At 50.7% G+C, this 135,229-nt stretch overlaps 1 protein-coding gene and 1 pseudogene across 1 annotated transcript; one reads left to right on the top strand and one right to left on the bottom strand.

Annotated features, from left to right (window-relative positions):
• Positions 1-50,552: 50,552 nt before the first annotated feature.
• Positions 50,553-99,618, bottom strand: SLC9A1 (solute carrier family 9 member A1). The gene is made up of 12 exons (XM_032390409.1): positions 98,450-99,618; positions 63,356-63,816; positions 59,850-60,100; positions 58,693-58,910; positions 57,517-57,719; positions 55,913-56,002; positions 55,370-55,440; positions 55,078-55,251; positions 54,747-54,861; positions 54,470-54,571; positions 53,048-53,120; positions 50,553-52,402 (listed from the first exon to the last, which is right to left on the bottom strand). Exons 1-12 carry the CDS (start codon positions 98,802-98,804, stop codon positions 52,065-52,067), a joined length of 2,451 nt encoding a protein of 816 aa, XP_032246300.1. The 5' UTR covers positions 98,805-99,618; the 3' UTR covers positions 50,553-52,064.
• Positions 99,619-101,994: 2,376 nt separating this feature from the next.
• On the top strand, positions 101,995-102,561 carry LOC116640658 (annotated as a pseudogene).
• The last annotated feature ends 32,668 nt before the right edge of the window (positions 102,562-135,229 follow it).

The following is a 135,229-nucleotide window of genomic DNA, read 5'->3' as shown; positions in this document are numbered from 1 at the left end:
TTGTTGTCTCCTCATTCCCTCATCTGCTAAGCAGTGAAATGCCCAGGACTTACTCCCTGGTCCTCTTGTCTTTTCTGTCTATACTCAGTCCCTTGCTGATTTCGTTTCAAGATTTATTTATTTATTTATTTTTATTTTTTAATTTAAAAAAATTTTTTTAAAGATTTTATTTATTTATTTGAGAGAGAATGAGATAGAGAGAGAGCATGAGAAGGGGGGAGGGTCAGAGGGAGAAGCAGACTCCCCGCTGAGCAGGGAGCCCGATGCGGGACTTGATCCCGGGACTCCAGGATCATGACCTGAGCTGAAGGCAGTCGCTTAACCAACTGAGCCACCCAGGCGCCCCTATTTATTTATTTTTAAAAGATTTTATTTATTTGACAGAGAGAAAGAGAGAGAGAGCACAACAGGGGGAGTGACAGGCAGAGGGAGAGGGAGAAGCAGGCCTCCCGCTAAGCAGGGAGCCCGATGTGGGACTCGGTCCCAGGACTCTGGGATCATGACTTGAGCCAAAGGCAAAGCTTTACCAACTGAGCCACCCAGGCACCCCTCAGTTTCAAGCTTTAAATGCCATCTGTGTGCAGGCAAATCCCAGCTTTACCTATTCCAGCCCAGAGCTCTCGCCCCAATTCCAGGCTCATTTATTACTTGTACTCAACATCTCTACGGATCTTCCTTGACTTACAATGGAGTTCCATCCTGATAAACCCATTGTAAGCTGAAAATGCATTTAATACATCTAACTTACTGGACACTATAGCTTAGTCCAGCTGACCTTAAATGTACTCGGAATGCTTATATTGGCCTACAGTTGGGCAAAAGCATCTCACACAAAGCTAATTTTATAATAACGTGCTGAATATCTCCTGCAATGTATTGAATACTGTACTGAGAGTGAAAAACAGAATGGTTGTGGGGGTGCAAGATGGTAATAAGTGTATGGCTTGTTTCCCCATTGTGATCACTGCCCAGAATCATGAGAGGATCCAGGATCTAACCGCATATCTCAAACCTGGGGAAAGATCCAAATTCAAAATCTGAAGTGTGGTTACTACGGAATGTGTATCACTTTCATACCATTGTAAAGTCAAAAAAATCGTAAGTTAACCCATCGTAAGTTGGGGACCGTCTGTACTTGTATATTTATCGTCTTCTGAAACCTCATACGTCCAGAGCTAAATTCTTTTTTTTTTTTTTTTAAAGATTTTATTTATTTATTTGAGAGAGAGAGAGTGAGAGAGAGCATGAGAGGGGAGAGGGTCAGAGGGAGAAGCAGACTCCCCACTGAGCAGGGAGCCCGATGTGGGACTCGATCCTGGGACTCCAGGATCACGACCTGAGCTGAAGGCAGTTGCTTAACCAACTGAGCCACCCAGGCGCCCCAGAGCTAAATTCTTAACCTGAATTGCTCCCCTTGCAGCACATGGAGACTTCCAGTGCTTGGGCTGAAAATCTGAAGCCATTTTTTTACTCCTTTTTCTCTCACATCCCACGTCAAGTTTGTCAGCGAGCCTGTCGGCTTTACCTTCAGAGTACAAACAGAATCCGTCCCATCTCACCACGGACCGCAACTCCCTGCCACCCCACGGCTTGCCCCTCTGCTGGGTCACTGGCGCCTCCCTACTGGCCCCCTGCAACTGCACTTGTCTCCTGCAGTCTGTTTGCAGCCCAGCAGTCTGAGGGATCCTTTTATTTCTTTTTTAAATCTTAATGCCTCCATCTCACTTGGAAGAAGGCCATAGTCCTTCCAATCACAACGCTCTGCAGGATACCCCCAGCCTTGTCTCCTCCTCTCCCCTCACTCCTCTGTTGCAGGCGCACTGGCCTCCTGGATGCGCCTGTCCTACCTCAGGGCCTTTGCGATTGCTCTATCATCTGCCCCACTCACTCACTTTTTTTAAATTTTTTATTATTATGTTATGTTACTCACCATACATTACATCATTAGTTTTTGATGTATTGTTCCATGATTCATTATTTGCGTATAACACCCAGTGTTCCATGCAGAACGTGCCCTCTTTAATACCCATCACTAGGCTAACCCATCCTCCCATGCCCCTCCCCTCTAGAACCCTCAGTTTGTTTTTCAGAGTCCATCGTCTCTCATGGTTCATCTCCCCCTCTGATTTCCCCCCCTTCATTCTTCCCCTCCTGCTATCTTCTTCTTCTTTTTTTTCTTTAACATATAATGTATTATTTGTTTCAGAGGTACAGATCTGTGATTCAAAAGTCTTGCACAATTCACAGCGCTCACCATAGCACATACCCTCCCCAATGTCTATCACCCCGCCACCCCAACCCTCCCACCCCCCCCCACTCCAGCAACCCTCAGTTTGTTTCCTGAGATTAAGAATTCCTCATATCAGTGAGGTCATATGATACATGTCTTTCTCTGATTGACTTATTTCGCTCAGCATAACACTCTCCAGTTCTATCCACATCGTTGCAAATGGCAAGATTTCATTCCTTTTGATGGCTGCATAATATTCCATTGTATATATATACCACATCTTCTTTATCCATTCATCTGTCTATTGCCCCACTCACTCTTGAGAGCCACCTGGCTTCTCCCTGGTTCCTCCAGGTTCTTTTTCTCACTGAGGCCTCGCTCACTAAGCAATGAGCATGGAGACCTTCCACCTCAGCTATCCTATCCTCTGCTTTATTGTTTCCATAGCACCCAACACCATCTACACATCAGGCTGTGTGTTTATTTATTTATTTTTTAAAGATTTTATTTATTTATTTGAGACACAGAGAGAGAGATAGAGGGCACAAGCAGGGAGGAAGGGCAGAGGGAGAGGGAGAAGCAGACTCCCCACTGAGCGGGGAGCCGGATGTGGGGCTCGATCCCAGGACCCTGAGATCATGACTTGAGCCAAAGGCAGATGCTTAACCAGCTGAGCCACCCAGGCGCCCCATGTGTGTTTATTTATTTATTGCCCTTTTCTCTGTTGGAACAGAAGCTCCAGGAGGGCAGAGATCTTGCCTGTTTTTGTTTTCTATGTACCCCAGCTCCTGGAACTGTAGTTGCCAGTTATTTGGTGCTCAGTAAATAGTCATGGAAGAAGTGAAGGGGTGCTTGAGGAAAGGAGGAGGGAGCACTCTTCTAGAATGCAGGGAGTGGTGCAGTGTTGCCACAGCCAGATCTCTGAGGCGGGACTTGAACCTGAGTCCTCCCCAAGGTCACTGAAAATTGGTTCCTGTTTTCCAGCCGAGGAAGCCTGCTGTAATGGGAGCCAAAAGCTTGAGTTAGAACTTGGACATAAAAGACCCAGTGTATGAGTGCTACCTGGCCTGTAGCCAGCACTCAGTGAATGTTTGCTCCTCCCGGAAACAGCGCTAATTTGCTAAATGGGAGCAAGTTTCGGACAGGTGTTTTTTTGGGAAGGTCAAGGGGAAGGGAGAAGGGTAAGACCATAGAGGAAGACGAGGCTCTAGGGGGAGGACCAGAGGGCTGGGGGCTGGATCCTGAAGGACAGAAAGAGGCACCAGAAGGCAGAGCTGCGAGCAGGGCACTCTGGGACCTCACTTCCCTCGGGTTCAAGGCTGCTCACAAAGCCTCTCCCTGTCCCCAAGCTGGTTGGAGTCTGTCAGAAGTGGCAATGATTGATGATTAATTACGCCCATTTCATGGGTGAGGAAACTGAGGCTCAGGAAGGTAGTGATATGAGTCTGTCTCTTCTCCCCTGCTAGAGTAGAAGCTCCTCAGGTTCAAGGGCTGCTCGCCCCCATTTCTGTCTCCTCAGGGCTGAGGTTGCTGACTGAAAACAGGAGTGGGTTCTCATCAGTGGTTTTCTAGCCCCAGCAGACTCCACACTCCATTTTATAACAAATATTCTAGAGTACCTCTTTCCTGTAATGGAATACAATTCATAGGTAATATATCCTATTTACACATTCCTAATTTGGAAAAAAAAACAAGATAATGCCCTATCTGAAACATAAAGGAGAAATAAAAGGAAGGTAATCTATGTCTTTTTTCTCATGATTTAATTTTTTAAAGATTTTATTTATTTGAGAGAGAAAGAGAGAGTGCACGCATGTGTGGTGGTGGGGGGGGGGCAGAGGGAGAAACAGGCTTCCCACAAAGCAGGGAGCCCTAGCCCGATGTGGGGCTCCATCCCAGGTCCCCAGGGTCATGACCTGAGCCAAAGACAGACGCCTAACTGACTGAACCACCTAGGCACCCCTCATGATTTAATTTTTAAAATTGAGATATAGGAATGCCTGGGGGGCTCAGTCAGTCTTGTGCGCCTGCGCTCTCTCTGACAAATAAATAAAGTCTTTTTAAAAAATTGAGATATAATTGACATATAACATTATATAAGTTTCAGGTACAACATGACATTTGTGTATATTGCAAAATGATCACCCCAACAAGTCTAATTAACATCTATCACCAAACAGTTACAATTTTTTTATCCTGTGGTGAGAACTTTTAAGATCTACTCTTAGCAATTCTTAAAAATATAGTACAGTATTCTTAAGTCTAGTCACCATGCTGTACATTACATCCCTTGTGTGACTTATTTATTTTATAACTGGAAGTTTGTAGATGTCTTTTCTTTAACCTGTAAATATAAAGGCAGACTCTTGTTAGAACAGGACTTCTCACATTGGAATGTGCATAGGAGTCACCTGGGATCTTGTTCAAATGCAGATTCTGAATCAGCAGGTCTGGGGAAGGACCTGGGAGTCCGCATCTCCAGCAGCGGCCAGGTGTTGTCCGGCTGCTGCTTCTTGGCAGGAGAAGGATGCTTCCAGCTCCCTGGGCCCACGCAGAGGCCCTCCCCGTCTGCCTCCGCCCAGAGCCGCCCCCTCCCCGGGCCTGAGCAAGGGGCAGCCCTGTCCAGGCCCGCCCCGCCCGCTGCCCAGCCTCATTCCTGGCAGCCTGGTGGCCGGGTGCCCGCTGCCGAGACAGCAGTTCCCACAGGAGGAGCCCGCCCTGGGGAATGGGTCGCGGGGGAGGGAGGGAGGCCCCGGGAATTGACGTTCAAGGGGGCGGGGCTTCCGTGCCCCCAGTCCCGCCAGTCCCACCCTCTTCCCTGCCTCCGCTGGGATCCCTCAATCCCAGGGCACTGATCACTTGCTTCTCCTCTTTTTCCCTTTGCCCTCCGTTTAGGCTAGGCTCCTGTAGTGGGGAGCCCAGATGAATCCAGCTCTTGTCTACCCCGAAGAAACTCCATGTAGGGGCTAGCAGACAGGCAGACAGACAGACAGACAGACACCGTTCATCTTTAAGCGGGTTTTCTGTCAAAGGAGGGGCGTGGGAGGAAACTCACTTTCGGCTTTCTGGGCCAATCAGGGAAGGCTTTCTGGAGGAGGCAGGAGCCCAGCAAAGCCTGAAGGCTGTGGAGGGATGCCCTGGACAGCCCCACCCTCCCAGAGTCCCCAGCCTGGCCAGGGCCTGCTGACTTGGGGCACCTGCAAGACTATTGCTGCCTGAGGATTCCAGGGGACACTGTTCTGGGGACCGGGATTAGAAGAAAGAGTCTTATAGGACGGAGAGGCCTGGGTTTGAGCCCCGCTTTGCCACTAACATGCTGTGGGCCTCCTGGGCAGCCCCTTTCCTGTCTGGGCCACTATAAAGCGATGGGGGGACGCCTGGGTGGCTCAGTCAGTTCAGCGTCTGCCTTCAGCTCAGGTCATGATCCCAGGGTCCTGGGATCGAGCCCTGAGTCTGGCTTCCTGCTCAGTGAGGATCCTGCTTCTCCCTCTGCCCCTCCCCCCGCTCGTGCTCTCTCTGTCGTGCTCTCTCTTTCTCTCAAATGAATCAATCTCTCTCTCTCTGACAAATAAATAAATAAAATCTTAAAAATAAATAACTAAAGCTATGGGATCTGAGGATCCCCAAGGCTGGTCCAGCTCCAAAGCCTGCTATCCGTTGGGGCCAGTGAGGAAAATGTGTCCAGTCCTGAAGTGGGGAGGCCAGGTAGCAGACTTACGCTGGGTTCAAGCTGGTTCTGGGCAGGGCTGGCGTAGTGGGTCCTGGGGAGACTTGGAGGAGGTCTCGCACTTGAAAGCTCGGCCAGACTGATCCACTTTCTGGGCTCTGCTGGAAGGCAAAACATTAACCCATACCAACAGCAATAGGAAGTGCCCCTCTCTCCCGGGAGGACTGACTCTACAGCTTACAGAGCACTTTTCTTGCCGCCATCTCATTTGATCCTCACAAACTTGGTGTTATTGCCATTTGACAGATGAGAAAACTGAGGCCCAAAGAAGCCAAGTCACTGGCACAAGGTACCAGAGCTAAAAGGATATGCCAGGACTTGGACCCAGTATCCTGTACATGTTTTAGGAAGAGTTTCCTGGGTCTCCTGGGTCTGAATTATCCAGAAAATACAACCCTTCCAATGTTTGAACATGGGACCCTAAATTTCCATCAGGCTCCCTAACTTTGGATAGTAGCGCTAGAGAGCTAAATCTCTCACTGTACATATGGGAAAACTGAGATCTGGAGAGGAGAAGAGTCTTGCCCAAGTCCATAAGCCAGATAGGATCCTGGCCTCCACCCCCTGAACCTCTCAGATGGAGGTCCCGGGACTTTCACAGCTCCCTCTCTTCTTGGCAACAGGGAGCCCTGTATTCTGGGGACAGTGGGGAGGGACGGTTTAGAGCAAGAATCCTCCAAATCAAAGAGGGAGCCTGGCAGGAGTGGGGAGGGGTTAGGCCGTAGAAAATGTGCTTTCCCTCCAGGCCTTATTTCCTAAGACAAAGATGTGTCACTAAAGCAAGAAGGAGCTGGTGGTGAGTTTTAATTTTGTTTTGTTTTTTGCAGTTTGCTTCCCCAAGCAGGAGGACTGCAGAAGTGACCGGTGCTGAGCCATCCCCTCTCCAGGCCTGCTCCCCTTTGGGCTCAGGGGCCCCTGATTCTAGGGCTGAGCCAGGGCCTGTGTGCAGATGGAGGTGAGAGTGTTTTCTACGGCCGATCCGAGCCCAGCCCAGAACATAGGGTGGGGCTCTGTCTGGGCCTGGGTGGAGATCTTTGTTACCGGGCCCAGGCCCAGTTTGTGACCAGGGTCAGGGCTCATCCTGAGATCAGGGAACAGGGAGAAGCAGCTCTTCAAGGACAGACCCAGCCCAGGATTCTGACTCTAGGATGGTGAGTCAGGCAGCCTGGCTGGGAGCCCTCAGGCCTTTAGGTTCCTGGGCTGGAGCAGAGGCTCTGGTGAAGGCGATGTCCCAGAGCTAATGCCCAGGGTCTCTGGTCCCCTCTCAGGGATGTATTGGGGGCACGTGACCTCCTATCTCCACCCCCGCCCCCCCCACCAGACAGCCTGCCCTCCAGACTCTATGGACGTGGTTGGCTGCCTCCTCCCACTGACCCTGCTCCAGGCTCTGGAGTTTACATGGGCAAGCATTGGGGTCAGAGTCTCTCACTATCCTCAGGGCTCTGTCTAGGGGTATGCTGGCTACTGAAAATCCTCCACTGGGCTTGATGTCAGGCAGCCCATATGATGATACTGCATGCAGAACTGGGAAGAGATTCACAGAATCGGCTCTCGCAAGACAGGAAGAGCCAAGTCCAGCATAGCACTGGCTCTGTCCCAGGACTGTGCCTTCCACAGGTCCCAGGAAGCTGGCTTACAGGGTCCTGTTAACTCACAGGGTCAGGGTTTCCTAGCCTGTCCTCCTGAAGGTGACAGTGAGTACGATGGTGGCCGTAGTTGATATTGGGATTGTGGTGGTTGAGGCTTCGGTTGCTGCCATTGGCCTATTTTCAGTGACAGGGGAGGGACCGGTCAAGGAAGTTCCTCCATCTCCCTGGGGAAGCCGCTAGGAGGTGCCTGGGAGCTCTAGGACGGATTAGGGTTAGGGCTTCCTTAGGGCTGGATCATGACTCCATCCGGGACACTGGAAACCTGACGTGGCCTAATGGACACGCGTCCTGCCACTATCCCCCTCCCCCTTCCCAGTGATGAGCTAGCATCATGTCACTGAGGAGACAGGAGCCGAGCGGGGGGGAAGCCCTCACCTTACCACTACTGAATCCGTGCACCTCCCTAGGCGCATCTCCTCTTTCTTCCCGATTTATGCTTGAGGACAAGTTCCTCCTCTTATTTAAAAAAAAAGGGGAGGCACCTGGGTGGCTCAGTCGGTTAAGTGGCTGCCTTCGGCTTGGGTCATGATCCTGGGGTCCTGGGATGGAGCCCCGTGTCAGGCTCCCTGCTCAGCGGAGAGCCTGCTTCTCCGTCTCCCTCTGCCTGCTGCTCTGCCTACTTGTGCTCTATCTCTCAAATAAATAGATAAGATCTTTAAAAATTTTTTTCTTTTTTTGAAAGAAAGAAAGAAAGAGAGAGAGAGAAAGAAAGAAAGAAAGAAAGAAAGAAAGAAAGAAAGAAAGAGAAAGAAAGAAAGAGAAAGAAAGAAAAAACAGCCCCGGGGCGGCTGGGTGCCTCAGTCAGTTAAGTGTCTGACTCTTGGTTTCAGCTCAGGTCGTGATCTCTTGGGTCTGGAGATCAAGCCCCGCGCTCTGTGGGGAGTCTGCTTGAAGATGCTTTCCCTCTGCGCCACCCTCCACTCTCTCTCTCTCAAATAAATAAATCTTAAAAAACAAAACAAAACAAACAAACAAAAAAAACCAGTCCTCAGTGGCTTCCCATTGACTGGAATAAAATGCCAGTTCTTTATCCAGCTGAGTTTTACCTCATCTCCTCCTCCCACCTGACTTCTTATATACTCCAGCTACACTGGCCCCGACTCCTGTTCTGGAAGTTTGTTCCTGCCTCAAGGACTTGGAGCCCACGACTGCCGCCAATCTCTGCTCATCTGGCGGCTCATCCTCCCAGCCGCAGCTTGAAGAGGTTCCCCTGACCTCTCCCTCTGAAGGGCTCCCCAGTTCCCCTCCGTTCCGTCCTTCTTGTGTTTCAGGCCCCACAGTGGCCTCGTCTACTTATGTGTTACTGGTTTGACTGTCTTCCCCACTAGATTGTAAGCCCCATGGGGTAGGGACCTCATTCTCTGCTATATTGGTACCTGGCTGGTGCCAAATAAATGGATGTGGAATCAGTGAATGGATGTCCATGTTTCTTTTTTTTTTTAATTTAATTTATTTTATTTATTTTTAAGATTTTATTTATTTATTTATTTGACAGGGGGAGAGTGAGAGAGCACAAGCAAGGGGAGCAGCAGAAGGAGAGGGAGAAGCAGGCTCCCCGCTGAGCAGGGAGTCCGATGCGGGGCTCCATCCCAGGATCCTGGGATCATGACCTGAGCCAAAGACAGATGATTAACCGACTGAGCCACCCAGACGCCCCTAGATGTTCATGTTTCTTTCCTCTTTGTTCTCCCCAGGCCATTAATGACATCTTGTTTGAATGTCTACACCTGGTTTCTACTCTACCCTGGCCCGTAAAGGGAAGGGCAAAGTGTCCCATCTGCACTTGGCCAGAGGGTAAAAGATGGACCAGTGTCCCACAGGGGCCCCTGAGGTGGTGGCAGCAGAAGCTGGTGGGTGATCTCAAGGGGCTTTGGGTCTGGCCAGGGTTGAAAGGTCCAGTCACCTTCCTCTTTGGTTTGGTTTTAATAAAGACGGCAACACCTCCTCTCAGCTTCTGTATTCCATCATAACCACCAGGCTCCCTTACTGAGTGGACTTTCATCGTTTTTCGGCTGCCCTGCCTCCAAACCCTCTTTCCATTAGGGGGAAGACCCCACCGTGGGAGGCCCCCATCACCCACTACTGAAGCTGAAGGGGACCACAGACCCCCCCTCTGCGGCCCTGGCAGGTCGGACAGGGGCCCATAACCTGGGCCCAGCCAGGTGGATGCTCTAGCCCAGGACTGCGAATCTCAAGTGAGTCATGGAAAGACCGGAGGGCTTAGAATTTGCTCGGAACGTGGCCTTTGGTGGCAGGGGTCAATGTGGTGTCTGATGGTGACAGTCATATCTGGGTGTCTTGCAGTGGGGCCTAGTCTGTCCAATGCTGTCATTTCCTTGGTCCCTGCCCTTCATCTGACCTGGATATTGGGCTTTGTGTCCATTCTGGAATGCTGGAGACCCAGCACCAGATTGTTGGTGCAGAAAAACCTTGTGTAACCGTGATGTTGCTGGCCGGCAGGAACAGCCTAGAGGTGGCAGGAAATAAAAACCACATACAGACAACCCCCCCATCCCCCTGGACAACAGCAATAACAGCTCACACTGACATAGTACTTATCACGTGCCAGGCACTGTTCTATTATCATTCCGACTTTACAAATGAGAAAACACAGGATCGTGCCTCTCTTTAGCGTTCCCAAACCAATCTAGCCCAACGGAATCAAATTAGCCGAGCTTGGAAACGCTGCCAGGGAGGGAAATGTAGTCATTAGCTTTCCAGCCTCCCCGTCTGGAGGGTGGGATGGAGGCTGAGAGAAACCCACCACGAGGTCCACCCGACAAATCGTCACTGCTGCTGTCACCTCTCCATTAGAGCTAGGATCTGCCACCACCATTAGCCATCCCCTTAACCACCATCAAGTCAATTACCAGCGCCGTCGCCCCCTCCACCGACTCAAGATCCGACAGAGCCATCAGCTTTTCCGTCCCTTGACAACGTCACCATGTCACCGTCACCACCGCCACGATTACCCTCATTACCTCCGTCCCCAGCGGCAGGGCGGTGTCCAGGGACCAGTGAGGTCACTTCCTCGCCTTGGCGCTCACAGAGGTAATTGCCTAATGAGATGGTTGCAGCTCTGAGCTATAGTTACCTGCGTAACTAGGAAATCTTCCAGGCTCTGACGCCGCTGAGGTTGGTTCATAAACTGGAGGGGTCTGCGGCTGTGAGTGTGGGCGTGAGCGTCCCAGACAGGCCTCTGGGAGGCCATTTCGTCCATCCCCCTGCCTTTGTGGTGTAGTTAAGAGTGCTGATAGAGGGGCGTCTCGCTGGCTCAGTCAGCGGAGCATGTGACTCTAGAGCTCGGGCTTCGGGGTTTGAGCCGCATGTTGGGTGTAGAGGTTACTGAAAATCTTACCAAAAAAACAAGCGCTGATAGAGTCAGCCTAGGTCAACTTAGGCAAGTGATTTCACCTTTCTGGGGCTCAGTTTCTTCATCCGTGAAATGGGAATTATAAGATCTATCATATAGAGGAATGTGGGGAGTAGAGGTGATGTAAATAAAGAACCTGGCACAGTGCCCAGTGCCCAGGAGGCTCACAAATGGAAGTCACCAGTATCTTTCATTTTTTATATTTTATTTTTTTATTTTTTTAAAGATTTTATTTATTTATTTGACAGAGAGAGAGAGAGAGAGTGAGAGCAGGAACACAAGCAGGGGGAGTGGGAGAGGGAGAAGCAGGCTTCCCGTGGAGCAGGGAGCCCGATGTGGGGCTCGATCCCAGGACCCTGGGATCATGACCTGAGCCGAAGGCAGATGCGTAAGGACTGAGCCACCTAGGCGCCCCTATCTTTCATTTTTTAAATATTTATATAGTGCTCACTTTGTTCCAGGCACTGTTCTGAGCACCTTACAGATTTCAGTTTCTTTATTTGTTTTATTTATTTGTATTAAAGTAGGCTTCACGCCCAACGTGGGGCTTGAACTCACAACCCTGAGATCAAGAGTCACATGATCTACTAACTGAGCCAGCCAGGTGCCCCTTCAGCTTATTAATTCAAACTTCATAAGAGCCCTAAGAGATAGGTACTACTTTTGCTCCCATTTCACAGATGAAACCAAGGCACAGAGAGGTTAAGTAGCTTACCCAAGATTACACAGCTGGTTAGTGACAGAGCTGGGATTTTAACCCAGGGAGTCCTGCTCAAGTCTGAGCTCTTGACGCTGATGCTCTTTGTCAGCAAGTGCTTCCCCCGTTCTCAGAAGTTCCTTTTCCTCCCCGCTCCAGTCCAGGTTGGAGAACACTCTGCTCTTTTTGCCCAGCAATTAGAAAGGGGCCTCCAGAAGTCACTGCATCCGATGCCTCATCTTGGGACAGAAATGCCCCCATTCACCTTGTCCAGGACCTCCCATCCCTCCCAGCCAGGAAGTCCTTCCTGTTGTCTGACCTGAATTTGGGTTGAGGCAACAGTTCTCAGGGAGGAACCTCCTTAGCTGGGATACTTGTCAGGGAGACCTCAGGAGAGATGGTAGAGGAGGGAGGGGTGTTGATCCTGGGCTCTGAGGGAGTGGAATTCGGGGCTTCTGGGTGCTTGAAGGGGGCAGAGCCATGGGGCAGGCCTCCTTGTTAGCTGCTCTCCAGAGGGCCTTGTTTTCCCCACCTCTTCCTCTAAGCCTGCACCAGGGACCTTTCATGCCTTCACTGAGCCCCAGGCCCCTCACCAAGCCCCCCTCCCAAGCTTCCACACGCCTCCCTCAGGCCTACTCTGTCCTTGAGGGGCGCCCTTCTCCACCCTCTTGGTGTCCGACGGCATTACCCGGTCCCCGGACTCTGGACTCCATTCTGTCCTGGCTCCCCTACCCCTGCAATTCCCTTGTCTCTTCTCCCTCTTACCCTGTCGTGGCGGGGCTCCTCGGGAGCTGGCACCAGACCCCAGGGCTCGGGTGTCTCAGTCACACCATGGCCTCGGCATGTCCCAAACCCACTACCACGTCTCTCCCCAAGCCAGGGGCCAAACCAGAAAGAAAGCCGGGAGTCCCCCTAGACCTGTCCCTTCCTCCTCCCTCCACATTCTAGCCTGGTCATCTAGTAGTTAGTGAGTGCTTACTGCCTACTAGGCTGAGTAGCACCCACAGCTGGGGCTGAGCGAGGTGGGTTCCTGGACATATATAAACCACCCCTGAAGTTCCCTCAAATATGGGGCATGGGGAAGAGTTTTGTAGGAGGTCTAAATTTTCTACAGTTAAGCTGGGGTCAGAAGAGCCCCTCTAGGGGGTCATATGAAGGAGCCGCTCATGGACGCGGGGGGCACCACCCAGATCCCCTTCAGGACTGGGATACTCATTCCCCCAGAAGCTACCTAGTACACGATTATGTCCCCTCCCTGGGGCAGTCTCTATTCAGTGACCGGTCACTGGGGAGGCTCAAGGCCTGGCTTCTTTGCCTCAGTTTGGGCCAACTCCGAAGGGCCCTCCAAGCTCCCGCGCTCCTCAGGGGACAGGCTGGTCCTCTGTCGTGGCCGCACAGAGGCCACCATCTGCTGCTTTCCTCACTCCCTTACAGGAGTCGTGACTGCAAGCAGCCCCCAGTAAGCCTCCCGCACAAAAATCTCGTCTCCGTGTCTGCCTCAAGGAACCTGAGCCCAGATGTGACGGCCCCTGAGACAGCCATCCAGCCGTGGGTGAGGCTCCGCCTGGCGCCCCCCTGAGATTCCCCACGGTCGGACTTCCCATCTCCAGAGCCACCACCTGAGGCCTAGTGTCATCTCATGTCCGAATCACCGAAGATTCCCAGTGGGTTCTCCCCCCGCAGGGCAGCCAGAGGGTCTCTGGGAAACTCAGAGCTGACCCGGCCACTCTATGGTGTCAAGTTCCCCCAGGCTGCCCGTCGTTTCTAGGACAAGGGAGCTCCCGACACCAGTGGCCCCGCTCCCCTCCCACCGCCTCCCCTCACTCTGCCGTGGGCCGCCCCGCGAGCTGGGACGCTGCGGCCTCTCGGCTTTCACACGAACTCTTCCCTCTGCCCGAGTGCTCTGATCCACACTGCAGATTTCCGCTCAGAAGGCCCCTTCCCAGGGACAAGGCCCCTTTCTCCAGGGAGAGCCCGTGACTGCTCAGCAGGAAGGTTCGAAGCCTTGGCCCCCTGCCTCAGTTTGGATTAATGCTGAAGGGCTGTCCCCGCTCCCCGGGGAATCATTTCTGACACCCTGCCACTGATTAGATGAGGCCTCCTGTTCCCTCATCTGTCAGACTTCCTGTGCTTTCCATTTGAAGCGCTTACTCCACTTCGTAATTGTCTTTGCTCTTTGGCTCGGTCCCTCCTATGTACCAGGCCTGAGCTAGATGGGGAGACAGGCAATACAACACGTATAATAGGAGGTAGTGACCGTGACCGTGCTCCAGGAGAAAGTGAAGGACAAAGGATAGAAAGAGGGAAGATGCTATGTGTTCCGAGAGCTGTGTGAAGTGAGAGGAAGCCACAGAAACGTGTGGGTGTGGAACATTCCAGGCAGAGGGAACAGCAAGTACCAGGGGCCCCGGGGCCGGTGAATGTGAGAACAAGGGGGCCAGTATGTCCAGAATGGAAACAACGAGGGCTGGAGCGACAGGAGCTGAGGCAGCAGAGGTAAGAGGACGCTGGTCACGCAGGGCCTTGTAAGGCACAGGAAAGAGTCTGGATTTTATTCCGAGTGGGAAGCTGATGGGAGGCAGAGGGAGAGTGTTTAGGAGGCTCTCGGCGCTGCCTGGTGGGAGAACTGTCTGCAGAGGGGAAGCGGGGAGGCCTCATTCGCATCCTGACGAGAGATGGTGCTGGCGTGGGCTGGCGAGAAGGGGGTGGACACGGGATGGAGAAGGTAGAGAGCTGACGCCCCTATGGGTTGCCTCACATGAATGAGGGAGAGAGATATCACAAGGATAACACCTGTGCATTGAAACCCTGGTTTTTAGGTGACTATTTGATTACTTCTTATCTTTTTTGTCCAGGAGAACAGGGACTTTGTCTGGTCTGTTTTGCTCACTGCACTTAGCCTAGAATCCAGTACACTGTAGATGCTTCATGAATGTTTGTTGAATGACTGAATGATAGAGATACGGCATTTGCCGGGACTTGAACCCTGGTCTTTTGACTCCAGGCCTGGTACCTTTTCTCTCCCACCAGGTTTTTGGTGAGGATCAAAGAGATAGGAGTTGTGCAAGGGCTTTAACAAGTCGTGAAACAGCCCACAAGCTGGGGGCTCTGGGGTCATTACCCAACAGTAGCTCAACAGACTCAACTCGGAGCCCAGCACAGCCTCCAGCCTGTTCTGCCCACAAGGCGGGCGTGCTGCGAAGCCAGGCTAGCACAGCCTCCCCTGGGGAGCAGCCCTGGCCCTACTCACAGCCCGGCCCCCGGAGCCCACGCTCGGGACAGCTGTGCCCAGGCTGATGCCCATGGGAGGGACCAGCGTACTCTGCCCTTCAGACCCCGGGGGCCTGAGCCGGTCCCCCACCCCTCAGGAGATGCGAAGCAGAGGTGAGGAAAACATAAGCCTCCACACGAGCTCGCTCCCTTTCCTGGCAGCTCCCGCACGCCTCGCTCCAGGGAGGATCCTTTGGCAGAGCTCTCCTTCCCGTGGGCCAGCTTGGGTGGGAGAAGGAGTCAGCTGGGTGTGCTGGTCCCCTGGTTCCTTCACCCCACCTCGTTGGTGCCCTGGGCAGGTGCCTGCCCTGTCCTGAGGTTCAGGGTCTCCACCGAGGCAATGGGAGTAGGTTATCCTTGGCCACTGCTGCGCGGTTTGGTTGAGATTGAACCAGGGCCCCTGTGATTCTCTCTCCTGGCCCCTACGATTCTCCCCTAGTTCTTGACCCAGTTTCTACCCATCTGTTCATTCGTGTTTGAGCTACTGATGCCAGCAACCTGGGTGCCCGGACAGGGCCCACCTCACTCACCAGGAGATGCCCAGGACCCAGCCCTGGGCCGGTTTATCAGGAGGCGTTCGGGAAATGCTGGATGAATGGATGAAAGCGCTTCATAAACTACAAAGCAGGAGTGATGGGAAAGGTTGGCTGTGACAGCACAGTAACTGCTGTCTCCACAGGCAGAGGAAGCCACTCAGCAGGAGGCCACCAGCGCGGGGCTGTGGCTGGGTGGGGTGTAAGCTGAGCAGCCTCCCCCACTCACCCCGCCTCTAAACCCAAGCACCTGGCTCGACTGAAAATAACAGTAATAACAGCCTTTTCATCCACGCTACCTCACTGAATCCGCAAACAAGATCATGAGGTGAGTACTATCATTAGTCCCATTGTAAAGATTTGGAAACCGAGGCTCAGGGAGTTTAAGGAATTTACCCAAGGTAAACAAATGGTGGGGCGGCTGGGATTCAAACCCTGGTCTGTCCGAGGTCAGGTCCACCAGAGGGTTAGCGCTGGCACCCTCCTGCTCCTCTCCTCACCTTTAAACCTCGAAGCCTTCCCCATCCCCATCTTGCCTCCTCCAGACTCTGCTCTGTCCTCAGTCACTCTCAGAGCCTCTGTTTATCCATCTGTAAAATGGACATGCTAATCCCTGCCCATTTTGTAGTGAAGGTCCGTGAGGATGGGGACGCTTTCTGTCAAATGTCAAGGGCTGGGCAGGAGCAGAGGTAGTGGGAGACCCTGCAGGAACCTGTCCGAGACCCCCCTGAGGGGGCAGATGAGCAGGTATCTGTCTTCCAGCCCTGCGTTCTGGCTGGGCACAGCGGGTGAGTGAGTATGAGTGTGTGTAGGTGAGGGTGTGGGTGAGTGTGACAGTAGACTTGCCTCTGGGGAACTCTTGGAGGGCAAGAAACCCCCCCCCACTTCCAATTGAAGGCTTCCAGTTGATTAAATAAAAAAGTAAAAAGAGCTGCATAATACATGGTATATTTTAAATGTTTACATTTAACAAATGAATGCTTTTAACACGCCAAATACAATGCAATATAATTGTGCTATTCACAAGATAATTACAGGATTTATAGAAAATATTAATTCATAGTGCACTGTGGGAGGTGTGGCTGGGGAATGAGACACAAGTTTAGAGTTGTCTAATGAGCGGCTCTGGGCTTCTCTCCCATCGTGTACCTCTGTCGCTACACGTTATACCCACTTGGCCATCCCAGTGGCTTATAAGGCCCTCCTCCATCTGGCCCCCACCGCTCCCCACTCAGCCCCCTCTCTGGCTTCTTTACTGCTCCTTCAACCGCAGCAGACACAATGTTGCCTCAGGGCATTTGCACTTGCTTCCCCCTCTGCCGGAGACCCTCCTCCCTCAGAGATCCTCACGCTTACTCCCACACCGCATCTTCTGGTCTCTATTTGAAGGTCTCTTCTCTGGAGGTTCTCCTGCACCATCCTATTTAAAATTGCAAACCATCCCCACAGTCCCTATTCCCCTTCCTGTTTCTGTCTTTCCCCCTAAAAGAGATTTTCAACGCCACACACCACACTGGCTTACTATCTGCTGCATCACCAGGGCTTCCACCAGCTTCAACATAGAACGTACTTCCTTCTTGGTTCCACCAAGAGTCTCTATCCAGTGCCCTCTCTGCGAGGCCCACCCCAGTTCCCCAACCCCGTGCCCTTGCATTCATTACAGGGCGGATCTGCCGTCTTGTGGGGTTGGTGCTGGGACCCAGGGATCTCCTGGTGTGCCATCTCTGAGGTGCTGATTTAAACCAGATGGCGCTGTGGTCCCCTCCAGTCTCAAGCTGCGTCCTGGTGGCCTTCCTGGGGGGGGGGAGGTTACTGCCAGCTAGGGGCCCCTGGAAGCCCATGCCCCTGAAGGGCATCTAGGGTGGTGGGGCAACCGGCTAGGGAGACGTCAGTTTCCCTTCGGTGTGCCAGGCCCTGTGTCTTTTTATCCTCATCTCATTCCCATTTTGTGGAGGAGGACTCTTGAGGCAGTCGAAGGAGGGATTTGTTTGCAGTGACTCGCTGGCTGAATTCCCTGCAGACCTCCCTTCCTCCCTCGATGTTCCTCCTTGAGGCTTAGAGCTCGAAGTGCCCGCCACGCAGATTCTCCTGTCGGTGGCCTCTACCTGCAGTGACTTTCCCCTTCCTTCCTTTACAGGTCTCAGCTCCGCAGGCGTTGACCTTAGGGCCTCAGGGCAGGGCGAGGTTAGGAGCCTCCTCTGGGCTCCAGAAGCTCTGTGCTCCTCTCTGGGAAAGCCTGAGGGAGGGTGGGGTGTGTGTGTGTGTGTGTGCGCGTGTGTGGCGGGGAGGGGGTTAGGAGCCACATCTGCCCTTTACCAAACTGCCTTCCTCACTAGACTGTCAGTGCCTTGAGGGCAGGGACTAGTTTGTGGGGTTTATTTTGCTTTAGTGATTTTTTTTTTTTTTAGTTGTTTGGGGTTTGTGTGTGTGTGTGTGTGTTTGTTTTTGTTTTTTAAGAAATCTTATATTCATTCACTGATTTGTTCGGTCATTCACAAACGTTTATGGAGCAACCATTCTGAGATCAATTCTGAGCTCTAGAGACGTGGCAGCAAAGAAAACAGTCTATAGGTCCCTGCTCTCAGGAAGCCCACAGTCTTGGTGGGAGATCAACACTTAACAAGGCAATCAGGCCGGACAGACGGTGATGAGCGCCCTGGAGGGGATTCACGAGGACTGAGAGGATGACTGGCAAGCCCGGCGCCCCGTGTAGAGTCCGGCACAGAGTAGGCACCAAAAACATATTTGAATTAGAACTAAAGGGCCCCAAATCCGACTGTCTGTTAAGCAGCAGGACCAAGTGCCTCACTGCCCCTCACCGCCCCTCTCCTGTGTAGAGAGGAGCTCTTCTGTCCACCTCCTTAGCTGCACGGCCTTGGGGAAACTCCTTCACCTCTCTGTGCCTCGGTTTCCTCATCTGTAAAATGGTTCTAAGTATTACCTGGCCTTTAAGATTGTTCCAAGAATTAAATGTGCTACAGGCCTGTGCTACAGGCCTGAAAGAGGTTGAACACTGAGCCTGGAATATATTCAGGGAGAAGATGAGGATGAAGAGGATGGAGGCCAGGAAAGTTGGGGAAGCGTTGGCCTGGCTCCCCTACCTCTTGGATCTCTGGGCTCTGCTCCGACTGAATGGGCAGTTTCAGGAATGGCCACGAGATGGCGCCAGAACCCCAGTTATTCAGGAGTCTGATTTCTCAGCAGATGAAGCTGCTTAGGGAAGTAGGGGCGGGAGTGGCAGGTGCGTTCTGTGCTGCGGGATGGGCTGGGGCTGGGGCTGGGGCTGGGACTTTGGGCCACTTGAAATCCAGCCTCTTCCAGTCATTCTCTTCCTTCAGTTTTTCTCCTGGGTTTCCTGTCCGTGTTCAGGGATCCAGCCCTCCCTTTCCCCTCAATCCCCCCAACATTGGAGTCCACGGCTTCTGCTGAGTAGGTCCTGCTTCTTATCTGCTCGATGCGGGCACCCTGGCCCCTCAAACCATCACCCCTTCCCCTTCTCATTCATGAACCAGGTAGGGGTACTTAACTGGACACTTCCTGGGGGCCTTGGAGGGTGGAGAGCCAGAGGAAACGACCCTGTTCCTGTTCATAGTATCCTGGGAGGGGGGAGGTGGCAGTAGAAACTGAAAGAGGGAAATGGAAAACATGCAGCAGTTCCTTCTCATCAGCACGTAGGAAATAGCCTCATTTCACACACAACTGAGGCTCACATGAATACTAGGCCACCTGAATGCATTGCCCTTCCCATGCACCAGGCTCCTTTGCCAGCAGCGAGGTGTGGTCCAAACTGAGTATATTCATAAATTCACTCAACAGCATCGACTGAGCTCTGCAGATCCAGCAAGAATCAGACCTGGCCCCTGCCCTCGGGAGCTGGCAGCCTGGAGGGAGACGCGGGTAGAGAAGTACGCAAGGGCAGCTTGTCCTCGAAGTCCGTGCTGGGCACCGTGGTGACCCGGAGGCTGCGGTTGTGGGTGCCACCTGAACAGATTGGGGGGCAGGGGGGACGGAAGGTGTGAGAGACTTTGTAGATTCCGTGGGGACCAACGAGCTGCACAAATATCATTTCAAAAAGGTAAAATCACGACCCTCCTACAATCAAAACAAGGGAACGCATGTCAACGATTTTCTTTAGCTCATTCACTGACAAGGAACCAGCAAAATGTTAACACGAGCTCCAACGAGGATTCCACTGCAGGCATTTACATTCTCTACCGGACAAAACTTGTTTGTGTTATGAACAGGACTCATTTGCTTGCGGTGGGCAGGAATCATTTCCATGATTATCTATTTTCTACAAATTGCCTCTGTCCCTACGGAGTTATAAAGTCAATCAAATAATCAATAGTGCACAACCCTAAAGAATCAGATGATCATCAGAGGACATGGAGCCAACACCCAGACCTCCTCAGAAAGGACACCCAGGAATCCCTCATGCCTTTCCCAAGGCTTTGATATGCTTTCTTGACTGACCCTCGGAAGGATCAGGATAAATTCGGTAGCGGCCGTTCCTGAAGGAGCGGGTCATCTGGAGAGAGGCTGGTCTCAGCCTTCCATGCCCGGGGCACCCAGGTGAAGACGTCCCAGTCTGGTGGGAGCTGGCCACGGTCAGCGCCCACCAGCAGGTGGCGCTGAGGCAAATTCTCAGTAGCGCCGGAGGGAGCTGTGGGGCTGGGACCTCAGGGGCAGCTCCCAATTTTCCACCCTTGCTGGTCTCCAGCAGTCAAGTTTCACGATTTCAGAATTTCAGAGGGCCGTTCCCACCTAGGGTTGTTGGTTTAGTCATTCACTGATTCAGTAATTTTTTCATTCAATAAACGTGCCCAGGCCCACAAGTCATGTTCCTGAGGTTCTCCAGACAGAAACATGTATCAAAGAATCAGTCCTTGTCTTTGCTTGTCTGACTTTGCTGCCAGGATTTGGAGCCACCTGAAATTCCGAAATCTCACTCCACCCCACTCCTGCCCTGCCTACCAGTGTGCTCACCCCCACCCGCCCCCGGAAAATTCACCTCATCAGAGGTTGAATAAAAGGCTTTACTTCTATAATCTCCTTTTAAGATCTTATTATTCCCATTTTCCAACGAGAGAGCGGACTCCTCCTCTTCTGGAGCCGTTCTGGCTGTGGGGGAAGGCTGTGCCTCCATCCCTCAAGGCCCAAGGATGGCTGAGATGCCACCCCAGACCTCACCATTTCCCTGATCTTCCTATACTGACACTCACAGAGGCCCGCAGCATAAAAGGCACCTCCCCAGCCCTTCCCCTGGGTCTCAAAATTTCTGCAGGATACAGTGAGAATGACTATAAACTCAGTGCCACCCAACTCAGCAGACAAGGAACTCTGGGGTGACCTCACTTCCCTCCTCGGCTGAGGCCCCCGCTGTGGTAGAGAGGCAGCCAGCCCCGGGTGGAGATAGGCAGGCAGGGTCCTGAAGGCCATGGGTGGTGAATGAGGTCTGCGCTGGGCCACAAGAGCCCGGGTGGGGCTGCAGCGTGGGGCCACCAGGGGGGGCATCTATCCCCCCAGGGACTGGACAGCCGTTTCCCCGGGGGGTCCTACCCTAGCTCCTTGGCCCTTCCCTGTATGTTGGGTCCAGGAATGTGGAAGAAAACCTTCCTCCCACCGTGGGTGGGGAGTGAGTTAGGGTAGGGGTCCCCGCACCATGACCACGACACCAGCAGGACAGAGGTCACCAAAGGCTGTTGTCAGGACCCTCAGGAGTTTCCTGAATGAAAATCTTGGAGAGAAAAGAGTGGGACTATTTGGAAGTGGATCCTGGGGGAGAAGGCCCTGGTGTCTGAGCACCTTGGGCCTGCAGGCAGTGAGATGTGGTGGGCGTGAAGTAGAGATGGGTGGGGGGAAGCAGGAGGAGAATGAGAAAGCAGGAAAGCGGGGGAAGACTCAGGAACATAACCTTGAGTCTCCCCTTCTTTCCGGGGAAGCATGCAGCCTGACTCAGCATTCCAGGAAGGCGGCTTGGATCAATGGTCTGGACTTCTTTGCTCTAACAAATCAGGACATCCCTGAGTCGTTCCTTCAGGTAGATCCCTGGGTGTTTTGTGAAGGCAATATTTCATTTCCCCAGACATGCTCTGAGAAACTGTCGGAACTTCTGGTTTGGGGAAGCCTGTGCAGGTGAAAATGGGCCCTCTCAGTGGTCTAGACCAGACTGTCTGGTTTCTTCTGCCACCAAGAAAAACTAACCAGGATGGCCTCTGTTGGGCTGGTAGACATTCCGGGATCCTTGGACTCACCTTAGGAGAAGAAAAGGCGGACCTCTCACTAGCCTTAGGAGGGGCACTCAGCAGTCCCAGTATTTTCTGTTAGAGGAATTATAAGCTTAATTTGTCCATCATGATGATGAAGCAGGATATACCCTGAAAGGACACGGGCATTAGCAGCTGTTTCCAATGGTTTGGGCTCCTTCCCTCAATTGCCAAAGGAGCGCCCCCTTCCTCTTCTCCCTGATATAGAAGTTAGGGGAACCCGCATGGCTGCCTTTGGTGCCCGAGGTCCCACTGAAGCAAGTTTGGGCCACACAGTCTTACCCTGTAGTCTCCTTTGTGACTGCTTTCTGGAAATGTTCCGTGCCAGCACATTCTCATCCCCAGTTATTAGTTATCTATTGCTAGACCACAGAGGACCCCAAACTTAGCAGCTGAAAATAATAGACATTTCTTCTCTCACAGCTCCTGTGGATCAGAAATCTCAGGGCAGCTCAGCTGGGGGTTCTGACTCAGGATGTCTCATGAGGTTGTGGTCAAGATGTCCGTTGGGATTGCAGTCACTTGGAGGCTGGACTAGGAGGTGGCTCACTCACGCTGATGGTTGGCAGGTGACCTCAGTTTCTTACCTCACAGGCCTCTCTGTAGGGCTGTTTGTGTGTCCTCACAACACGGTGGCTGGTTTCCCCAGAGTAAGTGACCCAGGAGAGAAGGCTGAAGCTGTGATGTCATTTACAACAGAGCCTCAAGAATCACATGCCGTCTCTCCTGCCATATCCTACTGGTCACCCAGGTCAGCCCTATTTAACGTGGGAAGAGATTACCCAAGGACCTGACCACCAGGGCATCGATTGCTGGGGGCTATCGTGGCTGCCACACCAGACTTCAGATACATTTTCTTTTTCTTTTTTAATTAATTTATTTATTTGTCAGAGAGAGAGAGAGCACAAGCAGGGGGAGTGGGAGAGGGAGAAGCAGACTCCCCACGGAGCAGGGAGCCCGATGTGGGACTCGATTCCAGGACCCTGGGATCATGACCTGAGCCGAAGGCAGACGCTTAACTGACCGAGCCACCCAGGTGTCCCCAGATACATTTTCAGAAACAGGAACCCTATTCACTGAAGTTTCCTTGTCTCCCAGAACTATTTAAGTGATCTTAAGCGTCTCTTTCATCCCCTGGTGGGCTCTGTCTGAAGAGGGAAGAGGGTGATGCCCAGTGCGGGCCCCCGCCAACCTCCCATTGGCTTCCTCCTGCGTCCCTCACTGATCTTCTGTCCGCATCTCAGCAGCGAGTTTTCGCTGCGACGCAAAGCGTCTTTCCCAGGCTTCCACAGCTCTTTCAACATGATGCCTTTGGCATCTTGTGGTTTCTTCAGGAAACTGACCAGACGGGCCCGATTCTTAGGGACAGCCCAGTTTGGAATCAGAGGGACCACCTCAGACGCACTAGCTCTGACCCCATCTCCCTCTGCTAGCTTGTAGTAGCCAAGGCACTTTTGGAGGACAGGAACAGAAGCCGACTCTGCTAAAAGTGGAATTTAGTAGAAGGATGCCAGGGTGTGTCACAAGGTCAGGGAAGCTGAAGAGCCAGGATCCAGGAAGGGCAGGGACCAGGCCATCCTGTCCCTCAACAGCAGGGTTTTGTGGGCTGTCGCTGTGGAACACAGCCGTCAACGGACACGGCATCAAAGACCCTTACCAGTCCAATTTCCTAGCACAGAAAATTGATTAATTCAGCTGGAGTCAGGTGCCCACCCCAGTCCAACCAGCAGTGGCCGGGGAACGGGGTGGGATCCCTGCCATGGCGGGTTTTGATGAGAACGGGTCCTGGGGGGGTAATATTGCTGAGGCCCGAGACCCACGAGGAGATATCGATTCAGGGCAGAGGTCTGTTCTATGCAGAAACAAAGTATCTGAAAAATTAGAAAGCTCCCAAATCACATAGGATCCCTTTCCCCTTTCTGGAATCTTCCTGGGACTCTGACAGCCATTCACTCATTCAAGAAACTTTTCTCTTGCTTATTCTTACCCTCTGAATATCCTGCCTAGAAGCTGGCACCAGCTTATGAGCTTTAAATTCACTTCAAAATGTGGTTCAAAGACCACCTACTTCAGAATCACCTGGGAAGCTTGTTAAAAATCCAGGTTCTGGGGATTGGGCCTCAGAATCTGTATTTAAACCCACTCCACAGGCGATCCTAATACGCAGCAAAGGGTGAGAAGCACCACCTTCGAGTGCTAGGGAGGTAGCCTCATCCCAGCTCCCCGCAGCCCCATCCCCTGGCCATCTCCTTGATCTTGTCAGGCACTCTCCAGTGACCCTCTTGTCCCTCTCAGCAGCATGGGCCCGCGGGACACACACCTCTTATTCTGACCCTATTCCTGACACCATCTTTTCTAGGTTTTTTTTCTACCTTCATTTTCCTTCTGATTCTTTCCAATACTCATTTAAAATTTTATTTTGTCATTTAAAAATCTTTTGTATTTACATAAACAACCTGAAACCCTTTTCTGGAGGTAGGTGATAAATAACCAAATAAAGGAATGAATTTTAATTGTCCCAGTTCCTAGGGGGTTATTAGTCCCTGTGCAGATGGGCCTAATGAACACTGTACTAGGATTTCTAATTACCCATAATGAGCTTCCAAAATTCATGGGGCACAATAGGGTGAGGTTGATTGTTATCCAAATGGCCCAATGAATCAAGCCTCCTAGTATCTGCACCCTTGTGTAGGCCCCTCCCACCAGGATGCTGAGCTTGGCCACGTGAATTGCTTTGGCCAGTGAAGTATCAGCAACCAAGACAAAAACAGGGGCCTGATGAGTGCTTGTGCTTTGAGGCTTTCTCAGAATGCTCATGGAAACACCATGTGAGGAAACCTAGCCTGGACTATCTTCTTTGGGGATGGAGGGGGAGTCTAGCCATCCCCAATGTCCTAGCTGAACCCAGCCCTGTCCATTCCTCCAACTGAATGCAGTTGCAGAAGGAAGCCCTGGAAAAATCAGCAGAAGAATGCAGCCAGCCTACAGAGTCATAAGAAATAATAAATCATTGTTTTAAGTCCTACATACTGGGTGGTTAATTATGCAGCAACAGCTAACTGATACATAGAGTCATAGTTAGAGTCACGGAACAATGTTTCTGTGCTGCTGTTTCCACTTGATATTCTGGAGCCTCGTGTAGATCTGCTATAGTGAAGCATCCAAAACTACAGTGGCTTAAATAAGATTGTTTATTTTTCTTGTATATAAGAGGTCAGAAGTAGGTGGTTCTGGGCTGGTGGGGCAACTCTGTCCACCTTCAGAATGGCTCTTCCATTTCTGGATCCAAGGTGATTGCTCCAGCTCTTGCTATCTTCCCACCAGCAAGAAGAGATAAGAATGAGGGAGAGCATGCCCAATCCTTTTAAGGGCAAAACCCAAAAGGGGCACACATCACCTCTATTCATATTCCTTTGGCTAGAACCTGGGCATATGGCCTCCCCTGGTTGCAAAGGAGCCTGGGAAATGTAGTTTCTAGCCAAGTAGCATGTACCCAGTTAAAATATGGCAGTTCTTCTTATTAAAGAAAGAAGGAGAAACAAAATATTTGAGAGTAACTAGCAGTCAATGCCATGGTCTGCCTCCAAGGTGAATATTCTCATCAATACGTATGAGTGTCTCTCAGACCAAGTGGTTTTATTTCTCATTCTAAATCAGTAATGGGCATCCAGCTTTTATATATGAATTGGCTAGGATGCTTCAGGCTGCAAGTAACAACACTCAACTAAAATTTGCCTGAAGAGTTGGGGATTTTATTCTCTTAAGAGGTCTTGAGGTAAGCCAGTTTGAATTAATACCCTTCCTTCTCTCTGCCCTCCCATCTCCCGTGTCAGGGTCCCTCCTTCATGGCTGAAAGATGGTACCGTAGCTCCAAGCATCATATCCACAGATGACAAAAATAGTAATAATAGCTCTCATGTATCGAGTGCTCACCACGTGTCCGAACTATGCGGACATTTTAGGTGTGCTCACTCACTTGATCTTCACAACAACCCTATGAGGAAGGTGCCATTCCGACTGTCATTTTGCAGAGGAGGAAGACGGGGTAACTCATTCAGGACCGCACAGCTCATTAGATGCAAAGTCCTGCTTTTACCCCGACTCTGGAGCCCCCCCCCCCTTTTATCGACTAGGCCCCTCTGCTGCAGACAGCAGCCCAGGAAAAGGAAAGCTGGGGCAGGGCTTGCCTTCAAAGGGCGAGCTCTGCTTTTATTAGAGAGGGAAATCCTTCCCAGAAGCCCCCAACCCACCTCCCCTTCTGTCTCATTGGCCAGAACAGGGTCACATATGTACCGACCCAGTCACCGCAGAGGGGAGTGGGGACACACGCTGACCAGTCCTCATCCCCTGGAGGTGGGCACACCGCCCTCACACCTGAACAAAAGGGGCTTCTTTTAGGGAGGAAGCAGGGGGCAAATGTCTGCCCCCGGGCGGAAGCCAGGCTTAGCTGGAGGCTCCCAGCTTGAAATAAGGTTGGCTCAGACCCCATCCCTCACCCTCCACACGACTTCTGCAAAGTCTCAGGCTTCAATTGTGTGGCTCTGCCTTCCTGCTGCTGCTGAATTCTAGCAGCTGTTCCCTTTATTTCTGCCCTGGAATTGACGCAAACATAGGATGCAGCCCATTTCTTCTCCCAAGAAACCAGGAATACCAGGCTGCTCTGTGAGCCGAATTTCACAGAAGATGTGTCAGTTTGAGGAAGTTGTTGCGCTGCTCAGCACACGACTGAAAGTGGCACTGGGACATTCCTGTTCTTAAAAGGCTGTGGCCACCAGGCATCCCCCCCCCCCCCCCCCCCCACCCCCCCCCGCCCCCACCCCTCCCAGCCGCCAGCCCCTCAGCGCCTTATCTTCCACCCGGCTGCCTGCACAGCTCCCGCCACCACGATGCCCCAGGGGCTCCCAATCCTCACGTGACACCCAGCAGTGGGGGCACTTGGGCCTCCCAGCCCCGCCTTCTCCCCCCCACTGGCTACCAGGCTGTCTCTGCCGGACCAGACCCAAAAAGAGGCCTCAGAACAAAGGGGCCTTTTATTTAATGAAGCAGGATTTACTCTCTTGAGAAGGAAGCTGTGGTTATAAATAACAATGGTCCCCTTCTGGACTCCTCCAGGTGCATCGGAAATTCAAATTTCAGAATAAGCTGACAGCCAAGAGAGTCCTCCCCGTGTCAGGACCTGCCTAAACACCCTCAAAGTTCACAGTGAAGGACACAGCCACTTTTCCAGAACCTGGGGAGGTAAAATCAAGCTGCATTAGAAAGACACTGTCCTTCTAGAGTTTTCTAAAACGCTGTCCTTCAAACCGATGCCTCTGGAGGCATTCACAGGTTCCTCTGCCTGGCTCGCAGGTTCTCTGCCTCTGAGGCTCAAAAGCTTCAGAGACTCCTTTCAGGAGCCTGTTGTGGGTGGTTTTGAGAGCTGAAGGAGAAGAGGGGGAGATCCCCTGCCATACTTTTGCAGAAGTCCCAGCATCCCCCCCCACCAGTGTTCCTAGAATCATCTCAGGACCAGGATAGCTCAGAAGGGAAACCCAGTCCCCACTCCAGCTCATGAGGAGGCAGGCAGAGTCCCACCCTAGCCCCCATGCACCCCCACCCAAACTCCCAGGGATGGACCCAGACCCAAGCCTTGTCTGTCGCCTGTCCACCCTCAGGGTTCGCTAAGATAAGAAGTACCCCTTTTCCCCAGCAGGGGGGCTCAGCCTCATTGTCCTCCCTCACACTATGCCACAAGATGACTCTTCTGCCCTGGGCCCTCTGTGCAGGGGTGGGGGTGGGGGTTTGGCCACAGGCCTGACAGAGGGGAATTGGGGTGGAGGGAGCTGCTCGTTCTGGTTGCCTCAGAGGCAGCTGGGGGGAGGGGGATGTAGGAGAGGAGGAAGGGACAGGAGCTGGCTGGCCCTACATGGAGTAAAGGACCCATGAGAACACAGGAACCCCAGGGTCAGGTGGCGCGGGGCTTTTAGGAACAGAATGTCTCTTGAGCTACTTTCCGTGGTGTGCTTGTCATCAGTCAGTCACACAACAGCTTGTACCCATGACTGCTCCGGGAGCCGAGGAAAATATTCTCATCCCTTTTCTCTCATTTGGGTCAATTCCAGGGTAGAAATAAAGGCAACGGCTGCAAGAAATCAGAAGCAGGACAGTGGCCATGAGAACATCCGCCCTGAGGACCGGCAGAAATCTCCAGGAGGCCTTTGCACGGCCACGGCCACAGGGTTTGCACACACCTGTCTCAGTCTCCAGGGGCCGAGACGGCAGGTGGACACTGGGTTACATCCTGGGGGCCCACACAGATCCTTCTCTGTGCCGAGATTCTCCAAGTGTGGTCCCCGGACCAGCAGCATCTGGAAACTGGTGAGAATGCAAATTCCTGACCCCCCCTCATGCCTACCTCATCAAGCCTGGGGGGTGGGGCCCAGAAATCTGAGTTTTAACTAACGCTCCGCTCCGGCGGATTCTGACGCACCTGGAGTTTGAGAAGCGGTCAAAGCTAACGGAAGCCCGATTTCATTCAGGCGTTCTGTAACCAGGGTGTTCTCATTCCTCTCTGCCAGTTAGTCTTTGAGGGGCAGGTGTGGGACCCCGTTCTGCTTGATGAGACAGAAGGGGGCTCTGGAAAAACCACCATCCCTCATAAAACCAGAAAGACATCTGAGAAAGCTTGCTCTGCCCATTCGATTTTGGATGCTGTCAGAGGCCATGTAGAGGGGGTACTTAGGGCTTAAAAGTGGGGGCTCCGCAGTCAGGCTGTGGGCGTGTGTCCTTGGGTAGACGGCAAAGGGAAGAAAGGAGAAAATTATAATAGTAATAGTTGCTGCCATTTACCAACGGCTTTCCACAGGCCAGGTGCTGTCCTAAGCACGTAGCACATTTCACCTCATTAACAGTTCTAGGACACAGATTTCATTGTGCCCATTTTATAGATGAAGAAACAGAGGCACAGAGAGGTTTAAATAACTTGGAGGGACGCCTGGGTGGCTCGGTCGGTTTAGCGGCTGCCTTCGGCCCAGGTCATGATCCCAGGGTCCTGGGATCGAGTCCCGCATCGGGCTCCTTGCTCAGCGGGGAGCCTGCTTCTCCCTCTCTCTCCCTCTGCTAGTGCTTTCTCTGTCAAATAAATAAAATCTTTAAAAATAAATAAATAAATAAATAATTTGAATTCAGGATTCAGACTCAGGCCACCAGGTCTCGGCATTGGAGATCTTGGCCTTTGGCTAAGTGCAACAAGAAGCTTTCGAAAGATTGTAAGCAGGGGTGGCAGTTCTGATTTGCCTTTTAAAAATCATGGAAAAGAAAAAAAAAGGTCACAGAAACACTTTGTTCATAAAATTCTCCAGGTGGCCGAGGATGAGCTGGAGGCACTTGCCTGCCTGCTCCTCAGCCTCTTTCTCTTGTCTCTGAAACTTCGCCCCCCACCATGAGGAAAGCCGGAGGCTCGAGTGACTGTTTGGGACCAGGCTGACTCAGAGGCTGATGGGGCTGGGAGGACCACAGATCCCTCTGGGGAAGAAAGCAAACAGCACCCAGATCACCATGATACTCGTTAAAAAGAAGAATGGAAAGATGGTCTTTGGAGAGTGGGATTGTAGGTGACTTTTTTTTTAATCTGAATTTTTACACTTTCTACCAGTTGATAATGTATCACTTCCTATTTAAAAGGAAGTTTTATTTTTATTATGTATAAAAAGAAGGAAGAGGGGCCAGAACTCAGTCCTCTCCGGCTGGTTGGCTTCCGCTGGTACCGATTTTAGCCAAAATAGTAATAATGATGGCTGGACCCTGGGAGACTGTTGATAGCATGCTGGCCCCTTTCTCGGTGCTTTATATGACGTGTATTAACTCATTTAATCCTTACTAGCCTGGCCAAGGTCAGGAAGCAGAGGAGTGTCAGGCTGGAGTCCAGCCTCTCAACTCTGTACTATGTTGCTTTTCTAGAAATTGTTTCCAGGTGCCCTGTGGATGAAAGGCCCGTCCTTCCCTCCCTCCCTCGCTCCACAGTAAAAACGGCCTCTGTTCTGTGCTGTGCAGGATCACTCAGGTCGGGGGCTGGGGAGCCGGGGGAGGAGACAGAGAAGATGGTCAGGAGTATCCAGCAGTGGTTGGAATCCTCAGAAGCCCACACAGAACTCATTCTTGCAGGGGTCTGTCCACAGAACCAGCAGCCTCGCCCCCAAGCTCCTGGGACATCCGTGATACGTGTGAGTAGAGAAGGGTGGCTCTTCGAGGCTGTAGACATCTGAGCATTATGATGAAAAATTTGTGGCTTCAAATCCCAGCTCTGCCACATACATACCAGGCGTGAGACCTTTGGCAAGTACCCTCCCTTTGTGAGGCTCAGTGCCTTCTTTGGTAAAATGAACATCTATACCAGAAAAGGCATGATATTAGTAAAGCTCTTAGCACAGTGCCTGGCACATGGTGAACACTTATTCAAATGATGGTTATTATTTTTCAACAAGTATTTACTGAGCATCTACTTTGTGCCCAGCACTGTGCCCACAGCAAATTTCCCTGGAGGTGCTGGAGTCCAGCAATTGCTCCAGGTTCCAAATACCCACAGACAAAACACTTCAGCAGAAAGAAGAAGCCAGAGCTAGAAACCCCTAAACATGTCCACAGAGCACAAGATGGGGTTTGAGCAAAACTTTAGTCTTAGGGGGCACCCCGGCTGACACGTGGTTTAGAGACGTCAAGAAGACATGTACACTTTCTTCCTGGCTGGCAGAGGTCTGACTTTTCAAGGTTTTGGGGGGTGATGTACCCTGGTCTGGGGAGAAGGAGGGTGTGGTAAATTGTGTCTGGTCTTAGCTAAGCACATATGGTTCTCCTATTCCCTTTTGCTGGCACTGAACTCACTCAGAGTCAGTCAGGGAGTAAGCAGGCAAGGCTAATCTCTCAATCTGTGTGGTTTGGGGGTGGGTGTGTGACAACCAAGGAATAGTAGGACCTACCTCACAGGATTGTTGGAAGAATTCAACTCATGGTTACATGAGAAGTGCTTAGAATGGTGACAGGCATTCAGTACGTATACAATTGATGTTAGCTGATTTTATCTTTCACTTCCCCCACCCTCTCCCTCTGTTTCAGCTCCTTTGGACACTCTTTCTGTGCCTTAAACCACCATTTACCAACACTCAAATAAATATCTACATTTTCTCTCCTCCCTTCTAGCACATCTAGCCTTATGACCAGTGGAATGTAAGTAGAAGTGGTATGCACAACTTTCAGGAACTACCCTTAAGTGGAAAGATTGTGCCTTTCTCCTCCTCTTTCCTCTTCCCTGCTAGATGAAACATAGGCATGATGGCTGGAGCTGGAGCAGCCATTTTGGACCATCAGGCAAAAGCCAAATGTGGAGGATTTTGGAGCAAAAATCTAGGTCCTTAATGATTGTGGTACCACCATACCATCTTGGACTTACATTTCCAGACATTCACATGACAGAAGTTTAAGTAAACTTCTGTCTTATTTAGACCCCCTTTTTAATTTTTTTTAAAGATTTTATTTATTTTTTTAAGTAAAGTCTACAGTCTACACCCAACGTGGGGCTTGAACTCATGACCCCAAGATCAAGGGTCGCACCAGCCAAGTTCCCCAAGACCCCTGTTATTTTGGATATCCATCACTCCTAACTGAAATGATTCCAAACTCACACAGGAACAGAACTGGGGTTTGGACCCAAGCTTGCCTGACCCCGAGGCACTCCACAAACATAGATGGCAGAATACCTGAATCAGAATCAGAGGGTGGGGAGCTTGGGTACAATACAGGGTTCCAAGTCCCACTTCAGTCCTGCTGATTTAGGCTCTCTAGAGTTGGGGCCTGGGCAATTCTATTTTAAGCAAGCTGCTCACCCAGAGGCTTCTGACATACGCTCAGGTGGGAACACACCCTATCATTCTGCTTCTTCTTGCAAGTCTTAAGAAAATCAGGAGTCCATTCTGAACCTTTGGGTGGAAGTAAGGGCAGGTAGAACTCAGGGACCTAACACAACGGGCTTCTGGGGAGGAGGGGGCTTGAGAGGAGGGGTCAAGAGTCTGGCCTTCCGGGAATCCGCATCCCCCCCCCCCCCCAGGCAGATGGTGTGCAGGTCTCTCCCTGGAAGCAGCTGTGTCCCCTAGAGTCTTGGATGGTGGGGGGGGGGGCGGGCAGCTGCTCTTACACATGGCAGTTGCTCCAAAGCTGGAGTCCTCTGAAACCCGAGTGTCTATGGCATATTGAGAGCTCTCATGGAGCCTGGGACAAGCCCCAGGAGGCAAATCTCAGCTCAGGAGCCAGGATTTTAGTGCAAAGCGGTGCCCTCTTCGGCAAGCCACTATTCTCCTTCTGAGAAACAGCTCAGGCCTTTCATAAGCTGTTGGGGCCCGGGGGGAGACTGAAAGCCTGACACGAGGCACCTGGGGACCATGTGATGAGAGCTGAGTGCTGTCTGACCTTGCCACAAAGTCAGGTGCGCCCAGCAGCATCTGTCGTCAAGGGGAGAAGGCACACATGGGAGAAGGGCTGGGCCCAGGCACGTCCTGAAGCCTGGGCGAGCCGCTGAGCAGGCATCTCATTCCGCAGGGTCCCTTCCCGGGCTTCCAGCCACCCCTCCCTTCCCTCACACCTCAGCCGCAGGTCCCACGACCAGTTGCCCAAAGATCGAACGCTCGCTTGAGCCCGGGCCAAGCAGAGAGCTCGGGGGACCCGGGCAGCAATACTCAGTGAAGGCTGGGGCTCACAGGCAGAGTGCCAATGCGCACGGGGTCCCTGTGTGAGGCTGAAGACACCTTGGGGCAGAGGGACCCTGTTCCCCTGCCATGTTCTCCCTTTCCAAAGGCGAGTATGAGAATGACCTTGGGGGCGATGGAGTGAGGGGAATGAACGCTAAGCAATGGGTACTTAAGTGTCAGCTATCTGGGAAAGTGATGGCCTGGAAGCCGGGGGATGGGTGGGGGGCGGGCGGGGGGTGGAGGGGGAGCCTGTGGCCCCCCCTCCCTCATCCCACAGGAGGTTGAGCTCGGGCACAGCCCCTCCGTCAGGGACAGGGAGCCAGCGGTCCCGGCTTGCTAGTTGCCAGGCAACCCAGGATGAGCCTTCGAGGTCATTTCTCAGACAATTCTGAGCTCCCTCCACAGCCTGTTAACAGATGGTTCCGCAGGCAACCAGCCCCAGCCAGAAATCGATCGCTGCAGCACTGGTGCCCGTTGCCGGCCACGCCAGGGACGGGAAGCCCTTCCAGAACTCCCAGTACTACAGCTTGTTGTCCATTTGGCACGGATGGAGAGGCGGCCTGAGGTCAGGCTCTGTGTCAGCTCTGGGTGGTGGCCAGGGGTTGGGCCCGGTGGGCAGGGCCTTGGAAGGAGAGACATCGGAGGATGGGCCATGAGCAGGTCCTCTGGGGTCAGAACGGGCCCAGGTGGCGAGAGAGCGCTTGTCCCGAGTGACTGTCCTCCAAAGAACTCCCCTCGAAAGGAAGCTCTTAGGGGCGCCTGGGTGGCTCAGTCGTTAAGCGTCTGCCTTCGGCTCATGTCATGATCCCGGGGTCCTGAGATCGAGTCCCACATCGGGCTCCCGGCTTAGCGGGGAGTCTGCTTCTCCCTCTGACCCTCTCCCCTCTCCCCTCTCATGCTGTTTCTCACTCTTCTCTCTCTCTCAAATAAATAAATAAATAAATAAAATCTTAAAAAAAAAAAAAAAAGAAGGAAGGAAGCTCTTAATCCCATCTTCCCTTCTCTGTTTTTGGGACTTGAAAAAATTCAAGATCTCTCAACCTCAGCTGGGCCTTACCTTTGATACTGCTAATTGCAATGAGACTTATATTTTAGGACAAGAGCTACAGACCATTCACAGGCTTTTTCCTGTCCCATTATTCTGATCTAGGATAATGCTGAGCAACATTTGCCTATTATCCCCTGGGGACAGAACTGGGCAGAGCTGGGTTGTGACTCCTCCCCATTTGAGGCAGCTTCAGAGGTGACATCCCAGCATGACTTTCTTCCCTTATTTGAGGCACAAAGAGCTTCAACTTTCTAATAGAAATGTTAAACAGCAAGCCAGCATTTTTTTTTTTTTTTCCAGGACAAGGACAAATTCCCGTAAGAATTTTGCAAACATCACATGTTCTTTTCCCCTTGATGCAATATGTATAATTTATCTTCTGCTATAACTTGCTTAAAGTCACAGTTTGTTAATCCCATCTGCTTCCCAAGAAGAGGACAAACTGTTCCACGGTGATGTCCTGAGTTCTGCGTCTTCCATGAGCCACAGCTGGTCAAAAACCTAGTCGATGGAGGGACAGCAGTTTGCCCACTGGCAGCAGATCCTTATTGCAGGACTGGGTTTGCTGTCTCACCCTCCTCTGCTCTCTCTGCACCTCCATTCACAAACTCACTGAATGCCCCTCGCTGACATTATCTAACACAGCTTGTCTCCCACGAAGTTCATGTTTCTGTGAGGACCAAAGACGTGCACCAATAGGTCAGTGCCCGGGGGATGCAGTGGTCTTTCCTTGTGCCCATCACCCGGGACTAGGTGGCCGTAAAGCATGGTGGAAGTTTCTACTGCTGTGGCGTGAGCAGAGAGACAGCACCTTGTGGGGCCCGACGGTCTGCAGGTTGTGGAGTGTGCGCTGAGCTAGTAACAACTCGGGGTGCTAGCTCTCCTGGAGTCAGATATGTGGGGCTGGGAGCCAGTTGGGGGAGGTCGGAGTGGTCCATACTTAGTACCCAGGGGAAGAACCGGGTCTATCAAGAGATGCACAAGTGGGGGCGCCTGGGTGGCTTAGTGGGTTAAGCAGCAGGCTCTTGGTTTCAGCTCAGGTCATGATCTCAGGGTCCTGGGATCAGCCCTGCGTCGTCATGCCTGGGGCTCCGTGCTCAGTGGGGAGTCTGCTTGGAGATTTTTCTCTCTCTCTCCCTCTGTCCCTCCCTCTGCTCGTGCGTGTGCTCTCTCTTTCTCAAATAAATAAGTAAATCTTTTTTTTTTTTTTTTAAGATTTTATTTATTTGGGAGAGAGACAGAGAGCACAAGCTGGGGGGAGAAGCAGAGGGAGAAAGAGAAGCAGGCTCCCCGCTGAGCAGGGAGCCCCATGCGGGGCTCCATCCCAGGACCCTGGGATCATAACCTGAGGCGAAGGCAGACGTTTAACCAACTGAGCCACCCGGGTGCCCCTAAATAAATAAATCTTAAAAAAAAAAGAGAGAGAGATGCAAAAGTGATTCCTCTGAAGTGGAAGCTGAGACTGTCACCGGCCACTGAGAAAAGGATCATAAAGTGGGTTTTGGTGTTGGCTAGGGGGTTGTCCTTGACTATGAAAAGGAGATGGAGGCCGCTATTAAACAGAGATAGGGAGGAATCTGGAGAGGGCCCGAGGTGGGGTGGGGCCATCTGGGGCACCACCTTCCTCCAGACCCAGCGGTAAAGTAAGTGGAGGATTTTCACCCTCCTTGGGTGAGTTATGAATGGATCCTCCAGCTTCGGTGCTGGCTATGGGCAAAAGGAAGGTGAAGCAGGTAGAGCCAGAGAGAAACCCTGCCCTTAGAGGACCAATAGGATCAGAAGCCTGTTGGTGGGTCCTCTGGAGGGTGGTGGGGGCTAGACTGGGACAGTTAGAGTAACCCCTGACCCCGAGTCCTCCCAGCCTTTCCTCCCTCCCTCTCCAGCCCCTGGGGCCAGCTCTCTTCCTGGAGGGAAGGACAGTGGCCACTGGCCCTCGAGAATAGTTTGGTCTGGGTTTCTCCCTCCCCACAACACCTTTTGGAAGCGGTCCGTAGGGTCCATAGCAGTAGGTCGGAGTTTGGGTCTGGCGTGACTTGTATATAACTTAAGTTGCTAAGTTTGTCATAATCGTTACATAGCATTAGATTACTAGTTATGGAACTATTCAGATATCTTTTTTTTTTTATTCAGTTTTGGAAAGTTTTCTAGAAATTTGTCCATATTGCCTAAATTTTCAAATATATTGGCTTAAAGTTTGTCATAATATCTGCTTTCTGTTTAGAAAAACTTGATTGTGAAATATAACTCATGTACAAGGGCGCCTGGGTGGCTCAGTCGTTAAGCGTCTGTCTTGCGCTCAGGTCATGATCCTGGGGTCCTGGGATCGAGCCCCGCATCGGGACTTCCCTGCTCAGCGGAAAGCCTGCTTCTCCCTCTCCCACTCCCCCTGCTTGTGTTCCTTCTCTCGCTGTCTCTCTCTCTGTCGAATAAATAAATAAAATCTTTAAAAAAAAAGAAACATAACTCATGTACAGAAAGGTGCACAAAATATAATTGCAGGATATAACGTATAGTTATAAAGCAAACATCCATGTAATCACCACCCAAGTCAAGAAATTATTGCCAGCCCCACCAGAATCCACAAGCACCCCTTTACAATCACATCCCCTCCTTTCCTCTCAAGGGTAATCATTCCTGCATTTTTATGGTAATCTCTGGCTAGTGTTATAGTTGTATCGTTCTTTATAGTTTATCCATCCATATGGGATACAGTTTGGACTTTTTCTTTTTTTTAAGATTTAATTTATTTATTTGACAGAGAGAGACACAGCGAGAGAGGGAACACAAGCAGGGGGAGTGGGAGAGGGAGAAGCAGGCTCCCCGCCGAGCAGGGAGCCCGAGGCGGGGCTCGATCCCAGGACCCTGGGATCATGACCTGAGCCGAAGGCAGACGCTTAACGACTGAGCCACCCAGGCGTCCTTGGACTTTTTCTCTTTTTGATCTTTCCGTAGATGGAATAATTCCCCGCATATCTTTTCTGTTTTGCTTCTTTTGCTCAGCATTAGGTTTATAACATTAATCTATGTTGTTGTGAGGTTTTAGTTTATTTTCATTGCTGTTTAGTATTCCATGGTGGAATTATAACAACATTTATTTATCCACTTTACTATTGATAGGCATTTTGATTGTTTTCAGTTCGGGGCTACATAAATCATTCTTCTCTGAACATTTTTGCGCATGTCTCCTGGGATATAGTGCATGCACTTCTTAGGGCATTTTCCCAGTAGTCATGTTGCTGGGTCACAGGGTATGAGTGTTTACACCACTGTACTGGAAAATGCCACACTTTCCCCAAAGTAGTGAGGCTAACATTCACCAACTCTGAGAGTTCCTGTTGTACCATATCCTTGTCACTCTTGGTCTTGCCAGATTTTTAAATTTTACCCAACGGCCTTGCATATGATACTTCATTATAGTTTTTGCACTTTCCTGATTTTTTTATGCAGTTAAGGACTTTTCCATATATTTATTGGCCATTTGGATTTCCTTTTTTTGGTGAAGTGTATATTGAATTTCTTTGCCCATGTTTCTATTGGGTGGGTTTGTCTTCTTCTTGTTGATTTCTGGAGTTCTTTAGATATTCCAGATAAGATTCCATCAGCTGTTGTATATGTTCAAGTATTACTCCACTGCATGGCTTGTCTTTTTATTATCTTTATGGAATTTCTAAATTTTTACATAATTAAATGTATCTATCTTTTCCTTTATGGTCACTCACAGTAGCTTGTTCCCTTGCTTGCGTGGTTAACAGTGCACATTAAAAAAAAGATTTTATTTATTTATTTGAGAAAGAGAGAAAATGAGCAGGGAGAGAGGGGCAGAAGGAGAGGGAGGAGCAGACTCCCCACTGAGTGCGGAGCCTGACCATGATTCCCGGCAACATGCGGGGCTGGATCCAAGGACCCCGAGATCATGACCTGAGCCGAAGTCAGATGCTTAACTAAGCCATCCAGGCACCCCAACAGTTCACGTTTTTTAAAACATAATTTGTTGAAATTCTTGAGGCTTAGGATGATGGTGCATTCCTCCAGAGGGCATTTGCATTTGCTTCTAGCAGGTGCTAGGGGCTTTAGAAGCTCAGGATCATTTTAAACTAAATTTACAGTCTGAATATTTGTAGACTGCAGTAGGTGATGTGAATTCGGCATGCAGTTCTGCATAAGGTACAGCTCCAGGATGCAGCTCCTCGGGGATGGGATTTCCTCTCCTGCTCTCTGTGACCCTGTGGCGGTCTCCTTGCAGTCCCCTGGTACAGGAGTAGTTTCTTCTGGTTCACCCTTGCACTGAGAGTGTGGCCCTTTGGGGTCTCGTATAAGATTCTCATTCTTGGTTAGATCCTGGGTTTTGTGAGACCAAACAAATCCAAAGTCCCTGTGTATCCAGTGGGCAAATGACCTCCAGAGCTTGGCTTCCATCTCTCACTTCACTTAGATTTTGCCTGGTTATTCATTATCAGCTTGTCTGCTCTTTTCAGGAAGATGTTTTGAGGAAGATGCTTGCCAGAAACTTCATTCCCAAAGACTTATGTAAAATTGGTAAACTAATTATAGTACATAAAAATCGGCTATAACAGGTAATGTTCAAATAAGGGGAATTATTAAATTATGATTTCACCTATGACAATCACCATGTTTGTTTTCTAAAATACCCGCTATGGTAAAGACTGCTGCATGTCCACCAAAACCTCTTCTCTCCTTCTTTGGCATTTAGTACAGTTATCTAGCTGCCCAGGTAGCAGCTGCATTTCCCCCGTGTGGCTGAGTGAGCCTTTATCATGGGCAACTGTCGACACATGTGAACAGAAGTGATGTGCGGCACCTCTGAACACACACCTTGAAATTTCAGCTGCTTTCTCTTTCATGTCGGTTACCCTCCCTCGGGTCTGAACGTGGACCCTGTTTTGACAATGAAGATGAAGACAACACCTTGGGGGATGTCAGAGCAACAAGACGGAAGGGACCTGGTCACTGAACGGCTGCAGGGAGCACAGTGGCCCCAACAATCTGGACCACTTATCTCAGGATTGTTACGTGAAAAAAAAAATCCTGTTAAGTCTGTGTATTTGGCGATATCTTTGTTACAGCACGTTAGCCTTCTCTTAACGATACACGCCTGCTTAATAATGCTTGCGTCACACGGAGGTGTCTAAGTCACTAAGCTCAGTTCCCATTACCTTCCTTCAAATTTATTTCTCTTTGGATCTCTTCTAGATTCCATGGTTCATTAATTATAATCACGTCCCTGCAAATATGAACTCCTTAGCCCCTCTTTCACTTCGTCTTGCTTACTTGGCAAAAGCCATCTTGGTCTCTGTGCTCAAATTTCTACAACGAGGCTGACTGGTTTCCTATTCTCAAACATCCAATGAACCCAACATGGAAAATTCTACTGTTTTTCTAATAAGAACGAATTCCTTCTTCTCCACTCTCTTGAGATGATTATTGCATTCCTTTTCCTTTTTCCTCAGATTCCCTACCTCCTTTCCTAGATAGATTCTCATTGGGCAACCTTGCCTCACTCTTTACTCAGACAATTAAAGCCCTCTCTCACACCGACACAGTTTCATCTTCCACCAACTATGTATGCAAACCCACCTGCTTGGGCACGCTCCGGACAAGCTGCCCCTGCTTCTCCCCAGGGCGTTTGACTCTGAATCTTTGCCCCTTTTACTTTCTCAAAGTGTTTCCTTCCCTACTGGGTCATTTCCCAGCAGCATAGGACCATCTCTAATATCTCCCATCTTCCCCAATAAAACAAAACAGATATCTGTATTGGTTTTCTATTCCACACACCCACACACATCCCCAAACTCAGTGGCTTAGAACAACACAGACTGTGCCACGGTTTCGGTGGGTCAGAAGTCCAGCATGCTTTCGTTGGGCCCTCTGCCCAGAAGTCCAGCATGCTTTCGTTGGGCTCTCTGCCCAGGGTCTCACCAGGCTGAAAACAAAGTGTTGGGCAAGGCTGTGATCTCTTCTGAGGCTCGGGCTCCTCTTCCAGGCTCACTAGTTGGTGGCAGAATTCAGCTCCTTGCAGTGGTAGGGCTGAGGTGCCCACTTTCTTCTGTCACCTGGGAGTCATTCTCAGCTCCTAGCAGCCACCAGCTGTTCTCTGCCATGTGGCCCTCTTCACAGCATGGCAGTTTGCTTCTTCAAGGCCAGGAGTAGAATCTCTTTCTTTTAAGGACTCACCTGATTAGGTCAGGCCCACCAGGATACTCTGCCTTACGATTAACTCCAAGTCAACCAATTAGGGACTTTAATTGTATCTGCAAAATCCTTCACCTTTGCCATATAATGTAACCTAATCACAGGTGTGATGTTCTATGATAGTTTCTGCCCACACTCAAGGGGAGGGGATTATACAAGGCATGAGCACCAGGAGGCAGGAATCTCGGGGGCCATCTTAGAATTCTGCCTATCACAGAAGCCCTTGACTTTTACCTCCTGCAGTTACTGCCTCAATCCCCTCTCCCTAACACGACGAACTTAAAAGTGCAGTCTAGACTCGATGTGTCCCATCCACTCCTCAACCCCCTCCAATCTGGCTTCATTTGTTGAGATTTCCCTTGTCAGGCTACTGGTTTCCATCTTGCCAAATCCAATAAGCATTTCCTTTTGAATTTTTTCTTTCTTTTACTTTTTTTATTATGGAAAATTTCAAACGTTAAGTAAAATAGAACAATACAATGAATGTCCATGAACTCAAACACTCATCTCCAACAGACATCGGTGTGTGGTTGGTGTTCTATCTCTGCCCTACCACTTCTTTCTCTTCTATTCTTCTGGTCATTTTAAATCAAATCCAAGTTATTTATACCATTAGTAAATAAATCAGTACTTCAGTATGGATTTCTAAGACAATGACTTTTTTTTTTTTAAGATTTTATTTTTAAGTAAGCTCTACACCCAACATGGGGCTCGAACTCACAACTCCAAGATCAAGGCTTGCATGCTCCACCGACTGAGCCAGCCAGGTGCTCCTAAGACAATGACTTTTATTTTATTTAATTAATTAATTAATTTATATATTTATTTAGAGAGAGTGAGTGGGGAGGGGCAGAGGGAGAGGGAGAGAGAGAATCCCAAGCAGGCTCCATGATCCCTGAGATCATGACCTGAGCCAAAATCAAGAGTCAGAGACTTAACCAACTGAGCCACCCAGGTGCCCCAACAATGGCTTTTAAAATATGAGCCCAGTAGCATTGTCAATACGAAAATAACAATAATTCCTCAATGTTACCTAATACATCATCACATTTCCCTCCACAAATGTCTTTTTGCAGCAGGTTGGTTTGAATCAAGATCAGAACAAGAGCCATTCACTGTATTTTTTTTTCATTCATTGTATTTGGTTGATATAGTCCTTACATTTCATTTAATCTACAATAATCCTCTTTTTACTTTTTAGTTTTAGTTTTTAGTTTTTGGTCTTACCACTTATTTTTTGAAGACGTGTGCTCATTGTTCCAGAATTCCCCACCTGTTGGATTTGGCTGCTTGAATCCCTGTGGTGGTGTCACAGGTTCTTCTGCCCGATGGGCAGATAATAGAAAAGGTTCTATTATCATCAGACTCACGGTCCCAGCCACATTCAACGCTGCTGCCCATTTTCTCCTCCTTGAGATATTCTCCTTTTGATGATACCATGTGCTCCTGACCTCCCTTCCAAGTCTCTGGCCCGTCCTCTTCAGTCTTGCACAGTTTGCTCTCTTCCACCCAAACTGGAAACACTAGTGGTTCCTCGGGCCCCTGGCGGTGGGCCCTCGGCCCTTCTCTACCCACCCACTCTCCCTAGGTTAGTTCATCTGGTTCTGTGGCTTTTAATGCCATGTAGATACTGTAAGACACACACCATTTCATCTCTAGCCCAGCCCCTCCTGAGCTCCAGATCATCTCTGTGAAGACTTACTTGATAGGTCCGCTCAGCTCTCCCACCCTCATCTCAAGCTCAGCCCATGAACAGCAGCCGCCCCCCCCCACAGCCACTGGAGCCTGGATGCTGGAGTTTTCCTTGATTCCAGCCTTATTCTCACGTCTTCTATGCGGCCCATCAGGGTCTGTCATTAGTCCTCTAAATGACACACGTCCACATCAGCACTGTCTGCACCTTAGTCCCAGCCACTGTCACCTTGACCTGGGACGCTGGTCCAGTCTCCTTACTTTCTTCTTCCACTCCAGACCCCCTTCAATCAATTCTCCACACGGCCGCAAGTCATCCTTTCAAAGCACACATCAGATAATGTAACTACCCTGCCTAAATCATGGGACTTGAAATAGAATAGAATAGAAATAGAACCACTCCCTGCTCTCCTGTGCTTCTCTCCCTTCTCTCCAGCCACAAAAGGCCTTCTCTTGGGTCCTCAGAAATGTCAGAGTCCTGCGCATCTCTCCGATCGAACAGTCTCCGTATGACTCATCACAGCTGGTGCCTTCTTTCCCTTCAGCTGCAGCTTACACGGGACCCCCCTCAGAGAGCCTTTCGGGTCCCCCTGGATCTGAAGGACTCCCCCCATTATTCTCTTTGTCTCCTTCAGTGCACTGAGCACACATACATGGATGTGTGCGCATGTCTCGGGTCCATCTGCTCCACCAGACCACGGTCTGTCTCACCTTTGCAAGAGTGGTGAGCTTTCGTACGACTGGGCCGACAGCTACGCGGCCAGGCTCCCAGAACCCTCCCCAGCAGCGGCAGAACGCTGGGTGCTGCAGAGATTAACTAGGCAGAATGTGAACTCCAGGGCCGGTGGCAAGATGTTTTAATGTCACTTTTAAAACACGGACATAAAATGTATACATAGTAATATGCACGGATCCTAAGTGACAACACTCTGATCAAGCTAAGGAATATTTCTCTCACCCCAGAAATTCCCTCTTGCCCCCTTTCAGTCAACCCCCGGACTCACAGCAACCACTGCTGGTAGCTGCATTTTCTTTTTTAAGATTTACAAAAATATTTTTAGTAATCTCTACACCCATTGTGGGGCTTGAACTCACAACCCTGAGATCAAGAGTCGCATGCCCCACCCACTAAGCCTGCCAGGCGCCCTGGTGGCTGGATTTGCAGACGCTGTCCAGGCAAGGTTGGTGGACTGTTTTTATAACATCCCAGCCAGTCCCCATGTCTTGACACCACTATTTTCAGCAGTGAGGCCCATTTCTAATACCAGTGTGCTAACTGGTACAGCCTCTGGGGTTGATGGGAAATAAAAGAAGCTAAGCTCTGGTGGTGGCCAGGACGAGAGAATTGCCCTGCTGGGCACTGGGGCCGAGGACCTTCACCCTCACCCCTCTCGGTGTGAATTCCCTCAGAGCAACTGTCTGCTCCCGGAGCTGAGCTTAAACTAACAGACATCTAACATCACACAGTTGGTGCTCAAATTCAGACGCTATAGCAGAGAAGGACCAGCAGAACAGGCCAGGCACCGGGGCTATTTGTGGGCTGGCTTGCAGGCCGGAATGGCCAGCCAGTGGGCCCCGGACGGGTGGTCTGCTGGAGCCGAGAGTCTGGTTGACGTCCTGACGGCCAGTCCAGCAGGCATAGACCGCATTCGAGCACAATCTTCTCTCACCACCTGCCACCTCGTTTCGGAGCCACCTCTGACCCACCCTTCCCCCTTTCCTGATGCAGGGTCATCTTAGGGCTTCTCTGGGACGTGGAAGGAGAAACAGTTCCAGAGATGCATGATCAAGGCTGCCTGTTTCTCTCTCTCTCTGCAGCCCCCAGACTTTCCACCTTCCAGGAGTCCAGCGATTCCTGCTCCTGGGTTCAATTCTTGTGGGTCCCCCTTCCTGAAGTCCCTCTCCATTCTTCCCCTGAGCACACAGTTCGGCCTGTAGTGGGTCCTCAAAAAATGTTCCCTGATGGAAAGTTGCTTTCCTGGCTCTCACATGATCCTTTTATTGAGCTTATGATGTGGGTAGAAATTAGGAAGACTCTGTGACAGATGGGGAAATGAAGCTGAGGGTGGGTGTCTACCCCACCAGCCTGCTGGTGCTTCCAGGACAGGGGTCTGTGCCCTCCCTTCACACCAACACACACACACACACACACACACACGCACGCACACACACACACACACACGCAAGCCTGCACGCTCTGGGCCTACCTGCTGAATTGCATGGGGGCAGCTAAGCCTTGGTATCTCTGTAAAATGGGGCATCGTGTCAGATGCTCACTCTACAGCCTCACTCTTCACCTTTCTCCATTCTGCACTGGTCAGTGGAAGCTGACTATCCCAAGGCCACAGCTCTCACCAGGTTCTGGAACCTTCTCTTGTTCCCCAGGTGGCAAAGGCTTCTTGCTGCTGCTAGCCCTGAGTGCTACCAGCCTTTCTTGGCCCCTTCAACTCTGCCCACCACTTTGTAAAAGTCTCTTCCTCAAACCCTTTTCAATTACCCCCTTTAAATATGCGATCTGTTTCCATCCAGGGCCCTGATGGCTACAAGAATTGATACCAGAATGGCCCTGGGAAACAGATCCTTGGTGCTGACATCTGAAATTGGGCGGCTGCCACATCTTGACTGGCGCTTGAGCAGCCTCCTTGACAGGGGTAATGGGCATCGGCAATCTGCGGTACCCCCCGCCACATCACAGCCGCTGACTCTAGGGCCAGCGGTGGCAAGAGATGGACGGGGAAGATGTTGGGAGATCAAGTAGCTCTGGCACTTGGTCACCATGGTGACAGTAGTGATTACAGACTGGAGTGGCCTTCTGACTCTCCATCTGATGGCCCTAGGAAACGTACACAAAGGAAAAAAACAGATTGAAAGCCTTAAACTGGGCTACGCTGGGGGAAAAAATTTCTCATATTTGCTTGGAGGCAATGAGAGGTGATGGGGTGCGTTCTGAGGAAAATCAACATCCCTTGTGAGGCAACCTCCCCCAAATGAAGTCACTGAATGACTTTTATGCTAGGAAAGGCTGGTTTCCTCAGACCGAAAGCAGGGCATTCTGCCCTCACCAACAGGGAAGATTCAGGGTGTGTTGGGTTCTCCTTAGCAGAAGATACTTGGGGGTGGCACATTTCACTGGCTCTGCAACCCTGGGACTTTGACAGTGAGGGCCTGGGCTTGGTCCTCCGCCTGCACTGTCACTACCAGAGAGCAGATTCCTTCAGGGTCACCCTGGGGGCTTCCTGAACTTCCTCTCTTGCATGGAGTCATGAGTTTAAGGCTTTCAATCTATTCTTAGCCCCAGTGGGTCCAAGGAACCACAGACCCTGTGTCTGTAAATTAACTGGAAGAATCCCCCCACTAGTTTCCTGACTCAACAAGGCTCTGAGGGATGGAAAGGCCAAATGGAAGCCCCTGAACTGCAATGTCACCACCATCAAAGGAGCCAACCAAAGGCAATACTGTATTCCTCAGGGAATTTCAGAAATTAGTGCCGCCATCAAAGATCTGAACTATGCAGAGATTATCATTCCTCTCAAGCCTCAGTTTACCTCACTTATTTGGCTGATGCTAAAACCTGTTGGGTCTTGGGGAATGGCTCTAGATTAGGTAGGATGCCAATTGCAGCTGTGGTTCTACACATGAATTTTTTTACTGGAACAAGTCAACACAGCTCCTAGTCTGATGTACATCTTTGACCCAAGGCGCGTTCTTTTCTATTCCACTAAGTAAAGATCATCGGAAATCATCTGCCTTTGTATAGCAGAGACAGCAGTACGTCTTCCCTCTACTACTTCAGGGTTTTGTCTGTTCTGCGGGTTTCTGTCGTAACATGGTCCAAAGTGACAACCATCATCTTGATATAGTTCAGAACACTATGCTGGTTCATTATATTGATGAGATTTTGGTAATTGGGCCTAGTGAGCAGGAGATCGGGAGCGCTTTAGATTCTTGGTAGAACATACGTATGCCAACGGGTGATAAATCGCACAAAAATTCAGAGGCACGTCATGTCAGTGAACTTCCTAGGCAATCTGGTGGTCTGGGGCATGTCAAGATATCTCCTATAAAACAAAAGACAAGTTGCTGAACCTTATACTGCCCCCTGCAAAGAAAGAGGCAAAATGTTTGATGGGGTTCTAGATTTTCGAGGCAACATATATCCCACTGGGCTGTGCTATTCTACCCATTTACTGAGAAACCTGGAAGACTGCACATTTCGAGTGAGGCCTACAGCAACATAAGACCGCAGAGCAAGCTGCCCTGGAAGTGGCAGTTGGAAGTGACAATGGCGAAAAAGATGCTGTGTAGACAAGCTCCAACAGGAAAGTTGCAGGACAGTTACAGACCCTTAGGGTTTTAGGTTAATTCATATTCTCTTCTGCCAATAACTATTCTCCATTTAAAAACAGCTCCTGGGGGCACCTGGGTGGCTCAGTCGTTAAGTGGCTGCCTTGGGCTCAGGTAATGATCCCAGGGTCCTGGGATGGAGCCCCCCATCGGGCTCCCTGCTCAGAGGGAAGCCTGCTTCTCCCTCTCCCACTCCCCCTGCTTGTGTTCCCTCTCTCGCTGTGTCTCTAATAAATAAAATCTTTAAAAAAAAATAAAAAAATAAAAACAGCTCCTGGCTCACAACTGGACATGGTGGAGACTGGAGGCCTGACTGTGGACACCAAGTGACCCATGCCACCAAAACTGGATATTATCTGATCCCGCTAATCATAAAATTGGACATGCATGGTAGCATTCTATTATTAAATGGCATATATGAAATCAGGTCTGAGCAAGTCCAGAAGGCACAGGGAAATTGCATGAGCAGGTGGTTCAAATTCCCATGGTACCTCCTCTTATTGCTTCACTGCTTCTCCCTCAAGTTGGGGGAGAAAACAGACACGATTTCCAAGTGAGTCTGCGTGGTATGTAAGCACCAGCCACAAGTGGACAACTGCTGCATTAAAGCCACACTCAGGGTGTCTCTACGAGACATCGATGAAGGGATAAAGCTCTCAGAGCATCAGGGTAGAACTTCGGGTTATATCGGCTGTCCATTCTGCGTGGAAGGAGAGATGGCGATCAGTGGCGAACAAGTTTGCTGGCCGGTCAGAAACCCGAAAATGACAAGACTGGGAGATTGGCGGTGAGGTCTAAGGGAGAAATATATGGATGGACTTCTTGAAATGGGCACAGGTGGTGAAGCTATTTCTGACCCACACAAATGCCCTGCGAGAGCATCCATTATGAAGAAGGCTGTCAATAATCAGGTGGACGAGACCCATTCTGTAGATGTCAACTTCTTTTCCCAGCTACCTTGGTTCTTGCTCCATGGGCCCACATACAGAGTGGCCATGGTGGCAGGGATGGGGGCTATTCATAGTAAGGTAGGCAGAATAATGACATCCCAAAGATGTTCTAATTCTTGGAATCTGTGAATACATTTTATATGGCAAAGGTGAATTAAGGTAGCAGATAGAATTAAGGTTGCTGAACAGCTGACTGTAAAACTAGGGAGAGTATCCTGCATTATCTGGATGGGCCCAATGTAATCACAAGGGTCTTTAAATGTGGAAGGAGGAGGTAGTCTGTGTCAGGGTGGTATGATGTGGGAAAGGATTGGCCATGACCAGTTTTGAAGATGGAAGGAGGGCACCTGCTAAGGAATGTAAGTAGCCTCTAGAAGCAAGAAAAATAGATTCTCCTCTAGAGACTTCAGAAAGGAATGCATCTTCGCTGACACCTTGGTTTCAGCCCAGTAAGGCTTATGTCAAGCTTCTGACTTCCAGAACTGTAAGGTAATAAATTTGTGTTGTTTGAAGTTATTAAATGTGTGGTAATTTATTACAGCAGCTATAGAAAACTAATGCACATAGGCTCAACGTATTTCCCTCACCTAATCTGATGGGCAATTGGCACTGCTGAGCGCCCTGGCTGCCCACAGCAAAGACCAAGCTGAGTTTCCTGTGGCACCATTCCCTGGGTCAATGGTTCTCAAAGTGTAAACTAGGAACCCCTGGGGGTTCCCCAATAGTCTTTTAGGAGTTCTGTGAGGTCTACCTTCTGTGAAATCTACCTTCATATTACTACTAAGGCATTCTTTGTCTATTTCATTGTCATTCTTTCATGAGTGTATATAGGAATTTTCCAGAGGGCTGACATACGTACAACAGACTAAATGCTGAAGCAGAGTTGAGAATCTAGCTGTCTTGCATTAAGCCAAATATCTTTCGAGATTGGCAAAAATGTTGAGTAATGCTGCTCTCCTCACAGTTGTTTTGAAAGTTATTTTTCATTCAAAACTTTACATTTGTATTAACATGTGATAGATGTATTCATTTTAAATGACTATTTTAAAGCTTAATTTCTCGGGGACACCTGGCTGGCTCAGTCAGTTAAGCGTCTGCCTTCGGCTCAGGTCACGATCCCAGGGTCCTGGGACCGAATCCTGCATTGGGCTCCTTGCTTAGCGGGGAGCCTGCTTCTCCCTCTGCCTGCCACTCCCCTTGCTTACACGCTCTCTCTCTGACAAATAAATTTTAAAAAATCTTTAAAGCTTAATTTCTCATCCAGCAAAATAAATATAACCACCACAAAGGCCCTTTATAATTTTTAAGAGTATAATTTTTCAATAATTTTTAAGAATGTGAAGGATTTCTGAGACCAAAACCTTGAGAACCATTGTTCTAGGGGGACCATCTACCTACCCATTGGTGGGTCGATTACATTAACCCCTTCTTTTATGAAGGGAAAAGTTACTTACTAGCTCATGGTAATAAACATATATTTCTGATACGCACTTCCCTTCCCTGCCTGCAAGGCTTCAGCCAGCACCATCGTCTCTGGACTTTCCAGAATGCCTTATTCATCACTATGCTATCCCACACATTGCCTAACTTCATTCTATGGTGAGGGGCATACAGCAATGATCTTAATGCATTGGACTTACGATGTGCCCTGTCGCTCAGAAGCAGCTGAACGGATAGAATAGTGTTACAGCACCAGCTGGGAGATACTACTGTGCAATGTGAGGTGGACGGGCAGGATGCAGTCCATGCTTTTAATCAGTGGTCAATATCTGGTTCCACCTCTCATAGCCAGAACGCAGAGGCCCAGGGACCGAGTGGTAGGGATGGGAGTGGCTCCTCTCAATATTATTCCAAATAACCTCCTGGGGGAATTTTTGCTTTCCATCCTCTCAACTTTGTGTTCAGTGGGCCTGGAGTACTTATGCCCAAAGGAGGAATACTTCCTCCAGGGAACACATATGTGCTTCCTTTAAATTGGAAGTAGGGTCTTCCCTTGGGCCATTTTGAGCTCTGTATGTTACTTAACCTAAAGTCAGAGAGGGGGTCAACTGTACCAGATAGTGTGATTAATCTAGATTACTAGAAGGAAAATGGGGGATGGGCAGGAAGGCAACATCTGGAATCCAGAAGATTTACTGGGTGCCTCTTGGATCTCCCATGTCCAATAATGACCGTCAACGGGAAACTTGGCAACCCAACGAACCTAAGACCAAGAAGAAAACCTGAATTGCACAGGAATAAAGGCTTAGGACAACCCACCAGGTAAAAAGCCCAACCAGCCAGAGAGCTGGCAGCTGGTAAGAGGGGCATAGAAGGGGGTGGAAGGAGGATGCCATCGAGTGCTGAACTAAGCATTGTGACCAGCTGCAGAAGGGGTTCCTTGGTGGGTTTCTGTTGTTTTCTGCACCCCACCCCCCATCTTACTGAAAGAGCCTGGTGATGACATTTTAAGTTAAAGGGTATGACTGAAGGACGACAAGAATATGGTGTCTGACAAGGAGGTGGTGGCTGATGAGACTGGTTTTCCTGTTGGGGAAGAGCTTTCCTTCCATTTAAAAAAAAAATTGAGCTGAAAGGCACATAACCTAAAATGAGCCATGTTGAAGTGAACCATCCAGGGCACTTCGTACCTTCACAATGTTGTGCACCCATCACCACAAACTATTTTCAAAACTTTTCATCACCCCAAGCAGAAATTCTGGAATCATTAAGCAATAGGGACATGAGTTTTTCATCTGAAGGATGGGTGGGTGGTGTAGGGGCAAAAGGAACAGCCCTGCTCAGATATCCTGTCCCCTAAATCCACTCTCCCCTTGCTCCATTTACTGCAAGGCTGACCTCTGTGGGCCAAACTCGGTGAAGTCATTCGGGGGCCTTCCTTTCTGGCTTTCAGATGGGTTTGGCCAAGGGGAGGCACCAGTAGGGCAGCTCCCCTCCTCTTGCTCTTCAGGTGGAGGGGTTATAACAGCTTCACTGTGGTGTGAGCCCCCTGGGCCCCATGCCTGCTAGGTTCCCTTCACCCTGCCCACACCTCTGTAAAGACTCCTTTAGTTGAAGGCTCTTCCATATTGCTTTGAGTGTACCATCTTTTCTTGTTGGGGCACTGGCTGATACAGGAATGGATGCTATGGTCCTTCCCGACAGGCCTTTTGGCACTGACCACTCCAGACTCCCGGTCTGAGCAAAAGAGACGCTTTCCCCGGGCAGCCCAGGTTCCCGGGGTGCCCGGGGTGTGTGCCAAGGCCCCACTGCCCTCTGGTGGTCAGCTCCTGGAAATGCACCTCAGGGATCCAACCTCCACTGAACTGAGCCCACTGGACCCGGCACTGCGCTGACCCTTACACACCTGAGCACTTTCATCCACGCTTTACAGGTGACAGAACCTTCCCGTTGCCCTTCCTATAAACCAAAATCTAACCGAGGACCGCTAGGTCCTATCTTTGCCTCCCTTCCTGTCGCCCTCTGACCCAGCCAAACGGGCCTTTTCTCAGATCCTAGGGTCTTTGCCAGAGCAGCTCCTGATGAGAACATTCAGGAACTCCCTGACACCTTCTTCACCTGGTAACCTCAGCTCATTCTCTAGTCCTTTCCTAAGATGACTCAGGACAGTCCTCCTTGTCCCCCCTCCCCCCCCCATCGCCAGGCTGCCTCCCTGAGAGGCTGAAGGCGCCTGAGGGCAGGGAGCGCCCTACGCTGCTCACTGCTCTACCTGGTGCCTGGCGCACAGTAAGGACCACGCCCGCAGCTGACGGGGATTCGGCGTTTCTTGTGCCAGCCACTGAGCTAAGTCCCTCCAGGCCACCTTCCTTCCCGAAGTCCTGGTCCCTAGGAAGCAGCCCTCAACTCTATAAAAACTCACACTGATTTATTAGAATATGAAAAAGATCCGGTTTCTTCCGTATGGGCGGCAGAACCACAGCAGCTGTGGCGGCTTTGAACCTGGTTGTCCACGTCACCCTTGCGTGGTGAACTCCTGCCCAAAACAGCACTTGCATGGAGAGGAGAGGGACAGAGGGGCACCCACTGCCCAGTCGGCTGGGAAGAGGGACACTCTATTGCACAATCCTGGGGAAGGACAGACAGCAATGGGCCTGGGCCTGGCCATGGTGGCAGTGGGGGCAGGAGTGTGTGCCTGGGAGCAAAGGCCTCTGGGGGCCCAGGACTCTGCCCCCCCCCACCAGTCCTGGTGGGGTGGGAGATGCTCGGGGAGGCCTTCTCCCCTAAGGACTGGGCTCCACAGCAAGCTGGGTGCGGTGCACATAAGAGGTCCAGGGGCCAAGGGGGTGGAGAGAGATGAGAGAAAGCACAGGCCAGCAGGAACTGGAGGTCAGGCCCAAGAGCACAGAAGATGCCGGGGGGCCCAGCATCAGCGAGTTAGAGAATCATGAATTGGAGTAGAAGAGGTCACTTCTAAAATCATAGCCTTGGGGCCACAGTTAAGAGCCCAGAGGACCAACTTGGGGGAGTGTTGGGCAGACAGGCACAGACGAGGAGGGGTAGTTCTCTGGAGTAGGAGGGCTAGAGCTCTGGTAAGCCAGGGGTTTTCAAAATGTTTTAAAAACAGGAATGCCCTCTGTGCAAATTGAATCATACATGGAGTGTGAACAAACAAAACAGATAAAAAGGCAGCACTTTCTCGAGCCCCTGACAGTCCCACCCCTGACAGTCGCCCCTGGAGGGTCCAGTGGTCCCCACTGGAGCAGTCTGGAAAGCGAAGTCACATCACTGTCCAAAGCGCCCCAGCTCTAGTCGGAGAAGCTCAGAGACACCCTCAGCCTGCAGCTCTGACTAAGACAGGTCAGGGGGGCTGGCCAGGGTGACAGAGTTGGCAGGAAGAGGGTGGGCCTGCCGGGTGTCACTGATCCCTACCCCAGTCAGATACCTGATCCCCCAGTCTTTCTGCTGTTAATGTAGGGCCCGGCCTACGCCAAGAAAGGTCTTGGCTCCTTCCCTTTCCAGGTGGGACCAAGGCTGAGCCAGAGGCTTTTTGGTTAGGAACTAAGATTGGTTTGAATGAGGTTGATGGAGTAGGGACCAGGCCTCTGAGGGCTGGGAATCTCGAGGCCCTCGGCCGGGTTTGGGAGAGAGCCTGAATCGGGAAGGGGCAGGATCTGCCTCACAGCCCAACAGTTCTGCCAAATGGATTGGGAAGGCAGTTCTGCTGGGAGGGAGGGTGCTTCCCAGGAGGCAGGGGGAAGCCGTGCTGCGGTGGGGGCTGTGGGCCCAGCTGCCATGCGGTCGGGGGAGGGGCAGGGCCAATCCAGGTCAGGAAGGACGAAGGGAGCCCCCAGCTCCCCCAGCAGCCCCTGCTCTGGTGGGAGAGTCTGTGGTGGGATGGGCACTGCCCACTGACCCCAGCGCTACGGCCCCTTGGGGATGAAAGGCTCTCCCTCCCCAGGCTCGGGGTGGGGACCTGGGTCACTGAGGCAGCGCTGTATCCTCTGGGAGCTGGGGCTGTCACTGGGCCCAGGGGTGAAGACATCATCCGTTCCTGGGGAAGAGAGCTCCTTGGTCCGCATCACAATGCCCCCATCGTCATCCTCGTCCTCCTCCGCCACCCTGGCTGGGTCCCGGTTCAGCCCCAAGACCTTGCCCTTCAGCTCCTCATTCACCAGGTCCACAGACTCGGGCGACTGCGGGGAGGCTGGGTCGATGGTGATAACCGGCAAGTCGGCCTTCGGCTCATAGGCCAGCGGGTCTGGGGACCAAGAGCAAAGGCACAAGCTGGCTTCTGCCCCCGAGCCCTGCCCGGCGTGTGCCAGCAACTCACAGAGAGCCTTCCTGTGAGCATGGTAGTGCTGCCATGTTTCAGGATTACTCCACGTGGGCTGGATGAGCCCTGATCAGCAGTTTCTCTTCCCCTCACACTGCGGTCCCAAAGGTAGGACTGCATTCCTCTCCTCGGACCAGGGGCTCCCACAGGTGACCTTCCCCAGACCAAGAATTAGAGCCCCCTCCTGAGTCACCATCTGCCCCCAGGGCCCAGGCCTGGGAGAAGGCCTGCTACTGTCTCCCCCACATGCTGGATATCCCAATGGTGCAGACCCTTCTTGCCTCCCTGCCAGGCACCAAAGCCCTTCACAGGCCTCCCCGTAAGCCCCACATGGAGCACCTCTGTCCCTGGGGAGGACAGCAGGGCCATGCTTCTGCCCCCTTGGGGGAAGCCCCAACTCCACCTGATGTAGAAGGAGCTCATGGCTTGGGAGGAGGTCAGAGGGAGAAGCCTGTCCTCCCCAGTGGCTCTCTGAGGTCCCTTCCTGTTGGGAGTCTCATCCTCAGGAGACAGTGGTACTGTGTGTCCAGCCTCCAGGCCCCTCTCCGGGCACCCTGTGCCCCGCCTTACCTGAGCCGATGCGGGCCCTCGACATGGTAGGTGAGTCCAGCTTGTGGGCCGGCACCGTCAGGTAGTTGTTGATCTGACAAAGAAAGGGCAGATGGGGGTGAGCACGGGCAGCCCCTCGGGATGGCGCCCAAGGCTGGTGGCCACCCCCTCCTTCGGCGTGTTCGGGACCGCGCCCCTCTGGCGGTTCCTCATTAGGCTCGTCGTCTGCCTCTGTCAGTGCCAGCACTGAGGCCCCAGCTCAGGAGTTCCTGAAGGCTCAGCCCAGCCTCCTTCAAGCTGCAGGATCTCTGGAGCAGCCTTACACGGCCCTGTCTCTCCCACAGCGGCCCCGCCCATCTCTACTCCAGGCCACACTCCCCCCTGATGTCCAGACCCATAAAGTCAGCTCAGGAGTGGACACCTGGACCCCAAATGGCCCCCAGGTATCTCGATGCAATAGGCTGAAACTGAACCCAGATTCTTATCTTCCCTCAAGACCTTGTTCCATCCTTGGCATCCCCTACTGAACCACCACTCCCAACAGCCCAGAGCAGAAGGCTAGAGAATGACCTCTTTCCTCTTCCCGCAGCCCCACCTCAAATGGGTGACCAAGTCTTGCTAGTCCCACTTCCTAAATGTCCCTCGAATGTACCCACTCCTTTCCACCCCCACTCTCCGCCACCACACTAATCCAGGCCACCCCCCCCCCACCCTTTCCCATGTCAGCCCCTTTCTCAGACCGCTTCGTGGTTCTCCATGTCTTAGAATAAAGCCCAAAGCCTGACACCATTAACAAGCTTTCTGGAAAGCTGAGCCCTCTCAGTTTCTACCGAGGGCCATGTTCTGTGACTGGGAACATAGCCTGGGCCTTCCTCTGCCCACACTCCCTTCATCCTGGCCCTGTTCCTAAGCTTACCCTGACTGCCCCTCCCCCCCCCAATTCAGAGTGCTCTGGGCCCCTTGCACTTCCTGTCCTGCCTGGGCCACTGCATGAGCAGCTCTGCAAGGGAGGGACTGGGCCGACTCACTGCTGGATCCACAGAGGCTACTCTGCGGCGCAGCACTTAGAAACTGCTCACAAAAACGTTCTCGAGCAAACGATCGCGTGCACACATGCCTTGCTTTGTGATGTGTGGCAGGTGCCTTTCCCATGGGCCTTAAGTTTTTTCGCTGGGAGACGAGGGGGTTAGAGCACGTGGATGGACTCAGATGCCTGAGGATGTGGTGAGCAGGCCCTGGCCTCTTTGTTGCCCTGAGTGGGGAGGAGGCGGAGGAGGACGCAGCTTTCTGGAACCTGCCCTGGGGCTCAGTCTTCCAAACAAGCGGAGGCCAAAATAGCCACAGTGGCTCTCTCGCCAAAGGGGCCTGGTGGCGGGGGCACGGGGGCAGGGAGAACCCAGACTCCCTGGGAAGGGCAGGAGCCGGCTCCAGTCCCAGACCCACCTTCTGCTCCAGTTGCCGGGCCTTCTGTCTGCGGAGCAGCATCTGGTTCCAGGCCTCCTCGTAGGGGTCTGCCACCAGCGTGTGCCTGTTGTAGGACCGCAGCTGTGGGGGGAACAGCTGTCAGGCCCCGGAAGCTGGGCCGGGGGCTCACTGGGGTGCCTGGGGGGGGGCGGGGGGGCGCTGCGGGCGGGGGGGGGGGGGGGGGCGGGGGTGGGGCAGGGCTGGAGCAGGGGGCCTCCTCTGCCGTAGGAGCACCGGGTAGGGAGCAGCCCCTCACCCGCTGCCTGGTCTTCTGCAAGTTGTTCCTCAGGATTTTGCGGATCTCCTCCTCCTTGTCCTTGGACAGTGCTGGCAGAATGCGCTCGGCAGGCAGGGACTTGGGGTGGATGTTCCTGGACAACAGGGCACAGGTTAGGTCCCCAACAAAACTGTGAGCCTGGGAAGTGACCCCAGGGATGGCCTGGGGGGGGCAGTCCTCTGTGGCCCTGCAGCTCTCTCACCCACCCTGCTCAGACAACAGATGGGCCTGCCCCCACCCCCTCCCCCTTGGGGCCGGTGGCCTGCCAGGCTGGTGGGAGGGGTCGGAAGCTGTCGCCAGCAGCACTCACTGCATGGAGACAGTGGAGACAGCAGAAGGGATCTTGCCCATGCCACCGCTCTCCACCAGCTCAATTGCCTGCTTCATCTCCATCTTGTGGTAGAAGGCGATGAGCTGGGGCTCCTTGGAGCGCTCCCCCGCTATCAGACACTTCTTCACGTATTTCTTGTTAAACCGGTTGAGCCTGGCGAGAGGAGGGAGAAGATGCATGGAGCCAGCTCCTCAGGGTGGGGAGATGCCCAGGCCCAGGGAGACCCTCACCTGCCTCCCCCACCCACCTGCCCACCAGGCCTGCCACCTACTTGTCCTTCCAGTGGTGGTGGCCGTAATGGCCACAGATGTCCTCGATGCCTGTCAGAAGGTGGTCCAGGAACTGAAATGGGCCCAGGGCCAGGTCAAGCCTCACTGCTGGGCTCCTTCCCTACCGAGACTTCTGAATGGGCCCCCACCTTCCCCCCTAGTGCAGCTCTGCTCAGCCCAGACTTGCAGTTCCAGGAGCAGCCAGGAGGTGGCACCAACATCTCACTCATCCTGAACCCGTGGCACCTCAAACCCCCTGCCACGGCCGGGCTGAGCCCCCTTCCCTGAATCCACCTGTGCCCAATGCCTGGGATTGGTTCCTACTAGAGGTAGAGATGGCATGACACCCCCTCCTAGGGCTCCTGGTTGCCCACACCACACCTCCCTACGAGCACCATCTGGTGACCTCAAGGGGGCTGAAGGCCCACCCGGCACTGGGATAAGGGAGGAGGGGGCCAAGTGAAGCAACGGATGTGAGGCCTAGCTGCTCCCCAGCTCCCTGAGCCTTCTCCTGCAACCAAGGGCCAAGGCCCAGTTTCCAGTACCTGTGTGTGGATCTCCTCGTTGATAGAGCGCTTGGTTTCTTGCTTTTTCTTCACAGCCAACAGGTCTACCAGGGGCCGAATGGTCATGCCCTGGGGGGCAGGTGGACGTCAGGCACTCTAGGTCTGCTACCCTGGCAGGGAGGCCACGGAGCCTCCCCCCTCCCCCGCACCCCTCAGAGCCCCTGAAGCTGGGATGCCCTCTGCTCTGAGGTCCCCACTCTCCCAACCTCCATGTCAGCCCTTGTACAAAGGCAGGTCCTTAAGGCCTGCTTCCTCCTGAAGATACAGCCCCTCCGGCTGAATGACACGCACCGGTCACCTAGCCTGGGCGAGGGGTCAGAGGGCCTGGGTTCTAATGTGGGCTCCACCACAAATGTGCTTTGCAACCCCAGAGAAGTCAGGCCTGGCTGATAGGGAAAACCACATCACAGGACTGCAACCGCCCAGCCTAGTAACAGCAGTAACAGCTAATTTCATTGCATGCGTGCCCTGTGCCAGAGCCAGGGCTGATGTACTAGGTATTAGCTCTCGAATGCCCACACTGACCCTGAGAGGTAGGTTCTTCCACTATCTCCATCTTACAGATGAGAGATTAAGTAACTTTCTAAGGTCTTACAGAAGTAGTAGTAAAGCTGGATTCAAACCCAGGCAAGGAGGCCCCTCCCTCAATGCTGACTTCACTGAAAATGGGCTTGGTAAGCCATTCGTGAATACAGCTGCCAAGTCAAGGTGATAAAATATTTTTGACGATGGGAACAGGGCAAAAGGGCAAAAGAGGCAGCCCCCTATCCTTAGAAGGGACAGAAGGTCATTCTGGCCCCAGGAGGATGCCTCCACATGTTTTTCTCCTGAGAAGGCAATGCTGTTTCCCATCTAAAGCTTTGCCAAGATTTGCGCCTGGGAGAGACAGAAGGGATAGAGAAATGGAGGCCTGGACAGATTGTTTCTCACGTGCCCAAAGTCACAGGTCAGGTCAGGTAGAGCAGTGACACCATCCAGGCTGGGTTTCCCTGGGGATTCTGAGGGGCGTGGGGGACTCTCTGCTAAGCCAGGGTCATTTAAATGCACAGAGATCACTGACCAGCAGCTGGAAGGACTCCGGGATCATCTAGGCCAGTGCCCTCACTTTGCAGATAGGGAACAGAGACCCAAAAACGGGAGGAGGGTCTTTCCCAAGGTCACACAAGAGCAGCAGAGCGTGGGCTGACTCCAGACCTCCTACTGCCCAGTTCAGCAACCTTCCCAGCTTCCCCCTCCTTTTGTGCTATTAGTCCCATTTCACAGGCACAGAAACTGAGATCCTAAGACATTAAATCATTTCCCTGAAGCCCGGTACTTAGCACCACGGGCCTGCTGACTGCGCCCACTTCTCTCAACGCTGTCTGGATCTCTAAGTTAGGCAGCGTTCTGACTGGTTGCTCGTTATCACAACTTCCCTTTCACAATTAAGGAAACAGGACCAGAAAGGGGGAGCGGCTTGGCCAAGACCGCATAGCCAGTTATCGCTGGACTAGAACCCATGGCCCCCTCGCGGGTTGTGCACTTCCTCTTTCCATTGGCAGAGTCAGGGTCCCCAGGCAGGGCTGCTCCGCCCTGTCCAGCACCTGCACAAAGACAGTGAAGAAGATGACCGTGATGATGGCAGTGAGGAACAGGTCACACATGGGGAAGTGCTTCTTGTCCAGGAGGTAGCCCAGGGAGAAGGCGATGGCCCCTCGCAGGCCCCCATAAGCGATGATGAACTGGTCCTTGGGGGTCAGCTTCACGATTCGGAACTTGTTGATGAACCAGGTCAGGCCCAGCACCCCTGCCAGGAAGGGCAAGAAGAGCGTCAAGCTGTCCCCAGCCCCTTCTGGCTTCTGCACCCGCAACCGCTCTGCTGGAGGCAGCCCCCGCTAGTGCGCCTGCCCAGCGAACTCATTTCCTGGGTCCCTCAGCCAAGAGCTGGGGGGATCCTTCAGGGGCTCTCCCAACCTGGATGTGCTCTAGAGACATCACAGAGGCCTCCAGTGGCTGGAAGTCAGAAGGGGGCTGGGAGAAGTGCTGAAACAAGACTGGTCACAAGTGGATATCTATCCATTATGATGGGTCCATGGGATCTACTTTTCCGCATGCTTCAAATTTTCCATAATAAAAAGGTTTTTTTTTAAAGGCAGAGACCGGGATTCAACCTCAACTCACAGAACCAGAATCTCTGGAGGATGAGGCTCAGGACTAAAGGGATTTTCAAACACTGTACCAAGTAGAGGTGATAGCCAGCCAGGCTCAGGGACCACAGACTCACTCCCGGAGAGGAGGAGAGTGAGATCCAGAGGGGTAAGTGACACAGTCACTGAGGTGAGGTATGTCTGGAAAGCATAAGCAGAACCCAAGGACCCGAGGCCTGGTCCCTGTGTGTGGCCCGGGGCCGGCAGCATAGGCGGGTCTAAGTGCTCAAGTCATCCGCGCCAGAGACAACGCAGAGAACATTCACAGACCCGGGCTCTGTGGCCCAGGGTCCCTGAGGCCCCTCGGTTCTCACACACCGTGACTGTCTTCCCAGGGATCACAGACTCCCTGTGAGCCGTCACAAGACCCATCACAGCCTCAGCACTGCAGAGAGGGGCAGGGAAGCTGCTGCTTGCCGCTGAGCTGGGAGCGGCCAGCAGCCCACCCAGCCGGGCCCCTTCACACGAGGCACCCGCCCCCCCCCCCCCCCAGCCCGGTTCCTGCCTCCACATCACACACACACAAGCACGGGCGCGCGCACACCTCTACCCGGCTCCAGCCCGGGACCTCACCCAGCACTCGGGCGATGAGGCAGAAGAGCAGGGTGCTGATGACAAAGGTCCAGTTCCAGTGGTGGGAGCCGGCCACGGTGGAGACGCCAAGGAAGATGAAAATGAGGGTCTCACTGACGCTGCTCCACATCTTCAGGAAATACTTGATGGTCGTGTGGGACTTGTGGGAGATGTTGGCCTCCACATAGGGGCGCATCACCACTCCCGAGGCGATGAGTCTGGGGTCACGAAAGAGCAGAGTTCGGGGTTCAGGGGAGCTGCACCTTCCCAGAGCCCCTCCACTGCCATGGAGGCAGACAGGGGCCCATGTCCTGAGTCCCCTGACAGGTCAGAACCCGTGGCAGGACACAACTCGTCCAGCTCTGTCCTCTCACTCAACCCTCCAGGCGTGGGCACGTTTTTGCATTTTTCAGATGAGGAATCTGGGAGGTAGAGAGACAGATGCCTGTCCACTGTCACCCTGCCAGTGAGCGGCAGAGCTAAGATGCAAACTAAGGGCTGCCCGACTCTAAAGCCCATGCCTCCCCCCATGGCCATGTTGCCTCTCTGTCTAACAGGAGTCAGTCACACACGTCCATGGCCTTGGTTTATTCCCCTGGAGCACGGTGTCTCTAACACATGGAGGTCCCCATAGGGAGCTCTCTTCCAAGCAGCTGCCCCAGCCCTCCCTGCCTGGCGTCCATACCGGGGCTCTGCTCCTGCTGGCCCGGCATCCTCAAGGTTACCCCGAATCCCCCAATCTGGCCTGGCCTCTGCACTTCCAATATCTTCCCCTACTGGGCAAAACTTTGCACCTCATTGCCTCTCCACATTCCCTGGATTTCAAGACCCAGCTGAGGCCTCAGGACCTTCAGGACTCCTCATGGCAATGGAGGCCCCAGGCCTTCTTCCTGGGGCTGTGGAAGGGCACAGGGAATGCGAGAGCCTGTGGCCAGCTACAGCCAAGGAACTCCCTTTGAGACAAAGGGAAGAAGTAGCAGGGCTGAGGCTTTCTAGGACTTTAAACTCAGTGCTTCCAGGGGCAGTCCCAGGAACTGGAGCCTGGTGCAGGAGTCTCATCCCAGGGCTGGAGGCTGGGCCCTGGGGAACCCCCTTGTGACCCCGCAAGCACAGGGAATCCAGGTTGGCGGCCTACCCCATGCTGCACCCAGACTCACGCCATGATGCCCGACAGGTGGAAGAGCTCAGCCGACAGGTAGGCCATGTAGCTGTAGAGGAAGACGAACAGCGGCTCGATGACGCGGATGTGGGCCGTGAATCGGGAGGTGAAGGCTGCAATGACCCCGTAGACCACGCCTACAAACACCCCGCCCAGGGACACCACGAAGAAGCTCAGGAAGCCGAGGACGATGTCCACAATGCCCACTCGGTCATAGTTGGCAAACTCCTCAAAGAGGTGATACAGGACCTGGGGTGGGGGGTGTAGGCTGGTTGGCAGGAGGGCAGAGCCCTGGACCACCCCCCCGCCCCGCCGTCTAGCTCCCTGGGGTCCACCTAGAGTGATCGCATGCCCTCCACTGAGGCCACATGGCCACAAGAGGAGGCCACCTGATAGCAGAAAAACCCTAGTGCCAAGCAGGTGGTCAAACCCACTGGCCCAGGGGCTGGAGGGCCTTGCTTCAGGCCTGCAGCGCGCTGTGCTGATTAAGAGCGCACTCTGAAGCCAAACGAGCTGGGCTGGACCTGTGACTCTGCTGTTCCCCAGCTATACACTCGGGGCAGATGACTCCAGCTCCCCGTGCTGCACTTCCCCTCACCCTAAAGTGGGATAACAGTACCAACCGTATAGGGCTACTGCGAGGATTAAAACTAGTTCATAAAGGCAAAGTGCCCAGAACCATGCTCATCACAGTGCCAGCTACCACTCGCGCCAGTAAGTGGCCTCTCTCACGGTTCGGCCTTGGGCAGACTGTGTCCCTGTCTGGATCTCAGTCTCTCCTTCAGCGCGAAGCAGAGAAAGTTCAGACAACGAACTAGAACGGGACTTCTTAGCCTCTGGAAATTTCTGAAAATATACACAGCCAGGCCATACCCTGCTTGGATTCTCGGGGGGTGGGGCCCAGAAATCTCTGTTCAACAAGCTCTCCAGGTGGTTACCATGAACAGCCAAGTTTAGATGCTACGGAACGAGGGGCTTTCTAAGGCTCCCCCGCTGCCCCCCGACTGGGAAATACAGCGTCACTATAGTGCTAGCAACAGACGTTGAAGTGGCACATCACATACCATAAAGCCCTTGGACAGTGGCCATCCTGCTCAACACACAACAGCCTCATGGGGTCGGCGAGCCAAGGATGCTTGTTCCTCCCCTAAACTGAAGCTCAGAGTGGGGGAGCGACTTGACAAAGGGCCCCCAGCCTCCAGCAGCAACCAAGCCCAGAACTTGTTCCCTACAGCAGGGGGCAGGCCCTCCTGGATGGGGGCAGCTTTGAGGTTCTGCCTGCACTTAGGTGCCGGCTCCCTGGCTACTGGGCCTACTCCTAGACAGCTTGCCAGGAAACGGGCTGGGGACTTCCCAGGCCTGGGGTGCTGAGAGAGAGGGAAGAGGACCTGAGAATTGCTGAGAAGGAACTCTCCAAAGCCCCCAGGACCTAGAGGCAAGGAGGCGTGGGTAGGAGAAGTGACCTGAGACCATGCAGCTCAGGGGCTGCCTTCAGCTTTAATGTCAGGAAACAGGGCACTCACCCTCATGCCCAGAGCTCTAGAAAGGGCCTGACGTGGGCCAAGCAAGAAGGGGAGATACCAAGCACTGGCCCATCCCCAGTGTTGCCTGGGCCATCGCCGTCTGAGAGACGGGGCAGGGATCCAGCAGTGGACAACAGGTGCGTTCTCAGCCCTAGGCTACATACACTCACTCCTGGCCTGAGGAGATTCATGGGTCCCCAGGGTCTACCCCCTGGACCAATGGGGCAGGTAGAGAGGGCAAGGTCGTCCTTTCCCACCTGGTTGTACTGTCAATGGGAGTAGAGAGGCAGCGCAGCAGAGTGGTAAGTGTGGGGGCTCTGGGCTCCCACCGTGTAGGTGTGAAGCCCAGCTACATCACTTACCATCACTTACCAGCTAAAATGACCCTGGACCCGTTCCCTAACCTGTATCAGTAGCTCAGTTTCCTCACTTGGAAAAACGGGATAATTACAGTGCCGACCTCATGGAGTTTCTGTGCGCATTAGATAAGGCAATATTCAGACTGGAAGTGCTCAGACAGGAAGTGAGCGCGGGCAATTCCTCCCGGCACTGCCACCACCTGGGGAGACTTGGCCATAGGCCCAAGTTGGCCACACTGAGGTACCACTTGACATAACCACAGCCCCACTGCTCCCCAGGAGTGCCAACCTAAACCCCAAGACCCAGATCCAACTGGGGAGGGCTTTGTCTGTGGTACCCACTGGTGTGACCCCTGTAAGAACCGTGGGAGGATGACGGGCCGGGTACCGCAATCCTCGTTACAGATGGAGAAACTGAGGCAAGAGCTGGTGCTAGAAGGACCAGCACCAAGGCCTGCTTGCTTAGATCAGGCTGCTGCTCTCCCAGCCCCACAAGGACCCAATGAAGGCAGCAGGGGAGGAAGAGGACGAGGAGAGGAAGCTGAGGCTGCCTGCGGCAAGCCGACCACCACTACTTTGTCTCTTTGAAGTGCGGCTTCCGGAGGGACTGGGGGCGGGTGAAGAGGGGTGCGTGTGTGAGCGTGCACACGTGCCCTTGTGTTTTCCTACTCTCTGAGGGGTCCAACGAGGAGGAGAATGGGGGTGTTTTCACAACACGACTGAGTGTGCACATACACGTACCCGTTTCCTGAGGAAACCGGCTGGGGGGGAGGGCACGTGTCAGCACAGGCAGTGCGGCCGTGTGCGGACTGCGCTGGGGGCGTCTGTCCTTACTGGCCCCTGGGAGGACAGCACCACCCGCTCGGCCACTTTGCCGCTATCAAAGCGGAGGCCCAGAGAGGTACAGTCACTTGCCTAAGATCACATAATAAGCGAGTGGCCAACCTCAGACCAATCCATTTTATTTATCACTTTCTAGAGCGGTTTTTTTGTTTTTTTTATAGTAAATTTTATTTTTTATTTTTTTAAAAGTAGGCTCCATGCCCAACGTGGGGCTGGAACTCGTGACCCTGAGATCGAGAGTCACATGCTCTACTGAGCCAGCCAGGCGCCCTTCCTGGAGGTTTTGAGGGCAGGGTCCCTTCCCACCACGGCTGCCTCTGAACTCCGCACAAACCGGACTGTAACTTAGGGTGCAGCCAACAGGACAGCTGCACTGGCCCTCCCAGGCTCAACAGCCTATAAAGGGTAAACTGAAGTCTAAAGACGATACATAATTTAACCAAGTTCATCTCACAGTCCAAGTCAGGGACAGAGAGGGTATGGCCTGGAAAGGCCAGGAGCTCAGGCGCTGACGTCTGACAGATCTGTCTTCTAACCTGGGTCCTATCACACGTTAGCAAGTCGTCTGACTTCGGTGGGCCTGCTGCCTCCTCTGTAAAGGAGACTAAAAAGCACTTGCTAAGGGCATCACAAGGATTACATGAGGTAATGCACGTCGAGCGCTCAGCACGCCGCCTGGCCCACGGCCAGCAGGAAGGGACATCTGCTGCTTTGCTACTGTGATTAGCGGGTGGAGGTGGGATTCACTCTGGACCTGGATTCGGGTCTGGGCCCCTCACCACAGTGACGGCGTCGTTGAGCAGGGACTCCCCGAAGACAAGGATATGCAGCAGCTCGTTGATGTGGATCTCCTCGAAGACGGCCAGCACGGCCACAGGGTCCACAGCGGAGATGATGCTGCCGAAGAGCAGGTTGTCCAGGAGGCCGATGTTGTTGATCTGCTCGCCGCCCACCAGGCACACGGCGTACATGAGGCCGCCCAGGAAGAAGGCATTCCACAGCGTGCCCACCACGGCGAAGATCAGAATGGTGCCCAGGTTCTCCGTGAACTGCCGCAGCGGCAGGAAGTAGCCCGCGTCCAGGATGATGGGCGGCAGCAGGAAGAGGAAGAAGACGTCTGACTGCAGGAAGGGGGGCTTCTCGCCCACGCCCTTGATCAGGCCCCCCACCAGCAGCCCCACCACGATTAGCAGGCAGCTCTCTGGGACGATGCTCGAGATAGTGGGGATCACATGGAAACCTGCGGAGGGTGAGAGAACAGGAGGCCATGGGCTTGCGGCGAGCCGGGACGCGAGGCTGGGGACGGGGCTGGAGATAAGAGCAGCTGGTGACAGGGCTCGGCCTCAGAGGGCCGCTCTGGTAACTCTCAGAGCCTTGACTTCCTTGCCCGGGACATGGAAGTGGTAATACCAGCTTCCCAGGGTTTGCTGTATACACTAAGCGACAGTGTTTTTAAAGTGTTTTTCTCAAAGGACATACAGATGTTATCCCTGTCTCTGTCATAGAGTGGTAGAAAGAAGCAGCTCTGTATGCCTCCAGAAGGCAGAAATGATCCACTAATTACCGAGGCTTCAGGTATCCAAGGGCATTACCTACACCTCCATTCCTAGACTTGGGCACTTTCCTGCCGAGCGCACAGAGCTGCTCAAGAAGCCAAACAGCGATTAATCAAATTTGCAGGTGAGACAAAACCTATCTGCCATCTGTTTCTAGCCTAATCTCCTCCACTTTAGAGATGGAGCAACCGAGGCTCAGAAAGCGGGAAGGACTTGCCCAAGGGCACACAGCAAATTAGCAGCAGAACCAGGACAGAACCCAGGTCTGAACCCCCAGCTCCCATCAAACTCCTAAGTTCTGTAAGTCGACCCCTGCTCTCCCTCCTCATCAAGGCACAAACATGCCCCTCTGCCTGAGACCCGCCAACCCTCTCCCCGAGCCAGCAGCACTGGCCCACCCTAGGGCCCCAAACCCAGAGCTAGGAAGTAGCAAAAAGTCCCTTCTGAGAGGTACTCTCTCAGTGCCAGGTTTGGCCCCAAGCTCCCTAAGGGGTTCTGGTTTGTTTTGGGGCGGGGAGGTAGGTAGACAAGACCCCAGCACCTATCTGCATGCTGGGTACCAAAAACCCCAGGGTCAGCTTGGTTAAGAAAGTATGATACTTTGTTCAAGGTGAAAGCTCTTGCTTTCCTCCTCCCCTCCCTAGCCTACGTGCTCTGTGCAGGCAGATTCCCTGTTTATAATCAGATGCCCAGGGCTAGGGACATAGTAGGTATGTAGTAAGTATCTACTGATTTGAAAATGCACAGGGCTAGGCTATTACTTACATAATTCCTGATAACCCACCTGGCCAGGCTTTGGCTCTTATTACCCCTGAGATCCTTGGGAAGGAGAAGAAACATCATTCCCCATGCCCAAAGCCCCTCCCACTCTCGAGCACTACAGTGCCAGCAGAACTACAAGTCAAGACTCACACTCGAAACACTAGCTAGGCCCAGAACACTGGCGCCAAGCTCCCAGGAGACACTTAAAACATGCTGGAAGGCGCCTGGGTGGCTCAGTTGGTTGAGCAACTGCCTTCAGCTCAGGTCATGATCCTGGAGTCCCAGGATCGAGTCCCGCATCAGGCTCCCTGCTCAGCAGGGAGTCCGCTTCTCCCTCCGACCCTCCCCCCTCTCATGTGCTCTCTCTCTCCTCTCATCCTCTCTCTCAAATAAATAAATAAAATCTTTAAAAAAAAAAACAAAACATGCTGGAAAAAAACACGTCTCCATCCTAGGCCAGGAGAGAACCCCAGAGCTGCTACGTGCATTCTCCTGGCTTCAAAACAGACCTGACCAAACTCACCTCTTGCTGAAAAATTCCCCAGTTTTGTAGTGTCTACCAGTAAGTCCCAGTGTTCGGTTGGCTGGTGCACTGGAAGGGACATCTCCCCCTAAAGGAGCCACATCCGCTTTTGCCTGCAGGTCTTTGCCTGGTCTAGTCTGTCTCTCCAGAACACTATTCCTGTACCTGTATCCCTGCTGTGTGTGGCTGACACCTTCTACCTGCTTCCTGCCCCAGGAAGCATTCCCTGACCACCCGTCTGCTCATGGTAGGGCAGGAGGCCTTCTCTGGTGCCTCTCCTTCTCGAACCTTCAATCCACAGTCGCTGCCCCAACTCCTCTCTCTCCCTGGCACCCAGCGAGGTCAGACAACCCAGGCAGGAGCAGCGAAGACAGGACAATAGTACCACACCCAGAGACATGCACTGCCCTGGAGGGGAGATAGGATGGCGAGGGGGTCGAGGGGAGCAGAACCCTGGCAGACACCAGGAAGCCGCTTCTCAAGGCCAGGAGTCCAGCTGACCTCCACACCCTAGCCTGGAATTGAGCACCTGCGCTGGAAGTGAGCACCAAGAGGAAACGGCACAGGCTGAAGAGACAGCCCAGGGCAAGTAGCGGACGGCCTCTGCCTCCGCCTAGCACGTTACACTTTAAAAATGCCTCCCCATCCCTCTCTGCCATCAGTCCAATCCACAAAGCTTGCCTGGCCCCCGGAAGTGCCCCACTGTGCACTGCAGACCCAGAGATGAGGACCACACAGAGGGATGGGGTAAGGGGACAAGTGAAACAAGCCAACAGTGGGAACATGAAGAACGCTCATTATTCCTGAAGGTGCACCGCGAGCCAGGCACTGTGCTGGGAACCTAGCACAGAGCATCTCTTTAGTCCTCGCAATCGCCCTGTGGGGTTCACATTGTCCCCACTTTGCAGAAGAGGAAGCTGGGGCTTGGCAAGACTCAGTGGCTTCCCCAGAGTCTAAGGGAGAAGTTCTACTCTAGCTTAGAATATCTGTGGTAGAGAGAGCTACTCAATCTTATACTCAAACATGGGTATTTTCTCTGAGCCGGGCTGGTGTTGTGCGCTGGGGACACGGAGGTGACTCAGAGTCAGAACCTCCATGACAAACTCGTGGGAATGGCTTTTCCCAGTCTCAGGACCTTCGGGCCACCAGGCCTCCCTCACTAGGTTAAGAGACGGCTGGCATTCCTGTTTGACAGAGGTAAAACCTGGAGCTCAGAGGAGGCACGACAGGCCCAGGCCACCAAGGACTGCTAGGTCCTGTGCCCCCTGACCTGGGTGCAGTGCACTTTCGTCCACAGAAGCTGGCTCCCACAGTACCTGGGGCTGGAGCCATGTTCCCAGAGCCAGTCCCCCCGGGTCTTCCTGTGTCAGCCCTGCCTCTTGGCGAGCAGGCCCTGACGGGCAAGCGCAGGGGAGGGAGGGGCCCGGGCTTAAGAGGAAGGTCTGGGATCCACTCTTGGCTCCTTACCTCGGGTAGGCAGCACATTACTGAAAAGCAAGCTTCCGGGGGGTGGGGAAGGGCACAGCGGTGTAGGGGGGGGGGGGGGGGGCGGGCTGTGGGCCTGTTCTGGCTTGTCCCCCTTCCAAGGCCCTGACTCCACCAGCTGTTCCCACCCTGCAGCCCTGAAGAGTCTCCTTAAAATGCAGGACGTTTGCTGACACCAGGTGTGGTGAAAGGGGCACGGTTGGGGCCCCCAGTCCTCCGACAAAAGCCCACCATTAAGGTGAGATCCCAAGATGCCAAGAAATAAGGCAAAACTCCCAGGGCCCAAACTTTGTGGCACCGTGATGTCACCAGGATGGCATCTGGGGTGGGGCAGAGGCAGTTAGAGTCAAATCCAGAGCCAGGAGAGCTGGGACAGACTCTGGAGATCATCCAAACCCTCTGCTCCTCGGTCAGGGAAACTGAGACTCAGAGACAACCAGTGACCTGCCAATGTCACATGACCATTCCACCGTGAGAATGCAGGAAGCTCCAGGTGCGGGGAGCTCTCAAACCACACGGCCTCCTGGGGGGCGTCCAGTCCTCCCAGGGCAGGGACGCGAGAAGGTGTGGAGTTCCTCGTGTCCGAGCCGCCGGGCGAACCTGCCCACACAGTCCCCGCCAAGGGAGGGCAGAGGTGGCTCCGTGTCCAGTGCTGGCAACTGCAGAGGATGGAGGGACGCACACTCACCCACTCTCTCGCCCTCTTACACGCTCACCAGCTCCCTCGTACACACTCACCCCCACACGTTCTCTCTCACACACTCCCCACTCTCACGTGTGCTCTCGCACTCTTACACACTCCCTTGTACACATACTCAGCCTCACTCTAGCTCGGATACACATTCCTCACACTCACCCACTCTTACACACACTCCCTCGCTCTTATACTCACCCACTCTTACACGCTCACTCCCTCTTACACTCATCCACACTCTAGCTCTTATAACACACTCTTACTCTCATTCTCACCCTTTCTCACACACGCTCACACTCTCCCTCTCTCTCTCTCTCACACACACACACACACACACACACACACACACGGAGGCACACTGAACAGACACTTGAGCCAACTCCAAACTGGCGAGGGGCTCCCGGCGCCTCTGCAGCTTCGCCGTGCTCCACCGTGAGAAAGCTTATTTCCACCCCCTGGGACGGTCCCCATCTGCTGAGACTGGGGCAATGGAGCAAGCAGCAGGCAAAGCTGTTCCACGTCACCCTCGGTTGCCAGGGTGACCAGACACCCCAGATCCCACTTCCTGTGTCTCTCCCCGGGGCGGGGCAGTCAGAGGGGAGTGCCGGGGCAGGGGCCTCCTTGGCGCACCCGTGCTGGTCACCAGAGACCCCGGGGTGTGCGAGGAGGGGCTCTGCCGCCCTAGTTCCAGGCCTGAGGACTGCTCTGGGGCTGCAACTCGGCCAGGTCCCAAGGGATTCCTGGTTGCACACGATTCCATTTATCTAACTCCCTCTTCAACTGCCCCAGCAACCAGTCTCAACTAGTCCTGAAAGGTAATACCTCCCAACGAAAACCTGGCACTCCACAGTTTACAGCGGGGCGCTCGGATACTTTTTATCTCATTCGCACCTCATCACAGCTCTGGGGTCACGATGACCATCCCCTCGTTTCATAGATGAGGAAACTGAGGGACAGAAAGGTTAAGCAACCTGCTCAAAGTCAAGTAGCTGATCACGGACTCAAACCCAGGCAGTCTGGCTCCAGAGTTTGTGTTCTTAGCCACTCATCACATCATCTCTGCTTTTATCCTTATTTTGTTTCTTTCTTTTTTTTTTTTTTTAAAGATTTTTTATTTATTTATTCATGAGAGACAGAGAGAGAGAGAGAGGCAGAGGGAGAAGCAGGCTCCCAAGGAGCAGGGAGCCCGATGTGGGACTCGATCCCAGGACCCTGGGATCATGACCTGAGCCGAAGGCAGACGCTTAACCATCTGAGCCACCCAGGCGCTCCTATCCTTATTTTGTTTCTAAGGGGAGCGTCAGTGCCCAGGCCCAAAGAGGCTCTGAGAGGGCCAGAGATGGTATTCTTTCCATGAGCTCTCCTCCCGGGAAGTCTCACCACTGCTCCCCTTCCACTCCACTGGCTAGTAAGAACCTTGGGAAATCCTTCCTATCTTTTAGGTCTGCCACCTCCAGAAAGCCCTCCCAAGTTAACTCAGCCAGAAGTGCTCAGTCTTACTGGCTAAATTTCTAAGGCAGGAGGTGGGAATGATCAGAATGCTCAGCCCGTCTGCCTGATCCATATACAGCTCCGGTCTCCGCTGGGGCTGGAGGCTCCTTTGGGGTAGGAGGAGCTCCTATTCTTTCCACCATCAACGTCAGCTATGAGGACCACGGAAAAAGGACACACTCAGAACACACTCAGCCAGTGTCCCAGCAGGTTGATAAACAGACCAGCAGAGACAAAGACATGCGAGCCAGGCCTCCCTGGGTTCTAATCAGGGTTCATAGCTGGGCAGCCTTGGGCATTTCGGTTTTATCTTCTACTCTCAGTTTCCCCATCTGTGTAAAAGCCTATTCCAGATGGTGTCTGGAGTACAAGAGGAAGTAATCGGGGCAAAGCATGCCAAACATCACTGGTGCTCAATGTTAGCAAAAAGTGGTGACTGCTATTATTAGTATAATTTTCTTCAAAACCGAAGTATAACATGAATCACTCTACATTACCAAGACCTGTTGGTGTAAACTTGTCCATCACTGGGCGTTAAGCTCCCTACGGGTGGAATAGAGTCACCTGGGTCTCCAGCTTCCAGCATAATAGTAGGCATTAACTATTTGTGAACTGAGATAAAGCTGCCCTTTAGATGACAAGTGTAGGAAAGAGGAAGGAGGTGGGGATGGCTAAATTTCAAGAGTAGGTGATGTTCCCAGGGCAGGGACCATTTGGACTGGGCTTTGAGGGATCAAGAGAAGTTTGCCAGAGAGCGAGCGAGAGAAAGAGAGAGAAGCAGGAGAGTCATTCTAGGGTCTCTATCCTCTAAACAGCCCAGGACAAGTATCCTGCACATAGCGAATAGATGTTAAGGGTAATGAATAAATAAAAAACAAGGAAAAAAGGAAAGAGAAATAAGAAGGCAGGCTGTCTTCACCAAGCCTTTGCCAATATCCAAATATGAATGCTATTGTGTAGAGCAAGGGAGATGCTACCTGATACATGTTGCACGTGTCTTTGAATCTTGGTCCTTCCTTTGTAACTGGGGTGATGCCGCCACCCCCAGAGGAGCTGTGTAAGTGTCACGGAAGAGCTCCTGGCCTCCGGGAGCCACCCGATGAATGACAATTTTTAAACATGTAAACTGATAGTGCCCACTCAGTGATATTGTATTTGATCATGACTCACTTGAAGATACGGTCTCCAGCACAGAGAAGAAAAGCACTTACTAGACACTCCCGAGTGTCTGATACAAGGTCCTACACCGGGGGTTCTATGGAGCTCCTCTCACTTCCTCTCTTGTACCCAGACCCTCATCTGAAAGATGAAGAGACTGAGGAGCAGAGAGGTGAAGTGACTTGCCCAAGGCTGCCTAGCTGGCAAGTGGCAGAGGCAAAATTAGAACCCAGGTCTCCAGATTGCCAGCTTTTTGTGCCATGCTGCGTCGATGGAAACAAAGCCTGTCGGGATCAAGGGGAAGAGCATTCCAGTTTGCAATATGCCTCCGTTGTGGATGCAGCCATAAATAAGTCTGTTCCAAGTACCTGGGCAGGACTCGTCCCCCAGGCCGGGGGAGTCGGGCTCTCCGTGCCTCCCCCTCTCGTCTTCCGCATGGCACCTCTATTTCTTGCTTGTTTCGCTCCACATCTCAGGGAGACAGGGTTCCACCTCCCCGGAACATCGAGTGTGGGTAGGAAATGAGCTAAAAAAGCTCTCTGAGAACACAAACAGCATGTATTAGGCTGCCTGAGGTGTGGAGAAAAGAAGACTGGACCAGGAGGCCGACACCTGGATTTGAGGCCTAGCTCGGTCCTCTAGTAACCACAATGCTCTGGGCAAATCATCGCCCCACAGACCGGCCTCAGTTTCCTCGTGTGTAGACAAGTGAGAATCAAGGGGTTGGACACAGAAGCAACACGTACTTTGCGAAGCAGCAGACTGACACGAGAGATGACTGATGAAGAAGAGGGAAGGACAGAAATGCCACCTAGGCTGGGGGGGACCTGGTGGCCGAGGAGACTTGAAAGCAATAGGCAGAGTGACACAGTGACAGCCGGGCCCTCTCAGAGACCTCGCAGGAGAGGTGCTCCAGAGCAGGTGCTATGATCAGGTTTCCAGGGTCAGGGAGCTGGCCGAGCTCAGGGTTAACCCTCAGCACTTAACCTACCATCCCCAATCCCTGAACTCCACTTGCCAGAAGTCCTCAAACCCCAACCCTAATTCTGTGCACACAGAGGGAAACTATTTTTCACCTTGAACTTCCACCCACCTTTCAAAACCTAATTTCCCTAACGGTGGCGGTGACACCTCCTCTGAGAGGCCTTTCCCGAACTCCCCAGGCTGAGTCACGTGCTCCTCCTAACCGTGCAGCCAGGAGCTCTGTAGCTAGGTGTTCTAGTCTGCTTGGCATCCCAGCACACGGCCCTGGGGCCCACAGGGTGATGCTCAGGAAAACCAGGTTCAGGGAATGGTGGAAGCTTCCTAAAGGACGTGGGGTTGAAGCTGGGCCTCGTGGGCAGGAGACCAGAGGGGGAAGAGTGTGAACAAATGAGCAGAGAGTGGATTTCAGTAGTCCTCTGAGGACCCTGAAACCTCCAGCCAGCATGGGAATGACACTGTACGTGGAGGGAGACATCGGCTCACAGATGGAGCAGGCAGGCCACGCAAGGAACTGAGTCAGGGGACCCAGCTGGCGCCGCAGGCCTCGGAGGGTCCCCTGACCTTCAGGTCTGGCCCCCAATGCCCCTGACCCGGCCTTGAGCGAGGCTCTACTCCTACCCTGCCTTTCGCTCCCACTGGCCTTTTCCCTGGGTCTCAAGGACACACTTCAGCAGCCCCGACCCCAATTCACCCCACTGGGGCGGCACTTCTTGGTACCCAGCCCAGCCTCCCAATCACCTAAGCGCCCCACAAACATTTTTGGATGAACTTCACTCCAGCAGATTCTCCCCACCCCCGCACAGGAAAGGCACGGGATTGAGAGTCCCTGTGTCTCGAGGTGGAGGATGAGTCACAAGAGAAGGGGGGTGGAGGGACAGGGACCGGGGACTTGCAGTAAACAGTCCGTGTGTGTTGACTAGATACAGAGCACCAGGAGGCAACAATAGGGCCTGGCAAGCCAGAGGTTTCCAGGCAGCCAGTGAGGATGGCAGCTCAGGGGGGTGGGGAAGGACCTCAGGCTCCAAAGACTTGTGGCTGGTTTGGGTCCCTGGCAGGTACATGCTATACATACTGGTTTCTTTTGATTTTTTTTTCAAAATGGAAATACAGTACTTTGATGACTGTAAACAGAACACATGGTCATTTAAAACTTTTTCCCAACAGGATCTAAGTACATGAGGAGGAGGAGGATCTCCCAGTGATTCTCCTCCTTTCCCTTCCCCCGCTATACAAGATACCCTCCCACCCTCAAATCCACACCATGAATAGGTCGGTACACAAAATTCCCAAACACTTTACTGAAGCGTCTCATTTAATTTTCTCAACAACCTAACGCAGGAGGTATTATTATTATCCCCCATTTTAAGATAAGTAAAGAGAACATCAGACAGATGACCGCTTACGTGCCCCAAGGTCCCAGAGCAGTGGTTCAGACCCAAGATTACCTCCTCTCCCACTGCCTCCCCAGCCCCTTTGGAGTGATCTCACCCTACCCATGGCCTTGCCCGTGCCATAGGATACTGAACAGTCCCTCCATGACAGCATCAGGATGAAGGCTGGTTTCTCATACTGAGATCCTCCACGAAGAGCCCCAGGCAGGCCCTGCCCTTGTGGCTGGCAGTGAAACCGAGGGCCTCTGCTTCCACTTCTGTTCCTTCACCTGACCCCGTAGGGCCATCGGCATCAGAGAAACCTAAATCACACCCCTTGCAAAGGAGGCCCTTCTCGGCTCCCCGAATTTCAACCATGCAGTGTGGAGAAGTGAAAGCATGGAACGCTTGAGCTGGAATAAAACCTGGACTTAAGCCACCCCCCCTTCCTCTCCAGGTGCCCAGTGGGTGGCTCCCCAGATGTGAGGCTTCCTCTCCCCCGCCCATCCCCATCCCCGGCCCTCCTCCTTCCAAGACTATTCTCAGGACCTGCAGGAGCCCCTAGCACACCTGCCCACAGGGGAAGAAACAAGATGCTCTGTAAGAGAGGTTCCATTTCCAGAAACTTTAGACCTTGGGAAAGCTGGATTTCTCTTTTCTTTTCCTTTAGTGGGGGTGGGGTAGCGTTTGCAAAAATGCAAATTTAGGAGAAAACTGAAATTGAGTATACCAAATACCTGTTGTCCTTCGTGTCCCTTCCAGGTGAATGTCACTCAGCTTAGAAGCTTAACAATGAATTAGATCCATTATATATAACTTGAACTTGCTCACAAAATCATCAAAGCAACACAAAGAGAAATTCTACCATTTCCAAGACAACAGCCCTGTAGAAAGCAAGGCCCAGGGCGCCAGTGTGGCCCGCTCCGGGGGAGGGGGGGGGATGCTCTGAAGGGAGAACAAGACAAGACTTCAGAGGCGCTGGCTGGGTGGGAGAGAGAGGACAGCACCCAGGGAAGCATGGGGGGGGTGCCTTCCGCCCCTCCCAGCTCAGTCAGTGCTTCACAGGATCTGGGGGCAGCGATAAAGAAGAGTTGTCAGCTCCCCCTCAACTTGGGCTTTTCGGTGACCTCTCAGAAGGGCCAGAAAGACATCGACGAGAGAACATGACTCTCAGGGGACTGAGCTTGGAGTAGGGCCTGAGAGATGAGGAGGCTGCCCGGAGGGGTGGGAGCGGGTGACCCACAGGCTGGTGTGTCTGGGTGCGCATGGGGTGGACTCGCAGTGGCAAGGGTACAGCTGAACTCTCATTTCCCTACCACCAGACATGCTCCTCCTATAGTGGTCCCCGTTGCCCCAGTATCATTCAGTTGCTCACATCCCAAACCCTGGAATCATCGTGACTCCTTTCTCTTACACCCCACCTCCAACCCAGTGGCAAACCCCTCTCTGGCTCTACAGCCTCCTTGCTTTTCCTTGAACAGAACAATTCCACCCCAGGGCCTTTGCATTTACTCTTCCTTCTGCCTGAAACACTCTGCACCACATAGTGGAACAACAGATTCCCTCCGTCTTTCAGGTCCCTGCTCAAATGCCTCCTCCTCAGGGAGGTCTTCCCCAGGCCCCCTCTATCCACTCACCCTGGTTTATCTTTCTCTACAGCACTCCCCACTACCTGAAGTCTGTGCATGCTGGGTCCCCCGTCCTCCTCCATGAGGGCAGACTGTCACGACTGCTGTTGTACCCCCAGCACCTAGAGTTGTGCCCATCACACAGTAGGCTCACTATCAGAATTTGCTCATCTGATCATCTTCTGCCTTGATGACCTAGCAAGGTTGTTGTGAGGACCATGTAGGACCACAGATAGGAGAGCACCGAGCAAACCAGAGGCTTTGTTTGGTGGGTTACTGGAGAGGCACTCCAGTTCCTCCAGCAGCTTTCCCTAAATGGCCCCCGGGGCAGAAACTCGTCACACTTGAGTCTGGAATCCTGCAGCCCTCCATTAAGAGACCGCTCACACTGTGTGGTTGGCGGGTTGTCTCCCCCTCCAGACGGCTCTCAAGGGCAGGGACCCTATCCTAGTCCTCTTTGACGCTCTGGCACTTAGCACAGAGCCTGGCATGTGGCAAAGACCAAGACTTCTTTGTTGAGCCCGCATGACTCTGCAAGGGCAGAATTCCAGTCTGATTTAACTTCGTCTCCAGCGTGTGGCAGTAGGGCTCGTGTGCATTCAATGCTAGCTGAGCTGGCCTGAGGCCTGAAGGCGGAGCTGGGGTTAGAAGTGCCCTGGGAGGGCCTTCTGGGCAAAGCAGCAGCATGTGGAAAGGTAGGCGGTGTGGGGAATAAGCATGGTGTAGGTAGTGGGTTTCAACTGAGCACAGGTGACAGTGAAGGCTGGAAAGGAAGTGATGACCTTTCCACTGAGGAAGAGCCTCAGTGACATAGCTGGGAAAGGTGGGCACAAAGCAGCATTTCTCTGGGCAGCAGACAACAGATGAAGAGACAGAAGTTCAGAGAGGTCCAGACACTCTCCCAAGATCACATGGGTAGCAGCAGAGCCAGGTCACAAACCTGGGACTGCGGACTCCCAATTCAGTGCTCAGGCAGAGTCACTGAAAGGCTCTGGTCTGGGACGATGTGAAAGTCCTGTCTGCAAGCACCTCGGGAAAGAAATAATGGGAGATGGTGCTGGCCACCCCGGCCTAGCACCCTGGAGTGGGGAGAGCGGTCCAGCCGCAGAGTTAAGTCTAGGCTCCGGGGGCAGCTTGCACTGCCCTCCTGCAGATTCCGGCAGGATGGGCGAGCCCACCCCCCGGTCCACCTCCACATGCCTCAGGAGACCAGAAAGTTACATTTGGGGAGAAGAAGAGCCCGAGCCAAGCCCAGGCTGGGGATTCGGAGACCTGGGTTCCAATCTAGACCCTGCTACCAACTTACTAGGTGCTTTGAACGAGCCCATGCCTTTCTGGCCTTCCCCATCCTCAGAGGCATGTTGAGAGCCTTTCTAGCTCTGACATATGACCGATGAGCTCTGCTACTGGACAAAGCACTTCACACTCACCATCTCTGTCCACGCCAACAAGCGCAGTATCTGGGCCCAGGACAGTCTTCATGAGGACTAGGATAGCCAGAAGCACGGGCTGGTGTAAAGAGCCCTGGTCTACCAACACAGGAGCTGGCTTCTGTCCCAGCTCTAAACCTGAACTTCTCTGTGATCTCTGGCAAATCACAGTACTGCCCTGAGCCTCTCACCTCCTTCCCCTCCAGCATGGCAATAAGCAAGGTTCATGGTGCTAGGTGGCCGTGACAAAGAGAAAGACAGGTCTTGGACGGAGGGGTGGGATGCAAGGGGCCTCCCTGTTCCCAGAAAGCAGAGCATGTCTGGTCTCCAGGGCTCGGCCTCCTCTGTGGCCCAGCGTGGCTGCCGCCTGACTTGGGTTCCACAAGAGCACAATAGAAATATCATGCCACCAGAGGGGCTGGGCCCTCCACTGGAGCCAGGTTCTAGTGAGAGGAGGACCCAGCAGTCAAGTGACAGCTAGAGCTCTGGAGGACTGAGGCAGAGCAACTGGGCCTGGGCCAGGGGAGGCAGTCCCATGTGCAGGCGGGAAGATCGTCAGTGACATAGCTGGGAAAGGTGACATCTGGAAAAACAAGCAGAGGTACAGTTGCCTCAGGGATCTGTCCAAGGTTTCAACCCAAACTCAGCCAGCAGGGAGCCCCGTGGTTAAGAGAAAGCATGATCCTGAGAACCAGCGGCCTGGTCTCCCGGCTCTGCCACCTACAAGCTGAGTCTCTCCTTGGCAGGTGCTCGGAGTCTCAGGTGAATCTCAGTTTCTTCATCTGAAAAGCAGGCTCATGATCATTTCTACCACAAGGGCTGTTCTGAGGATCCAATGAGATTATGTATCTGGAGCAAAGAACTGCCAAAGAACACTCTCAGCAAAGGGCAACGGTCTCATCTCTGTTCCCCGGGTCCCCAGGCCCACAGACCTGCTTGCACCAGGGCGCAGGTGCCAGGGAAGCAGCCAGTCGGGAGATGGGGCCACCCTCTGAGGCAGCCCCTCCGAAACAGGGCTTGCTACCCTGTGCCTGTCATCATTGGTTCCAGGCTGAGCCTGGCTGGCAGAAGCCTACAGAGGTGCTGAAGGAGGCTGAGGGGAAGGGTCGAGGAGGCAGAGGGGAGGCAGGAGGGGAGGCTGGGGGGAGGTTGGGTCGAGGCAGAGGGGAGACAGCGAGGTTGGGGGGAGGCTGAGGAGAGGCAGAGGGAGGCTGAAGCCCTCTGGATCCCCACTGAACCTGTTTCTTGTCCCCTTTAAAATCTGTAAAACTGTCTTCCAGGCTACCTGAGTACAGGTCACAGGAGCTGTGGATGTAGCTGAGCCGTGCAGATTCAGGTTCCCCGAAACCTCAGCGGCGGGTCCCAGAGGCAGGCTGGCAGAGTGGGAGGCCAGAGCTTCCCCTAAGCAGGTGCCCAAGGCATCCATCTCCTGGGGATGCCCCAAAAGGCTCCCACACACTTTGAAAACAGCCCAGCTAGCTGAGCATCATGAGGAGGGAAACACAAGAGGGCACACTTGGAGGGCCTCTCCCTGTCTCCTCTCCCTGCCCACTGGGAGAGTTTGTCACCTCCGGCCTCTAAGAGCCAGGAGATGTACTGAGTGGATGGGAGAGCTGAGCATGCTCAGAGGAGGCTGCCCTTTAGAGGACACTGCAGAGAAAGGATGAGGACACGGCTGGCTGCAGGCCTTGGTCCTGGTGCCAGGAGGGCCCAGGGCGACAGGAACAGCAAAGGGAGGTCAGGCCTCTCCTGGGGTTCAACAAGAACCTCAGTAAGAAGCCATAGGAGGTCTGAGGAGACAGGGCCTTCCGAGGTCATTCCAGTCCAACCCCTCCATTCCACAGATGCAAAGAATAAAGCTCAGAGAGGGCAGGACCTCAGCCAAGGTCACATAGCAAGGTGTTGGCAGAGTCGGGATGCACCCGAGGCCTCATATTCCAAAGCCAGTCCTCATGTAGAACACAGTGCACCACTCATTACTCCCACCTTTTTTTTTTTTTTTTTTTTTACAACTACCTTTTACCGAGTACTTCGCTGTGATGTGCTGTACACCTCACTGCATGAGTCCCCTAAAGGTTCTCTGACCTCGGTACCATTCTGTAGCTGAGGAAACCGAGGCAGGGAGCGGTGAAGAGACTGAACCAAGGCCCTACAGTTGGGGCTTTCTGACTCCAGAGCCACAGCCCAGCATGCTTCCTCCAGCTCTGAGCCCTGGCTTTCTAGCCTGCTGGGCTAGGAACAGGAAACCCGGTTCACTTCAGGCTGTCACTTGCTTGCCATGTGACCTTGGGAGTGAGACACCCACCCTCTCTAAACTCCTGGGTCCCTCTGAGATCCCCAGCAGGACCAATATGCCCCGGCTCTGTGTGTGATCTGCCAGGGGAGACCAGGAGCTGGCTGGTGCCCCAGGGAAGAGTAACAGAGCTCCCCTGGAGGCACCTCCCAGGCCTGGGTGAGGCCCGCGAGGCCCCTGCGTAACACCTGCACGCACTGCCGTGGGGGACACAGTGTGGCCACGAGCTGAGTGCCAGCATGAGAAGGGAGAACTGTCACCAAGCCCTGTGTTTACTCATTTGGCCTCAGCAATGCTGTAAGGTAGGCACTATTTCCATTTTCCAGAGGAGAAACTGAGGCTTGGAGTTTAAAGAACTTGCCCCCGTGGCACCCAGCCAGGAAGCAACACAGCTGATACCTAATTCCAGGACGGCCTGACCCCAAAGGCTGAGGGCTGCCCTCGCGCCAGGCCGCTCAATAGGAAATGACCTGTCAGACTGCTTCCTGCTGCCGCTCTCATCCGTAGGGCAGAGGTTCTGGAGTCTAGCCCACATGGGGCCATGCAGGGAGGGCCTGGCTGGAGGCCGGGAGCCCATCGGTGACGAGCCGAGCACACAGGGGCGAGGTCCCAGGCAGGTGGAGAGGCTGCCGGCCTGCCTACCTGCCGGCCACCGGTGTGCCCCACAGAAGTCACTGTCCCGTGCCCAGGAAGAAGCGAAGCAAGCCTTCCACCTGAGCAGGGCCCACTGTACGACCGTGTACACGGCATGGGGCGGTGGGGGGGGAGGGGGCTGTGGCAGCAGGAACCAGGAAGCAGCACTGCACGGTGGGACAGGAAGGGCCCGGAACTCAGGCTGGAGCCCTGTTTCTGAGCAGCTCAGTCATGAGATGAGCGCAGCATCTTCCTGAGATGGGGATGTGGATGATCATGGCACTCACTGAGGGCTCCTTCACCTTCAAACCGTCCGGTGAGGGAGGCACTATCACACATCACCGACGAGGAACCTGCAGCACAGAGGGGCTAGGCCACCTGCCCAAGGCCACCTTGCTGGTAGGGGGCAGGGTGAAGAGGGATTCAGGCCCAGGAAGGGACTCCAGAGCTGCCGGAGGCTTGTCCTCGGGGCATTTCTCAACCACGTTCCTCATCTGAGCCACAGGAAAAATAAGCTGGATGACTATTTTCTCAGCTCTCCAAAGGATGGCCCTAACTAGACTGTCTCAGAACATTCAAAGGAGCAGACTGGGGGCCCCACTATGGTACTAACTATGGTTATTATCCATGGAATGGAAAGAATACTGGCCCTGGGTGCCAATCCCCATGCGCCTGCACTCTGGGCCTGGGTTTGCTCAGCCATGCGGTGACAGGGCCAGATAACCTCACATGGCTCTTTCACTCTGGTTTCCTAGGATTCAAGGTTGCTCAGTTCCAGCACTTTCTTGTAACCCTGGGTGAGTTAACCTCTCCCGACCTCGGGGTCCTCATTTATAAAATGAGCGGAGGACACCTCGACTCGCCTCACAGGATCAGGTGAGGCCCACCCAAGATGCTGAAGGCAGAGAGCCCAAAACAGGGCCACACAAGGCGAGAGCTCCAGCATGAGGGGGCGGTGCCTCCTGGTCTTTGCTCGGGAATTCTGTGATGTTACCATTCACTGCCACTAGAACACGTGTCACTCCACAGCTTCGCCCTGAAAGGGGATCCGAGGGCTCCCACCCCACCCCGGACCAACAGGGCACTCCCAGCGGCCCTGCCCAGCAACCTGATATCACCGTCACGGTGCTTTTATAATGAACTGTGGCTCCAAAAGAGGCGGGAGCCAGAGCCCAAGGAGCCACTTCTGCCTAGGTGCGCCTGGTACTGAGCGCGCTGGCCAAATATAGGGGGGAGGGGAGCCCACCTGGGCCGGTTCTGTGCAAATCACATCGTGCCAATTCTTCCTGGGGAGGAGCAGGGTGAATGAGGCACAGACACCAGCCCAGACTGGTCAGGGTTTTGCTTCCGGATTCCAGACCTCAGTCTAGGCCATCAGCTCACAGGCCTGGGGGAACCCTCTCTATCCTCTTATAAAAGCTGGGGGGGCTGGGCGCGAAGGCTCAGGAGATCCGAACACTGAGCTAGAAGAAGCCTCAGAGACTACACAACTCCAGGCTGTTATCTGCAGGAGGGGGCAGGGAGCAGGGGTGCTGGTTTGGCTCCTTAGGGGAGGAAGTGAGCTCTGTGGGGCCAGGGAATGGACAGAGGTCCGGGTTTGGGGGCACAGTTAGGATGGAGAAGGTGCTGTAGCCTAGATTGGGGCAGCATGTCCTTCCCCACCCAAGCGCCCGCGCCTCTGCCCCACCTTCCTGCTTCCCCACCCTCCTGGACCAGAGGATGGTGGGCACCCCCTCTGCTGGGAAGTGGGGGGAGCTCAGAAGCTGCGGGGCCAATGTCCCCCTTGGCTTGGTTCTGGCTCCATCACTCGCTGGCTCTGCAGCCTTCCCTGGACCATGGTTTCCTCCCAGGTAAGAGGGCAGGCTGGGCTCACTTCTCAGAGGCCTCTAGCTCTGACAGCCCGTGATTTTACATACTAAGCAGCACACATGCGTCACTTTCCACCTTGTACTTTCCACTTTGTACTCTGCTATATGTTATCTCCTACCCTAACATTAATCTTTCCTGTATGTTATCGCATTTAGATTTAGACTTCATGGCATCCGTATGAGGCAGGTGTGGGTTCTCCTGCATTAAAGACAAGAAAACCAAAGCTCAGGGCACGGAAGCCCAAGAACACACCCGAACAGGGCACAAGAGAGCCAGGACTTGCACCCAGGGTTCCAGAAGCCAAACCCTGGGTTCCACACGGAGGAAAGCCTGAAAGCGGCCCTGCCAGGCCAGAGTGGAAGGCCCCGACAGACTGGTTCGGGAGCTCATCCCAGTCCGTCCCTCTTGAAGCTGCTCCTTCAATGCAGATAAGGGGACTCTTAAAAAGTCAGACTTAATAAAAACAAGTTGTAAAAGAATAAGAACAGCATAATTACTACTATGAAACTATTTTTATTAAAAAGAACTTCAGGGGCACCTGGGTGGTACAGTCGGTTAAGCGTCTTGACTCTTGGTTTCAGCTCAGGTCATGATCTCAGGTGGTAAGATCGAGCCCCACATCGGGTTCTGCACTCAGCACGGAGTCTGCTTAAGTTTCTCTCTCCCTCTGCACCCCGCCCCCCACCATGCACATTCTTTCTCTCCCTATCTCTAAAAATAAATGAATAAATTAAAAAAAAAAAAAAAGAACTTCACACAACAGCAAAGTCCAGGCAAACACACTGAACTGTGAAGTGATCAGCTCTAAGGAGCAGGTGAGTGAAAGGGACAGGACTGGCATTTTTTCTTTACACACTTAGGTAGTGTTTGAATTTTTGTTTTCTTTTTATGAACAACAACAACAAAAATCCAGGAGAAAAGTTTTTTGAGCACGTGCTCTAAGTCTAAACGCAGTATTAAACACTTTACCGTAATAGATTATTTCATTTAATTTTCACAAAACCCTATGGAGTATAAAGAATGTTCAGAGCAGCTTTTTTCATTAACTGTCAAAAATGCGAGCCAACCCGGATGCCCAGGAGCAGGCGAGTGAGCCGCTTTGGCTTCTTCAAACCAGGCAGTGCTGCACAGAGACAGAAGGGACAAGCTCTCATGCATGTGGCGACAAAGAGCAACCTCCCGGATAGGCAGAGCGGAAGACGCCAGACCCGAGAGAGGACCTGTTGTCTGACCCCAGTCATATCAAGGTCAAGAACAGGTAAAACCAACTGATGCTGACAGGACTCAGAATAGTGGTTACCTCGGAGGAATGTGGGGGTACAGACCGGGAAGGGCAGGAGGGGACTTTGGGGGGGTGGGTACATAGATATCCTCTATCTTGACTGGCTTGTTAACATGGTCGCAAACATTTGTAAATAGCCACTGAGCCGATCACTTTCAGATGAGTGCACTCTTCTGTATGTATTTATGCCCGTTATCCCTCAATTAAATAGAGGGGGGGAAAGGTTTAAAAAAACACGCAAGGGAGAGTTACGTACAGACGAATGATGTTCACAGGTCAGATACTCAGCCTAAGGTCGGAGAGCTGGCAGGTGGTGCAGCTGGGGTTCAAAGCCAGGTCGGCTGGACTCTGACGACCTTAAGCCACCAGGCTCTGCTGACCCTCTACGGACTGTACCAAAGGGGCCTCGGCGCTCTCCCCTCCGGGCGCTGCACCGGCAGCCCTGCCCCCGCTTGCTCCTCACTGCTAGTCACGGCGGCTGTGGTTCAGTCACCTGCTCACGTGGACACGAGCCTCGCTCCCTGGAAGCCTCAGCACACCAGCAAGGCCCACGGGGAGCAGAGACCCGGCGCACCACTAAAGCTTCGGGCCTGCTGGGAGCTGGTCGGGAGGCGCGCTCCGTGCCAGGACAGGGTACCCGGGACACGCCCACTTGCCCTCCCCGGCCCCGCCCACCGTGACGGAATTTCGGATGTGGAAGGACGGCTGAGCAGCAGAGCTGGGCCTGGCCTTGGCTCTGACGCCTGGCCCGGTGCTGAGGCTGCTGGGCCACACAGCCTCACGCTGACTCAGGAAAGCTGACCCTGCCAGTCAATCTCATCCCCTTCCTCACCAGGGGAGCAGAGGAACTTTGAGGAACTTGGCTCCTCTGGAGCCGCCCACTCTGCTCTCAATTCCTAGCCTGCCCAGGCTCCCTCCCTCCTCCTTCCAAGGGAGCCACCTCCTGCTGCTAGGCATGATCCCCCCTCCTGCTACATCCTTTTCATTCCCCACCCCCCAACTCCTACACAATCCTTGTCCCAAACCATTTCCTGCAGTTTCCCATCTGATCAGTTTCTTAGGAAGGATAATTATCTATGGAGGGAGGAGGCGGAGAATTCCCAGAGCCAAGAACACTGCGAGAAACTTCTAGTCCTTTCTCCACCTGCTAGGAGAACCTTCATCCTCAACACAGGCCAGCTGTGATCATGCCTCACCACAAAACCTCTCCAGTTCCCGTCACTACAAGAAAGATCCACACTCCCCTACGTTGAGTCAGAGGTCTTCCTGATCTTTCCCAACTTAGGTTCAGGCCTTGTCACCACTACATTTTAAGTGGCAGGGCCAGAACCAAGACCCGTCTGCCACCAGGGCCCACGCCGCACTGTGCCACCTCCCCGTGTCACTTCAGCCTGGACCACGGCTGTTCACACGTCTATCTCGCGCACACACCTGTCAGCACCACTGGGGGCGGGGGGAGCTCCTGCCTGCACAGCTGTGCTGATACACAGTAGGTGCTCAGAGGTCAGAGGCCAGCTGAAGAGAAGCTGGGGCGCCCACAGGCAGCCGCCTCACCTGCAGAGGGAACGGGGGGCTGGTCCCGAGGGAATGGTGGGGGAAAGAAGACCCACTGACACCATTACAGGCCTCTGGACTAGGGGCTTGGGAGACCTGAACTAACCCCAGCTCTGTCGCCTCCTGGCCTGTGGGCAAGTCATTTCCTCTCTAGCCTTCTGCTTCCTCCTCTGTGGGATGAGGGGGTTGGGCCAGGCTCTGTCACTGCTCACCGAGCATGCGCCGGCCTTCCTGCCAGGTGTTCTCCCCGGCACTGTCGGACCGTCCCCAGGGCTGCAAGCCAGGCCCCCCACTGCTGTAAGAGCCAGCAAGTCTAAGCCTCTTGATCCCCAATCCCCTTATCTTTCTCCATCTTACCACCTGGATCCCTCACTGGGTCCCCAGCATCCTTCCTAACAATAAAGTCTGATTCTCTGATTCGAGGCCTGGTCTTTCCGGGCCTGGCGGCCCCCCAGGTCACATTGGTCCCTAGGATTCAGCAGGGAACAGGCATGTCGGAGCCCTGGCACTTGGCTGCACCAAGGCGTGCACAGGACAGGTCCGGTGACCACCGGCCTGCGGGCACTGGGGTGGGGCAGGGGAGGAAGAGGCAGGAGTCCAGCGGAGCCTGGCATCCGCTCAGCCCCTCCACTTCTCTTGTGCCCTCATCCCCTCCTGCTCTGCTCCCGCTCCCTGGTCACCCCTCCCTGGGAACGGCTCTCCCAGGCTGGAGCTTCCGTCCCACTGCTGGCCTGGCCACAGCTGTCTGCTTGGAAGCTTCACACCTATTGCTCTCACAGACCTGGGCCGAGTGACTGTGGGCCAGGGACCTGCTTTGCTCAGCTCACCGAGGCCAGTGCCAAGCCAGAGCCAACTCTCCATCTCTGGCTCCCAGACTGCGCATCCCTCCCCAGGTCAGACCACGTCACCCTGATCAAAAGCCTTCAATGGCACCACACGGCATCTAGAATCCAACCCAAAGCCCAACCCGACCCAACCTGACCCCTGTCCTCCCTTCCATTCTCACACCACACCTCCTTCCTTCCCCCTCCCTCTCTCTTCCCTCCAGGTTCCTCAAACATGCCCTCCCCAGGGCCCCTGGTCTTTGAAAGGCAAGCTCCTTCTTGTCATTTGCTCAGCTCAAAAGCCACCCCCTTAAAGAGGCCTTCGCTGACCATCCAAAGGAGCACATCTCTCTCCTATTTATTTTCTTCAGGATACTTATCACTGCCTGACACTGTTGTGTCCACTGCCCAAACCCCACACTGGCATGCGAGCTCCCTGACTCCAGGAGCCTCCTTGTCTTGCTCCGGCCTGTGTCCTCAGCCCCCAGAATAGTGTCTGATGTGGGAGGAGAGGGGTGCTGCACATCAGACTCGGTGGCCAGGGAGGCTTCTCTGAAGAGATGACCTCCGATCCAGGGCCTGGACAGGGGGCCGGCCTGCAGCAGTCTTCCAGGCGGGGGAGAGCAAGCGCAGGGGTCCTGCGGGGGGACAGGGCTAGCAAGAAACCCAGGCTGCTGGTGTAAGCGAGGTAGGGGAGGGACGGCGGGCAGTGAAGTCGAGAGAGAGAGAGAGAGAGAGAGAGAGAGAGAGAGAGAGAGAGAGAAAGAGAGAGAGAGGTGTAGCCACACCTCTCCTGGATTTTATTTCATGCCAGGTTCGTCAGGAAGCACTTGAAAGGTCTGAGGCAGGGGAATGCTGAGTTCTGGTTTACATTTCCGCACAGTCCCTCTGGCTGCTCCGTGGAGAGCTGATTACAGGCAGAGGGGAGTGCAGCCAGGAGCCCGCTCAGGGGGCCACTGCAGTCACCGGGTTAGAGACCTCGCGGCTCGGACAGGGAGAGCAGAAGCGGAACCGGAGTGAAGGGCGAGCCTCGGATCTGTGTGGCCACTTTCCAGCAGCCTGACGAGCCCTCTGGCTGGAGTTCTCCATGTCTGGGAATCCACACTAGCCCACCTACCCAATCTTATTTCTCACTGACCCCCAGCTCAGACTCCCCCCCGCCCCAAACCTGGTTGGCTAGGCCTCCTCTCCCCGACCTCCGGCTGGCGGCCCACTCACACCCGCTGCTCAGAGCCTCGGCTGGTGCTGCGACCCTCGCCTGATCCACACCCCCACCCCCCCAGGGTCTTGTGAAGGCACCTGCGCAAAGGCCTCTGCTCCGTCCTCATGCCAGCCACATCTCCCCTCTCCCTGAAGTCCTTCTAGGCTTTGAGGAGGTGGCACGGCAATGTTTGGGCACTCTTGCTCCCCGAGGCAGCTGTAAAGGCGGTGAAGGCAAACGCCAGGCCTCGTACCCTCAGGGCGGCCGTGACACTGGGACAACAATGTACCGCGCAGAGCCCGCCGCACAAGGCCAGGCCCTCAGGAGGCCCCAGACGACAGGAGCCCCCTCCTTGCCGCCACGTCCAGCGATGCCCAGCACTGGTGCTCACAGCCCCGCAGGGAGCCTCGGCTTCTCTGCGCAGCCAGGCAGGAGGGTGAATGTGTGTGGGGCTGAGGTTAAGGGGGGGAAAATGCCCTGATGGGTTTCACAAGCAAAGGTCAACAGCTCTGCATTATCTATGGTTCTGCATTATTCCCGTCTCGGTGCCTTTCTCCAGCTCCACCCTCCCCGTGAGCAAACCCCTGCTTAACCTTCACGGCTCAGCTCAAAGCGCTGGGAAGCCTTCTCTGAACCACCCCCCACCCATCTCCTCCTGTGCACCCACAGCCCCGCGGGGCCCTGGGGTGACATTTCACAGCACAGCTCAAGGGCCTGTGTATGTGTCAGTCCCTCCTGGGAGGCTGGGATTATATTTATTCATCTTTCCATCTCCAGCACAGCATTTATGAGGCACGGATCGCTGTTTGTCGAATGTGTGTCTCCCCCTCTCAGCTGAGACCACACTCAGACACTTCAGCTCACGGCCTCATCTGCCCGCCCACACCAGTCCTGGTGACAGTCACCAATGCCCTCTGGCTCTCATGCCCAAAACCATCTTCCAATCGTTCGCATTTCCTCTTCCATTTCTGAGTGCTTATGATGGGCCTGGAGCTTTACACACGTTCCCCATTTCACTGGAGAAACGGAAGCTCAGCCACGGTGGTGGCATTACAAAGCAGCAGAAACTTCTGTCCTTCATACTGGCACAGTTCACCTGGCACCTCATCATAGCAGGGCCTATTTTAAAAACCATCATCTGTTCCGCAAAATTCAGTGCTTTTATAGCTACACGTCAAGTTGTCACACAAGATCGTGCTTTGCTCATTAAATGTTTCAAAGTGATAAGTCTTGCTACTACAGCTAGATCGTGAAATGACTGTCATGTAGGAGAAACAGCACAGGACTTCGAATGAAGGCCACAGTCAGGCTTTATGCTCCTAGGCAAGTCACCTAACCTCTTGGGACCTCAGTTTCCGCACTTGTAAAAAGGAGAACAGCATCTCCCCAGAAGGTTTCCTGATGCATGCTGGAAAGTGCTCTAGCCACCTTAGGAGCATACCCATTAAAAGGATAAATACGATTTATCCGCAGCCACCTCACCCCTGCGCTTAGCACAGCACTGGACACACAGCAGGGCGTAAGTCTTGCTGAGCGATTATTCAGTTGCTGGGAGATTCAAGAGTCAGAGAAAACAAGCCAGTATTTCTCTTCCTCCTGATCCCAGAGGGATTCCTGAGTGCCACCATTTATCATGTGTCTGGAATGTGCCAAACTCTGTGACAACCATCTTACAAGGGTACTCTCCCCAAATCCTTCCAACATTGCTGCCAGGTGTTACACCATGTGATCAAATTGAGACTCAAAGAGGGGAAGTGACTTGCCCAAAGTCACGGTGCCACAGAGTGGTAGAGCTGAGATTTGAACCCAAGTCTATGGCATGGCAAAGCCCATGTTCCTAACCACCGTGTTTCCAAAGGAAGCTGCTCTGGGACACTCCTCTGTAATTCAAAGGTCCTGCCCCAAGTAGAAGCTTCTGGCTGTGCCCAGTGAGACCTGTTTCACTCAAGCATTATCTAAATCCTACTTATTCTTCAAGGGTTAGTTCAACTGTCACTTCCACAAAACCCCCTCCCCCCATCCTCCCAGGTGGTAAGGTCTTTTTTGCCTCTTCTAAGCCTTCATAGAATCCCATCTGCACCTCAAATCACTCCCACTTTCCACTGCCTAACTGTGCTGCATCTATATGGCATTTCTCAGACTGGTCCCTGAGCTCCTCAAAAGAAGTGGTTCTCATGAATCTTTGCTTGGTCCACCGGCCAGCCTGGCCAGGGGAGGGTGGGGTGGACTGCCTGCTCCCCTCCACTGAGCTGTAGCAGGAGTCTTGGGCTGTGCTCAGTGAGGTGAGCTGGCTCCGCCTCAAGCAGGCATCTTGCCTACCTGGTCCAGCATCCAGATTCCTGCGGGCCCTGGCCCAGGACTCAAAAGGTAAGATCTCGATGCCCTGCCTGCTTTGATGGCAAAGATGCTATAAAAAGCACAGCACCCAGGCTCAACACTGGCTTGTGACGGAGTCCAAAGCCTTGCAGTTGGTTCTCCTGCAAGGGGCTGTGTGGCCAAGGTCAAATGGCTTCCCTGCCAGGAACAGCTCTCAGACAGATACTCCAGCAGGAAGCTGCCCTTCTTAGGCCCATCAGAGTTACCAAGGCTTAGAAACCAACATCCAGGCCAAAGACCACAGCCCCTCCTATTGGTCCAGCTCTTACTGCCCAGAGACCCCTGGGTTATTAGTTAAGAGAGCAGGGAAAGCCCGCCCTCTGCCATTAAACTCCTGTGTGGCTCTGGGCACATCCTCTCTGGGCCTCAAGTGGAAAATGAAAGGATGAGATCAAAACATCTCCATCTCCCCTCTGGGCCCCGGGGCCCCAGGTTACCATAAGATTCTTTCTACCTCTAGTATTCTGCAGGTAGAAAAATATTCTCTACTTTCACTCCCAGAAACAGGGTGAGAGCAAGAGATAAAGCGTCCTCAGTCCAGGAAACAACAGAGGCCAACCAGGGCTGCCCAGCACTGTGCCCTCAAAGCCTGTCCCCTTCAGAGGCAATCCCTTGTTTCTGCTGCCTCAAAGGTAGCTGCTTCCCCTAACAGACTCAGAGGTGTGTTTGGGCCCTAGCCACTTTAGGAAAAAGGGGGAGAGGCCTGAATTACCTTCTGGGGTGTGAACTGGACTCACCACGGAAACCTAGCAGACCTTGGGGGCAGAAGGAGCCCAGCACCTTCCCTGCTTGGACAGGAGGGCAGGGCAGGAGGAGTCTGCTGCATCTGCTTTGATTCCCAATCCAGAAAAGCTTTTCTCTACTTTATAGGGTCAATTTCCTTTTTCTTTTTCCAGGACACAGCTTGCTCATTCTGACTGGGTTTATTCCCCTTGCCTAGAATGAGTTCTGCAGTCCCCTAAGCAAATCCCACTCACCCCAGGGTTCAGTATTATACTTTGCCCAACCAAAGTCCTTTACCTTTCTTCAAATTTTCACAGCACAAAGTGCCAAAGCTCTTCAACTTTGTGGGGCCACAGATCCCTCGGAAAATCTGTGGCTAATACTACTCTCTCTGATAAAAACATATACTATGTCTACAGACTATTTTGGGGGGGTCCACAAGTCCCCTGACCTCCATCATGGACTTGAAAGACTCTTAGGGGCACCTAGCTGGCTCAATTGGTGGAGCATGCGACTCTTATTGTGAATTCGAGCCCCACACCTGGTGTAGAGCTCACTTAAAAATAAATAAATAAAAAATAAAAAAGTATCTTAGAAACCTAGATCCTAGAAGAAAAGCAGGTCATCCAGTCCATTCTCCCACCTAAGCCAGATTCCCTTCCAAAAGCAAGCCTTACTGGGATGCCTGGGTGGCTCAGTCAGTTAAGCATCTGCCTTTTGCTCAGGTCATGATCCCAGGGTCCTGGGATCGAGTCCCGCATCAGAATCCTTGCTCAGCAAGGAGCCTGCTTCTCCCTCTGCCTGCCATTCCCCCTGCTTGTGCTCTCCCTCTCTCTCTCTGAGAAATAAATAAATAAAATCTTAAAACAAACAAAAAAAGCAAGCCTTACCGAACAATGTTCCTCTTCTCCACCTGGCCCCTCCTCAGGACTACTTCAGGAAACCTTCCCTCATCTCTCCTGCTCCAATCCAATGCCCCCATCATCCCAGCCTGAGCCACACACTTTCCTACCTGTGCTTCCTCTCTTGTGTGTTGTCTTACTTCCCCAGCAACAGAGCTGGCTCTCTGCGAACCCGTTCATTTAATCCCATAACCCTGAGCTGGCGTTGGAGAGGACCATGATCCAGTACTTGAGAATTCTATACTCTGGAGGCAGGGCTAATGACAGCAGTGGGCCATCTCCCAAAGGGCCTCAGTCTGCCCCGGGCCTCACCAGAGCAGGGGCTCCTCTGGGATGACTGCCTTTCCTGCTGGAAAGTCCCGGAGAGACCTTTCAACAACTGAAATCGACAGATAAGAAAATTAAGGCCCAGGGAGGCAAAATTACTTACCATAGGTCAATATGCAAGAAAGAGGCAGAGCTAGGACTAGGATCCAGGTCCCAGCCTAGAATTCTTTTCCTTTACACAAATGGTTTTATAAAAACTAAATCTATCCTCATACTCCCACACTCATAGATGCATAGAGAATTTATGAAAAGTAGCACAAGAAAGTTAACTCCCGGGAGTATGACAGTTGGGTTATCAGAGAAGTAAGGAGGGGAACTTTTACTTTTTACCTTAATACCCTGTATCTGTACTGTGAGTTTTATTTCTGTTTGTTTTGTCTTGACCACAAACATGTTTTATTTATTCATATTTTAAAAATAAATCTGCCACAGAAAGGAGATTCTGGCCCCAGCCCACTCCCAACACACATAAAAACAAAGAGAAGCCATAAGTCAACCTGTGTAGGCACAACCATAAATTAGTGAGATTGCCTTCTTGCATGGTTTATGGCCACTGGTCTCATTCATTCACAGTCACGGTGCAGTTGATGGCTTGAAGAATCTTCCCGGGAAAAGTTTAATTCAATTAGGGCTCTTGGCAGCTCCCTGAGGAAGCTCTGGTATCTTGCTTTTACTTACAAAAATCGAGGGCAGACCAAACAGACCCAGACTTTCCCAGGGAGACCCCACCCAGCCCAGAGAGGATGCCCTTAGAGATCATCCATTAGAGCCAAGCCCAGGGAGGTGGCCAGGGAGGGAAGTGGCCTAGGCAGACCGCTCACACATGGGCTGACGCCTCCAAGCCCTCTGAGTGTGACTTTCGGAGCTCAGTTAAACTCCCGGCCCGGCATTCGGTCGGGGGACTAGCCTCTCCAACCCTTGCTCTCCTTCCTCTCTGAGCCATCAAACTGGTTTCCTGTCTGCCCCATGCTTCACATGGACCCCATCTCTACATGGAAGTCAGTCCTGCACTCCTTCAATCCCCAGATACACAGGAGCCCTTACTAATCTGTACCAGGCAGAGAAGAAAGCAAACAAAGGCCCTGTCCTCAAGGGGCTTACATGCTTGTGGGGATTGTGTGCTAATAACTCTCTCAGTCCTGCCTGTTAATCTCATTCCTCTCTATCCTTCAAGACTGGCTCAAGTTCCACTTCCCCTGAGAAGCCTCCCCTTCTCACCGCTGCCCTCGGGGACTGATGTTCCGGGAGTCTGCCCATCCCCTCAACACAGACCATTTTCTCCTAAGCACACTGGAAGCTCCTAAAGAGCAGTGCCCGGGGTTTCACTCTTCTTGGTTCCCTGATGGGCCACAAGCTAGACGCCTGGTGGCTGATTTCGGCTGACCTGCCTCTTGGATCCCAGCTTGAGGAGACTAATTAATTAGCTGCTCTCAGTCCTGGCTGACCAGTACAAAGACACAGCCTTTGTGAGCTTTGCCTGGCATACGCCAAGTGCTATGTTAAGTGTTAGCTATTTATTATTTTGGTGAGCTTGTGGGCTCTGCCTGACACACAGCTGTGATGTCACCCCTCCGCCTTCAGTGGCCTGGTCTCCAGCAGGCTGAACACTGTGGAAGAGCCAGACTGGGCTTAGGGGTAAGTGTCCCCCTCCCCCCGCCAAGGGACTGGAGAGGGGGCCCGGGGAGGAACAGGACTTCTCGTCCTGAACCTTGCTCCAAGCTGCTTAAGGACATATCATTCCAGAAAAGAACTTGCTGGGAGTGATTCTGGGAACTCCAAATTTTCAGCAAGTCAGTATTAGAAGTCAGGAGTCAGGTCTGGCCTAATAGACCCCAAAACTGGCCCCGCATGCTAGATGAGCTTTAGGGGGAAGAAAATGAAGTCAGCATGATCCCAAGGAAGGGGGAGAGCCCACTGATCCAGGCCCAACTCAAAACTTAGTTCAGTTAAAATTAGATTAGCCCATACGAGTAAAAATACCCACATATAATCACGGGCTGCCTAAAAGTATCAGTTGATGTTTATCGGCATCTAAAGAGATGGTTTGGCCCAGGGCGGTGTGTGCAGACAACCTTGGGGAGACATGTCTGACTCAGACGTTTGCAGGGGGTGTGAGTGCTGCAAAATGAGGCCCACACAGGCGATGGATGACTCAGGAATAACCCAGGTCCTGGGTTTGCTGAGTGAGCCTTCTCTCCCCACCGAGGAAAGAAAGGGGGCAGGTGAGGAGATGACAGGAGGAGGCAGGCCAGCCAGCTCAGTCCAGGCTGGCATTCACAAAGGGAGCCTGGGGCCCCTCCACTCCAGTTCCCTGCCTCTCCTGTGTTTCTGAATGCCAACACCTCAGAGAAGGGCTATTTAATTCATAGTGGGACTTGGAGTGGGGGGGGGGTGTCACAGTTTTTTCCCTAAACCCAAGAAATGATCCACAGAGAGCAGTCAAGACTTGAAATACTAAAACCGTAAAACTCTTCCTTGTTCAAAATGATTATGGGAAAAATAAAACTTCTGAACTGAAAGGGAGTTGGGGCATAATGAAGAACATGGGCACTGGGGTCAGAAAGATCTGAGCTTAAACCCCAATATTTTCAAGCTGTGCAAGTACCTCACATAGCTTCTAAAATAGGAGCTTAATAAGTAGCAGCTAAGGTAATTAACAAATATTGGACAAAACTAGTACAAACATTTCCTAACAGGAGCTCAGAGAGGTTGTGCCTTGCCTAAGGTCACACACCTCAACAAAGAACTAAGACCAGATCTCAGGTTTCTTGACTTCCTCATTCCTGCCCAATCAGCATGTTTTTGGTTGTAATTCACTTCTCTGCCTCTCCTTTCTCTTCCGGGAGGGCCTACAACACTTTAAGGAAAAGCCCTCTATTTCAAAGGTTTGCTGTTCCATTGACCAGGGCTCTGAGAATGACAGGCCCCAAGGCTGAGTTCAGCCCTCATGTTCTTTGTAAGAACTAGGAGCTGATCTGGCCTGGGCTCCAGACCACCCCAGACTGCCCTGCTCCTTCAGCTCTCCCCTCCTACTGGGGGAACTGGTGCCCCTTCTGACGACGACTCGAGTTACCAATGTGGATGTGCCTAGTCACTTACTCTCATCAAAGCCCCTTTGGATCTCTGGGTTCCCTTGATCTTTATAAGGACCCAGCATGTCAGCCAGGCAGGAAAGAGGATGGGGTCTTGGGTTAGAAGTCCACAGATGTGTCCTTTGCCACTTAACTTGCTAAGTGACCTCAGGTTCCTTAGATGTACAAGGGGCACATCAAGACCACCTGCTAACCCACCAAGACGATCAGAATTAAATACTACATATGCAAATGCTTTGGAAACAGGTTACAGTAGTAATGATAATTACTACTAGATTCTGCCTGCCTTCTAGGGCTAAAGAAATTTGTACCACCTGCTCCCAACACAGAGGCTGCCTCTCAGGGCATCCTGCTGGGCCCTGAGGATAACCAAAAGCAGCTCCACACCCTCCCTGCCCAGAGGCAGAAGACCACAATCAAAAGGTAGCCACCCCCAACTGGCTAGCTCCCCTTTCACTGGCACCCCCCTGCCCAAGCAGGGAAGAAGTAAGCTCTAGTCAGACCCCAGAGAGGGCACCTCCAAAGACAGGACAGGCAGGGTCACTACCAGAGGACCAGCGACAGGCCCAGCCTCACTGCAGGATTCAGTTCTGTCTGTGCAACTCACAGGGACAGGGGATAGGCCCAAAGCCAGGCACAGAACCCCAACAGCTTCCTCGGGACAGAGAGAGGGCTCCCACCACGGACGTGTCCAAGTGCGGCAGGCTGGGCACCAACTCCGCAGAAGGCCGTGTGTGCATCCGCCCATGGGACTGTGAGGGGCAGGAGAGACAGGTGCACTCCCCTAGGAGGCTATGCCAAGACTCAAACAGAAAAGAAACAGCAATTCAACATCACACAAGATAACCTCTATGAGCTGTTTCCTCATCTGTAAAACAGAGATAGCCTTTCTTTCATATGATTTTAGAATTAAATGAGATCACTTTTTTTTTTTAAGATTTTATTTATTTATTTGTCAAAGAGAGAGAGAGAGAACACAAGCAGGGGGAGAAGCAGGCTCCCCGCTGAGCAGGGAGCCCGATGCGGGGCTCGATCCCAGGACCCTGGGACATGACCTGAACTGTAGGCAGACGCTTAACCAACTGAGCCACCCAGGCGCCCCTAAATGAGATCACTTTTATAAAGTGCCTGACACTACTCTGTAGATACTCAATAAATGCTAATTCTGATTAAAACACAAACACACCCAACAGAAGGGATGTCACAGGGCAGGCTAGGCCTCGTGCCAAAGTTGTGGATAAACAATAAGGGAAACGGGTTCAGGGGGAGAAGCCAGAGCCACGCTGTGGGCTGAGTGGGCTGGGAAAGCCGCCCAGAGGGGTGGAGTCTGAACAGGCCCTAGAAGCTGCCTCAGCAGCCAGCCAGGCACAGTGCTGGGCATTCCCAAGTGTGTCCCCTACACCCATCTGAGAAGGTAGAGACAGCGTCATCACCTTACCAATGAGGCAAGTCTGGTCCAGAGGACGAGGCAGCTGGCCATGGTCACTGGTACCATGGGGCAGGGCAGGAGCCCAGGCTTTCTGACCATGTCTTTGCTTTCCCAGAGCTGGAGGAGCGGGGTGGGAAGGAGAGGAAAGGCATGCCTCGTGGGAGCTCAGCTGAATGAAGTCCAGCAACATGACCAGTCAGAAGCCCTCCGAGTGCCCTGATGCTTCTGGAGACACGTGTCCTACCTGAAGGCTTCCTCCCAGCCCCCAGGTGACCCTCCCCTCCCACTGTCCCGCAGTCAGTCAGCTATCTTCCCCAAGAGGAAAAGGTCACCCCTTTCTTTTTAGGGAGTGCCGTCTGGGCTTCTTGAGACAATTTCAACATGACCTTTAAAGTTGGTTGTCTCTCCTTCTGAGAAGTGGGAGAGGTGAGTTCTCGTCTTATTTTTACAGGAAACCAGTTGCTGGGGCTGATAGATCCATGCATGTGAAGTGGGCAATAGTGACCCCCACCCCCCCACCTCCCCTACTCACAGACTTGTTTGGAAATGGCGGGATCCGCCTTGCAAAGACCAAAACAAAAACAAAAACAAAAAAGCTAGAAGATGTGAAGAGACAAAGGAAGGCTTTTTTGCCTCTGGTCAGGAGACAAGATGAATACCTGCTTTATGGGCTCTCGGGCCCTGCCAGGAGTTCCAGGTCAGGGATATAGGCAAACAGTCGTGGGGGGTGCAAGCGGCGAGCCGGATTACAGTTGGGCTCTCCCTTGGAACAAGACTGGGAGGCGGGTGAACTGGGGACAAAGTGGAATTCACGCAGGGCCCAGATCACAAGGTGGGGCGGGGGGGGCGGGGCGCGGGGGAAGCAGACCTAACCTAAGGCTTGGGGTCACACTCACAGGTCTCCCAATAGTCTAAACCCCCCTCCCACCACCAGCCCCTCCACATCAAGGAAAAGGCAAGAATCTGTCAGGGAGAGCAAAAAGGCGCAGAGAAGGGCCTCCGGTCACCCACGGAGCCAGTCAGAAGAGAACCCAGAAGCATTACTCTAGAACTTCAGCTCTAACCAACCCCACCCTCCCACAACCATCTCCGACGGGTCAACCTGAGCCTCTGCTCACTGATTAGGACAGGAAGGTGAACTGCACACAGCACTTTCTATTCGTAAAGGAGGGGTACCTTGCAAGGGAAGCAGCTGCCAGACGTGACAGAACGAGGGCTCCAACTTGGCTCCTACCCACACTGAGGTGCTGAGAGGGTAGGCAAGATCCCGAAATGAACTCCGAGGTTCCTGGGTATCTGAGGGTGCAGAGGGAGCGTGGCCTCAGCCCCCACCCGCCCCCTAAGTCAGTTGGTGCTGTCTCCCCTCCCTGCCCCCACCAGCCCTGGAGGCAGCTAAAGTGAAAGGAAGAAAAAAATCGGTAGGACACATCCAACACCCCGAAACCTTAAGGAAGGACGCCCTGTGGCAGCCTAGGGTTGAGAGATTTGTAATCTTCCAGCTTCAGAGGAAGACGGGAGGCTGAGGTAGGGATGCATTTGCCTTTGGTGGATCAAATCCCAAGACGGGCGGACACCTGGGTGGCTCAGTCATTAAGCGTCTGCCTTCAGCTCAGGTCATGGTCCCAGGGTCCTGCGATCAAGACCCACATCAGGCTCCCTGCTCGGCAGGAAGCCTCTCCCATTCCCCCTGCTTGTGTTCCCTCTCTTGCTGTGTCTCTCTGTCATATCAATAAATAAAATCTAAAAAAAAATCCAAGAAAGAGGGGCGCCTGGGTGGCTCAGTCAGTTAAGCGTCTGCCTTTTGCTCAGGTCATGATCCCAGGGTTCTGGGATTGAGCCCCGCATCGGGCTCCCTGCTCAGCGGGAAGCCTGCTTCTCCCTCTGCCCCACCCCCACTCGTGCACTCTTTCTCCCTCTCTAATAAATAAAATAAGTCCCAACAGGGGCAACTGTCACTCACTGAGTGCTTCCTGTAGGTACAAAGGCAGCTTCGTAGGCATTAACTTGGGTCACTGTCAATCAGCAGCACTACAGGTTACTATTATTTCCCCCTTTTATATCTGAGGAAGTAGAGGCTCAGAAAGGCTCAGTGGCAGAGCGGAGGCATCTTTAACCTCAGTTCTACATACACTGCAAAGAGAAAGGAAAAAATGGGCGTTCACTTTTGCCACCTGAACAGGGACCCTTGAGATCTTTTGGTCATAATTCTCTTCTCCAGAAGAGCCAGATGCTAGGGCTCCTCTGTTTTCCGAATGCCCTTGCAAGCCAGAGACACAGACTTTTGGAACTGCAAACGTCCTCAGACATCATATCCAGCCTCCTCATTTTACAATGGGAAAACTGAGGCCCGAGGCTGAGTGATTTGCCAGGGTTACCCGAGTCAGTGGAACGGCAGAAATGTCAGACCTGGAAGGGGCCAAAGATCAGCTGACAGGAGGGGAGGCGTGACTGGCCCAAGGTCACAGAGGGAGGTGGGATAAGAAGCCAAGTTTCCTAACTTCTAGACTGATGCCCTTGCCATGGGATCATCTCTGTTCTCCAGCTGCTCAGGGTCCCCGGCACAGGTTCTGGTGGGGACAAAGCAGGTCAAGCCTGACCCCACTAGAAACAGATATCAGGCCCTCAGGGACAAACTCCTTAGTGCCCAGAGTAGGATCTGTGTGGTCATGCTCTCGTCCCAATAGAAGGCACTGAGACTTGTAGTGTGTGTACCGGCCTCAGTGCCCTGACACGATGCCACTTGTCGTTGGAAGGTGAGGGAGTTGCAGAGAGAAGGGCAATTTCGAGACAGTGATTGTGAGGTCTCTTCCTGGTCTCATACAGGCAGATGACACATCACAGTCACTAGATTCTTACAAAAAATCAAGACACGGTTTTCATGACTCAATTGACATGGTCAAATTTAGAGATTCTTGCCAGTTTCACAGCTGGGCAAGACCTGCAGAAAAAGGCCCCAGCTGGTTCAAGGTCATGTTGTTGGCAGGATCAGTACACATAGCTCCCCTCGCCTGGTCCTTGATTTTTACCAGGACGCTGGCTGCCATCGGGGTGTAGGTCCCTGGAGCTGCTTCCGTCACAGCACCAAAGCTCCACACCAGCAACCGGATCTGTCCTGCTGCAGCATGTCCCAGAGCCCGCCTCACGCCAGCCTGGCATCACCACTCAGCTCCTGCGTGTCCTTGGAAAAGCTGCAAGGCTTCCTACCAAGAGTCACAAACTCCCCAGACCCAAACCAGCCGCATCCCAGGCCCTCACGCCTTCACAGGTAGCTGGGGCTAGCAAAGCAAAGGCAACAAGCAAAGGCTTTCAAAGCCCCCCTGGACACACTTTCCAGTTACTTCTGGGCTCTGCAGGCTCCGGTGAACTCCATCCAGCAGAACGGAGTGTTCAGACCTAGCAGGGAGGGAGACCAGGGAGGGGAGGGAACAACTTTTCTGGTTTCTTCTCCCCAAAAGAACATTTCCAAGCCTCTTCAGACCAGAATATCCTGAGCCCATCCACCTGTCCCTCTCCCACTTGGTTGAGCGGCCAGCCAACGTGACTGGCCAGCCCATGCAGCACCTTGAGACACAGCCGGGTGCCAACGTGGAGGTGAGCGGGGGGCCAGACCGAGCTTCAACCTCGTCCACTCCCCCTCCACCTCCAAAACAGGCTTCAGAAATTTCCAGGGCTCCGGTCCCATAAACTGTATAAAGGATGGCATTCCTGGGCCGGAAATTGACTCAGGGGCTCCTGGCCAGCCTGGGCAGGCAAAGCTGACAGATAACATTCTGGGAATAAAGGAAGGTGATACTATGGGGATCCCTCATGTTCCAGCACACAGGCCCCCTGCTATACTTAAACTCCTCAGACAGGCCAAGTCGATATACACTCCATTCTGGAACGCCCTCCCATGAAGCATGTAATTGCCCTGCTGTGACAGAGCCAACTGTGCCACTTGCTGGAACACACTCTTCTGTCTCGTACACAGCTGGGTGCCTGGCTCCCCTCGGGGTCTGGCCCAGCCAGAGGAGACCTGCAGGCCTGGAACCCTCGCTGAACGTACCTAGTATAAGCAGCATCCCATGCTCTACTCCTGCTTTTTCCCTTTGCATAAAGCTGACTCCAATCTTGGGAGCACTCAGACTACAGAGCCCAAGTTTGAGAAAGACCAAGATGGCAGGACGGAGGCTGCCTACTTTACTGGAGTGGTCCGGACCTTTATTCCTGGGCAGTCTCGAGTGCTAAGGATGGGGCAAGAAGCTCGCTAGTCTGGGCAGCAGAAGTGTCGGAGCAAACTGGACTTACCTATCTTCATGAGGCAGGCCAGCAGGATCCACAGCGAGATCTCAAAGGGTACGCGCACATGTGTGTAATCGATGCCCAGGACTGGAAAGGCCTTTCGAGTCTTCATGCTGTGTTCAGTGACGGAATGGTTAACAGGGCGGCTCTCGGGGGCGAGCTCCGGTGGGGCGGTGGTGACATCCCCAATGGAGCGTTCCCGAGGTGGCTCTGAGCCTCGGATGGTGCTGGCCGTAGGGCTGGGCTGGAGGCCATGGCTCCTGAGAACAGGTAGCAGCCCCACCAAGGCTACCACCACCAGCAACGAAGGGAAAATTCGCGGGGGAGCGCGGCCACAGACGCCAGACCACAGAAGCATCATGCTGAGCCCTTGGTTCAGCAGGCCTTGACCGTTAGCAAAGTAAGAGTAAGACCTGGGACATAGGTAGCAAGGGGTCAGCAGGTGGAAGACAGACTGGGGCAGTTCCTAGGAAAAGTTCATGTTTTAGAGAAGTATTTGTGTGGAAGCAGATCTCTGGGGGTGGAGGGAGGCTGGGTTTGCAGTGGAGAACTCCAAACTGGGGAAAGGGGACAAGGACCCAGGAAGGACCAGAGGAGACCAAAAGGTCTGGAAGTCAGGCCCGGGGAAAGGGGGTGGGAGAAAGAGATTGCACCCTAGGGACGGAGGAAGAGACAGGACAGGTTGGACCCCAGACAAGGAAAAGGAAGAGGAAAGGCTGGGACCCTTGGCTGAGGAAAGTGACTGAGGAGCTGGGACTCAGCTAAGGGAAGGGGCAGGGAGCCTGAGCTAAAGAAAGGGGGACCAAAGGACGGGTGGGGGGGGGGGGGGGGGCGACCCGGGGAAAAAAAGAGGGGGGGCTGGGGGCCCAGCCTGCGAGGGAGGAGTGCAGCCGGAAAGCGGCCGGGAGCTTCCCCACCCAGAGCAGGGCCGGGGTGCAGGCGCGCCGGGCTGAAATTCCGGGGAAATGGAGGGAGGCGGAAGGCGGAGGCAGGCGGCCTGGCGGGAGGGCGCCTCGGCGCGGGCTGGGGGCGGCTCGCGGTGGGCCGGCGGCAACACACCCCTCCTTGCGGCCCTGGCGCGGCGCTGCGCTCCGCCCTGGCCCAGCTTCAGCTCCGCCGCGTCCAGCTCCAGTGACAGTTCCAGCCCCAGTGACAGCTGCAGCCACGGCCCCAGCCCCGGCGGCGGCGGACTGATGCCTCGCTGAGCCCGGCGCTGGTATTTATAGACACCAGCGAGCAGCCAGCGCGGCGGGCTAGAGGGACCTGTCAGCGCCCGCGCACCGCAGCGACCACTGTCGCCAAGGGAAGGAAGTACGGGTAGGAAGAGGAAGAGTCAGAAATGACCAAAAAAAAAAAAAAAAGGACGGGGGGTGGATTGAAGCCCCAGAGATTGTAACTAACACGGGGGGAATGCTTTACTAGTTACAAAGCGCTTTCACTAGACACCAGCAGTTCTCAACAGTCTTGTGAAGGATATATTTTATCTTATGTATTTAGTTACTATATGACCTTGAGCAAGTTACTTAACTTCTCTGTTCCCTAACTTTCTATCTGTCAAGGGGTTATAGCAGCAGTACCTATTTCGGAGGGATGATATGATGGCCAGATGAGAGTCTACACAAAGTGTTTAGAATAGAGCCTGGCCTATAGAACCATTATTATGGTTCCGGTGTTGCAGATAAGAAAACAAGAGAATTCCTTAGCTAGTGTATAAATAGTTATATGAGTTTGCTAGAGCTGCTGTAACAAAGTACTACAAACTGGGTGGTTTAAAGAACAGACATTTTGGTCTCATACTCTGGAGACTAGAGGTCTAAAATCAAGGAGTCAGCAGAGTTGGGTCCTTCTAAGGGCTGTGAGGGAGAATCCATTCCTTGCTTCTCTCCTAGCTTCTGGTGGTTTGCCGACAATCTTTGGTGTTGATTGATTGTGGCAACATGACCAGTCTTCACGTGGTGATCTCCCTGGGTCTCTGTGTCTGGGTCCAAATTTCCCCTTTTTACAAGATCACCAGTCAGATGGATAGGGGCCCACCTTAATGACCGTATCCTAACTTGATCATCTTCAATAACCCTATTTCCAAATAAGGCCACATTCACAGGTCCTGGGAGTTAGGACTTCAACATCTTTTGGGAGGGTACAACTCAACCCACAGCAGTGGTAGAACTGGGATTTGAACGTATCATGTTCGTTGGAATTGGTAAGATTCAAGAGGTCATGGCTGTACACAGGAATCATTGGAAAGCTTAAGAGCAGCACCCAGCAAGCACCACATATATATGTCATTATCTTTATTTACATGTACTGAGGGCCTCAAATGTAGACTTTTAGTGTTAGGACTACATGAAGTTACACAGTCACAGGGACACATTGACAGACTAGAAGGAAGGCCCTCACATCTGTGAAATTGGTTCCATCGTGAGACCACACCACCTAGAGTGTGCTATGAATTTAATAATTTCAGATAAACTATATCACTGTGTATTGTTCGTGTTAAAAGTATGATCTTATTAAAAGGAATCAGTTAAAATGTATTGCAATATTCGTAAACCTGTTTTAGCAAGTCCTCATTTTTAACCATACCAGGCCCATACTTCTTGACTCAGAGAAGCCATGTTTGTGCAGACCCTTCTGCAGATCTCGGGCAGTCTCAGGATGCTTGGATCCTGGGTGGCATCTGCCCCTGCCTAGGCCATGTCTTCTCCCCTGTCCCCTCATTGAATCTTTTCACTAAAAGTAACGGGAATTTTCTGGAATTGCTGTAGCTATGACATCAATAGATATGTGGCAAATAATGTGTGGTACTAGGAAAGACTATGCTGGCCACTTACTAGTTGTACATCATGACCAAGTCACATTTTGTTATCATCACTCAGTTTGTTCATGAGTTCAAGCCCCACATTGGGTATAGAGCTCACATTAAAAAAGCAAAAACAAAAAAAGAGGTGGGTAGGGTCATAATACAGACATACCTCAGAGATACTGCGGGTTCAGTTCCAGACCACTGAAATAAAGTGAGTATCACAATAAAGCAAGTCAGATCAATTTTTTTATCTCCCAGTGCATATAAAAGTTATGTTTATATTAGAGTGTAGTCTGTTAAGTGTGCAATAGCATGATGTCTAAAAAAACATTGTTCAAACAAAACAAAACATTGTTCACACCCCTTTTTTTTTTTTTAAGTAAGCTCTATGCCCAATGTGGGGCTTGAACTCACAACCCTGAGATCAAGAGTCACATGCTCTACTGACTGAGCCAGCCAGGCACCCCGGTGCATACCTTTATTAAAAAATACTTTATGGGGGGTGCCTGGGTGGCTCAGTCGGTTAAGCGTCTGACTCTTGATTTCACTCAGGTCATGATCTCAGGGTTGTGAGATTGAGCCCCGTGTTGGGCTCCACGCTCAGCAGGGAGTCTGCTTCTCTCCCTCTCCCTTCCCTTCTCCCTCTTCCTCTACCCTTCCCCCTGCTCGTGCACATGCTGTCTCTCTCTCTCTCAAATAAATAAATCTTAATTTTAAAAAAATACTTTATGGCTTTTTTTGGCTTTCAGCTCAGAGGAGGTGAAGGTGCAGCTCTCTTTGGTGGTCCCGAATCCAGGTTCATCCGACACCAGCTACCTCCACCATGCCACCCAAGTTCGACCCCAATGGGATCAAAGCTGTATACCTGAGGTAAGCCGTTGGGGAAATCAATGCCACATCTGCCCTGGCCCCGAGCCATCTCCCCAGGGTCTATCTCCAGAAAATGTTGGTGATGACATCACCAGGGCAACCAGTGATTGGAAGGGTCTGAGGATTACCGTGAAACTGACCATTCAGAACAGACAGGCCCAGATTGAAGAGATACCTTCAGCCTTGGCCCTAATTATCAAAGCCCTCAAGGAACTGTCAAGAGACAGAAAGAAGAAAAACATTAAGCACAGCGGAAATATCACTTTTGATGAGATTGTCAACATCGTTCAGCAGATGCCCATGGATCTTTAGCCAGAGAGCTCTCTGGAACCATTAAAGAGATCCTGGGACTGTCCAATCTGTGGGTTGCAATGTTGATGGCCACCACCCTCATGACATCATAGATGACATCAACAGTGGTGCAGTGGAATGCCCAGCTAGTTAAGAGCTACAAAGGAAAATATTTTATTTATTTTTTATTTTTTTTAAAGATTTTATTTATTTATTTATCAGAGAGAGAGAGAGAGCACAAGCAGGGGGAGCGTCAGGCAGAGGGAGAAGCAGGCTCCCCGCGGAGCAAGGAGCCCAATGCGGGACTCGACCCCAGGACCCTGGGATCATGACCTGAGCCGAAGGCAGACGCTTAACGACTGAGCCACCCAGGTGCCCCAATCATGAATGTTCTTAATGGCATTTAGAATGATGAATCCTTTCCAGAAGGTTTTCAATTTACTTTGCCTAGTCCATCAGAGGAATTGCTATCTAAAGCTATAGCCATATGAGATACAATTTTTTAAATGTATTTCTTAAATAATAAGACTTGAAAGTCAAAATGCCTCCCAGATTCATGAGCTGTAGAATGGACATTGTATTAGCAGGCATGAAAACAGCATTAATCTTGATGTACATCTCCGTCAGAGCTCATGGATGACCAGGTGCATTGTCAGTGAGCAGTAATATTTTGAAACACATCTTTTTTTCTGAGCAGTAGGTCTCAATAGTGGGCTTAAAATATTCAGTAAACCAGGTTGTAAGCAGATGTGCCGACATCCAGGCTTTGTTGTCCCATTGATGGACCACAGGCAGAGTAGATTTAGTATAATTCTTAAGGACCCTAGGATCTTCAGAATAGTAAATGAGCATTGGCTTCAGCCTAAAGTCACCAGCTGCATTAGCCCCTAACAAGAGAGTCAGCCTGTCCTCTGAATCTTTGAAGCTAGGCATTGACTTCTCCTCTCCAGCTACGAAAGTCCTGGATGGCATCTTCTTCCAATCGAAGGCTGCTTCATCTACATTGAAAATCTGTTGCTAGTGTAGCCACCTTCATCACTGATCTGAGCCAGATCTTCTGGAGAACTTGCTGCAGCTCCTACATCACCATATGCTGCTTCAGCTTCACCTTGCACTTGTATTTTATGGAGATGGCTTCTTTCCTTAAACCTCATGAACCAACCTCTGCTAGCTTCAGACTTCTTCTGCAGCTTCCTCCCTTCTTTCAGACTTCATAGTAATGAAGAGAGCTGGGGCCTTGCTCTGGATTAGGTTTTGGCTTCACCAGGAGTAGATTTACAGCTGGTTTGGTCTCCTATCCAGACCACTCAAACTTTCTCTATGTCAGCAATAAGGCTGTTTCACTTTCTTATCATTTGTGTGTTCACTGGAATACACTTTTAATTTCCATCAAGAACTTTTCGTTTGCATTCACAACCTGGCTAACTGGCACAAGAGACCTAACTCATGGCCTATCTTGGCTTTCGATGTGCCTTCTTCACTAAGCTTAAACATTTCTAGCTTTTTATTAAAGTGAAAGACGTGTGACTCCCTTTCATTTTAACACTTAGAGGTCATTGTAGAGTTATTAATTGGCCTGATTTCAATATTGTTGTATCTCAGGGACTAGGGGGCCTGAGGAGAGGGGGAGAGATGGGAGAACAACTGGTCAGTGGACCAGTCGGAACACACATATATAAAGTCTCTTGTCCTATATGGGTGCGGTTCATGTCACCCCAAAACAGTTACACTAGTAACATCAAAGATCACTGATCGCAGACCACTGTAACAAATACAATAATAATGAAGAAGTTTGAAATATTGTGAGAATTACCAAAATGTGGCACAGAGGGGTGCTTGGATGGCTCAGTCTTTTAAGCATCCGCCTTTGGCTCAGGTCGTGATCCTGGGATCCTGGGGTCCTGGGATCGAGCCCCGCATCAGGCTCCCTGCTCAGCAGGGAGTCTGCTTCTCCCTCTCCCTCTGCCCCTCACCCCCACTCATGCTCTCTCTCTCTCTCAAATAAATAAATAAAATCTTTTTAAAAATGCGGCACAGAGACATGAAGTGAGCAAATGCTGTTGGAAAAATGGCGCCAATAAACTTGCTCAGTGCCGGACTGCCACAAACCTTCAATTTGTAAAAAAAAATGCAGCATCTATAAAGCACAACAAAATGAGGCTGGCCTGCACCTGCCTGGTAAGTTATTTGAAGGATTAAATGGCTGGTGTATGTCAATCTAGGTTCCTGGCAATAGTTAATGCTCAGTAACTGTTCATTTCTTTCTTTCCTTTATTATGTAATATCACTGCCCTGCAAGTCCCTTTTTTCCAATCTCCCCTTCACTCGCTCCTTTCCAACCATACTTAGCCTCTTAGCTATTTCTCAGACTGTCTGCCTCAGGGCCTTAAGCATTTGCTGTTCCTTCTGCCTGGAACACTCCTCCCCAGATATCCACTCAGCTCCCTCCCTCACATCCCTCAAGCCTTCCCACAAGCTCCCTTCTGCACGTGGCCTACTGCCTGATAACCCTATTTAGTAGTGATGTTTCCCCTGTCCAACCACCACCACTACCACCCAGTCCCAGCCCTTTCTCAGCTCCTTTTTTTTCCCCCATAGCACTTTTCACCTTCTCACATAGGGTAAAATTTACCTATCTACTACATTTATTGTTTACAGCCATTTCCTGCATAGGATGTAAGTAAGATCCAGGAGGGCAGAAGAACCCTCATGAGTGAATGAATGAATGAATGAATGACAGGATATATTATTTGTATGTGAGAAAATCAAGGCTCCAAGAGGAGAGCTGCTTGCGTCCACCAAACTAGGGAGAAGAGCGGTTAGATGTGGATCCAAGTCTGTCTGACTCTGAAGCCTAAGCTTTTCCCCATTTCTAGGTTGATAGAATTTAAAAAAAAAAAAAAAAAAAATTTTTTTTTTTTTTTAGTTGCCCACACCCTGGGTAACTAGAAGAGAGTTAGGAGGATGGTCAGGAGTTAGAATTTGGGATTCAGCAAGGGGACTTTTAAGCTAAGATCATAATTCCCTTAATAAACATTTAGTCCCTACTATGTGCAAGTCCCTGTGCTTCCTGCAATGGGAGCTCGATGATGAACCTGATAAACACCCATCAGTGTACTTGATACTCACATCCACTCACTGCCTGGACATCCCATGGGCACTTCCATCTCCACGTACAAAACGCAGCCCCCCATCTTTCCCCCAAACTTGCTGCCACTCCATATGTTCCACATCCAGATGGCTTGGCCCTGCTGGAGAGGTTAAAATTTAGCAGGCTGGAGGGGAAGGGCTCAGGGTTGGAATTTTTATTAAGTGCCTTTGGGAGGTTTTGAAGCAGATGGTTCTGGATCCTCACTTTGGAAAACTCTGGTCTGATCTATTAAAGTAAACTTTGGGGGTGACTGGGTGGCTCAGTCGGTTAAGTGTCTGGCTCTTAATTTTGGCTCAGGTCATGATCTCAGGGGTTGTGAGATTAAGCCCTGAGTAGGGCTCTGCCTCTCTCCCTCTCTCTCTGTCCCTCCCCCCACACTTTCTCTCCCTCCTCCACCCCCAAAATGTAAACTTTGTATCACTCCCACCTCCAGCTGGCTGTGTACAAGTGGGACACACACAGCTTTCAGGGAGAACTTTCTGAGCCATGATCATCCTGTTTAGACAGCTGCATACCCCATTCTCCGCAGAGCACCCAAGGTACTTCATACCTTCAGGCCCACAACTACCCCCCCAATTATTTATAAGACAATTTGAAAGTATAAAGATAACATAACAGGGCGCCTGGGTGGCTCAGTTGGTTAAGCGGCTGCCTTCGGCTCAGGTCATGATCCTGGGGTCCTGGGATCGAGTCCCACGTCCGGCTCCCTGCTCGGCGGAGAGCCTGCTTCTCCCTCTCCCTCTGCCTACTTGTGCTATCTCTCTGTCAAATAAATAAATAAAATCTTAAAAAAAAAAAAAAGATAACAAACACCAAAGTTTTCCCTTCTGAATTATCAGCTGTTACAGTTTCTTGTATTTGCTTTCAACATATAATTATTTGTTGGTGATGGGTTTTTTTACAGATATATGTACTGTTTTATCAAATCTTAAAAAGTCTCTTTGACCCTGCATTGGCATCAATCTCTATCATGGATGTAATGTATGTCAACTTCTATCAATGACAGGCAACTTCTATCATAAGCGTAATGTATTATTTTGACACTTTAACAAACATCTCCTCACTGTGCACGCCCTCCAGCTACTGCCAAAACCTGGGAGAACCGTCTGGACTGCCCACACCACCTCTCTTCCCCTTCTCCGAAATCTGGTCCAGTTAGGTTTTCACCCCCATATGCTGTACCTAAATCTTCTTTTTTTTTTTTTTAAAGATTTTATTTATTTATTTGACAAGAGAGAAACACAGCGAGAGAGGGAACACAAGCAGGGGGAGTGGGAGAGGGAGAAGCAGGCTTCCCACTGAGCAGGGAGCCCGATGCGGGGCTCGATCCCAGGACCCTGAGATCATGACCTGAGCCGAAGGCAGACGCTTAACGACTGAGCCACCCAGGCGCCCCTGTACCTTCTTGTCAATGTCACTAATGGCCTCTGTTGGAGAGGAAAAGTCTCTTCCTCTACCCATCGTAGGGTCCCCAGCTGGGGGCCCATAAAGGAGACTGGCCAAAGACGATTAACAAGGGAAAAGCAAACAGAAGTTCGTGAACACGTGTATCGTGTACCCACAGATGAGGGACTCACAGGTTTAGTTAGAACTTGGGCTTATATATCATCTTAGCAAAGGAACAATACATTTTTAGGGAAGTGACAAGACAAAGGAAAAGAACCTGTCTCCAGGGGCAGCAAACTGTGGGAAGACAACCCCACATCAAGCTCCCTGCGCAATGGGGAGCCTGCTTCTCCCTCTCCCTCTGCTCCTGCTCTCTCTCAAATAAATAAATAAAATATTAAAAAAAAAAAAAAGAAAAAAAGAAACTCTGCTCTCTCCCGGTTTTTCCCCTGGTCTTCCTCCGCTCGCTGGCTGTTCCTTCTCAGCCTCCTGTCGCCGAATCCTCCCCTTCTTGGCTGCCTTCTCCTCAGCTTCTTGCACAGTCTCTGCATATTGAGGACCCAGGGTTTGGTTCTCACCTTTGCACTGCTCTGTATCTATACTCTCGTCTCTGGTGATGTCACCCTTTCTTGTGCTTCAAATAACATCTATTTGCAGACCATACACAGATTTGTTATCTCCTCTCCTCTGTACTCCAGACTACTGTGTCTAGATGAACACTGTGCACGACTCCCTGCTTGTCCAACAGAAAACTCAAACTCAGCACGTCCAAAAGGGAGCTCCAGGCCTCCCCACCCCCGCCCTGCCCCATCCCCAAACCCGATTTTGCACTGTCTTCCCCATCCAGGAAACGGTCACTCCATCTTCCCGCTTACTCAAGCCAAAAACCTGAGTCACCCTAGACTCCTTTCTTTCTTTCATGTCCATCCTCAACAAATACTGCCAACTGGATCTGCAAAATATGTCCAGGACCCAACCACTTCGCACCTCCACCATGACCACTCTGGTCCAAGCCACCGCCATTTCTTGTCCAGGTTATTACAAAAGCCTCTGAGCAGTCTCATCTGAACAAAGCAGCCAGAGGGAGCCCTCTAAAGCCTAAGTCATGCTGACAGCCCCTGCTCAGACCCCTCCAAGGTCCTCCTTGTAACTTCTAAGCCCCCCCCAATGTAGCCCCCACATCTCTCTGGCCTCACCTCTGACCTTTTCCCCTTCTTCCCTCTGCTTTAGCCACCCTGGCTTCCTTGCTATTTATTTTTCAAATACTCCAGGTTTACTGCTTCCTCAGAGCCTTTGACTTTGCTGTTCCCTCTGCCAGAAATGCAGTCACCCCCAGATAGCTGCATGGTTTTCTCCTTCCTTGGGAATTTTTGCTCAGATGTTATCTCTCAGTGAGGCCTTTCCTGAACGCTGCATCCTCTCCTTAAAATGTAATACCCCCACCCCCTTCTTCCTCTTTCCTCCTCTTTATTATTTTTCTCCACAGCTCTTTCACTGGCTACGCACTGCATACACTACACATTTGTATGGCCTGTCTTGCCGTCGCTAGAATGTAAGCTCCGTGACAGCACAGATTCAAGGCAGAGAGCGCACAAGTTAGTAGGACAGACTTGGGGCCAGGCCTCCTGGATTTGAATGCCCTTACTACCATGGTCTAGTCCTGTGACCCTAGGCAAGTTCACTTCACTGCGCTGCACTGTAAGATGTGAGTAATAATAGCACCTATGTCATAAGGTTACTATGAGGATTCAACGAGCTAATGCATGTAAAGTACTTAGAATTATACCTGCTCTGTAGTAAATGCTACATAAGTGTTTGCTATGATTATTATTATTAATTATTATTATTACAGAGTGCTTGGCTCACAGCAAGTCCTATATAATTGTCAGCTATTATTGTTCACTGCTGTATCCTCAGAACTGAAAATTGCACTTGGCACATAATAAGGCACTCATGAAAGTTCTATTAGATGAATGAATTAGGATACATGTAAACATAAACAATATATGGTGGGGCGCCTGGGTGGCTTAGTTGGTTAAAGCCTCTGCCTTTGGCTTGGGTCATGATCCTGGAGTCCCAGGATTGAGCTCCCCCCACCCCCCCACTCCCTCCCACCCCCGAATCAGACTCCCTGCTCAGCGGGGAGTCTGCTCCTCCCTCTGCCCCTCCCCCCCCGCTCATGAGTTTTCTCTCTCTCTCCCTCACAAATAAATAAATAAAATCTTTTTAAAAAAACAATATATGGTGGGGCGCCTGGGTGGCTCAGTTGTTAAGTGTCTGCCTTCGGCTCAGGTCATGATCCCAGGGTCCTGGGATCGAGCCCCACATCGGGCTCCCTGCTCCGCGGGAAGCCTGCTTCTCCCTCTCCCACTCCCCCTGCTTGTGTTCCCTCTCTCTCTGTCTCTATGTCAAATAAATAAATAAAATCTTAAAAAAACAACACAATATATGGTATTTTTGTGTGTCTTTTAAATTTATATCAATGGCATCATATCATATTTGTCCTTCTTCCTCTTTACTTTTTCACTCAATATTATATTTTTAACATCTAGCCATGTTGATATATATAGATCTTGTTCTTTGCTTTGAACTGCTCTATAGTAAATATTTCATCATATTAATATATCTCAATTTTTAAATAAAGATTGATTTATTTATTTTAGAGAAAGAGAGTGAGCATGAGTGGGAGGGGCAGAGGGAGAGGGAGAGAGAATCTCAAGCAGACTCCATGCTGAGCGTGTGTGAAGCCCATTGTGGGGCTCGATCTCATGACCCTGAGATCACAACCTGAGCAGAAACCAAGAGTCAGACACTTAACCAACTGCACCACCCAGGCACCCCAACATATCTCAATTTTTTTTTTTAAGATTTTATTTATTTATTTGACAGAGAGAGACACAGCGAGAGAGGGAACACAAGCAGGGGGAGTGGGAGAGGGAGAAGCAGGCTTCCCGCGGAGCAGAGAGCCCGCCCGATGCGGGGCTCGATCCCAGGACCCTGGGATCATGACCTGAGCCGAAGACAGACGCTTAACGACTGAGCCACCCAGGCGCCCCGTCATATCTCAATTTTTAAATGTGTTTCCCTATTGATGGACATTCAAGTTGCTCTAATTTTGTTACTGTGAACAATGTCATATCAACGCCCTTATACATACCTCTTGATGTACATGCTTAAGAATTCTTCTCCCTAGGGGCTCCTGGGTGGCTCAGTTGGTTGAGCAACTGCCTTCGGCTCAGGTCATGATCCTGGAGTCACAGGATCGAGTCCCGCATCGGGCTCCCTGCTCGGCAGGGAGTCTGCTTCTCCCTCTGACCCTCCCTCCTCTCATGCTTTCTCTCTCTCAAATAAATAAATAAAATCTTTAAAAAAAAAGAATTCTTCTCCCTATATACTTGAAAATGATTTCCAGATTGTAAGGTTTGCACATTCTCTGCTTTCCCAGACTAAAGACTTTTTTTTTTAAATCTCTACACCCTACATGGGGCTCAAACTCACAACCCCGAGATCAAGAGTCACATGCTCTACTGACTGAGCCAGCCAGGTGCCCCTTCCTAAGGTATCTTTTGCCCTCTCACCTGTAAGTATGAGAGAGCTACTTTTCCCATATCTTCTCAATAGTTTGAGTCAGACTTTTTATTCTTTGTTAATTTGATGAGTAGAAAATAATGTCTCAGCATTTTTTTAAAAAGATTTATTTATTTATTTGAGAAAGAGAGAGAGAGAGCATGAGTGGGAGGGACAGAGGGTGAGAGAGAGAGAACCTCAAGCAGACTGCACCGAGCGCAGAGCCCGACACGGGGCTCCATCTCACAACCCTGAGATCAGAACCTGAGTCAAAACGAAGAGTTGGAGGCCTAACCAACTGCACCACACAGGCGCCCCTCAGCATTTTTTAAAATAAACTTTTTATTTGGAGTATTTATTATTGGAGTATCTTTTTTTTTTTTTTTTTAAGATTTTATTTATTTATTTGAGAGAGAGAATGAGATAGAGAGCATGAGGGGGGCAGGGTCAGAGGAAGAAGCAGACTCCCTGCAGAGCAGGGAGCCCGATGCGGGACTCGATCCCGGGACTCCAGGATCATGACCTGAGCCGAAGGCAGTTGCTTAACCAACTGAGCCACCCAGGCGCCCCTGGAGTATCTTTAAATCAACAGAAAAGTTGCAAACATAGTCAAGAGAGTTCCCATTTACTCCTCACTGAATTTCCCTTAATGTTAACATTTTACATTACCATGACAGATTTGTCAAAACTAAGAAGCCAACATTGGCTTATTACTATTTTTATTTATTTTTTATTTTTTATTTTTTTAAAGCAATCTTTATACCCATTGTGGGGCTCAAACTCACAACCCTGAGATCAAGAGTCGCATGCTCTATCAACTGAGCTAGCCAGGTGCCCCGGTTTATTACTATTAATTAAACTCTAGATTAATTCAGATTTCACTAATGTCCTTTTTCTGGTCCAAGCTCCCATGTAGGACAGTACATTGCATTTAGTCCTCATGTCTCCTTAGTCTCCTCAGGTCTGGGACAGTTTCTTAGTCTTTCCTGTCCCTATGACCTGCATAGTCTTCAGGAGCACTGATCAGATCTTTGGCAGAATGTCCTTAATATGGGTTTATCTGATGTTTTCCTCATGACTAAACGGGGTTACGGGTTTACGAGAAGAATAGCACGGAGGTGAAGTGCTCTTCTCCGCACATCCAATCGGGGGCACGTGCTACCCACGTGACTTGTTGCTGGTGACATTATTACCCTTAAGCACCTGATTAATGTGGTGTTTCCAGGTTTCTCCACTGTGAAGTTATTATTTTTCCCCTTGCCACACTCTGTTCTTTGGAAGCGTACCTAATTGTGTGATTCTGCATTTCTCTGCCTTAGGGACTTCCTCTTACAGGATTGCCTGTTCCTGTGTTTTGCCTATGTTTCAACTTCCTTGCTTATCTTTAGTTCTTACTGATTTCTAGGTGTTCTTTATATATGAATTGCAATTATCTTCTTCCAGGGAGCCATTTAGTATTTTAACTCTGTTGACAATGCCTTTGGCCACATATAAGTTCTTTATTTTAACCTAATCATATTTACAAATTATTTCCTTTATTCTCTGTGCTTTTTGAACCACCTTTGGAAACCCAGCCGTGACTCAGCAATCCTCTGATAACCATTGGTTCTCTATTCACGTTCCCCCTTTGCCTTGAATGCCCTTTCTCCCTTTTACTCTCAGGCAAACTACTTATCTTTGCTGCCATAAAACAAATGAAACCTCCTCTGTGGTTATCCCCAATTCTCCCAAGTAAAATTAGTTGGTTGCTCTCTCCACAGTTCTCCCACAACTTATTGCCCATATCTTTATTAAAGCACATATCACACTCCATTCTGTTGCCCTTTGCTCATTTGTGTATCTTCTGTTCCACTCGATTATTGCTCGAGAGGGACCCCATGTAATTCACCTCTGTCGTGCAACCCTAGGCATGATGCAGTCAATGTTTATTGAAGGAATGGATGAGGCTATAGTCTGGATCAGTGATCTTCAGACTTTTCTTTTGTGGCCCCTTAAGAGATTTTTAAAAACTCTGCATCCCTTCTGTATTTGTGAGGATTCCAACAGGAAACAAGTGGCACACTCAAATTAAGACAATTCAAGACGGTTATACTATATACAAAGGGGTAATTTAGAAGCTGTGGTCAAGGTAGAGAAAATTACAAGGGATGATGCAGGAAGCTGGGATGGGCAGCAGTACCACCTGAGACCTAGAGGGGCAGTTCCTCTGCTTGAGAGGAGCACTAACTTTCTGTCCAGGGACAGGGTCAGACTGACTAGACCTGCAGAGGTAGGAACCAAGGCAGTAGAGACCCTGACCTCACTTTGTTTTTTCCCCCTCTGTCTCCTGCTAAGACTCCCCATTGGCCAAACCCAAGCCAAGGTCAGAAGTCACAGAGCCGGGCAACCGTCTCGGGTCCCCTCCCTCTTTGGGAGCTTTGTACTATCGCTTTGCTATCGCTCAATAAACCTTGCTTTGCTGCCCACAAAAAAAAAAAAAAAGTCACAGAGCTGTTGATGTCCTCCATCCAAGTGTTACAGGATTTCTTCTCCTTTAGTGCCCGTGGGTCTTGGTCCCACTGCTTTGAAGAATGAAGCGGTAGACGAAAGAGTGGTCTATAGCAAAGTGGGCAGTGGGCAGCAAAGCAGAGTTTATTGAGCGATAAAGTTTATTGAATGATAGAGTACATAGCTCCCAAAGAGGGCTCCCAAACCGGAGTTTCTTTGTTTTAAGATTTTTTTTTTTTTTTTTTTTTTTGAGAGAGAGAGCATGAGAGGGGGAAGGGTCAGAGGGAGAAACAGACTCCCTGCTAAACAGGGAGCCCAATGCGGGACTGGATCCTGGAACTCCAGGATCTGACCTGAGCCAAAGGCAGTCGCTTAACCAACTGAGCCACCCAGGCACCCGCCACCTGAGTTTTTAAGTCTAGGGGGTTTTGTGGGTTTGTTGCCAGGCTGTTTTGATCTGATTAACCCTTCCTGCACCTGTCATCCAATCAGGTTTTTGTCGTCTATCTATCACGTGGGAAAAGGTGGAGGGCTCCCTGCAGGGTGGTGTAAAATCCTTTTAAGGGTGGTTTCCGCTTAGGGCAGGAGGGGTGGGGAGGGGGGAACCTTGTCCCTGCCTGCCTTTCTTCCAACTATCCTTTATCACAAGTGAGCCAACTAGGGGAGAAGAAGAGGGGGAGGAGGGGGAGGAATGGATCTGCGGGTCCACAGGCGGGATAGCGAGAGACAGCACAAGAGGGAAGGAGAGGGAGAAGCAGGCTCCCCAAAAGCAGGGAGCCCAACGCAGGTCTTGATCCCCGTGATGAAGGGTAATTGGAAGGCAGGAAGGCAGGGATAAGTACACACACACACACACACACACACACACACACCCTTAAGAGGAAACCACCCTTAAGAGGATTTTACACCACCCTGGAAGGAGCCATCCACCCTTTCCCATATGATAGGTAACAAAAATCTGATTGGATGACAGGCACAGGGAGGGTTAATCAGATCAAAACAGCCTGGCAACAAGCCCATAAAAACCCCTAGACGTAGAAACTCCGGTGGCAACCCTCTTGGGTCCCCTCCCTCCTTGGGAGCTTTCTACAATCAGTTCGTTATTGCTTAATAAACCTTGCTTTGCTGCCCACCACTCTTCATCCGGTCTACCTCTTCATTCTTCAGAGTGGTGTGACCAAGAACCGTGGGCACCGACAGGGAAAAAATCCTGCAACGCCAGGACCCCGGGATCATGACCTGAGCCAAAGGCAGATGCTTAACCGACTGAGCCACCCAGGTGCCCCAAGATTTTGTTTAAGTAATCTCTACACCCAACATGGGGCTTGAACTCATGACCCCAAGATCAAGAGTCTCACGCTGGGTCAATCGGTTAAACGTCTGCCTTCGGCTCAGGTCATGATCCCAGGGTCCTCGGATAGAGTCCCGCATCGGGCTCCTTGCTCAGCAGGGAGCCTGCCTCTCCCCCTGCCTGCCATTCTCCCTGCTTGTTCTCTCTCTGAGACAAATAAAATCTTAAAAAAAAAAAGAAAAAACCCACAGGCCCCCAAATGGCATTACTTGGGCCAGGCCAAGTCACCAAACCAGGGTTATCCGATTGCTCTTCAACCTCCCTGAGAAATGTAAATCCTAATCAGTCTGTCAGGAATTTTCTGATAAGCACCAATGAGGTAATCCATGCAGAGGCCTTCTCGGTCTCCCAAAGGAGGCTGAGGTATTCGGCCTAAGACCCCTTGCCTTTCCCCCTAAGGGAAGACAATCTTGCCTTTTCTTTTGTTTATAACTTTCTACTTGCTAGATGGGATGCTACCCGATTCATGATTGAATTACTCAGTTGAATTTTGTTTTTTAACGTAAGTAATTATTAAGGCAAGAGTAAAATAATACTGAAAATGCATCTCTTATCGGAATAGACATTTGGGTGCTTGGGTGGCTCAGTCAGTTAAGCGTCTGCCTTTAGCTAAGGTCATGATCCCAGAGTCCTGGGATCGAGTCCCGCATCAGAATACTTGCTCAGCAAGGAGCCTGCTTCTCTCCCTCTGCCTGCCACTCCCCCTGCTTGTGCTCTCTCTCTCTCTGTCAAATAAATAAAATCTTAAAAAAAAAAAACAGACTTTTTGCAATGAGTTCACATATTTCTGGATAAATATTACTTATTGTTGGAATAAGGCTGGGTTCAGCCACAATTTTATATCAATTTTTTATGTCTATAAATAGAATCACTGAGAAACCATGTTACCATAGGTAAGATGAGAATGGAAGGAGCTTTGTTATAGTAATGTCACCTAATTATTTGAATTCCTTCTGAGTTACAAGCCAAAAATCTCATAGTGATCTATCATCAAAAGTTATTTTTAATGACAACAAAATTAGAACCTCCTTCAACTGTATTGAAAGCAAGGAACTAGCAACTACCCAATTTGCAAAATGCCTTATTATTCAGTCATTAGAATCCTTCACCTTTGGTTGGTGCCCTGAAGGCACAACACCCCACCCCACCCCCCAATGCTGTGGGTAAAAACCTAGGTTGTTGTGTTTTTTTTTTCTTTTAAGATTTTATTCATTTGAGAGGGAGAGAGAGCATGCACGCAAACAAGAGCATAAGAGCAGGGACTCAAGAGCAGGGAGAGGGAGAGGCAGACTCCCCGCTGAGCAGGGAGCTTGACTCAAAACTCGATCCCAGGACCCTGAGATCATGACCTGAGCCGAAGGCAGACGCTTAACCGACTGAGCCACTCAGGCGCCCCTAAAAACCTGGGTTGAATGGCTTTTGTAAAGCATAAGCGGGGGAGATGGGAAAGAAGATGGCCCTGGACTCCAGCATGTGTTCTCCAGATGGATTTTTGGAAAGAGCACAAGTTTGAGGATCTGGACATGGTTCTTGGGAGTATCTGTGCCCATTATCCCTGCCCTCAAGGCGCTCCCAATCTAGTAAGGGACGGAAGTTAGCAAATTGCCAAAGTAGAGAATCTATGGAGGGGTTGGTGAGTAGTAGTGTTGGAGGTGTTCAGAGTTTATTCTGGCTGTAGCGGCCAGGAAAGGCTTCATGGATGAGGGGGCATGTGAGCTGCTTTTCAGTTCGGTACTGTTCTGACAGAAGAGATAGGAGAGAAGGCATTCTAGATGGAGCGTACCGGATAAACAGAGGCTTAGAAGCAAACAACCAAAGGGCATGTTTGGGGAATAAGAACAATGTAGTAGAAGTAGAATGTAGGTGTAGGTAAAGTGTAGGAGAAAGGCTGAAGACATAGAATCAAACTCTCAAGGATAAAATCTGTGTTAAAGATCACATAATCCTGGGGCGTCTGGCTGACTCAGGCAGAAAAGCGTGCAACTCTTGATTTCAGGGTTGTGAGTTTGAGCCCCATGGTGGGTGTGGAGATTACATAAAAATGAATAAGTAAAACTTAAAAAAAGGATCATGTAATCCTGATGAAATCAATTGAAGATGACATAAACCGACGGAAAGATAATCCATGCTCATGTATTGGAAGAACCAATATTGTTAAAATGTCCATACCGCCCAAAGCAATCTACAGATTTAATGCAATCCTTATTAAAAAACCGACATTTTTCACAGAACTAGAACAAATAATACTAAAAATCGTATGGAACCACCGAAGACCCCGAATAACCAAAGCAATCTTAGAAAGAAGAACAAAGCTGGAGGCATCACAATCCCAACGTGTACTACAAAGCTGTAGTAATCAAAACTTTATGGTACTCGCACAAAAATAGAACCATAGATCATTAAGAACAGAGTAACGAGCCCAGAGATAAACCCACACTTATATGGTCAATTAATCTATGACAAAGGAGGCAAGAATATGGGGAGAGTCTCTTCAACAAATGGTGCTGGGAAAATTGGACAGCTACATGCACAAGAATGAAATTGGACCACTTTCTTACACTAATCACAAAAATAAACTTAAAATGGATTAAGTTTAAACCATAAAACTCCTAGAAGAAGGGCTCCTGGGTGGCTCAGTCGGTTAAGCATCTGCCTTCGGCTCAGGTCATGATCCCAGGGTCCTGGGATCGAGTCCCACATTGGGCTCCCTGCTCGGCGGGGAGCCTGCTTCTCCCTCTCCCACTCCCCCTGCTTGTGTTCCTGCTCTCGCTGTGTCTCTCTCTGTCACATAAATAAATAAAATCTTAAAAAAAAAAAAACTCCCAGAAGAAAACATAGACAGTAATTTCTTTGCCATTAGTCATAGAAACATTTTTCTAGATACGTATGTCTCCCGAGGCAAGGGAAACAAAAGCAAAATTAAACTATTGGGACTACACCAAAATAAAAAGCTTCTGCAGAGTGAAGGAAACCATCAACAAAACAAAACGGCAACCTACTGAATGGGAGAAGATATTTGCAAATGATATATCTGACAAAGGCTAATATCCAAAATATAGAAAGAACTTATACAACCCAACACCAAAAAAAAAAAAATAATCCAATTAAAAATGGGTGGAGGACTGAATAGACATTTTTCCAAAGACATGTGGCCAACAGACACATGAATAGATGCTCAACATCACTCATCATCAGCTAAATGTAAATCACAATCACAATGACTTAACACCTTACACCCGTTGGAATGGCTAAAATTAAAAAGACAAGTGGGGCGCCTGGGTGGCTCAGTCGTTAAGCGTCTGCCTTCGGCTCAGGTCATGATCTCGGGGTCCTGGGATCGAGCCCCTCTCTCGTTGTGTCTCTCTCTGTCAAATAAATAAATCTTTAAAAAAAATAATAAAAATAAAAAGACAAGAAATAACAAGTGGTGACGAGGATGTGGAGGAAAAGGAACTCTTGTGTCCTGTTGGTGAGGATGTAAATTGGTGCAGCCACTGTGGAAAACAGGTTCCTCAAAAAATTATAAACAGAATCACCATATGAGCCAATAATTCCACTGGTGGGTATTTACCCAAAGAATACAAAAACATGAATTTGAAAGGAGATATCCATGTCTATGTTCATTGCAGCAGTATTTGCAATAGCCAAGACATGGGAACAGCCCAGGTGTCCACCCACAGATGAATGGATAAAGAAAATGTGGTATATATATATATATATAAATATATATATATGCACATATAAGCACATATATATATGCAACAAAATGGATGGAGCTAGAGGGTATAATGCTAAGTGAAATAAATCAGAAAAATACAATACCGTATAATTTCATTCATATGTGGAATTTAAGAAACAAAAGAAACAAAGAAGAAAAGGGACCAAAAAAAAAAAAACAAAAAAACCCCAAAAAAACCAGACTCTTAAATACAGAGAAACAAACTGATGGTTACCAGAGGGGAGATGGGTAGGGAGAAGGGAGAAATAGGTAAAGGGGATCAAGGGCACTGAGTAATTTATAGAATTGTTGAATTATTATATTGTACACCTGAAACTAATAGAACATGATATGTTATACTTCAATAAATAAATATCACCTAAGCCAATCTCCACTGATGCCATCACCATTCTACCAAAATCCAATCGGTGCTCAAATACATCTGGTCATAAGGACATCCCTGTCTGATAGAAATACAATGCAGGCCATGTATATAATTTAAATTTTTCTGTGAAATACCAAAAGAAAGTCAAAAGGAACAGGTGAAATTAATTTTAATGTTTTAGTTAATTCAACACATTCAAAGCATCATCCTTTTAACAAATAATCAATATAAAAACTTGTTAAAGAGATATTTTACATTCTTTTTCGTATTAAATCATCCCAATTCAGACCCAGCCATGGTTCATGTACTCACTGGCCACATGTGGCTAATGAATGAAGCACAGATCTAAAGGGAACCCATTACATCTTTAGATGACTCTGGTAAGTTACAAAGTTTTCCCCTGGACATAGAAATGCTGGCTTGATTTCTTCCTTAAACATCTGCATCTTCCAACTTGTTTACCGTGGACATGTATTAATACAGAACCAGGATAAGAATGAGTGCCAGGTGCTACGAATGCTCATGGGAGGGGCACCCAATCCTGGCCTTGCAGGTCAGGGGAAGGTTTCAGGAGGAAGATACAAAGGAATGAACATAATTAGCGGTAAAAACAGATTTGATTATCTTCAGTTTATAATTATTCTTTAAACTGTACTTATCTGCTTAATGTACCCTTCTGTGTAGGTATATTTCACAATTTCAAAACACAGGTCTAATACTTTTCATTTAAAAAAGAAAAAAAAGGTCTACTCCCCAGTAGCAACAAGCAAGGATCCAGCATCCAGATTTTGGGTTCTAAAAAATATTTCCAATAAAAAGAACCAGGGATCTTTGGAGAAGCTGATTCTAGACTTTAGGATTTAATCATGTGGCAGTGGGGGGACCATTGAAGGGCTGGGGCAGAGAAAAGGCAAGATGAGCCCAGAGCGTCTCATAGTGCCAGAAAGTAAGGAAGTACTCGAAAAACAAAAGGATGGGGGCCATGGCAAAGGGACATAGGAGTTAACCTGAAAGAACACTTAGTGGCCAAAGCTGGGACAACTGGAGTAACAAAATAAATAACATATTATTGGATTATAACCCAAAGTATGAAATAAATATATATGAGTTGAGTCCATATTGATATAATAAACAATTGAATAAATGAATAGGGAAGAAGAGACAGATCTTCAAAGAATTCCAAATAATTTTATGTACTCGTTCCCCCTTCCAGAAAGTAGAGCTTAATCCCACTCTCTACCTCTTGAGTGTGGGCTGGACTTGGTGACTTGCTTAAGAACAGAGTATGGAAATAGCAGAGGGGGGCAGGGAGTAGGGTGTGGAGTGGGTGGAAGTATCTTTACAGGAGAGAAACCTGGCAAATATCACGGAGTGATCCACATTAACGTCACCAGCCATACGTCAACACCACCATAAGTCACGTGGGTAACACGTGCCCCCGATTGGATGTGCAGAGAGGGCATTTCACCTCTGTGCTATTCTTCCTGTAAACCCATAATCCTGTCTAGCCGTGAGGAAAACATCACATAAACCCATATTAAGGACATTCTGCCAAAGATGGGATCAGTGCTCCTGAAGACTATCCGGGTCAAAGGGACAGGGAAGACAGAACCTGTCCCAGACCTGAGGAAACTAAGGAGACATGAGGACTAAATGCAATGTAGTGTCCTACATGGGAGCTTGGACCAGAAAAAAGACATTTGTGGGAAAACTAGTGAAATCTGAATACGTCTGTAGTTTAGCTAATGAAATAGATCGATGCTAAGTTCTTAGTTTTGACAAATGCACCTCGGTAGATGTCAGACGTTAATAGTAGGGGAAGCTGGGTGAGGGGCATACGGAAACTCTCTTGACTATCACTGTACCTTTTCTTTAAATCTAAAAGTATTCTAAAGGAAAAGTGTGTTTTTATATATCCTATATATATTATGTGTGTGTGTTTGTGTATATATATATGTATATATACACACACATATATATGAAATGGGGGAAAGACATCAGGAAAAAAAAAAGGATGGGGCGCCTGGGTGGCTCTGTTGGTTGGGCAACTGCCTTCGGCTCAGGTCATGATCCTGGAGTCCTGGAATCGAGTCCCAAGTCGGGCTCCCTGCTCAGCGGGGAGTCTGCTTCTCCCTCTGACCCTCCCCCCTCTCGTGCTCTCTCTCTCTCTCTCTCTCAAATAAATAAATAAATAAAATCTTCAAAAAACAAACAAAAAGAAAAATAAAAAGGAGGTCATGCTTATTCCAAGCAGAATGTAGGAAGCATGGGAGGGGGTAGGCTGGGTTCTGGTTGAGCCTTCAGGACTTTATCCTGTGGCTGTGGGGAACCACAGAAGGCTATTGAGCAAGGGTGTGGCTGATTACATAATGACTCAGTCAAGTTCACACATTTCAGCTTCCTGAGGCCCCTACAACCCTCCCCTCCTGATGCCCGTTCCTTCCACGTGCTCTTCCTTCTTTGCCTGCAGAGGCCAAGCTCAGACAAGAATCTAAGTCATTAGCACACAGGTGATTACCTTCACGGCGCACCCTGCCGCCCCCACTCTGGGCTCGTTCAGTGGTCCTTAGAGGCTTGGCATTTAGAATCTCAACATGCCACACCTGATAAAGGCTGGAGCCTCCCACCTAGCACAGAGACCCCCCGGCAGGGTGGAGCTTTACCGTACAAATCACCGAGCTCTAGGTTGAGTCATTTTTTCCACCACACCCCTCTGCTCACTCCTTCCTCCCAGAGTGAAATGAAACCAGTCCATCGGTAGGGACAGGAGACTCAGGGATAGAAGAGGGACCTTAAGACTGAACCTAGGAGATTGTGCCATCAGGAGAAGTGTCCGTTATCAGTCTCTCTTCAACAAGGCTTGCTTGGAAACACAAATAAGTCAGGTCAGAAGCTGGGGGAGGAAAAGAGAGGAAAGGAAAATGAGGTCTTGAAGGAATATATATATTGGTGTACACTTTTCCCACCAGCAGTTGTAACCATGGGAGTTCAATCCTAGAATTCATCAGATTCTCACCTCACCTCCGTTAAACCAGTTTCCACCATCCCATACCTTTTAGTCCCTCCATGGAAAAAAGAAAACAAAAGGTTAAAGTTATTGAAGAATCTGTTCTGTGCCAGGCACTATGCATAACTTCATTTAGTCCTCTGTATTAGTATACCCATTTTATAGGTGAGAAAGCTGAGGCTCAGAGAAGGTAAGTGACATGCCCAAGGGCATGCAGCTGGTAAGGGGCAGAGCTGGGAGGAAGCAAAACCAGTTTCTGACCTCAATCCCTGCCACGGCTAGAGTGGCCACAGCCTACAGGGAACCTCTCACCTCTAAGCCTTGCCCTTCTTTGTGCCCAGAAGGGTGTCCCCCTGCTCCCCATATCACTCCCTCTCTTCGTTCATGTCTGCCTAAAAGTCAGAGAAGCCTTTCTTTATCACCCCATCCAAACGGCAGCCTCCATCACCCACATCCCCTTACTCTGTGTCATTCATGGCACCTTAACATATTTATTTCTCTGCTTCTTGTCTGTCTCCACCCACTAGAATGTAAACTCCATGAGGACAAGGACCTGGTCTGTTTGGTTCACTGCTGTATTCCTAGTGTCTGACACACAGTAGGTCCCTAATGTACTGAATGAATAAAAAGAGGAAATTCTGCTTCCTTCCACTAAGAGTATTTGACCCCCTATTCCCCATCAGCTGCAAAATCCTCCTGCCCTTCAAAGCCCCTCCCCTCTGGTCTCCCTTCAGGGACCACTTCTCCCTCTTCTTCTCCAGCCCAGGGATCAACACAGCCACCCACGCGGCTGCTCCAAGCCAGAAACCAGAAGTCATCCTCAACTCCTTCTTTCTGCCTGACTCCCCCCAACACACCCCCAGTTTCCAATCACCAACTCCAGTCCATTCTGCCTCTTAAATTGTCTCCCACATCTGCCATGTCTCCCAATCCCTGCAATGCTCCCTCCACCAGGCAGCCCTCCGTTCTTGCCTGGGTGCTGCATCAGCCTCCTCACCAGTCTTTGCCTCCAGTTTGGCCCCTGCCATTCAGTGTCCACATTAACAGAGTGATTGGTCTAAAGCTCAAATTGCCTGGGTAAACATCCCATTGATTTCTCAGTGGCCTGAAATAAAGTCTGAGATCTTAATGTGACTTACAAGGCCCTGCCCCATCTGGCCACAGCCTCACTTCTAATGCACTCCACTCCTCCTGGTCGAACTACTTCCGGTTCCTAAATGTGCTCATATTTCTTTTGCCTGGGAGCTCTGGCCAACTCTTGCTCATCATACAGGTCTCAGCCTAGATGCTACTTTCTCCAGGAAGCCCTCCTCAACCTCTTCTGCCCCATCAGGCTGGTTTAGGAATCCTCAGTGTATAGATAGAATCAGGGCTTTCTCCCCACCCAGAAGGATCCCAGTGGTCATCTGGTCCAATTTCATACCCTCTTCCCCTGCATCCTTAATGGGTGTCCCTGCTTGAAGAACCTCCACTGATTCTCACCTTTCAAGACCCATCTCAAGTCCAGACTTATCCAGAAAACCTTCTGGGGAGTGAAAAGAAGGATGTATCTGAGTCAGGATGTCCCTAGCTCAAGTGCCACCTTTGCTACTTCCTAGTGCGACCTTGGGTATGTTACGTTACCTCCAATAGCCTCAGTTCCCTCTGTAAAAAGGAGATGACAACATTAATTTCCACCTCACAGTTGTTATAAGTAAAATTATGGATGTTAAAGGACAGTGTAAACACTGAAGTGTTATGTAGACATGAGGATGATTATTATCTTCCCTGCCTCTGTGTTCCCGCAGCACCTCAGGCCATGACCCACCATTTTGCACTTAATTATACCCTGTCTCCAATGATCTGTTCTTCCTTCTGTGTGGCAGCCTGCTGGGATCACATCTTCTACACCCCTTCTGCATCCCCTAGAGTTCAGATATCAGTCCCAAGCAAATAGAAGGTGTATGTTATTACTGTGATTATAACCAACTACCATTTACTGATCACCTATTATGCACTAAGTACTTTATGTATTATTTCTAATGCTCAAAACTACCCAAGAGATAGATATTTTTTATCTCCACTGTGCAAACTGAGGCTCAGAAAAATTAAATAACTTGCTCAAGTTCATAGAACTGTTATGATCTTGTGGGTAAGAACCTTGAGAATCTTTCTTGCACTGTCCCCAGCGTGATGTTAAGAGGCTCATGGATCACCTGCTGGCTCTTTGCTTGGTCATCAGTTGAGTTGTGTCTAGAGAAAGAAAAAAAAAAAATCAAACTGGGGGCTTGGCAGAGGAAGCGGCTGCCCTGCCATGGATCCGACACAGGGACAGACTTTTGACATGTAAATTAGGTACGGCTCCACCAAGAGCAGAGTCACAAAGCTTGTTCCTGTGGATGGAGGGTGTGGGAGGTGGTCAGGAAAAGCTCTGGGACATCTGGCAGTGTCAGCACTGCTTGCCCAAGTCTGTGAGAATAGACTGAAGTGGGATCTCATGGCCAAATTAGGCACAGGGAGGGAGTGGTCCACTCACAGGAGTTTCCGTCCTCCTTGGCCAAGAGATTGATCCAGGAGGAGGAGGTGCAGGGTTCATAGTGCACCACTAGGTGGCACTGTGCAAGGAAGACAAAAATTACCCAATTAGAACATTTTTTTAAAGATTTTATTTATTTATTTATTTATTTATTTATTTATTTATTTATTTGAGAGAGAGAGAGAGAGCACGAGCGGGGGAGTGGAGGGGCAGAGGGAGAGAAGCAGACTCCCCGCTGATTATGACCTGTAATCGTAAGATTATGACCTGAGCTCAAGTGCGACGCTTAACTGACTGAGCCACACAGACGCCCCTAGAACCTTTCAACATGAATAATTAGAAGGGATTTTAAAGCAAGCAAACATAAAGTAAAAGCCTCCTTTTACAGAAGAGATGCGAGGCCCAGAGAAGTTATCCGAGTTGCCCGGGTTCTTGGGCCTGAAACCACTACCAGAGACCTCTGTCTGTCTCTTTCTAAGCTCTGTGCACTTCACCTTCAATGCTCATGAAATCACATCTAGGTGCCCATCTACTCAGGGTGTGGTCTTACTCAAGTCACTGACATTTTTTTGAGCCTCAGTCTTCCTGTCCATTGAATAAAAGATTTGTCTAGGCCTGTGATGTCCAGTGTGGTAGCTACTAGCCACATGTGGCTATTTAAATTTAAATTAATTAAAACTAACTACGATTTTGGGTGCCCTGGTGGCTCAGTCTGTTGAGCGTCTGACTCTTGATTTTGGCTCAAGTCATGGTCTTGGGGTCATGAGAGTGAGCCCCGCGTCCAGCTCCCCGCTCAGCGGGGAGTCTGCTTGAGATTCTTTCTCCCTCTCTCTCTACCCCTCCCCGCCAAATAAATAAATCTAAAAAAAAAAAAAAAAAAAAAAGCCCTGGCCTTTAAAAATAACTAATTACAATTCAAAATTCCATTCTCAGTTACACTAGCCAACCTTTCAAGTTCTCAATAGACAGTTGTGGAGAGGGGCTATCGTATTTGACAGCACAGATATCGAACATCTCCACTGTTGTGAATAGTTCTAACAGACAGCATGGACTGGCAGCTGACGTCCTCCCAGCTTCAGCATCCGATGGATCCTCTGCGAGAGCATTGGAGAGTATAAGACTAAATGCATAAGGTTTCCCAGCTCTCAGCCAGAGTTTTTAACCACACACAAGCACTGGGAGATACAGAAGACAGTGAGATGGGTAAAAATCCAGCCCTTGTGGAGCTGACATTCTAACACACCTAAGGTACTAAGTCCAAAAACCACAGCTCCTGCAATAAAGGTACACTGTTTTAAACTTGAATGTGTCTAATTTATCCAGTTAAAATACAGTTTCTGGTTCAGCAGGTCTGGAGTGGAGCCTATGACCTTGCATTTCTAACAAGCTCCCCAGTGATGCTATTGTTCCTGGTCCCAGAGCACATTTTTTTTTTTAAAGATTTTATTTATTTATATGACAGAGAGAGACACAGCGAGAGAGGGAACACAAGCAGAGGGAGTGGGGGAGGGAGAAGCAGGCTTCCCGCCGAGCAGGGAGCCCGATGAGGGGCTCGATCCCAGGACCCTGGGATCATGACCTGAGCCGAAGGTAGACGCTTAATGACTGAGCCACCTAGGCGCTCCCCCCCCCCGCCCCGAGCACATTTTAAGTAGCAAGGATTTGGAGAATTTTGTGGCAAGACAAAATGGGGATGTGTGATTCAAATAAATTACTGTGTTTATATTGTGGATTTTCCTGGGAAGCCTGGGTTCAAATCTTACTCCAGGGTAGCCTATTCTTCCTGATCCTCAAAACTTGGTTAGAAAGGCTCTCCTGGGCCTCTGTCCTTCCTCACACTTCCATAGGATGGCACTGTTCATGCTACATTGCCTTTCCTTTAAAATCTTTGTCTCAGGGGCGCCTGGGTGGCTCAGTCGTTAAGCATCTGCCTTCGGCTCAGGTCATGATCCCAGGGTCCTGGGATCGAGCCCCACGTCGGGCTCCCTGCTTGGCAGGAAGCCTGCTTCTCCCTCACCCACTCCCCCTGCTTGTGTTCCCTCTCTCGCAGTCTCTCTCTCTCTGTGTCAAATAAATAAGTAAAATCTTTAAAAAAAAAAAAAAAAATCTTTTTCTCAGGGGCACCTGGTGGCGCACTCGGTTAAGCGTCTGACTCTTGGGGCCCTTGGGGGGCTCAGTTGGTTAAGCGACTGCCTTCAGCTCAGGTCATGATCCTGGAGTCCTGGGATCAAGTCCCGCATTGGGCTCCCTGCTTAGCGGGGAGTCTGCTTCTCCCTCTGACCACCCCCCATCTCATGTGCTCTCTCTCTCTCTCTCTCAAATAAAATCTTAAAAAAAAAAAAGCGTCTGACTCTTGGTTTCAGCTCAGATCATGGTCTCAGGGTCTTGAGATGGAGTCTTACATCAGGCTCCCTCTCCCTCAGCCGCTCCTGCTCCTTCGCTCTCTCTCTCTCTAAAATAAACAAAGAAATCTAAAAAAAAAAAAAAGATCTTTGTCTCAGCCTCCCTCCTGAAGCTGCAACTTGTCGTCAGTCTCATTCAGTTCTATATCCGTTAATTCCCTAAGTACTGAGAGTATCCTGTGTGCAGGTATCCGTCAGGCTAGCTGTGGAGACCCTGCAGGCAGATGGTCCTGGCCTTCAGAGGGCTCACAGTATAGCAAAAGCTGACAGTGAAAAATTTCATGGCAGATGGGGTACGTGTCACAAAAGAGGAAGTAGAAGATGCCATGGGAGATTATGACCAGGGACCCACCCTAGTTTTGCTCAGGGAAGGCCTTCTAGAAGAGGCATTTCATCTGAGAGCTGAAGAAGAAGTAGGAGTTAGCCAGGCAAACAGAGGAGGTATCCTAGTTACTAGGAGCACATATCAAATTCCCCCAAACCTTACTGGCATAGAATAACTATGGGACAAAAAAATATCGCTGTGGCCAGTGTTGAAAACACACTCTGCCCCAGCGGGAGGAGTGTAACGGTGTAGAGAATGCTTGAGCAAAAATCTTCCAAGGGGGAAAAGGCAGAGCCCATCTGAGGACATAAACACAGCCGAGGAAGACTGGCACGTAGCCAAGAGAAAGAGACTGGTATAAAATGAGACTTGAGAGGTCAAAACCCCCAAATCCTCATCCTTGCCCTTGAGGAGCTTGTATCTTAACAGCTGTTGTACCTGCCTCGTGTTTCATAATTTACTATCAACAAAGCAGTACCTGAGTTATTTCCTCATTTATTTTATTTTTTTTTAAGACTTTATTTATTTATTTGAGAGAGAGTGAGCAAGAGTGAGCGCGAGCACAAGCGGGCGGAGGGACAGCGGGAGAAGCAGACTCCCCGCTAAGCAGGGAGCCCTATACGGGGCTCCTCATTTATTTTAAATAACAACCCCGTATCAGGGGCCCTATTTACAGATGAAGACACATCAGTGAGGGAAGTGGGAGGCAGTGCAAGAGGGGCAGGGGGACTCAGTGATTTTAGTTGACACATGGATAAATATTTCACATGTTAATAGCTAACGTGTTTTTTCCTAGAAAGCATCAAACTCATGATGTCACTGATACTATAGCCTGGGACAAATCAAAGAAATGACTTGATTTAAAGTGGACTTATGGGAAACTATTCAATGAATAATAGTATAGAAGGTCTGTGACTAGGGTAATAATGGCAAAGATGGAAGGTAAGTGAAGAGAGGTTGAGAAATGTTGGCAAAGGAGTAAATGTGTGGGATCTGTCTGGACTCAGATCAAATCTTGGCCAGGTTCTAAAGGCAAATATCCCAAGAGAGAGCCAGACACGTTGTTTAGCTATCTTGTGCCTTGGCTTTCTCATCTTTACAAAATGAAAACAACTGTATCACCTCCCTTCATAGGGTTGTCATGAAGAGTAAACTAGTTAATAGCCGTAAAGTGCTTAGAATAGTTCCTGGCCCTTAGTGCTATGTAAGTGCATGTGAAGCAACTAAATGAAATTAACTGACTTAAGGGATGCCTGGGTGGCTCAGTCAGTTAAGCATCTGCCTTCGGCTCAGGTCACGATCCCAGGGTCCTGGGATTGAGACCCTCCTTGGGCTCCCTGCTCAGTGGGGTGTCTGCTTCTCCCTCTTCCTCTGCCCCTCGCCCTCCATTCGTGCTGTCTCTTGATTTCTCTCTCTCTCTCAAATAAATAAATAAAATCTTAAAAAAAGAAATTAACTGACTGAAGAACAAAAGGGAATGTTTTGGCCCTGGCAACTGAAAAGTTCATGGGTATCTGTTTGTCTGCAGGCTGAATCGAGCAGCTCAAAGTTCTCTTGCTCTCTTCCTCTTCCTCCCTCTCTCTCCCCACATCTCTGTTCTACTCCGCTCCGTGTTGACTCATCCTCAGGTGACCAACCTCTCACTCAGTATTGGTCACTGCAGCTCCAGGGTCAGAGGAACACAGCCACCAGTCCAGAAGAAAGAGACACCTCCTTGCCAGTTGTAGGAAAAGCCCCTGAATTCGCTCTGATTGGTCCCACCTGAGTCAAATGACCATCCCTCCACCAATTGCTGTGGCACGTGGGAGGATTGTGCCACATGGCTGGCCTGGTCACAAAAGCGGCCCCGAATCTAAGAGGTACAGCCCGTTCACCTGAGCCACATGGACTAAGTGTGTAGGTGGGGTGGTTCCCTGAGGAAAATCCAGGTGTTCTTCAAAGAAGAAAAGAGATTAGATACTGGGTAGGCAAAGAAGCAAACAGAGAAAAAAGTCTTCTAAACTAAGTAACTTGTAAATGATCTAAGTTCTCCAAACCTCATTTTCCATGTATGTAAATGAATACAATCTAAGACAGTTCCTAAAGAATAAAGTTATGACAAGTATTAAAGAAGATAAACATTTACTAAAGCTTAGCACCATATCAGTTATACAGTAAGCACTCAATAAATATTAATTAGTAGTGATACCCAAGTCACAGAGTTACTCATTAAATCTCATCAGCTGAGATTTAACCTAAGTTTTCTGATTCTAAGGCCAGTAATCTTTATACATTTCTATCAGCTTTTTATAACAGCAAACCCTCCCATTTCTGTAGTATTTTGTGGTATACAAAGAGACTTCCTCTACATTTTTCTTACTTGATATTCACGGTAACCTATTTATTTGCTTTATGCAAATGTTGCATAGTTGGAGAACTGGAAGTTTGAAGAATAAGACATTTCCCCCATTGACTTCTTCAACGAGTATTAAATATACACCATCTTCTACTGAGCATGGCCTCTCCAAATGCTCAGCTTCCTTCCACATTTCCAATCATCTAGACTCTAGAGCAGTGTATTTCAAGTTGCAGGTCATTACCCATTAGTGAGTCATGGAATCAATTTAGTGAGCTGTTATCAGCATTTTAATTTTTAAAATGAGATAGAAAACACCATGTATGGGCACCTGGGTGGCTCAGTTAAGTATCTGCCTTTGGCTCAGATCATGATCCCAGGGTCCTGGGTTTGAGGCCCATATTGGGCTCCCTGCTCAGCAGGGAGCCTGCTTCTCCCTCTCCCTCTGCCCCTCCCCTCTGCTTGTGATCTCTCTCACTCTCTTGCTCTCTCTCTCTAATAAATAAATAAAATCTTAAAAAACAACAACAACAACAACACCATGTGCATCTCGAATAGGGAGCCAGAACATTGATTTGTGAAACTCCTTTGATTATACTTCTGTGTATATGGGTGGATCCTGGGTCATGATATAAAATGGGTTCCCTCTGTGAGACCTTGTTAAGAAGTTTGAAAGCCATTGACCAGGGGAGGAGCTCAAACTTTTTGGTTTCAGGACTACCTTACAATCTTAAAAATTATTGAGAACCTCAAAAACTTTGTTTTTTGTGGGTTCTATCTATTGATATTTACCATGAGAAATTAAACAGAAGATTTTATTTTTTTTCTTCTTATTTTTTAAGATTTTGTTTATTTATTTGACAGAGAGAGACACAGCAAGAGAGAGAACACAAGCAGGGGGAGTGGGAGAGAGAGAAGCAGGCTTCCCGCTGAGCAGGGAGCCCAATGCGGGGCTCGATCCCAGGACCCTGGGATCATGACCTGAGCTGAAGGCAGACGCTTAACGACTGAGCCACCCAGGCGCCACCCAAACAGAAAATTTTAAATCATGGACGTACACAAGCATACATACCATTAGCCATCAGATCGATCTCATTATCACATGTTTTGTAGCCTTTGCACACTATGACAGTGGAGAAAACAAATAACTTTTTAGAAAGATTTTATTTATTTATTTGTCAGAGAGAGAGAGAGAGTGAGCTCAAGCAGGGGGAATGGCAGGCAGAGGGAGAGGGAGAAGCAGGCTCCCCGCTGAGCAAGGAGCCTGATGTGGGACTCGATCCCAGGATCCCAGGATCATGACCTGAGTCGAAGGCAGACACTTAACCAACTGAGCCACCCGGGCGCCCCAGCAAATAACTTTTTAGCACTATTACGGATATTGGTTTGAATATGCAGACTCCCTGAAATGGTCTTGGGGATTGGTCTATAGGATATCTCTGTTTAAATGTTTCTGCCAATTTCAAATTCACCCTTTCCAAAACGAAGTCTTCATCTTCCTCCCCAAATCAATAGGCCTTCCCAGGGTGCCTGTTTTGGTCACTGGCACTACTCTCATTCAGTGACCCAGCATTCAAACTAAGGATTCTGTCTGAGATCTGTTTCTTTTATCCATCAGTCAATACCACCAAATCTCCTCTACCTCTCTTCTCTCTTCCAAGTGGACAAGGCTCAGAATTATTATTGGGAGGCGGCCTCGTGTAATGATTAAGAGCATAGATGGGCAGCTGTCCAGACCTTGCCGTAGAACTTGGGGCAATTTACTAATGCATGCGCGAAATTCAAAAGTACTAGAAGATATAGGATAAAAAGTAAATCTCTTTCCCTCCCCTGTCCCAGAGCCACCCTTTCCTCACCTACGGGGTAGCCACTTCTTGAATATGAGCTCTCAGAGTTTCCGATTTCATGTCATCCCTTAACTTTTCTGTCTGTCAAACTCCAGGCTCACCTCGAACCCCTCCCTGGCTCTCCCCAACAAAACAGAATTTGTTGCTCCTTCCTGTTGGCAAACTCTACATAAACTTCTACAAAACTTAGCAAATGTACTGCTTTGAACATAGATGCATTTATTTTTCCCACTATATATATATATATATTTTTTAAAGATTTTATTTATTTGAGAGAGAGAGCGCATGAGCGGGGCGGGGAGGGGGGTGGGGGGGGCAGAGGGAGAGGGAGAAGCAGACTCCCACTGAGCGGGGAGCCTGATGAAGTGCTCAATCCCAGAATCCCGAGATCATGATCTGAGCCAAAGACCGACACTTAACAGACTGAGCCACCCACGCACCCCTTTTTCTCACTATATTATAAGCAAATAGAACAAATGTCTTTTGTCTTTATAAGCCTGATGTCTACCTAGTTTGGTGCATAATGCAGTGTGAGTGTTCAGTGAATCTCTGATGACTAGATGTATTTCCCCTGATCAATAATTTTCAAAGACTCCCCAATGCCTATGGGGATATCAGTCTAAACTCCTCAAAGGGGGTTCCAATCCTCTCCATTAAACCTCAACTTCCCTAGGGGCACCTGGGTCAGTCGGTTAAGTGTCTGGCTCTTGGTTTCAGCTTAGGTCATGATCTCAGGATCCTGGGATTGAGCCCTGAGTCGGGCTCCGTGCTCAGCGGTGAATCTGCTTGGGATTCCCTCTCTCCCTCTCCCCCTGCCCCTTCCCACCCCATTCTCTCTCTGTCCCTCTCAAATCTCAAAAACAAAACAAAGCAAACAAAAAGAAAATTAGAACAACAACAAAAACAACAACAACAAAAAACACCCTCACCTTCCCTACCCAAACTGGCCCTCTGGGAAATCTAGCAGTAGCCAAGATAGTCTCCTCATTAGAGCCCGTCTGCCAAATGGTTCTACAGCCGGGCCTTTGCTTGTACTGTTGCCCATCAGCTAAAATTCTGAAATCAGGGGCGCCTGGGTGGCTCAGTTGATTAATCAACTGCCTTCGGCTCAGGTCATGATCCCGGGGTCCTGGGATCGAGCCCCACATCGGGCTCCTTGCTCGGCGGGGAGCCTGCTTCTCCCTATTCCTCTACCTGCCACTTCCCCTGCTTGTGCTCTCTCTCTCTTTCTCTCTCTGTGTCAAATAAATAAATAAAATCTTTAAAAAAAAAAATAAATAAAATTCTGAAATCAAGTATTATATCATGTACATCCCATATTTATTCAATATATAAATGCTTTGTATGTCTCACAAGAAATTGTCTGGTTTGAAAAGTTACATGAAATCAACCCCCTTGCAACATTGTTTAAAATAGCAAAAGATACTGGAAGTAACCTAGTTGTTTATCCATACATGTATGGGTGGTTAAACAACATCTTTGCTACATCTTTATGTCATCTTTTCTCAGTGGTATGTTATACAGCTTTTTTTTTTTTTTTAAAGATTTTATTTTTATTTATTTGACAGAGAGAGAGAGAACATGAGAGAGTGAACACAAGCAGGGGGAGTGGGAGAGGGAGAAGCAGGCTTCCCGCTGAGCAGGGAGCCCGATGTGGGGCTCGATCCCAGGACCCTGGGATCATGACCTGAGCTAAAGGCAGACGCTTAACGACTGAGCCACCCAGGCGCCCCTGTTATACAGCTTTTATTTTTATTATTATTATTTTTTAAAGATTTTATTTGACAGAGAGAGACACAGCAAGAGAGGGAACACAAGCAGGGAGAGTGGGAGAGGGAGAAGCAGGCTTCCCGCCGAGCAGGGAACCTGATGCGGGGCTCGATCCCAGGACGCTGGGATCATGACCTGAGCCGAAGGCAGACGCTTAATGACTGAGCCACCCAGGCGCCCCTGTTATACAGCTTTTAGATGACCTAGATTTAGATACATCAATCTGACTAAATTTTTTTTTTTTTAAAGATTTTATTTATTTATTTGAGAGAGCGAGAATGAGAGGGAGGAGGGTCAGAGGGAGAAGCAGACTCACTACTGAGCAGGAAGCCCGATGCGGGACTCGATCCCGGGACTCCAGGATCATGACCTGAGCCGAAGGCAGTTGCCCAACCAACTGAGCCACCCAGGCACCCGATCTGACTAAATTTTAAGTGGAATCACACAGCATGCCTAGCTCCTTTCTGTGGTGTTATGTTTATGAGAGTCATCTAGGTTGTTGCTTGTGGCCATAGTTTCCCTCTTCTCCTTGCTATATAGTATTCCACTGTATGAATACATCACAATTTATCTATCTGTTTACTGATCTATTTTACTCTTGATGACCATTGGGTTGTTTTCAGGTTTTGGTGGTTACGATTTTGCTGGTTGTCAAAAATATTCTTGTGCATATCTTATTATACATATGAACATAACATATGCTCACAATCTAGCTAGAGTAGAGGATATGCATGTATGTTCAGATTTACTTGATACTGTCAAATTGATTTCCCAAATGGTTGTACCATTTTATATTCCCACCAGTAATAAATAAGAGTTCCAGTTGCTTCACACCTCCCAAAACTTGGTAATGTCAACCTTTAATTTTAAACATTTTTGTGGGTAAGTATTGAGATCTCATGTAGTTTTATTTATTTTTATTTTTTTTAAGATTTTATTTATTTGAGAGAGAGCGAGCCAGAGAGAACACGAGTGGGGTGAAGGACAGAGGGAGAAGCAGACTACCTGCTGAGCAGGGAGCCTGATACGGGGCTCGATCCCGGGACTCTGGGATCATGACCTGAGCTGAAGGTAGACGCTTAACCAACTGAGCTACCCAGGCGCCCCGAGAGATCTCATGTAGTTTTAATTTGCAACCTCATGACTGAGGTTGAGCAACTTTTCATATGTTTAATGACCATATGAATTTCCTCTTCCTGTATGTGCTTATTCAAGCACCTTGTCCATTTTTATCTTGCCCTTTATTTTATTAAGTTTATTTATTTATTTTTAAGTAATCTCTACATCCAATGTGGGGCTCGAACTCATGACCCCTAAGATCAAGAATCTCATGCTCTTCCAACTGAGCCAGCCAGACACCCCTATCTTGCCCTTTATTTTTAAGGACATCTGTCCTTATTGATTTGTAGTAATTCTTTTTTTGTGTATGACTTGTAGTAATTCTTTATATGTTCTGAATATCAGCTCTTTTAATTTATATATGTTGCAACTATCTTCTCCCCTTTCTCCCTGTTTTATTTTAGCAGTATGCAAGGTTGCCCATTCTTCTCCATCTTTGTCAGCATCAAAATGTAATTAAAAAACAAAGAAATGTGTCAAAAAGCATCTATCTCTCTCTCTTTTTTAATTAACAGATTTTGTTTTTTAGAACAGTTTAAGTTTTATATAAAACTGAGTAGATAGTACAGAGAGGCCCATATATCCCTTTTCTATCCTCCCCAACAGTTTCTCCTATTATTAATATTTTGCATTAATATAGTACATTTATTACTGTTGAACCAATATTGCTATATTAACAAAGTCCATAGTTTACATTAGGGTTCACTGTTTGGGTTGTGTACAGCAATATGGGTTTTGATAAATACATAATGTAATATCAACCATTACAGAATCATATAGAATAGTTTCACTGCCCCCAAAATCCTCTTTTCATCCCTCCCTTTCTAATTCCTCCCTAAGCCCCTAGAAAACACTGATCTTTTTATCATCTCTATAATTTTGCCTTTTCCAGAATATCATATAGTTGCAATCATATAATATGTAGCCTTTTCAGATTGGCTTCTTTCACTAAGTGATATGCATTTAAGTTTCCACCATGTCTTTTGTGGCTTGATAGCTCATCGCGTTTTGTCTTTTTTTTTTTTAATCACACATTTTAAATTTTTGTATTTGTTTTAAATTCTGGTATAGTTAACATACAGTGGTATATTAGTTCCAGGTGTACAATATAGTGATTCAACAATTCTATACATTACTCAGTGTTCATCATGTTGAATGTAATCTTAATCCCCTTCACCTATTTCACCCGTCCTCCCCATGCACCCTCCGTCTGGTAACCACCAGTTTGTTCTCCATATTTAAGAGTCTAAAAAAAAGAAAAAGAGTCTTTTTTGTTGTCTTTTTATCACTGATCATTTTTTTCCCTTAAATTCCACATATGAGTGAAATCATATGGTATTTGTCTTTGACTTATTTCACTTAGCATTATATCCTCTAGATCTGTCTATGTTATTGCAAATGGCAGGATTTCATTCTTTTTTATGACTGAGTAATACTCCATTCTGTGTATATGGATA

This window comes from Phoca vitulina, unplaced genomic scaffold, assembly GCF_004348235.1.
Source record: "Phoca vitulina isolate PV1807 unplaced genomic scaffold, GSC_HSeal_1.0 scaffold2, whole genome shotgun sequence".
Taxonomy (NCBI): Eukaryota; Metazoa; Chordata; class Mammalia; order Carnivora; family Phocidae; genus Phoca; species Phoca vitulina.
This window is presented reverse-complemented; position numbering and strand designations above follow the sequence as displayed.

Excerpts from the sequence above, each read along its gene's own strand:
- SLC9A1 (XM_032390409.1), bottom strand. The coding sequence starts at position 98,804 with ATGATGCTTCTGTGGTCTGGCGTCTGTGGCCGCGCTCCCCCGCGAATT. Across the intron at positions 56,003-57,516 it reads TCTTCACTGTCTTTGTGCAG|GGCATGACCATTCGGCCCCT; the intron begins GTGCTGGACAGG and ends CCTGCCCCCCAG. Across the intron at positions 52,403-53,047 it reads GAGGGCCCGCATCGGCTCAG|ACCCGCTGGCCTATGAGCCG; the intron begins GTAAGGCGGGGC and ends CTTGGTCCCCAG.